At 39.9% G+C, this 144,179-nt stretch overlaps 2 protein-coding genes across 5 annotated transcripts in view; one reads left to right on the top strand and one right to left on the bottom strand.

Moving 5' to 3' along the window:
• Positions 1-46,728: 46,728 nt before the first annotated feature.
• On the top strand, positions 46,729-110,779 carry PGRMC2 (progesterone receptor membrane component 2). Of its 4 annotated transcripts, none has more exons than XM_053579082.1 (3): positions 46,729-47,561; positions 62,904-63,059; positions 110,438-110,779. In XM_053579082.1, the coding sequence occupies exons 1-3, from the start codon at positions 47,144-47,146 to the stop codon at positions 110,440-110,442; spliced, it is 579 nt and encodes a 192-aa protein (XP_053435057.1). In that variant the 5' UTR covers positions 46,729-47,143; the 3' UTR covers positions 110,443-110,779. The 4 variants fall into 4 exon arrangements, with proteins under 4 accessions (XP_053435057.1, XP_053435031.1, XP_053434987.1 ...); XM_053579056.1 differs by lacking the exon at positions 110,438-110,779 and adding an exon at positions 75,774-76,326; XM_053579012.1 differs by lacking the exon at positions 110,438-110,779 and adding an exon at positions 65,504-66,839.
• A 15,998-nt stretch (positions 110,780-126,777) lies between these two features.
• Positions 126,778-144,179, bottom strand: part of LARP1B (La ribonucleoprotein 1B) — a 157,216-nt gene continuing 139,814 nt past the window's right edge. Inside the window, exons 15-19 of the mRNA XM_053578369.1 lie at positions 136,288-136,448; positions 135,732-135,876; positions 131,989-132,098; positions 130,881-131,008; positions 126,778-128,069 (exon numbers count right to left, since the gene is read on the bottom strand). Of these exons, the coding sequence (XP_053434344.1) occupies positions 127,824-128,069; positions 130,881-131,008; positions 131,989-132,098; positions 135,732-135,876; positions 136,288-136,448 (790 nt within the window). The 3' untranslated portion in view covers positions 126,778-127,823. The remainder of the gene's footprint in view (positions 128,070-130,880; positions 131,009-131,988; positions 132,099-135,731; positions 135,877-136,287; positions 136,449-144,179) is intronic.

Below are 144,179 nucleotides of genomic sequence, written 5' to 3'. Positions count from 1 at the left end.
CAGCAAAGTAAGAACTCAGAAATTAAAGGACAGAACCAAACCTCCACACTGATGCAAAAGATAAAACTAAGCAATGGACTCTCACAAAATAAGACGAATAGAATACTACCACACTTATCAATTATCTCAATAAATGTCAATGGCTTGAATTCCCCACTGAAGAGACATAGATTGGTTGACTGGATTAAAAAACACAAGCCATCCATTTGCTGTCTGCAAGAAACACACCTGGCTTCAAAAGACAAATTAAAGCTCCGAGTCAAGGGTTGGAAGACAATTTTTCAGGCAAATGGAATTCAGAAGAAAAGAGGAGTTGCAATCTTATTTTCAGATACATGTGGATTTAAAGCAACTAAAGTCAAAAAAGACAAAGATGGTCACTTTATATTGGTCAAGGGAAAAATACAATAAGAAGACATTTCAATTCTAAATATCTATGCACCCAATTTAAATGCTCCCAGATTCTTGAAACAGACCTTACTCAGTCTGAGCTATATGATATCTGATAATACCATAATAACAGGGGACCTTAACACTCCTCTTACAGAGCTGGACAGATCCTCTAAACAGAAATTAAACAAGGATATAAGAGACTTAAATGAGACCCTAGAACAACTGTGCTTGATAGACGCATATAGAACACTCCATCCCAAAGATAAAGAATATACATTCTTCTCATCACACCATGGAACATTCTCCAAAATTGATCATATCCTGGGACACAAAACAAATATCAACAGAATCAAAAGAATTGAAATTTTACCTTGTACCTTCTCAGACCATAAGGCACTAAAGGTGGAACTCAACTCTAACAAAAATGCTCGACCCCACCCAAAGGCATGGAAATTAAACAATCTTCTGTTGAATAACAGATGGGCGCAGGAAGAAATAAAACAGGAAATCATTAACTTCCTTGAGCATAACAACAATGAAGACACAAGCTACCAAAACCTGTGGGATACTGCAAAAGCAGTTTTGAGAGGAAAATTCATCGCTTTAGATGCCTACATTCGAAAAACAGAAAGGGAGCACATCAACAATCTCACAAGAGATCTTATGGAATTGGAAAAAGAAGAACAATCTAAGCCTAAACTCAGTAGAAGAAAAGAAATATCCAAAATCAAATCAGAGATCAATGAAATTGAAAACAAAAGAATCATTCAGAAAATTAATGAAACAAGGAGCTGGTTTTTTGAAAAAATAAATAAAATAGATAAACCATTGGCCAGACTAACGAGGAATAGAAAAGTAAAATCTCTAGTAACCTCAATCAGACATGATAAAGGGGAAATAACAACTGATCCCACAGAGATACAAGAGATCATCTCTGAATACTACCAGAAACTCTATGCCCAGAAATTTGACAATGTGAAAGAAATGGATCAATATTTGGAATCACACCCTCTCCCTAGACTCAGCCAGGAAGAAATAGAGCTCCTGAACAGACCAATTTCAAGCACTGAGATCAAAGAAACAATAAAAAATCTTCCAACCAAAAAATGCCCTGGTCCAGATGGCTTCACTCCAGAATTCTATCAAACCTTCAAGGAAGAGCTTATTCCTGTACTGCAGAAATTATTCCAAAAAACTGAGGAAGAAGGAATCTTCCCTAACACATTCTATGAAGCAAACATCACCCTGATACCAAAACCAGGAAAAGACCCAAACAAAAAGGAGAATTTCAGACCAATCTCACTCATGAACATAGACGCAAAAATTCTCAACAAAATCCTAGCCAATAGATTACAGCTTATCATCAAGAAAGTCATTCATCATGATCAAGTAGGCTTCATCCCAGAAATGCAAGGCAGGTTTAACATACGCAAGTCTATAAACGTTATCCACCATGTTAACAGAGGCAAAAATAAAGATCACATGATCCTCTCAATAGATGCAGAAAAAGCATTTGATAAAATCCAGCATCCTTTTCTAATTAGAACACTGAAGAGTATAGGCATAGGTGGTACATTTCTAAAACTGATTGAAGCTATCTATGACAAACCCACAGCCAACATTTTACTGAATGGAGTAAAACTGAAAGCTTTTCCTCTTGGAACTGGAACCAGACAAGGTTGTCCTCTGTCACCTTTACTATTCAACATAGTGCTGGAAGTTCTAGCCAATACAATTAGGCAAGACAAGGAAATAAAGGGAATCCAAATGGGAGCAGAGGAGGTCAAAGTCCCCTTCTTTGCTGACGACATGATCTTATACTTAGAGAACCCCAAAGATTCAACCACAAGGCTCCTAGAAGTCATCAAAAAATACAGTAATGTTTCAGGATATAAAATCAATGTCCACAAGTCAGTAGCCTTTGTGTACACCAATAACAGTCAAGATGAGAAGCTAATTAAGGACACAACTCCCTTCACCATAGTCTCAAAGAAAATGAAATACCTAGGAATATACCTAACAAGGGAGGTAAGGACCTCTATAAACAAAACTATGAAATCCTCAGAAAGGAAATAGCAGAGGATATTAACAAATGGAAGAACATACCATGCTCATGGATGGGAAGAATCAACATTGTTAAAATGTCTATACTTCCCAAAGCAATCTACCTATTCAATGCCATTCCTATCAAAATACCAACATCGTACTTTCAAGATTTGGAAAAAATGATTCTGCGTTTTGTATGGAACCGGAAAAAAACCCGTATAACTAAGGCAGTTCTCTGTAACAAAAATAAAGGTGGGGGCATCAGCATACCAGATTTTAGTCTGTACTACAAAGCCATAGTGCTCAAGACAGCATGGTACTGGCACAAAAACAGAGACATAGAAACTTGGAATTGAATTGAAAACCAAGAAATGAAACTAACATTTTACAACCACCTAATCTTTGATAAACCAAACAAGAACATACCTTGGGGGAAAGACTCCCTATTCAATAAATGGTGTTGGGAGAACTGGATGTCTACATGTAAAAGACTGAAACTGGACCCACACCTTTCCCCACTCAAAAAAATTGATTCAAGATGGATAAAGGACTTAAACCTAAGGCATGAAACAATAAAAATCCTCCAAGAAAGCAAAGGAAAAACACTGGAAGATATTGGCCTGGGGAAAGACTTCATGAAGAAGACTGCCATGGCAATTGCAACAACAACAAAAATAAACAAATGGGACTTCATTAAACTGAAAAGCTTCTGTACAGCTAAGGAGACAATAACCAAAGCAAAGAGACAACCTACACAATGGGAAAGGATATTTGCATATTTTCAATCAGACAAAAGCTTGATAACTAGGATCTATAGAGAACTCAAATTAATCCACATGAAAAAAGCCAAAAATCCCTTATATCAATGGGCAAGAGATATGAATAGAACTTTCTCTAAAGACGACAGACGAATGGCTAACAAACACATGAAAAAATGTTCATCATCTCTATATATTAGAGAAATGCAAATCAAAACAACCCTGAGATATCATCTAACCCCAGTGAGAATGGCCCACATCACAAAATCTCAAAACTGCAGATGCTGGCATGGATGTGGAGAGAAGGGAACACTTTTACACTGCTGGTGGGACTGTAAACTAGTACAACCTTTCTGGAAGGAAGTATGGAGAAACCTCAAAGCACTCAAGCTAGACCTCCCATTTGATCCTGCAATCCCATAACTGGGCATCTACCCAGAAGGAAAGAAATCCTTTTATCATAAGGACACTTGTACTAGACTGTTTATTGCAGCTCAATTTACAATCGCCAAAATGTGGAAACAGCCTAAATGCCCACCAACCCAGGAATGGATTAACAAGCAGTGGTATATGTATACCGTGGAATACTATTCAGCCATTAAAAAAAATGGAGACTTTACATCCTTCGTATTAACCTGGATGGACGTGGAAGACATTATTCTTAGTAAAGCATCACAAGAATGGAGAAGCATGAATTTTATGTACTCAATTTTGATATGAGGACAATTAATGACAATTATGCTTATGGGGGGGAAACAGAAAGAGGGAAGGATGGAGGGGGTGGGGCCTTGGTGTGTGTCATACTTTATGGGGGCAAGACATGATTGCAAGAGGGACTTTACCTAACAATTGCAATCAGTGTAACCTGGCTTATTTTACCCTCAATGAATCTCCAACAATAAAAAAAAAAAAAAAAAAGGAACCAAGAAAGATACTAAGTCTAGGGGAGAGGGTGGGATGAGAAGCATACTTATGTGCTCTTAATACATCTTTCTTCAGATGTGTCTCAAGTGTAAGGGGAATATAATAACTGTAGTATCGGCTCAGTGCCCGTACTCAGTGGTTAGGGTGCCGGCCACATACACTGAGGCTGGGGGGTTCGAACCCAGCCCTGCTAAACAACAATGACAATTGCAACAAAAAAATAGCCAGCCACTGTGGCAGACGCCCATAGTCCCAGCTACTTGGGAGGCTGAGGCAAGAGAATCACTTTGAGGTTGCTGTGAGGTGTGACACCACTGCACTCTACCAAAGACAACATAGTGAGACTCTGTCTCAAAAAATAAAATAAAATAAAATAACCATAGTGTGTAGATCTACACTGACAACACCGTAATCAAATGATGGACGTGAACAAAACCAATGAGAAGCAGATGGAGAACATGTGACTCCAAATGCAATACCCTGACACTCTTTCTGTGGTTTTCTAGATGAACATGTGTTACCTGAAACTTATGGTAACAAAAAAACCAAGTTGACAAATATAAAATAACTGGCCCATGTTCTTCAAATATGTCAATGTCCTAAAAGACAAAGAAAAGTGAGTAGTTCTTCTAAACTAAAGAGACAATATGACTGAATTCAATACACCATCTTGGACTAGACCCTTTATAGCATTTAGGGGTAAATGCTAGAAAGGACAACATTGGGACTATAGATTCTTTTTTAAAGTATTATATCTCTATTAAACTTAATAATTGTACTGTGGTAACAAAAGAGAATACTCCTGTTTTTAGAAAAGACACCTGAAGAATTAGAGTTTACATATATATTTTGCATGCCACTTACACTCTCAAATAATTCATAAAAAACAATAATATATGTAAATGGAAGGACAGAAAACAAATAAACAACTATGGCAAAGTATTAAAAAATCAATGAATGCAAATAAAATGTATATGGGGTCAGGGAAATTCTTAGTATCATTCTTGCAACTTCTCTGTAGTTTGAAATTATTTCAAAATAAAACCTTTGCATAAAGTCCCTAGAAAGCATTACAATCAAAATTATTTTAACGCCTAAAGTTTCATAACCAATTTATATTAAAACAATAAATATTTTTGGCTGGGTGCAGTGGCTCATGCCTATAATCCTACCATTCTGGAAGGCTGAGGCAGGTGGATTGCTTGAGCTCACAAGTTTGAGACCAGCCTGAGCAAAAGTAATGTTCCATCTCTACTACAAATAAAAAAACAGAGGCAAAAGGATCACTTGAGCCTGAGTTGGAGGTTGCTGTGAGCTATGATGCCACAGCACTCTATCCAGGATGACAGCTTGAGACTCTGTCTCAAAAAAAAGAAGACAAATATTTTTACATAGTTATAAATCACTGTTGATATAGTATATGAAACTTTAGGATCTTCTTTTTCACTTAATACAGGTGTCCATAAACTTCATGTGCATTTAAAATCACTGTCTATTTTAAATTGCACTCAAATTAAATTTGTGCACACCCTGTGTTGTCTTATTTAAATATTTCCATGTGGTGGCCGGCTGGAGCCAGCTTTCTAGAGAGGCTCCCATCCAGAAGGAGAGTTAAAGGACAGAAGTTTAGCAAGTAAGCTGATGGTTTGGAGCTGAGCCAAGAGAGAAGGTTGAAGAACGCACATCAATTCTGCTGAGGCGAGCTGCGACCCCAAGGATACAAACAGAGGGTACAAAATCCATCGCCAAGCAGATGGAAGTCCCCTCCCCCATGAGAACGGCTCACAATATACTTTCTACAAACAAGCAAGCAGAGTTCAAATGTCCTCCCATTTTATCCCATGGGAGAGACGCTCTAAAAACCGGACCTCCTTCCCCTAGTAGGGTGCCATGGCAATCTCCTGCCAGGCATAAAACTGTATAAAACTGTATATATTCTCTACCTGCAATTCTGAACTCCCAGAACTCCCCTCCACTCTCACCCTGAGGTCTGGAAGTCTGTTCCCCATGGAGTCCAGATTCTTGGGCATCTTCTCAAGAGGTGTAGACAGGGCATGGGCTGTTTCAAGTCTGTGCTGATTCTGCAGCACAGGGGTAAAGAGAAAATGGTGGATTGAAGGAACCAGGAAAGGGAGAGGCAGTGCCCCCTCAGCACAGAGCAGCATCAGTAGCAGCAGGAACAATAGGGCTCAGACTCCTGGGGATATTTTGCAATGACACTCCCTGTCTCTCTGGACAACCAGAGAAAGCCAGGCATTTTCCCTGGTGCCAGACATTGGCAGAATATATCTGACAGGGTAACACAGACTCCGTGAGCAAAGGGTATGCCTGAGGTGGTACCAGCCTGGGCGGAGTGCAGCAGGATGGAGAATTGAAGACGAATGTGCAGAGACTGCAAACTCCCAGGGTGGGGCTGCAACAGAGGACTGCTTTATTGAACCTAAGACACAAACAGCCCTCAGGGGATCATAGCTGAGACAAAGGCAGGCAGGAAACCGAAAGCTGAGTGTAAGCTCTAACCGCACCTGCCCCAACACAGACTACAGGGGAAACAGAAACACCAGTGCTGGGCAGTGGCACAGACCAGGGCTGAGTTGCAGTTTCTGTGAACTTAAATGGTGCCTGGCCTGCAAGGGAATATAGCCAGGACAGAATCAAAAATTCTGTGCAAATATAAGTGTCAGCAAAATCAATCAGGGGCAGGGCTGGAACTGAGTGAACCGCCCCAGCTTCCATTAACCACCTGAAGTTGTCAGGCCTCAGCTTCCCCTGCTGGATGGTGGCAGAGTGCGGAGGCCTAGCCAAGGAAACATAAGATCTCTCTGTGACTCAGGCAGGCTCAAACCCCTGGAGCATCTGCTCATTGGAGGGAACTGAGTCATAGCCCTGCAGGGTTACCAGTGACTGGGTGTGACAGAGGTGCAAGGTGGGGAAGGAGGCATCAACCTTCACAAACTAATTCATTTGCTAGGGGGTCCTTGTGATGCCATGTAGCAACAGAACAAGTCATACATGAGCTGCCAGAAGACCCCTGCTATCTAGTTGCTAGAGACCTTTTGAACTCCCTCACTTGGGACCAAGTGCTGACTGGGACAAATGATTTGGAACTCTTGGACTGGACCAATCACCCAAGAACTATCCAAAGTGGTACCCTGGGTATGTGGTTGTGGGAAAGTTTGATTTTCCTTTTCCAGTTGTTGCCCGTGGTGGGGGTGGTGGTGGTGGTGACTTAATTGCTGTATTTATCCACAGCTGAGACTTCAACCCAGAGTAAATAATTCACTAGGGTAGGACAGAGACCAGCTGAAAACAAAATAGAGCCACTTAGCCACCACACCAAGTAAGTCCCCAGTGTCTCAGACCATAGCACTGTATGGGTCCTTTGACAGCTCTAGGGGAAAAGGTACAGACACCAGTCACAGCTCTTGGGTAAAGAGCTGGTTTATCACTACTTCAGGAGCCCCCCAGCCCAACTTCAACTTATCTTCTCATCTAGCCAAATGGTGTAAAATAATCATGAGGTGGAATCAGCAGAAAAACTCCGGTAACATGAATAACCAGAGTAGATCAACTCCTCCAAGGAACGATATGGTGGACACAACTGAAGATCCTATTCATACATAAACGGCTGAGATGTCAGAAATTGAATTTAGACTTTAGATTGAAAATAAGATTAATAGAACGGAGGTAAAGTTGGAATTAGAAATTCAAAAATTTAGCAATTCAAATGTTGTCTCAATGAATTCAAAGACAAAATCACCAAAGATTTTGACACATGGAGACAAGAATTTGCAGCCCTCAAAGATCTTAGAAATACAGAATCCCTCAGTAACAGAATGGAGCAAGCAGAAGAAAAGATTTCTGATATTGAAGACAAAGCTTTTGAATGCTTCCAAGCCCTCAAAGAGGAAGAGAAATGGAGAGCAAAAAGGGATCATTCTCTCAGAGAGCTTTGGGATAATTCAAAGAAAACTAACATTTGCCTTATAAGAATTCCTGAAGGCGATGAAGTTGCTTCACAACGCACAAAGGCCCTTTTTCATGAGATTATGAAGGAGAACTTTCCAGACATGCCAAGAGATTCTGAAATGTAGATAGCAGACAGTTTCAGAACCTCAGCATGACTCAATCCAAAAAAGAAAACCCACAGACACATCATAATTAACTTCACTAAAGTTAATGTGAAGGAGAAAATTCTGACAGCAGCCAGACGTAAGACAACCGTAACCTACAAGGGGAAGAACATTAGAATGACTGCAGATCTCTCTGCTGAAACCTTTCAAGCTAGAAGAGGGTGGTCATTGACTTCTAATCTCCTAAAACAAAATGACTTTAAACCCAGGATCCTGTATCCAGCTAAACTGAGTTTCATTTATGATGGAGAAATTAAATACTTTAATGATATTCACATGTTGAAGAAATTTGCCATAACTAAACCAGCTCTTCAGGATATTCTCAGACCTATCCTCCATAATGACCAGCACAATCCTCCACCACAAAAGTAAACTCACTCAGAAACTTTTGATCAAATTCCAACTTCCACAGTGGTGAAAGGATTAAAAATGTACACTGGACTTTCAAAAAACCCGATACCCAAAATTCTACCAGGCTTATCAATATTCTCCATTAATGTGAATGTCTTAAACGGTCCTCTAAAGGGGCACACATTGGCTGACTGGATACAAAAACTCAGGCCAGATATCTGCTGCATACAAGAATCTCATCTTACCTTAAAAGATAAATATAGACTCAGGGTGAAGGGAAGGTCATCTATATTTCAGGCAAATGGTAATCAGAAAAAAGCAGGTGTTGCAATTTTATTCACAGATACAATAGGCTTTAAACCAAGAAAAGTAAGGAAAGATAAGGATGGTCATTTCATATTTGTTAAGGGTAATACTGAATATGATGAGATTTCAATTATTAATATTTATGCACCCAACCAGAATATGCCTCAATTTATAAGAGAGACTCTAACAGACATGAGCAACTTGATTTCCTCCAACTCCATAATAGTTGGAGATATTAACACTCCTTAGACAGTGTTGGATGGATCCTACAATAAGAAGCTAAGCAAAGAAATTTTAGATTTAAACTTAAACATTCAACATTTGCATTTAATAGACATCTACAGAACATTTCATCCTAACAAAACTGAAAACACATTCTTCTCATCAGCCCATGGAACATACTCCAAAACTGATCACACCTTAGGTCACAAGTCTAACCTCAGCAAATTCAAAAGAATAGAAATTATTACTTGCAGCTTCTCGGACTGTCATGGAATAAAATTTGAACTCACTTACAACAGTTATCTGCATACTTATACAAGAACATGGAAGCTAAATAACTTTATGCTGAATGATAGCTGGGTCATAGATGAGATTAAGAAGGAAATTACCAAATTTTTGGAACAAAATGATAATGAAGATATGAATTATCAGAACCCCTGGGATATCACAAAGGCATTCCTAAGAGGGAAGTTTATAGCACTGCAAGCCTTCCTCAAGAGAATGGAAAGAGAGGAAGTTAAAAACTTAACGGGACATCTAAAGCAACTAAAAAGGGAAGAACATTCCAATCCCAAACCCAGCAGAAGAAAAGAAAACCAAAATTAGAGCAGAATGAAATGAAATTAAAAACAAAAGAATTATACAACAGATCAATAAATCAAAAAGTTGGTTTTTTGAAAAGGTCAATAAAATAGATAAACCTTTGGCTAACCTAAGGAGGAAAAAAAGAGTAAAATCTCTAATTTCATCAATCAGAAACGACAAAGATGAAATAACAACAGACTCCTCAGAAATTCAAAAATCCTTAATGAATATTACAAGAATCTTTATTCTCAGAAATATGAAAATCTGAAGGAAATAAACCAATACATGGAAGCACACCACCTTCTAAGACTTAGCCAGAATCAAGTGGAAATGTTGAACAGGCCTATATCAAGTTCTGAAATAACATCAACTATACAAAATCTCCCAAAAAAGAAAAGCCCGGGACCAGATGGCTTCACATCAGAATTCTACCAAACTTTTAAAGAAGAACTAGTACCTCTATTATTCATCCTTTTCCAAAATATAGAAAAAGAAGGAATACTACCCAACACATTCCATGAAGCAAACATCACCTTGATCCCCAAACCAGGAAAAGACCCAACAAGAAAAGAAAACTATAGACCAATATCACTAACGAATATAGATGCAAATATATTCAACAAGATCCTTTCAAACAGAATCCAGCAACACATCAAACAAATTATATACCATGACCAAGTGAGTTTTATCCCAGGTTCTCAAGGCTGGTTCAATATATGTAAATCTATAAATATAATTCAGCACATAAACAAATTAAAAAACAAAGACCATATGATTCTCTCACTTGATGCAGAAAATAACTTTGATAATAGCCAGCATCCATTCATGATCAGAACACTTAATAAAATAGGTATAGAAGGGACATTTCTTAAACTGATAGAGGCCATCTACAACAAACCCACGGCCAATATCATATTGAATGGAGTTAAATTGAAATAATTTCCACTCAGATCAGGAACCAGGCAAGGTTGTCCATTGTCTCCACTGCTTTTTAACGTTGTAATAGAAGTCTTAGCCATCGAAATTAGGGAAGAAAAGGCTATCAAGGGTATCCATATAAGGTCAGAAGAGATCAAACTTTCACTCTTTGCAGATGATATGATTGTATACCTGGAAAACACCAGGGATCCTACTATAAAATCTTATAAGTGATCAAGGAATACAGCAGCATCTCAGGTTACAAAAGCAACATTCATAAATTGGTAGCCTTTATACATACCAACAATAGTCAAGCTGAAAAAACAGTCAAGGACTCTAGTCCATTCACAGTAGTGCCAAAGAAGATGAAATATTTGGGAGTTTACCTAACAAAGTGTCGGTGTCGCAGGGCCGCTGACCAGCAGGGACGAGGACACCAACAGAAGGATCAAGGGCACTTTATTGTAGAAATGATACAGCTCAGGAAAACAGCAAGCTCTCCTCTTCCTTCCTCTTCTTTCTCCTATCAATCAATCCTCCCCCGTTACCAACTCTCTGGTACTTATATCCCCCGGGCTTCTGCCTCCCCCGCATCCGGTGCTAGTTCTCGGGACTTTCCAGCCACTCGACCTAATGGGAACCCTAGGGGAGGCAACCTCAACAGTTGCTAGGGAAGGGGCTCCGTTATAGGTTGCCTAATGTAGTACAAGCAGTTAGCGCGTCATCTGTTTCTGGGGAGCAGCTATCTCTACAGGTTAGGTTTTTCCCATCCCTCCGCCATTTTAGGCCAGTGGCCGTCGCCGTCTTACAGGTCTCTCCACAACAAAGGACGTGAAATATCCCTATAAAGAAAACTATGAAACTCTAAGAAATAGCTGAAGATGTTAACAAATGGAACAACATACCATGCTCATGGCTGGGAAGAATCAACATTGTCAAACGTCCATACTACCCAAAGCGATATACAATTTTAATGCAATCCCTATTAAAGCTCCACTGTCATACTTTAAAGATCTTGAAAAAATAATACTTCATTTTATACGGAATCAGGAAAAAACCTCCAACAGTCAAGACATTACTCAGAAGTAAAAATGAATCAGGAGGAATTACGCTATCAGACCTCAGACTAAACTATAAATTGATAGTGATCAAAACAGCATGGTACTGGCACAAAAACAGAGAGGTAAATATATGGAACATAATAGAGAACTAAGAGATGAACCCAGCTACTTACCATTATTTGATCTTTGACAAGCCAATTAAAAACATTCAGTGGGGAAAAGATTCCCTATTTAACAAGTGGTGCTGGTTGAACTGGCTGGCAACCTGTAGAAGACTGAAACTGGACCCACACCTCTCACCATTAACTAAGATAGACTCTCACTGGATAAAAGATTTAAACTTAAGACATGAACTATAAAGATTTTTAGAGAGAATGCAGGGGAAACACTTGAAGAAATTGGCCTGGGAGAATGCTTTATGAGGAAGACCCCCCGGGCAATTGAAACAACACCAAAAATACATTACTGGGATCTGATCAAACTAAAAGGCTTCTGCACAGCCAAGAACACGGTAAGTAAAGCAAAGCATGCAGACAGACCTCAGAATGGGAGAAGATATTTGCAGGTTATGTCTCCAACAAAGGTTTAATAACCAGAATCCACAGAGAACTCAAACATATTAGGAAGAAAAGAACAAGTGATCCCATCGCAGGCTGGGCAAGGGACTTGAAGAAAAATGTCTCTGAAGAAGACAGGCACATGGCCTACAGACATATGAAAAAAATGCTCATCATCCTTAATCATCCTTAATCATCAGAGAAATGCAAATCAAAACTACTTTGAGATATCATCTAACTCCAGTAAGATTAGCCCATATCACAAAATCCCAAAACCAGAGATCTTGGCATGGATGTGGAGAAAAGGGAACACTTCTACACTGCTGGTGGGAATGCAAACTAATACGTTCCTTTTGGAAAGATGTTTGTAGAACACTTAAGAGATCTAAAAATAGACCTGCCATTCGATCCTACAATTCCTCTACTAGGTATATATCCAGAAGACCAAAAACACATTACAACAAAGATATACATACCAGAATGTTTATTGCAGCCCAATTCATAATTCCTAAGTCATGAAGAAGCCCAAGTGCCTATCAACCCATGAATGGATCAATAAATTGTGGTATATGTACACCATGGAATATTATGCAGATATGGAGACTTTACCTCTTACATGTTTACATGGATGGAGCTGGAACATATTCTTCTTAGCAAAGTATCTTAAGAATGGAAGAAAATGTATCCAACGTATTTAGTCTTACTATGAAAGCTATAACTCAATTATAGCCCACAAAGAAGGTGAAAGGAGAGAGGGAGGGGAGGGGAGTGAGGAGGATGAGTGGAGGGAGAGTAATTAGTGAGACCACACCTACGGTGTATCTTACAAGGGTACATGTGAAATTTACTAGATGTAGAATATAAATGTCTTAACACAATAACTAAGAAATTACCATGAAGGCTATGTCAACCAGTTTGATGAAAACATTTCAAATTGTATATAAAACCAGCACATTGTACCCCATGATTGCAGTAATGTACACATCTATGATTTAATAAAAGAAAAAAATAAATATTTCCATGTGTCAACTTTAATCACCTATCAATCACGTTCAGTACAGTTCTCTATATTTAATCATTTTTCTACTATTGAACATTTCTTTTTTCTCAATTATAGCATCACTGCTATGAACATATTTATAATGATTACTTTCTTTTCTTTTGGGACTATTTCCTAGGGGCTTAAGAATTATTATGTCACACGAGACTGTTCTTTTTAAAAAAAGACTATATTTTAGATGTCAAAATTATATGGATTGAGATCCACTCATACCAAAGGACAATTCCCAGGCTTGTGAATAGGAAATCAGTCTCAAAAATTAATCATCAGGCTCGGCGCCTGTAGCACAGTGGTTATGGTGCCAGACACATACACCAAGGGCGGTGGGTTTGAACCCAGCCTGGGCCAGCTAAGCAACAAGGACAACTGCAACAAAAATAGCTGGGCATTGTGGCAGACACCTGCAATCACAGCTACTTGGGAAGCTGAGGTAAGAGAATCACTTAAGCCCAAGGGTTTGAGGTTGCTGTGAGCTGTGACGTCACAGCACTCTACTGAGGGCAACATAATGAAACTCTAAAAAATTTTTAAAAATTAATCATCAGCATGTTGGTACCATTGCCAGACCATAGCTCTCAAACACACACACACCCCGTTCATCAAGTCCAAGGAGCAAACCAAACTGGGAAGGAAGAGGCAGTGCCAGGGGCCAAGCTGACAGACTATTGCTAGAAGACTCCTGCCAACTCAGCTGGAAAGCTTCATCCAGTTAAAACAAAGCACAGCAGATCAAACTTGCCCGTGTTCAGATGTACTCGTTTTAGTACATACATCTTATTCTCACAGAACTTCCAAGACTTTAATATAGAAACTGCTTAGTTATTAAAGAAAAAAAAAGACATGTATTCATTCTGACTATAAATGTGTCAGGGGAACTTGAGTATCGAACAGCTAAAGAATAATTTTGTATGTAATCATAATTATGTCAGGCTAAGGACTAGCTTGAGTTAATATTTGCAAACAAGGAACAGCAATTAGCAGCTTCAGCAATTAGGAACTGGTTTGTAAAGGATAAGAAGGCAGGCCTGGGACTCTGTGAAAACCCTTTAAGGAAGCACACACACACTCTAAGGTGTGTCTCTGGTAGGCCTCGTAAAATGTGTGAACACACAGGAAAGGTAAACACTTAAATTCTTTTTTTTTTTTTTTTTTTGCCATTGTTGTTTAGCAGGCCTGGGCTGAGTTCAAACCCCCAGGTGTATATGGCTAGCACCATAACCGCTGAGCAACAGGCCCTGAGCCAACACTTGAATTCTTTTTTTCTTTTTTTCATTTTATAAAAAGGAAGTTTATTGGTCTTTCAATGGCTCAAAATGCAAATAAACAAATCAGGTAGTGGCATTGACATGTGATGCATCTTTGTCATTTGGCTTCATAGCACCTCAGTACCCAGGAAAGGAAAGGTCTCAAAGCAAAGTCACAATGTCAGTGGCTAGGACCCCTGGTTAAATAAGACTGCAGGGAGTACACATGGAGATTGCTGGGCTCCCTGGCCAGCGTTACATTGGTAACTTCTGCATATGACAAAGCCTATGAGAAATACGAAATGGAAGATGAACATCTCAAACCCTTTAAGGACAAATATTTTACATGAGAAGCTGGATGCAATATCTGAAGAGCTGAGTTCCTAAAAAGCCTATTTTTCTTTTCTTTTTTTAGAGACAGAGTTTCACTTTGTCACCCTCAGTAGAGTGCCGTTGCGTCTACTTACAGCAACCTCCAGCTCTTGGGCTTAGGCAATTCTCTTGCCTCAGCCTCCCGAGTAGCTGGGACTACAGGCGCCCGCCACAACGCCTGGCTATTTTTTTTTTGTTGTTGCAGTTTGGCCAGGGCTGGGTTTGAACCCACCACCCTCAGTATATGGGGCTGGTGCCCTACTCACTGAGCCACAGGCACCGCCCAAGCCTATTTTTCTTAACTTTACTACACACATGTTACCTGGAATGCCTGAACACATCTAAGACCTGTTGAAATTAGGACTGAGAAAAAGAAAAAACTTTTGATGTGGGCCATTCTCACTGGGCATCTACCCAGAAGGAAAAAAATCCTTTTATCATAAGGACACTTGTACTAGACTGTTTATTGCAGCTCAATTTACAATCGCCAAAATGTGGAAACAGCCTAAATGCCCACCAACCCAGGAATGGATTAACAAGCTGTGGTATATGTATACCATGGAATACTATTCAGCCATTAAAAAAATGGAGACTTTACATCCTTCGTATTAACCTGGATGGAAGTGGAAGACATTATTCTTAGTAAAGCATTACAAGAATGGAGAAGCATGAATCCTATGTACTCAATTTTGATATGAGGACAATTAATGACAATTAAGGTTATGGGGGGGAAAGCAGAAAGAGGGATGGAGGGAGGGGGGTGGGGCCTTGGTGTGTGTCACACTTTATGGGGGCAAGACATGATTGCAAGAGGGACTTTACCTAACAATCGCAATCAGTGTAACCTGGCTTATTGTACCCTCAATGAATCCCCAACAATAAAAGAAAAAAAACTTTTGAATTAACAGCCCTAGCCCCCCTCAAAAAAGGAAAAGAAAAATCTGACAGTGGCACGTTTCCCACTGAAATCATGTTCTCAAATAACATGCTACAGTTATTTCATGAATTCTTACCAGTGCACATTAATAAACAGGGGAAAGTTTTCAAAAAGATGCCTAGCACAAGGGAAAATTCAAGAGTAACAGAAATGAGCTCTATCTTGGCATTGCATTTGGTTATGTGGGTATATGCCTTTGTCAAAACTGAAACTATTCACTTATGATCTGTACATCTTACTCCATCTAAGGTACTAAAATACCTCAAAAAGTACAGTAGAAAGCACACAGAATTGAGCATCAACAGTTTTTTTTACTAATAGTTCTGTGAGCTTCAGCATGTCATGTAAGCTCAGTTTCCTCATCTGAAAAATAAGGTGATTATGATAAATGATCTCCTAGTTCCCCGCCAGCTTTAAGAATCCAATTGATAAATTATTAAAGTAGAAAATAATTTATGGACATTATTGGCCTGACTTAGGACTTTGTTTCAATTATATTAAGAAATACATGAATACATTATCATTATAAAAAGAAATTCAAATTATATGGATAGTCCAGAGTTTGCCCTAGCAAACTCGTCTTACCAACTTGCTGAGTATTTTTCTAGGCTTTTTCCTTGCTGGAGAGGCAGGAGGCCTCTGTGGCTAAGCGTAAAGACTATAGAGTAATTCTGCCCAGGTCCATAACCCAGCAACACCAGCAGCCAGGTTAGAACATGTTAAAGTCACCCAAATTCCCCGTGCTTCAGTTCCCTGTCTAAAAGAAGAAACAAAAATAGCAACCAATTATGAGGTTATTGTAAGAAGTAGATATGATTGATACACATAAAAACTTAGAACCAAGATTAGCACCCTGAAAGTATCTGACAAACTTCACTATTTCATAATAAAATATCTACCCTTGCTGTCTCCAGGTCAGTTGAAGAATAAGTAGTTTAAACACGCATTCTAACTTGAGTCAAAGGGCAACATTAAATACAAATGCACTCAGGAAAATAGATCTCCTCTTTTAGAATATTTAATCATTGGTCTTGAGCCCAAAGTGTTCTTCTATATCATCTGATACATATTGTAGATCAGAAAAATCAACCATCAAGGTTCTGTTACTGACCTGTCAGATTTTTATTTAATATGGGAAGTATTTAATGGGTAAGGGAGGAGTGAAAAATAAAATTCAAGAGAACCATGTCCAGTCCTGTCTCTGGAGTTCTGTCCTATCACCGAAAATCATCAAGTTGTAAGCCATGGACAGCAGAGAGCATAACATGTCTAAACACACTGCCCAAGGACTGAGCTTTATTTCTACTCTTAACAGTGAGGGTCCAATGTGCTGCTTGCTCTATTATTCACTGAGCATTTACTCTATAAAAAGATTTTCATGTCTTAATACAGACTCCTTTAAGGAAGGAAAAAACCCCTACCTAGTTAGATTTGCACTTTTTAAAATTATTTTCTTGACACCAAAAGACAAGGAGACTAAACTTTCACCAAGAAAGGACGAAGTTCCACATTTTCTTCCACTCAAATCCAATCAATGTTTCACCTTTATACAGTGATAAGGACCTGTGACAAAGGTTCTTGATTCTTACTACGTGACAGGTCTGTAACTGACAGCCACTTACTTCATGTGTCAACAACCTTAAATAATGAAAAGCCAAGGACCCTAATGCCCCATTGGCACAGTTCCTGCTCTGCTCAGGGACAGATGCTCCCTCTCATGGGGTGGACCTGGCACTGGCAGGTGATCCCTGTGTTCCTATGACAACCCACTCTACAGAGAGCGCACCCATGCAGTGCCCTGCTGGGAATGAGTGTGATAGGGAGAAAGGTCTCTGGGCTTGCCCTTTAACCAGACTCCCGTGTGTTTCCCTGGACTTCTTGGGTGAATGCAGTATCAGCACATTTCCAAGAGCAATAGTTGGCCTCTGGAAGCAGCGTGAACTATGGCCCTTGTGGTGTGATTTAAAGATCACTCTGCCCCACATTTCCCCTCACTGTCCTCTAAAAATGCCTGATATCCTGTGTTTGAAACTTACACTTTAAGTTTAACAAGCATTGTCTAGAAATGAAAGTGTCCTTGGGACAGTTAGCTAATGCAGTAAGCCATCCATCGATCATTCCTAAAATGGCATGAGTCCGTTTCATCCATTCCTTTCTTTCACCAGCTGGCTGAGATAATCATATCTAGAGGAGGAGTGTTGTTGAGTTATGCTTTCTTATTGCAATTTTGTTTTTTGACTCAGGAGAAGAACTTAAAAGGGAAGGAAGGGTGATTTGGACACATGGGCCCAGTGGGCAGGAGAATAGAGAAGGTGGGTGCTAGAAGACAACAAGGGCCCTGAAAGGGTGAGCACAAACCCAAAATAAGCTCTGTTATTTCCCAACTATGGGACCAGCCTACTTCAGGGAATACCACTCCCCATCTGGGCAATGACCTAGAGTTACATAAACTCGGCTTGTCTCTCAAGTTAATACTGCAGTGAATGACAAGGTAACAAATTTTTAGCAAATTGAACTAAAAACAACTCAGTAACAATATGAAAAAAGCATAAGGAAAAATGAAATACACACACCCCTCTCATCACATAAAAATTACAATTTAGGCAAGGAATGAAATTCCCAAGGAACTCAATTCCTAACTTGCAAGTGATATAGAGAAAATAACCCATCTATATTTCTCCCTAGGCAAAGTAAAGGTTGTGGTAATCTTTTTTTTTTTTTTTTTTTTATAGAGACAGGATCTTGCTATGTAATATGCAATAGCTATTCACAGACAAAATCATGGTGCACTGCAGCCTCAAAATCTTGGGATTGAGCAATCCTCCCACCTAGCCTCCCAGTCCAGGCATATACCACCAGGCCCTGCTATGGTGGTCTTCTATATAACGACTTTGGGTAAGAAAGATTTTCTTAAAAAAAAAAAAGAAAGATTTTCTTCCCACATGGGCCCTTCAATCTGGCCTACGTTTCATACAGTGATGGCCACTGTGGTATTTTGAGTGGAATAAAAACAAAGGCAACACAACCATTGGTTTTCTGGGGATGGGACTACTGCCACCTCTTCTCAAAAGTGCACTAAGCAAAGACATAAGCTGGTATCTATGGATTTCCTTCAAGTAATCTATTAATTTTCAAACTGCCTGGATTATAAAAATCACCCAGGATGCCTAAACCATCCCATCCCTCAGAATTTGGGTTCAATGAGCCCACGATATTGGTGTTTTGTTTTGTTTTGTTTTAACCAGCACTTAAGATTTTTGTAATCAGGCAAATTTTCTAAATACCAAGATAACAAGTCTACAATTTCAGGAAGAAAACCAGGAAAAGGATTTGTTTCCCACCTGAGTTTGGGTTATGCATCGCTGCCCCTTTGTAAGGTTAAATAGGTTATTACTTTAGGCCCAATCCATTTCCTGTCTTGATCTAAGAACTTTCCGTGATATCAACAGAACATAGGAATCCAAGATAAAGAGGGAATTCAATTCTTGTGTGTGAAGGTCTATTAATATCCACAAACTCACTAACCTTTTGGAAATATATAATTACAATTTAGTATTGTGCAGTTTATTATGGGTAAAGTCATAGCCCCACCACTGCCAAAAACAAGATATATCTTGCAACTATAAAGGTGAAGGGTGTGGCCAGAGTTCTGAGATAATAAACTAAAGTTGGTTAACACAGCAAGTTAAAATGTGGGTGCCACTCAGGGCTAGTCTTCAGTACCTCAAACAGAACACAATTTTTCACAAGAATTCCTTCACCACAGAACCATATTCAGAGCCCCATCCTGCAGCCTCACAGTTCATGGTGGGATTTTAAGTGAAGGAATAATATTTCCTGTATTATTATTTTAATATAATATTTAATTATATTAATATTTTTAATTAATAATTAATATTTTAATTATTAATGCATTACTTTCTGTTCACTCATGACTATTTTGTCAAAAAGCAAATGGAGGTATTTCTTAATGAGAACTGAGCTAATACAACATTAGTAAACTGGCTCATTTTCAGACATAGAAACATCCTAAGAGTCCCAGTTCAGAAAAAGTACTCTATATGGTATGAAAACAGAATGAAATGTTTATTAAAATAGCACCACAGAACCATATTCAGAGTCGCATCCTGCAGCCTGACAGTACATGGTGGGATTTTAAGTGAAGGAATATTTCCTGTATTACTATTTTAATATAATATTTAATTATATTAATATTTTTAATTAATTAATTAATTAATATTTTAAGGGGTATGATAAGCAAGAAATTAGCAGATGTTAATGCATTATTTTCTGTTCACTCATGACTATTTTGTCAAAAAGCAAATGGAGGTATTTTTTAATGAGAACTGAGCTAATACAGCATTAGTAAACTGGCTCATTTTCAGACACAGAAACATCCTAAGAGGCATTGACAGCCATGTCCCAGTTCAGAAAAAGTACTCTATATGGTATGAAAACAGAATGAAATGTTTATTAAAATAGCACTGGACATTCTGGAGAACTTAAAATATGACACAGACGCCTCTAAGGTACAAGGAAGAGAGAGTTTAAAGCTGAGGGAGTGAGGCCAGTAGGCAGAGAATTCCCTTGGCACAGGTGGGCCAAGGTCTTGACCACCACTGTCACTGTCTGAGGCCCAATCCTGGGCCTCCAGTACAGCCACTGTGGTTAGTCCCAGACAAGTTTCCCCAAGACAGCAGGGTTCTCTGGCAGAAATGAATATTTGGAACCATTTATCTAGGCCTCGCAGTCCTTTGATGTTTTGACAGAGGGAGAGGGAAGGGCAAAGTGCCTAACGGGTTGGGACTGGGAATGAGGACACCAGGCTCCTGCAGATCAAAGGGAGAGGCTGAAGACCAGCCCTGGGCAATGACATGATCTGTATATGATGAAAACATTTGCTGGGAGAATCTTGGCTCAGCGAGGGAGATGGCAGGGGAAAAAAAAAGATAAAGGCCCCAAAGAGAATTCATGAGGTCTTGCAGACTCACTGCTCCTATAGCTGTGTGCAGACTAGACAGATGCTGCTGCTCATGGGTCTGCCACGAGCTGTTCTTAGGCAAGCTGGGCTGAGCTCAGGCTACCCTGCTCTGCATGTCTCATGAGCATTTTCTTGTTTAACCATAGCTACTGAAGGATTTTTGCTTCCAGAGGAATTGCTAATGAAGATAAAACTGTGCAAAAAAAGGTAGGTGCTCCAGTCCAGAACAATGGGAAAAACTGAACTTCGACATTTCTCCCAAAGTTTAAAAATATGAAATTTGAAATTCAGACTAAAGTTCAAGATGACTTTTTCTTTTTTTCACTTGACTTTCCAAAGGATGACAAGGAGCTTTGATAACTTTCCAGATTAATATTTTCTTTTTTCTTTTTTTTTTTTTTGAGACAGAGCCTCAAGCTGTCACCCTGGGTAGAGTGCTGTGACATCACAGCTCACAGCAACCTCCAATTCCTGGGCTCAAGTGATTCTCCTGCCTCCACCTCCCAAGTAGCTGGGACTATAGGAGCCCACCACAACACCTGGCTATTTTTTGGTTGCAGCCGTCATTGCACTGGACATTCTGGAGAACTTAAAATGGACTCGAACCCGGCAGCTCAGGTGTATGTGGCTGGTGCCTTAGCTGCTGGAGCCACAGATGCCGAGCCCCGATTAATATTTTCATTAAAAAGAATTAAATAATTAAAAACAGAAATCGCTCTTTTGATATTTTAGTTTAGGGTTTGATATTCTCCTTTATGTTAAGGATGATGACTGGTTTTACCCTTATGTATAATGAAAAAAAGAAAAGATCAAAATAGTCTTTAATTTGAGAATTTGCTTTCCCAAGAGTTGGTCAAATTTCTCCAAACATTCATTTAGAATATATCCTTAAATGAGAGGCTCTTGACATCAAGGGGTAAGCTCATTCCATGACATCATGACATCTTAGCCCAAATACCGTTTCCCCTGGTTATAGTCCCCTTTATGGTCATATGCTGCATCATGACGCTTTGGTCAAGGACAGAATGCATAAGCAATGGTGGTTTTGCAATATTATAATGGAGCTGAAAAATTCCTGTTACCTAGTGACATTGTAGCCTTCATAACATCCTAGCACAACACATTATTCACGTGTTTGGGATGAGGTTGGTATAAACAAACTTACTGCAAGTGGCATAGCCAGGATTTTAACCCTCCTAAGTCCATAGCTTGTTTTTTCAGCTACCAGTCTTCCTGCCCACTATTGGTATGAGCTACTGAATACTCTGGGATCATCTCCTCCAGGAAGCCTTCCTGGCCAGAATCTCCACTCCATCTTCTCTGTTCTGGATTACATCCTGTCCTTTGTGTTCTCACAGCTCCTTATCAGTTGTCTCCCAACAGGCACTGCTATCCTTTGAAGACAAGGTCCATGGCTTATTTATCTTTATAATACCAGAATCTACTAGGATGACTGACAGTAAGAGTTTATATGATGTTGAAATAAGTGAAATCTAGAGAAGATGCCAAAATTAAACAAATTTACTATTCTTATATAAAATGTAATATATATTTATATCTTCATTTTGTATAATTGGCACGGCCATAATTATCCTTTTGTACAACACAATATTGCTAGTAGATGAACTGATTCTATTTTCAAGTAATTCTGCTACAGCTCCTTGGCTATAGTAGGCAGCTGTAATATTGAAGGCATCAACAGTAGGCCAATGAATGAAGAAAAGGGAAAGAAATACAAGCCATATATTTAACTAACTGGAACCAAACACTAATTGTTGATTTAGAGTGAAGACCAGAATGGAACCAACCATATGAATATTTTCAGAGCCTCCATTTCAGTAATCAGTGCACCTTCCCCCTCCCCTACAGGAGGTCACTATCACGTGTCACTCAGATCCCAATGAAGGGAGGAGTTCCTGTCATCTCCACTCTTCCAGATTCCCTGTTAAGCTAAGCTTTCTCCTCCAAAACATATTCTTAACCCTTCACTTGAAGAGGCTGCCAGCAGAACAGTTATGACATAAAGAAAATGTGCACTAGCAGAGTCCTACCAGAAGCACATAGTCAGGAGCCCAGCTTTTAAGCAAGGGAGCAGGGGAGCACAGTGGTGAATCTTGGCTCCACACCTGCTTGCATTTCTCTTGAGCAAGTTACTTGAGTTCTCTAGGTCTGAGTTTCTTGTATGTAAAATAAAGAAGAAACACCCCCTACTTCATGGTAGATTCAGTAAAACATGTGTAAAGCATGTTCCACATTACCTAGCACATAGAAAGTGCTCGACAAATGTCAGCTACTGTGGTCTAAGAGGACTGGTGAGTGGCAGCAGCAATGTCCCACAGGTGCCAAGATTGAAGGAACATGCTTCAAAAGCCCTGCAGTGTATGTCAGGAAACTGACAGAGTAAGGGCGGCGCCTGTGGCTCAAAGGAGTAGAGCGCTGGCCCCATATGCTGGAGGTGGCGGGTTCAAACCCAGCCCCAGTCAAAAACTGCAAAAAAAAAGGAAATTGATAGAGTCTAAGACCACCTGGGTAAGAATGATCAGTGTCTAGATGGGTGACATTAGGAGAGTTGCTTAACCTCACTGTGCCTCAGTTTCCTGAGGTGTCAAGTGGTGACAATAGTAGTACCTGCCTCATACATTACTGTGAAGATCATCACACACACATATACATAACCACATAGAAATATAAATGATCAGGTACATAACTATAATTAAGCTATTATTATTATTCCGGGCCACCTTCAGCCTTCATTTTCTACCTGACATCTCTGTGTTGAAGTAACAAAATGACATTTCATGTGATCACTGAGGGAAACTTAAAACATCTTCCTACATTTTTCAAAAAAAGCCAAGAAATCCTTTGTACTCAATATTTCTGTCTGATAAAGTTGAAGCCAAACAGGCCAATAAGCCCCATTCTGCTTTTAAACTATTTATCATTATTATACTAAAAAAGACCCTGAGCAATACATGACAATGCATGAGAATTTATATTCTTATAAAAGTCTGGTCCGCTTGCTCCTGTTTCAGAGAGAGGAGTCTGGCTCAGGTGAACTGCTGTGTCAAGTAAAAATGGCCCCAAAAGAATTTTCGGCTCTCATGTGGTTATTCTTTACTGTAGAAAAATACCAAAAGGGTTATGAGGACTTTAAATAAAACTTTCATTACACACAAAGGAAATGGCACAAGTTACCTACAAACTATTGCATAGTAGTTTTTGAATTAAGTCAAGAAAATTAAGGAAGCATCTAAGATAAGGCTGAAGCACACCTTTCCCACTGGTGATTTGCTATTTCTGATTGAAAAAAAAAAAAAGAAACTGTAATGGAAGCCAATCCTGGGTAAAGCAAGGTCCTTCCAAAAGAACTTCTCCATTTCCTCCTACCAGAGCAGAGCTGTGCCAAGACATTTCTGCACCCTAGTGCTTTCACAGTACCTTGGTATCTCTCCCCCTTTCCCTCTTTCTTTCTCTCTCTCCACATATACACAGACAGTCCTAGGGATAGTTTGAACAACTTTTTTTATACTGCACATGCAGGGCCCTGCTTGCAAATACCTGGATACCCAGCAACCATCAGCTCTTCCCTCTCATCCCTCCCCCAGCACCTTGCAGTTTCCAGACACTGAAGAAACAGTTCCTCCAAAAGACTGTGTCTAAGACAGTCACAATGCCCCCTCCACACCCTGCACATTCCAGAATTAAATAAAGTAGTATTTAACAGGCCCCCAAATTCCAAACTACTAAAATTTTGTTGTTGCATTTTGAGCTAGCTGAGGGAAAATACTTAAAGAATCCTAAATTCTAGCTCCCCTAATAATATATATTGTTTATCATTCAAATTTGCCACATGTCAGAAAGCCACTGCTCTGGTCACAGCTTAGCAGCTATGTAAAATGAAGTCAGGGCACTCAGTTTGCAGACGGCCATATACAGGACAGCTCTATAAATAAGAGTGTCCCAGTAAGGCTCCATGGGTGGCAAGACAGGCCAGAACAGAGAAACCCAGGAACCTGAGCAATCGGAGTCAGGAGCAGAGCTTGTGTTAGAGAAAGTTTCCAGGAGGGGTGACTGGAGAATTCACTGAAAGAAAAAGGAAGATCAGGGACCTCAGGCACCACACCAACCCAGTAAGAGAACCAGTTGGGGCTCAGCCATAAGGAACATGGCAAAAACCAGTCACCAGTGAGCCACATCAGATCCTTTTAGGAATTAGTGGTAGCCTGGATGAACAAATACACATAAATATACAAAACTGTGTATGGGAGAGAAACTTTAGTTTTGAGATTATATAATTAGGTATCTAGTCTCAGTGTTTTGCCTTACAAACTGTGTGGCCTCGGGCCAATCACTTGATCTCTCTCAGGCTATTTCAGCAGCTGTAACTGGAAAGCATACTTGTTGCACAATGTTGTGAGGATCTGATAAAAGGACAGATGTGACAGCAGGTGTATAATCCAGAGCAGTGGCAGGAGCTTCTTTTCTCCACTGTTGACATACCTGAGGGATGCCTTGGACCTACAAGAGACAAGTGGCTCCCCACACTGCAACGTTCACCATGGATGGAAGAGGGGAAGCACCTAGCTGGGAAAGGATCAGAATCTGTGTGGCTTTTTAACCCCCTTCTGCCTTGCAGTCACACACACACACACACACACACACACACCATCTCATGCAAAGTCTTACACATAGTATTCAAATATACTAATTGATTTTAATTCCTGTATAAAGTCCAGATCCTGGGCAGTGCCTGTGGCTCAAAGGAATAGAGCGCCAGCCCCATATGCCAGAGGTGGTGGGTTCAAACCCAGCCCCAGCCAAAAACTGCAAAAATAAATAAAGTCCAGATCCTTCTAGACCAGAGCATGAAGAAAAGAAACACTTTCAAGCAAGGAGCTGGTTTAGTTGTCCTCCCTCTTGTCTACTGAACCCCGATCTAAGAGTAGGGCCATGCTGCCTCAAATGTGGAGGTGGGAGGCAAAGAATAAAGCAGATCATTGGGTCAGGCATAAGTTCTCCTGACATCCACTTCTATTAGCATCTCGACCCCAGCCACAAATCCCTTAAAATTTGTTACCATCCAGGAATACTATCAACAGAGCAAGTCAACAAACTGCCTTCAATAACTGGTTTCCTCATTCAGCAGACTGAGGGCATGGGGTACACCTGGGTGATAACATTAGGTCTCTTCTAACTTTATTTTCTATGAGCCCATCCCTGAAGACTTGGAAGAAATTCTGTGCACATTCTGAAATCCACTAGTTACAATCACTGTGGAGAACAGTACATAGGTTCCTCAAAAAACTAAAAATAGAACTATCCTATGACCCAGCAATCTTACTTCTGGGTATATATGCAAAAGAATTGAAATATCAGTATACCAGAGAGATATTTGCACTACCATCTTTACTGCAGCATTATTCACAATAGCCAGTTGAGTCAACCTCCATCAATGGATGAAAGGATAAAGAAAATGTGGTATATATACGCGAACACAATATATATAATACATTCAACCTTAAAAAGGATATTCTGTCATTTGAACAAAATGGATGAACCTGGAGGACATTATGGTAGGGGAAATGAGCCAAATATAGAAAGAAAACTACTGCATAATATCACCTATGTGTGAAATCTAAAAAACTTACACTCACAGAAGCAGAGAATAGAATGCTGGTCACCAAAGGCTGGAGATGTGTGTACGTGGGGTAATCTGGGGAGATGTTGGTCAAAGTGTGCAAAATTTTCAGTTAGATAGGAGGGTTAAGCTTTTGAGATGTATTGTACTGTATCATTATTATTATTAATTATTATGGTTAACAATGAATATGTATGGTATGTTTCAAAATTCTCCCAAAAAATAGATTTTAAATGTTCTCATTACCCAAAAAGATGGTAAGTTTTTGAGGTGATGGATATATTAATCATTCCACAATGTACACATATATCAAAACATCATATTATATTCCATAAATATATACAATTATTGCCAATTAAAAATAAAAATTTAAATTAAAAAAAGATCTACCAGGCCAGGCATGGTGGCTCATGCCTGTAGTCCCAGCACTCTGGGAAGCTAAGGCAGAAGGATCCCTCAAGCTCAGGCAATCAAGACCAGCCTGAGCAAGAATGAGAACCAGTCTCTATTAAAAACAGAGAAAAATTAACTGGGCATTGTGGTGGGTGCCTGAAGTCCCAGCTACTAAGCTACTCAGGAGAACTGCTTGAACCCAGGACTGTAAGATTTCTGTGAGCCAGGCTGATGCCACCACACTCAAGCCTGGGCAACAGAGGGAGATTCTGTTCGGAAAAAAAAAAAAAAAAATCTACCGAAGTACAGCCTAGACTCTTACGAGGTGTCCACCCCAACTCACACAGGATCTATCTTGGATCTTTGGTCCTAAGCCACAGTTTCTGCAAAATGGCCCCAAATTTAATTTCCACTAAGAGTTTCTTAAATGTTTCTCTTCTCAATAATGAAATAGGCTCTTCATTCTAGAGGTTATAAAGGATAGCAGTCATTAAGGCCAACAAATTTTATCTTTCTTTTATTAGCTGACAGCAAATGCAAAGAGTTTGTTTTGCCAAAAGGAGTACCAAGATAATTTGTGAAGACTTGACTGCATTAAAATACTCTTAAAACATGATTTAAAAGGAGGAAACATCTAAATTAACTATTAGAGGCCACTCTGGCACTATTGAAAAGTAGCCTCAGAGCAGTATTATTATCAGTTTCATTTTTATGGAAAAGGGCCCTGAGGCCTCTAACAACTTCCCTAGGATTACATAACTCTAACCAAAGACAGAGTCAAATTCATTCTCAAATCCATAGCCTTCTCATTACCAACTCATGAACACTACCCCTAGGCCTTGTACCAAGGGCATATCTTTTCTCTAAACCATCTCTAAAAGGCTTACAGACTCAAAGACTAAGGATGACTTAAAAAAAATAAATAAATAGAAGAATCCTGATGATTATTCCATATAACCAGAAGAGAAAAACAGAAAATTAACATGTAGTTGATTAGAGCAAAGACATGCAAGCATACTTATATAGTGACAAATGACTCCCAGGCCAGAAATAGGCTTTGCTTTTGTCAGGTAATAACAAATCCCAAGAAAGAACAGATCCCTCAGAAGGAGATTGGGAGGCAGAAACAAAGGCAAAAGGCCTGAGACCAAAGTTACAAAAAGTTACCATCAGGCACTGTCCAGGGGGAGACTTGGCTGGCTGTCCCAGTCTCTAACAAAGAGAGATGCCTCAAACCTGGCAACATCAGGAAGGCCAAAAGCCATGAAGAAGAAGACCAAGAAATCTGACCACATAAAAATCAAACATTTCTGGGTGGCACCTGTGGGTCAAAGGAGCAGGGCGCTGGCCCCATATTCCGGAGGTGCAGAGTTCAAATCCAGCCCCAGCCAAAAACTGAAAAAAAAAAAAAAAAAAAATCAAACATTTCTGTAAAATAAAAGATGCTATAACAAAATCAAAAGGCAAATGAAAATATACAAGGAGAAAGTACTTGAACACAAGTCAGAAAAAAATATATATATATATACACACACACACAGTGTGTGCTCACATGTGCAGTGAGAGGATAGGAGAAAGTTTTAATTTTCTTTTCACATCTGTGTGTTTTTCGGCTTGTAACAAAGAACACCTGCATTGCTTTAGTTATTTGAAAGTAGGGTAGATGAGGGTGCCAACAGGAATTGGTGGGGTGGGGGTGGGGTAAGAAAGCATAATTAAAGATGGGGAGTGAATCTGGAAACCATGAAGTTTGGTGCTTCTGGAGCACAGAGTGTGTGATGGACAGCAGAAAAGCATGAGGCTGGGATAGGTAAAGGATGGGTCATGTGCTCAAGGAAAGGGCTGGGGACTTTAGCCAGAAGTTCATGGAAAGTTCTTGGAAAGAAAGAAATGCTAAGTAGTGGCTGTAATCTGCCTCCCCACCACAACAAAGCTGTTGACCGGCTCCTTTTCACTCTTTTTAGGGATAAAGTCCCAATCTAAGTCCATGAGCCTTATCTCCAGCCTTCTCACCTGCCCCTGGCACAACCTCTAGCTTCACAGCAGCTACACTGAACCTCTTGTGACTCTTGGAAAGCTGTGTTCTCTCCAGGTCCAGACCTTTGCCCAGGTCCATGGAGCTCTTTCCCCGGGGGCTACCTAACTCCTCGGTCCTCACCTCAGTCTCCTGAGACTTGGTTCCCCTTCTAGACCCTCCCATATCACCCTGAATTAGCCTAAAAAGGATCTTTTGAGATTGATTTATAACTGTCAGTTGATTGTAGGCCTCCTGAACTAGACCGCAAATCTTTAAGGACTGGTACTTGATATTATTCTTTGTTGACTCCTTAGTACCCAACCCAGAGCATAAAAGATAGTTGAATATCTATACATATTTGTTAAATAAATAATTTTTTAAATATACAAGCCATCTAATTTCCCTTTCTTATAATCCATGCTTCCCAAAAAACTTTCTAATTTAATCCACTGTCCTTTGTATGTTAACCCATAGGCAGAAAACACATCATATCAGTACAAGTCTGGGTCCATGTGACAATTACATTGCCCACTCAACACTAATAAATTGGCATAGGGATTGTATATGTCAGTCCTGTATCTTGGTTAATGTAAGTTCTGCCCAGGAGAGAGAAAAAAAAAACACAAAAAAAAAAACTTCCACATGTTAGCAAAAGTAGATTTCTGAGGGCTTAAAATGAAGGGCCACAACTCTGAACAACGGCAAATGACTAAGATAGAGGCCTCCTGAAACGCCTTCTCCAGGTTTATCAGGACCTTAATTCATTCATTTATTCAGCAAATAATTAGTAACTCATACCAAACTGGAGTAAGTCTACCATGGGATTCCATGAATACTTCCTGAAGAGAACTCAAGTATTGACAATCTTAAAGAAATCTATTCCATTTATTCAGTTTTCACCTACTTTTTCGCAAAACTGAGCTTCTCGAAACGTGACTGAGGTTGAGATGTCACCATCATCTATACTTTTTTCCTCTAATACCTTTTAAAAATTGTTCTTTTCCCACTTATGAAAGACAAGCATCTTCTCACCCATTCCAGATCTTACTATGGCAAATTGCTATGATGTGCAAAAAACTCTTAAGGCAATGGTTCTCAACCTTCCTACTACCACAATGTATTTTCATTGTTACAAAGGGGTTGTCACCCACAGATTGAGAACTGTTACTCTAAGGCGTGATACAAGGGAACAATTCTAAACACTATATCAGTACAAATATTTGATTGAATCGGGCTATGAGGATTTCCTACCTTTCCTTATACACATTTCTGATAAAAAGAAAGCATGGTGCTAAAAATGGGGTATTTTGGCATACGTTGGTGTTCTGAGTTCAAATATGTTGTGGGAGTTGGGAATTATAATTTTTGTCTAAAGTCATATCCTCTTCCATTTCTGGATGATGTCAAAGAATGTGATTGAGAGAGGAAAGAGAAATACTGAAGGAACAAAGTGGAGAAAGAGACTCAGCCCCCTGGTCCTATTGTGCTACGGGGTGGCCTTTCTGACTCCGTAGAGCACCAGAGAGAGCCAAATCTGAGTAGCCAGTAGACCTCTGCCATCTAGCTGCTGGAGACCTTTCAAAGTCTCCCACCTGAGAGTTCATACTGACAGGGTCAACTGGTTTGGAACCCCTAACTTGGGACAATCACCCAAGGACCCTCTAGGGTGATACCCTGGTTGTCTAGTAACAGGAATGGTCGTTTTTCCCATTTCAGTTGTTGTCTGGGGAGGTGGGGTTTCTTAATTCCTTGTATTTCTTCACAGCTAAGACTTCACCAGAGTCACTGATCTACCAGGATCGGACAAGAACCAGTTGAATACAAGACTGAGCCATCTAACCACACCACACCAAGCAGGTTTCTCCAGCCTCAGACTGCAATACTGTACAGGTCCTTGGCAAAGCTAAAGGGGAAAAAGCTGCAGTCATCAGTACCTGATCCTTAACAAAGGGCTGGTTAACCACAACCCCAGGAAACCCCCAAAATGGATCATTCTGTCATAGAGCTCTGGGATAATTTGAAGAGGTCTAATATTCGCCTTATAGGAATACCTGAAAATGATGAGGTTCACCAAGAGGTGAATCCAGAAACTTATCATCATTTGATTTTCAATAAGCCTATTAAAAATATAAATTGGGAGAAAGATTCCCTATTCAATAAATGGTGCTGGATGAATTGGCTTGCAACTTGTAGAAGACTGAAACTGGACCCACACCTTTCTCCTCTAACAAAAATTGACTCTCACTGGTTAAAGGACTTAAACTTAAGACATGAAACTATAAATATTCTTAGAGAGAGTGCAGGGGAAACACTTGAGAAATTTGGCCTGGGAGAATACTTCGTGAGGAAGACACCCCAGGCAATTGAAGCAACACCAAAAATACATTACTGGGATCTAATCAACTTAAAAAGCTTCTGCATTGCCAAGAACACACTAAATAAAGCAAATAGATAGCCCTCAGAATGGGAGAGGATTTTTGCAAGTTATACTACCAACAAAGGTTTAATAACCAGAATCCACAGAGAACTCAAACTTATTACTAAGCAAAAAAAAAGTGATCCCATTTCATTGTGGGCAAGAGACATGAACAGAAGCTTCTCTGAAGAAGACAGGCGCATGGCCTACAGACACATAAAAAGATGCTCATCATCTTTAATCATCAGAGAAATGCAAACCAAAACTACTTTGAGATACCATCTAACTCCAGTAAGAGTAGCCCACATCACAAAATCCCAAAACAACAGATGGTGGCATAGATGTGGAGAAAAGGGAACACTTCTGCACTGCTGGTGAGAATGTCATCTAGTATGTTCCTTTTGGAAGGAAGTTTGGAGAACACTCAGGGATCTAAATGTAGACCTGCTGTTTGATGCTGCAATTCCTCTTCTAGGTATATATCCAAAGGACCAAAAATCATTTGGCAATAAAGATATTTGCACCAGATTGTTCATTGCAGCTCAATTCATAATAGCCAAGTCATGGAAGAAGCCCAAGTGCCCATGGCTTCTTGAATGAATAGGAAGAAGCCCATTCACTAACCCATGAATGGATTAATAAATTGTGATATATGTATACCCTGGAATATTATGCAGCAGTAAAAAAAGATGGAGCCTTTACCTCCTTTACGTTTACATGGATGGAGTTAGAACATATTCTTCTTAGTAAAGTACCTCAGGAATAGAACAAAAAGTATCCAATGTACTCAGTACTACTGTGAAACCAATTTATAATAACTCACACTTGCATATGAAAAATGAAACACAACTTTAGTCTATGATGAAGGAGGGAAGGGGAGGGCAAGGGATGAGGAGGGTGTGGGAGGGATAGTTGGGGATAGTAGGGGGACCACAACTATGGAGCACATTGCAAGTACAACTTGGTTCTATCATGTGTAGAACACAAATGTCCTAATGCTATAATTGGGTAAATGAGATGAAAGCTATGCTGATTAGTATGATGTAAGCACTCCAATTTGTACAAATAATCAACACACTGAAACGGGCATAAATGTATTTATGATCTATGTACAAAAGACTTAATAAAAAAAAAAAAGAAAAGAAAGAAATACTGGAGGAGGTTGTGCACTATTTCATCCAGGTCACAAATTCAGGGCCCCTTTTCATTTCTGTATAGCTATCTCAGAATTCGAATATGTAAGATTTGTGAAAAATATTCTGGAAATTACCGATCAGCTACAAGACACACCTGTTCAGTAATGAGAACGAACTTGATGCTAAGTCTGTGCCTCAGTTGCACATTCCAGATGACTTCAAGGAAAGGATACAAAAATTTCCAAATTTCCTTCCAATAAATGTTACATGAAAAAAAAGTGTATTTCAAAGGTAAGTTAATATTTAAACTTATTTTCTTGACCAATTATTCAGACTTGTAAGAGAAAATATCATCAATTTTGGCCAAAAGATTATGGTGCAGAATACAGTAAATCTATACTTTTTTTTTTTTTACTCAAACATGTCTGTTCGTTATTACTTGTTAACCACTTCTCACCTCATTATTCATTTCTCCCATTTATGTAACAGACTCAGATACATGTATAGTTTTCCATTATAAATGATGTATGTAACAACAATCATTTATTCACCTTTTGTAAGCTGGGCACCTAATCATCTTCTAGCACATTTTCCTGTTTTGTAATTTAGCAAAATGTTACTTTCACCCAAAAATAAGTGAATTGTGGAGGGAGATGCTCCATTTGCTTCATTGAGACATATATTTCCAAAAAATTTTAGTTTTCCTTAGTAATTATTTGTAAAAGTTATAACGTAGGTATGATCTATTACATACTACTAATTATAATGATAACTCAGTTCAAAAGAAGTTTTTGACACTTAGAACCTATGGTCATAGGAAATTTTTAAATTACAAACAATTTTTTTTTTTTTTTTTTTTTTTTTGTGGTTTTTGGCCGGGGCTAGGTTTGAACCTGCCACCTCCGGCATATGGGACCGGCACCCTACTCCTTGAGCCACAGGCGCCGCCCGGATTACAAACAATTTTTTATTGCAAAAAAAGAATAGAATAAGCAATAAATAAATTAGAGAATAAAATAAATTAAAAGAAAATTGTATGAATAATAAAATAAAAATACAAATTCAAAGAGAAAAAGAAATAATGTAAAATTCTGTGAAAATGAATGATAGTATCTAATTTTCATGGGATTTACATTTCATTTAAATCCATTTTTTTTTTTTGGTTTTTGGCCGGGGCTGGGTTTGAACCCACCACCTCTGGCATATGGGACTGGCGCCCTACTCGTTGAGCCACAGGCACCACCCTTAAATGCATTTTTAAGTGACACAATCCTTTTTATTTCAAAATATTCTTATTTACATTACACTAAAAAGTATAACTTTTACAAAATTTTGTCCTAAATTTAGGACCAAAGAACTTAAATATTTTTTTCTTTTTTTTTTTTTTTTGTAGAGACAGAGTTTCACTTTATGGCCCTTGGTAGAGTGCCATGGCATCCATCATACAGCTAACAGCAACCTCCAACTCCTGGGCTTAAGCAATTCTCCTGCCTCAGCCTCCCGAGTAGCTGGGACTACAGGCGCCCGCCACAACGCCCAGCTATTTTTTGGTTGCAGTTCAGCCGGGGCCGGGTTTAGAACTCGCCACCCTCGGTATATGGGGCCGGTGCCTTACCAACTGAGCCACAGGCACCGCCCCAGAACTTAAATATTTTTTTCAACTTAAAGATTATTTTAGGGGTTATGTCAGCAAAAAAGTATGAAAACCATTGCCTTAACCCTTTGGGCTTATCCATTGAGGTTAATCTAGGATATGAATATTAACTTAGCTGAGAAGTCAGCAATTAGGGTAGTCCTCCCATCTGCATGAGACCACTTCTCGAATATTTCAACTCTTTTAAAGGACTTTCTGGGGATGCTAGTATAGATTTTTGTCCCCAGAATGCCCTAAATGGGTCAGAACAATACATCAATGGAATCAACTCCAAAGCTATTCTAAACCCAAGGCTGTATTTCCCAACCTATTCTATTGCCATCTCAATTTATGTCCTGTCAGCTTGTCTAATATTATCAGAATTTCTACAAAATGATCAAATATGTTAATACGAGCCAACAAGATGTTCCCAATTTGATTTCTGATCCTTTCTCAAAATAATTTTTCCAGGGAGAAATTAAAAGTTCCAAGATTAAATCACTTTGTTTTTCTAAATTGTGGCTAATCAGTACCAACTTTGTGTTAAAGTCCGAAATTATTAAAGCCCTTGTGACTTAAAGTTCAAACAACAGGTTTTGTCACTCCCTGGAAGTGAACTTAGTTCCCAAACTGTAGTTTCCCTTTCCCCACAGAGCCTATGCTCTTCAGCTTACCCTAAGCCTTCTTTGGCAGGGACGGGCCCCTGTAAAACTTGTGGTATGAGTTAGCAGAGGAGAAGCACATTTTCTATAGGAAGCACAGCTCCCAAGAGAAAAGGAGGAGAGAGGAAGAAAGTGTGCTGTACCTATACCAAACTTACACATCAAAAAACTCACTGGTAGCACTGGAATGGAGTATCAAGCATTATGTTAGTGGTACCCCCTCTATATTTCAAGAAACATTTAATATGGGGAAAAAAATTATTTTCTCCTAAAACAAAGAATTATAAGAAAAAGTCTTATTGGCCAGGTGCCATGGCTCACATATAACCCTAGCACTCCGGGAGGCTGAAGCAGGTGGATTGCCTAAGCTCAGGAGTTTTAGACCAGCCTGAGCCAGAGAAAGACCCCCATCTCTAAAAATTAGCCAGGTGTTGTGACAGGCAGCTGCAGTTCCAGCTCCTAGAGAGGCTGAGGCAAGAGGATTGCTTGAGCCCAAGAGCTTGAGGTTACTATGAGCTATGACGCCATGGCACTCTACCAAGGGTAAAAGAGTGAGACTATTTCAAAAAACAGAAAATATTTATTGAATATCATGAGTCACAGCTGGATGCTGGCTAACAACCGCTACTATCCGTAACATATTTATATATGATAATGCCTTATATTTTAGATTTTTGTTGTGGCAGTACCCTATTTCCAGTACTAAGTCTTTTATTAATACAGAAAAGCTGATATGAAGTCATCTCAGATACCTCAGTGACTGAGAACAGCAGAGATATATTTCTCATTCACATGACCGTGTTAGGTGGGAGCTTTTTTCCACTTTGTCCTGACTATGAGACTCTGGCTGATGGAAGCCAAGACAAACTGAAACACATTGTTGGACAAATTATTTGTCACTCTTCCCACAACCCATATCAAGAATTTGTTTCCCGTCCCCTTAAAATTGAGCTGCCCCTGTGATTGCTTCTACAAATGGAATGTGTCATTTCCAGACCTAAGACTTACAAAAAGAACTGGATATTTTTGCTTTTGCACTTTCAAAAGTCCTGAGCAACCATGTAAAAAGTAAGGCTACTTTGCTAAAGAAGTCTTGTAAAGGGCGGAGACAAGATGGCTGACTGAAGTCAGCTTTCCACAGAGGCTCCCGACCAGAAGGAGAGTTAAAGGACAGAAATTTAGCAAGTAACGTAGCAGATTAGAGCTGCGCCAAGAGAGAAGGTTGAAGAACGCACATCAACCCTGCTGAGGCAAGCTGCAACCCCAAGGATACAAACAAAAGGAACAAAATCCATCACTAAGCGGACGGGAGATGAGAATGGCTCAGAGTACCCCATAAACAAACTAGCAGAGTTCAAAAGTCCTCCCATTATACTCCACAGGACAGACCTTCTAAAAACTGGACCTACTTCCCCTACTAGGGTGCCATGGCGCTTTCCTACCAGGCATAAAACTGTGTAAACTGTATATATTCTCTACCTGCAATTCTGAGCTCCAAGCACTCCCCTACACTCTCACTCTGAGGTCTGGAGGCCTGTCACCTAGGAGTCCAGATTCTTGGGTGTTTTCTCAACAGGTGTGGACAGGGCCTGGACTGCTGCTGGTCAGTGCTGATTCCGCAGCATGGGAGTAGGAGAGGATGGTCGGCTGAGAGGGAACCATACAGGAGTGGCGATGCCCTGGTGCACAGAGCAGCAGCCGTTTTTGGCAACAATAGGGCTCACCACTGGATATTCCGGAGTCACACCCCGTCTCTCTAGGCAACCAGAGGAGGCCGGGCATCTTCTCAGGTGGCAACCACCATCAGAACAGATCTGGGATGGAAACGCAGGCCCTGTGAGTAAACGGTTAGCCTGAGGCGGTACCAGACTGGGTGGAGCGCAGAAAACACATGCGCAGTGCCAGCAGACTTCCAGGGCTGGGCTGACCCATTGGACCGCTTTATACAGCCTAAGACGCACCCAGCCCCCAGGGGATCATCAGCCTAAACAAAGGAGGGCAGGCAGAGGCTGGAACTGACAGATAACCGTGCTGGGAATACAAACTACAGCTGAGACTGGATAGCGGCACAGACAGGGCCTGAGGCACAGGTTCTGTTAACTCAAAACAGCTTCTCTTCTGCAGGGGCATTTAGCCGGGACACAAACAAAAAATTGTTCTGTTCCCTGGAGTATCTGCTCATTGGAGGCAACTGGGTCACAGCCCTCCAGAGATATCAGTGACTAGATGTGACAGAGGTACAAGGTGGGGAAGGAGGCATCAACCTTCCCAGACTAATCTATTTACTGGGTGGGTCCTGCTGACTTCACGGAGCACCAGACCAAGTAGTATTTGAGTTGTCAGCAGACCCCTGCAATCTAGATGCCAGAGACCTTTTAAACTTTCCCACCTGAGACGATGCTGACTGAGACAACCAATTTGGACCTTTTGAAGTGAACCAATAGCCCAAGGACTATCCAATTGGTGCCCTGGGTGTGTGGTTGTAGGAAGGTTTGATTTTCCTTTTCCAATTGTTGTCTGTGGGGGCAGGGTGACTTAATTGCTGGTATTTCTCCACAGCTGAGAATTCAACCCAGAGTAATGGTTTCATTAGGGTCAGACAGAGACCAGCTGAAAACAAGACAGAGGCACTTAGACCCAAGCAGGTCCCCAGTTTCTCAGGCCGTAGCACGTACGGGTCCTCAGCAAAGCTGCAGGGCAAAAGGTACAAACACTGGTCCCAGCTTTTGGGCAAAGGGCTGGTTAATCACTAGTCCTAGAGCCCTGAACCTAGCTTTTCTTTATCCACTCATGTAGTCAAACTGTGTAAAATAATCATAGGGTGGAATCAGCAGAAAAACTCTAGTAACATGAATAACCAGAATAGATCAACCCCCACCCAAAGGAAAGATACGGCAGCTGTAACTGAAAATCCCATTCATAAACAGATGGCCGAGATGTCAGAAATCGAATTTAGAACTTGGATTGCAAACAAGATTAATAGAATGGAGGAAAACTTAAAATTAGAAATTCGAGGAGCAATTCAAAAGTTGGAATTGGAAATTCAAGGAGCAAAAGATGTCTCAAGAATTCAACGAATTTAAAGACAAAACCACCAAAATTTTGACACACTGAAGCAAGAATTTGCAGCCCTCAAAGATCAGAAAAATACAGTAGAATCCCTCAGTAAGTGAGTGGAAAAAGCAGAAGAAAGGATTTCTGACATTGAAGACAAAGCTTTTGAATGCTACCAAACTCTCAAAGAGAAGAGAAATGGAGAGCAAAAACGGATCATTCTCTCAGAGAGCTTGGGGATAATGCGAAGAAGGCTAATATTCACCTCATTGGAATCCCTGAAAGCAATGAAGTGGCTTCGCAAGACACAGAATCGCTTCTCCATGAAATTATGAAAGAGAATTTTCCAGACATGCCAAGAGATACTGAACTTCAGATAGCAGACAGTTTCAGAATCCCAGCAGGACTCAACCCGAATAAGACATCACACAGGCTCATCATAATTAACTTCACTAAAGCTAATATGAAGAAGAAAATTTGAAAGCAGCCAGATGGAAGAAAACCATAACCTACAAAGGGAAGAATATAAGAATGACTGCAGATATCTCTGCTGAAACTTTCAAGCCAGAAGAGGGTGGTCATCTACATTTAATCTCCTAAAACAAAATAACTTTCAACCCAGGATCCTGTATCCAGCTAAACTGAGTTTCATTTATGATGGAGAAATTAAATACTTTAATGACATTCACATTTGAAGAAATTTGCTATATCAAACCAGCTCTTCAGGATATTCTCAGACCTATCCTCCATAAAGACCACCCCAATCCTCTACCACAAAAGTAAACTCCCTCAGAAACTTTTGATCAAACTCCAACTTCCACAGTGATGAAAGATTTATAAATGTCCACTAGACTTTCGAAAAACTTGATACCCAAAATTTTACCACATTTATCAATATTCTCCATTAACGTGAATGGCTTAAACTGTACTCTAAAGAGGCACAGGTTGGCTGACTGGATACAAAAACTCAGGCCAGATATTTGCTACATATAAGAATCTCATATTTCCTTAAAAGATAAATATACACTTAGGGTTAAAAAATGGTCGTTCATATTTCAGGCGAATGGAAATCAGAAAAAAGCAGGTGTTGCAATTCTATCTGCAGATACAATAGGCTTGAAACCAACAAAAGTAAGGAAGGATAAGAATGGTCACTTCATATTTGTTAAGGGTAATGCTCAATATGATGAGATTTCAATTATTAATATTTATGCACTCAACCAAAATGCACCTCAATTTATAACAGTAACTCTAACAGACATGAGCAACTTGATTTCCTCCAGTTCCATAATAGTCAGAGATTTTAACACTCCTTTGGCAGTGTTGGATAGATCCTCCAATAAGAAGCTGAGCAAAGAAATCTTAGATTTAAACCTAACCATCCAACATTTGGATTTAACAGAAATCTACAGAACATTTCATCCCAACAAAACTGAATACACATACTTCTCATCAGCCCACAGAACATACACCAAAATCAATCACATCTTAGGTCACAAATCTAACCTCAGTAAATTTAAAGGAATAGAAATTATTCCTCGCATCTTCTCGGACCACCAAGGAAAAAAAGTTGAAGTCAGTAACAACAGAAATCTGCATACTCATACAAGAACATGGAAGTTAAAATAACCTTATGCTGAATGATAGCTGGGTCAGAGATGAGATTAAGAAGGAAATTGCCAAATTTCTGGAACAAAATGACAACAAAGACACGAATTATCAGAACCTCTGGGATACCACAAAGGCAGTCCTAAGAGAGAAATTTATAGCACTGCAAGCCTTCCTCAAGAGAATGGAAAGAGAGGAAGTTAACAACTCAGTGGGACATATTAAGCAACTGGAAAAGGAAGAATATTCCAATCCCAAATCCAGTAGAAGAAAAGAAATAACCAAAATTAGAGCTCAATTAAATGAAATTGAAAATAAAGAATTATACAACAGATCGATAAATCAAAAAGTTGGTTTTTTGGAAAGGTCAATAAAATAGATAAATCTTTGGCTAACCTAACCAGGAAAAAAAGAGTAAAATCTCTATTTTCGTCAATCAGAAATGACAAAGACGAAATAACAGATTCCTCAGAAATTCAAAAAATCCTTAGAGAATATTACAAGAAACTTTATTCTCAGAAATATGAAAATCTGAAGGAAATAAACCAATACTTGGAAGCACGTCACCTTCCAAGACTTAGCCAGAATCAAGTGGAAATGTGGAACAGGTCTATATCAAGTTCTGAAATAGCATCAACCATACAAAATCTCCCTAAAAAGAAAAGCCTGGGACCAGATGGCTTCACGTCAGAATTCTACCAAACCTTTCAAGAGGAACTAGTACCTATATTACTCATCCTGTTCCAAAATATAGAAAAAGAGGGAATACTACCCAACACGTTCTATGAAGCAAACATCACCCTGATCTCCAAACCAGGAAAAGACCCAACAAGAAAAGAAAATTATAGACCAATATCACTAATCAATATAGTTGCAAAAATATTCAATAAGATCCTAACAAACAGAATCCAGCACCACATCAAACAAATTATACCTCATGATCAAGTCGGTTTTATCCCAGGTTCTCAAGACTGGTTCAATATACATAAATCTATAAATATAATTCAGCACATAAACAAATTAAAAAACAAAGACCATATGATTATCTCAATTGATGCAGAAAAAGCTTTTGATAATATCCAGCATCCCTTCATGATCAGAACACTTGAGAAAATGGGTATAGAAGGGACATTTCTTAAACTGACAGAGGCCATCTACAGCAACCCACAGCCAATATCGTATTGAATGGAGTTAAATAGAAATCATTTCCACTCAGATCAGGCACCAGGCAAGGTTTTCCATTGTCTCCACTGCTCTTTAACATTGTAATGGAAGTTTTAGCCATCACAATTAGGGAGGAAAAGGCGATCAAGGGTATCCATGTAGGGTCAGAAGAGATCAAACTTTTGCTCTTCACAGATGATTGTATATCTGGAAAACACCAGGGATTCTACTACTAAAATCTTAGATGTGATCAATGAATACAGCAGCGTCTCAGGTTACAAAATCAACATTCATTAATCAGTAGCCTTTATATATACCAACAATAGTCGAGCTGCAAAAACAGTTAAGGACTCTATTCCATTCACAGTAGTGCCAAGGAAGATGAAATATTTTGGAGTTTATCTAACAAAGGATGTGAAAGATCTCTATAAAGAGAACTATGAAACTCTAAAAAAAGAAATAGCTGAAAACGTTAACAAATGGAGAAACATACCATGCTCATCGCTGGGAAGAATCAACATTGTTAAAATGTCCATACTACCCAAAGCAATATACATTTTAATTCAATCCCTATTAAAGCTCCACTGACATACTTTAAAGATCTTGAAAAAAATAATACTTCATTTTATATGGAATGAGAAAAAACCTCGAGTAGCCAAGACATTACTCAGAAATACAAACAAAGCAGGAGGAATCATGCTACCAGACCTCAGACTATAAATTGATAGTGATCAAAACAGCATGGTTCTGGCACAAAAACAGAGAAGCATATGTCTGGAACAGAATAGAGAACCAAGAGGTGAACCTAGCTACTTACCATTATTTGCTCTTTGACAAGCCAATTAAAACATTCAATGGGGAAAAGATTCCCTATTTAACAAATGGTGCTGGGTGAACTGGCTGGCAACCTGTAGAAGATTGAAACTGGACCCACACCTTTCACCATTAACTAAGATAGACTCTCACTGGATTAAAGATTTAAACTTAAGACATTAAACTATAAAAATACTAGAAGAAAGTGCAGGGAAAACTCTTGAAGAAATCTGTCTGGGCAAATATTTTATGAGGAGGACCTCCTCCTCATAAATCTGTCTGGGCAATTGAAGCAGGTTCAAAAATACACTACTGGGACCCGATCAAACTAAAAAGCTTCTGCACAGCCAAGAATACAGTAAGTAAAGCAAGCAGACAGCCCCAGAATGGGAGAAGATATTTGCAGGTTATGTCTCCGACAAAGATTTAATAACCAGAATCCACAGAGAAGTCAAACACACAAGCAAGAAAAGAACAAGTGATCCCATCTTAGGGTGGGCAAGGGACTTGAAGAGAAACTTCTCTGAAGAAGATAGGCGCATGGCCTACAGACGCACGAAAAAATGCTCATCATCCTTAATCATCAGAGAAATGCAAATCAAAACTGCTTTGAGATATCATCCATCTCTAGTAAGATTAGCCTATATCACAAAATCCCAAGACCAGAGATGTTGGCATGAATGTGGAGAAAAGGGAACACTTCTACACGGCTGGTAGGAATGCAAATTAATACATTCCTTTTGGAAAGATGTTTGGAGAACACTTCAAGATCTAAAAACAGATTTGCCAGTTGATCCTACAATTCCTCTACTAGGTATATACCCGGAAGACCAAAAATCACATTATAACAAAGATATTTGTACCAGAATGTTTATTGCAGCCCAATTCATAGTTGCTACTTCATGGAAAAAGCCCAAGTACCCATCAATACATGAAGGGATTAATAAATTGTGGTATATGTATACCATGGAATATTATGCAGCCTTAAAGAAAGATGCAGACTTTACCTTTTTCATGTTTACATGGATGGAGCTGGAATATAGTCTTCTTAGTAAAGTATCTCAAGAATGGAATAAAAAGTATCCAATGTACTCAGCCCTACTATGAAACTAATTTTTGGCTTTCATATGAAAGCTATAACCCAGTTATAACCTAAGAATATGGGGAATGAGGAGAGGTAGGGGAGGGAGAGGGGAAATGGATGGAGGGAGGGTGATTGGTGGGATTACACCTAGGTGCATCTTAGAAGGGTACATGTGAAACTTAGTAAATGTAGAATATAAATGTCTTAACGTAATAACTAAGAAAATGCCAGGAAGGCTATGTTAACCAGTGTGATCAAAATATGTCAAATGGTATATAAAACCAGTGTATGGTACCCCATGATTGCATTAATGTACAGAGCTATGATTTAATCAAAAAAAAAAGAAGTCTTGTGAAGAACAGACTCCCTGTATGAACATGAGGAAGAAGAAAGGCTTAGACATTCTAGCAACCCACTTGAGACTCCCAATTATCCCACTCCCAGATAATACCTGCTGGAACCACAAAGAATTATAAGAACAGTTGTGAGCAGTCCTTTGAGCCCATGAGCCCATTCAACTCACAAAATCATTAGAGGTAATAAATTGGTGAGTGTTTTAAACTACCCTGTTTCCCCGAAAATAAGACAGTATCTTATTTTAAGGTGTGCTCCCAAAGATGCGCTAGGTCTTATTTTCAGGGGACGTCTTAGCTTTCCTGTAAGTAGGTCTAATTTTTGGAGGATGTCTTATTTTCGGGGAAACAGGGTACTAGGATTTAGGGTGTTTTGTTATGGAGCAATAGATACCTCAAATATTCTGTCACCGTGGAAAAAGTAAAGAGTGCATGACAAACGTGCACAAGTTCTTAAAGCTTTTGTTTGGAAATACTATGGGTCATTTCCAATCACATTTCATCGGCCATGCTTGAGGTCAAAGGAGAAATCCAAAGGGAAACCCAAGTCTACTATGTGTGTGGGAAAATAAATGGAAATATTTGATGGCTACTACTTATACCTCCCAGAGATAAGTTGGAGATGACAGGTAAATCAATAAGTAATGAAATGTCAAGGAAAAATAGTAACAATAGGAGAAAAGAATGCTGATGACACGTTTGTAGATGACAACTAGGAAAGATAGGGATATAAAAAGGAAAAGTTAAAAAGGAGTAAAAAAACAGCATCTACAAGGGCAAAAGGAGAAATCAGGACAGCTGCAACTGTGATAGCCAAGACTATAAAATAAAAGACCAAAATGGGTGGTATAATCAAGGAATCCAAGGAAATTTAAAAGATCATTATATTAAAAAAAATAAAGCAGGAAGATCAGTATGGACTGATAAAGATGCTTGGCAAGAGACAGAATTAGAGAAAGAATCAGAAGGAAATAGAATTTAGATGGCTGGAAAAGAGAAAGGAGGACATTCTTAGACAGGAAATAGCAAGAGTGAAATCTTGGAGTGAGGAATTAACCTAACAAGCATGGGGCATGGGACTAGGTATCATAAGCAGAAACATATCACCATTATAGGGGGGCATCTAAGGAACTGTTAGTCACATGCAGAAGGGGAAGGCAGGGAAGCTGTCTAGGGATCTATGGTGGCCCGTAGGTGCAAAATGAGCTTTGTGAGTTACCCTCTTTACATTGTTTAGCATCCCCAGAGATTGATACCTGAGCAAAGGCAATGGGAACAAAAGACTAATCCTTTCAATGAATAAGAGAAAGATTAAAAGCAAATCACCACTGGAAACTTACTGCAGTATGCAAAGAAAGAATGACGTATTGGGAGAGACTCTTCCCTAGGATGGAAAACAGGAAGAACTTCCAACTAGAATAGTTCAGGGGGCCTACAATGAAAATAATCTGCTTAGAAAATTCAAAGAAAAAGTTAGGGGAAGGGCTAGGGTTCAAGTGTAAAGTCAAGACATTTATTTTATCAAAGATATAAAACTTTCTGCTGGGTGCAGTGGCTCACACCTATAATCCTAGCACTTGGAGGCCGAGGCAGGCAGATTGTCTGAGCTCATGGGTTCTAGACCAGCCTGAGCCAGATAGAGACCTTGTCTCTAAAAATACCCGGGCATTGTAGTGGGCGCCTGTAGTCCCAGCTACTCCGGAGGCTGAGGCAAGAGAATAGCTTGAGCCCAAGAGTTTGAGTTGCTGTGAGCTATGACACCACAGCACTCTATCGAGGACGACAAAGTAAGACTGTCTCCAAAAAAGAAAAAGATATAAAACTTTCTTTCTTGCATGGCAGGTGATGTTAGATGGCTACTCAACATTCCCTAACCCACTTCCTTGACAAGAGAACTTCAATACTGTCCAATTCCTCTCATCCTTCCAAACTAATCAGGGAAAAGAAACCTAGACACCCAAAATCCAGCTCCAAGGTAAATCCTGATAGTCTAAGCCAGTAGCTCTCAATAACTGCTGCTCCTATAGAGAATGTGGAGAGGGTGGAGAGAAAGAGGGTTATTTTTCTGTGTCCTAATGCCTGGTATCTGCTAGTGACACATAGTGGAAAGATGGTAAATGTCCAACAATGCACAACACAGACCTGCATAAGAACTGCCAAAAGCCTAGTCAGACAAACAATAAGCAATCATGGTAGCTCCATTCTCCTTGTCATTTCTGCTTTAGAGGTAGCTAGTGACCCAATTCTAGCCAATGACATACAAGGAGGGGCCTGCTCTGAAGTTTCTGGAGATGCTTCCTTCCTATCAATGGTGTCCCAATTATATGAAATGCTTGGGAATGCTAAAGCTATCTTTTCCCCAAAACCAGTTTCTTCTCCATCTTCCTAATTCCATCATTGGCACTTCTATTTTCTGTTACCAAGACCTAATGCAACTCTGACTTCTAACCCTTAATTTTAGGGTGACTATTCCTTTAGGTTTGCCTAGGATAATCTAATTTTACTTGTGTTCTCCAGATATAATTAATACCACCCTCTTTTATTTCCAAAAGAGTTCTGTATTGGATGATAGGTGGTATGGCCACTTACTTAATCCCAACTGATTTGTGTTTACTCTGCCTCCAGAAAGTACCTCTAAATGTAGGGTCAGTAAAGTATGGCCTGCAGATTTTTTTTTTTTTTTGCACCTCCCAAGTGCTAAATAATGGTTTTTACATTTTTTAAATCATTGAAAAAAATCAAAAGATTTCATGACACCTGAAATTAAATGTCACTATCCATAAAGTTTTAATGGCACACAACCACTTCGTTTAAGATCTATGGCTACTTTTTCATCACAACACAGTTGAACACTTGGGACAGAGACCTTATGGCCCACAGTGCCTAACATTCACTGGCACTTTACGAAAATGTTTGTCAACCCCTGCTCTAACGCCACCACTAGTTTTGCCTCATCAATATCTTTAGTGGCTCCTCCAAAACTAACAATATAAGACCCAAACCTATTCTCTGAGACTACAGACTACAATCTAGTTTTCCAGACTTAGCTCCTCTTCATTTAAAACCAGAATGGGCCATCCTAATAAGCTCATACCATAACCCCCCATTGCTTGTCCACGGTCCTCCAACCCATCCGTTCCTTAAAATTAAAAGAAACCGTGCCACTCCCTTGATACATCTTCATTCACTCATCAAACCAGACAGGTGATGTGGGAAGGACCACAGACACAAAAAAAACCGACCAGGGCGGCAGGACATCCATTGAGGGCGTAAGGTGGTAGTGCCCAGATTAAGGCTTCAGAGGTCACATTTACGCCAAATTTGTAAGGATCTGAGAGCCTAAAAAAACGTCCCAGTAACATAAAACATAACCTGAATAAAGCTGAATGGGCAAAAATGACTTCATTCTCCCCACTACCCTACTGCTTCAGAGATTATCATTCAAGACAAAGACTTTTAGTCTAAAAAATTCCACAAGAGTAGCCCTGACCAAAACAACCGCGGAGTGACTGCTCTGGTCAGCGAAGTAGCACGGAGACTGCTGACTCCAAAGATCCCCAGTGAGGACTCCGTACATTGTCTCTACTCCGGATGACGCCAGTTAGTCGCCAAAACTTCTCAGGGCTGCCTGGTCTGCGCGCCTACGCTCCCGGCTTCCGACAAGCGCGGCGGCGCTCAAGGAGAAAGAGATTCCTCTCAACAGTTTGAGCCTTCCAGTTAAACCGTATCGCCCACAAGCCACCTGCCAGCGATTTCAGCAAGTAGCTTTGGACGCGGCCCTGCGGCCGCTTGAAGGCCCATGAATCTACCAGGCGCAGCCAGAGCTAAGAGGCAGGAGTTCACTAACGCAAACCCAGGCCTGGGAAAGGAAGAGATTCCCGGGCGCACGCGCACAGCGAGGAATTGGGCGGAGCTTGCCGCCCGCAGGGGTTACTGAGGAAAGGAGAACACGTGGCTCTCCGAAACCTGCGCACGCGCTGTGACCTCCCCCAACCCGTGGGAGGCGCGCGCGCGCGGTCAGCAAAATATCTATTCCTCAGACCCGCCCTCTTCGTCTACTTCACTGAGAGGAGGCGAGGGGACAGCAGAGGGAAGCGTGGGGCTAAGTGGGCGGGGCGTCGCGCTAGAGCGCGGCCTGCAAAAGAAGGGCGGGGGAGGGACAGATTTGAGACAACGTTACCCCGTCAACACCCAATCAGGAGCCGGCCTGACCCCGCCTCCTCCCCTCACGTTATTGGCTGAGAGGCCCCAATTGGGCGGGGCCTACCGTGGGGTTGGGGAGGGCAGGGGGCGGGGAGGAGGAGGAAGGCGCTGGCGGGCAGTGATGGCGGCGGGTGATGGGGACGTGAAGCTAGGCACCCTGGGGAGTGGCAGTGAGAGCAGCAGCGACGGCAGCAGCGAGAGCCCGGGCGGCGCGGGAGCAACAGCAGAAGGGGGAGGCTGGGCGACAGCGGCTTTGGCGCTTCTGACGGGGGGCGGGGAGATGCTGCTGAACGTGGCGCTGGTGGCGCTGGTGCTGCTGGGGGCCTACCGGCTGTGGGTGCGCTGGGGGCGGCGGGGTCTGGGCACTGGGGCCGGGGCAGGCGAGGAGAGCCCCGCCGCCTCTCTGCCTCGCATGAAGAAGCGGGACTTCAGCCTGGAGCAGCTACGCCAGTACGACGGGTCCCGGACCCCGCGCATCCTGCTCGCGGTCAATGGGAAAGTCTTCGACGTGACCAAAGGCAGCAAGTTCTACGGCCCGGGTGAGGAGTTGCAAGGGGAGGGGGGAGGAACTTCTGTCGTTCGGGCACGACCCTCTCTGACAGGGAGGCGTCTGGGCACCGGGTTAGCTTGCTCAGCCTTTCTGTCGCCTGGACCCTCACGCCTTGGCAGCGGCACCTGGGCGGCCCGCCCCGTCCCCCCAGCTGCAGGCTGCTCCAGCTTTTCCCCAAAAAAATCGGGATCCCGGAGACGCCCCAAGGACCAGCTCGCAGCATTCGTCTTTTTTACATCCCATTTCTTTGCGGCCTTTTCTTGTACCGAATTGTTCAAAATCTTTATAGTTGTCTCCAGTCACGCTCGCCCTTAAGCCTTTCCTGAGTTTTCTGATTCCTGGGATGGGTGGGGCAGCAGAGAGGGAAGATTTCTGAAGTACGGACCTAAAGTTCTTTAGGACCTGTAATTCAGTTTTCTTTACTTTTTTTTTTTTTTTAATGCCCCAGAGCTCCTTTGCCTCTCTGTACTACTACCCATATCACACGTTTAGGAACACGTAGTTCCAAGTCCCACCCCTCTGTTCTGTGAAGCCAGGATGTATAAGCAATACATCAGACTTTTTTTTTTAAAACCAGTTTTAGTTCGGAGATGCTTGCCAACATTAACGATGTATGTGGGATGAGGACAGACCAGGATGCAGATCATATTAAAGTGACTAGCAAAGATATTCGCCCTGAGTTTTGGAGGTGGAGCTCCTGTACTCAGCAGGCGTGTATGGTTTCTTTCTTTCCTTCTTTTTTTCTTCTAATTTTGTTTGTTTTTGCGGGGATTTTTTTGCTTGTAGAATAGTAGGACACCGAGTATGCAGTTACATGTTGATAATGTGTTTTCACTTAGCAGAACTGAGAAAAAACTTAGAAGAGCGATAAATTCATAACTTTGTTTTCAGAGCAATGTTTAGGTAGGGTAGTTGATTTAGAACCCCTTCTTTAACAGCATAGCATACATTTTGGATTATGCTAATAAACTTCAGACTCATGGAACCTATTGGTATGCGGTAAAATTGAGTAATATTGGACATCCTGGTTATGCAGTGATTAATACTAAGCTTTAAAATAAAATGACTACACTAAGAATAAATAATAAAAGTAGAGACCTAAAGTGATCTGTTACTGGAAGGAGTACATCCAAGCCTTGAAGTTCAGAGGGTTGGCAGTCTAAAAATAAGCTCATTTCCTCCCTAATTTAATCCGTTAGTACATGAGTTTATAGACACTTGAAAATATATACTTTTGATTTCAGTGCTTGGTGGCTAGAAGTTATCTTACAAGTGTTTTGGTTTGTTGTTTGTTAATTGGAACAGAGATAAGAAATTGGAGATTTTTGGTTCTGAATTATTTATTTCTTGGCTGTATTTCTGTGTGTATACCAAGTCATAGGTAGCCTAAAAGATCTTTGCTACTAGTTATATAAATATGAATACCAGATATCTACCTACTTTTATCAGTTGACATGGTTAATACTTTTTTCACTAAAGAGCATGTGGGATAAGAGAATAGGACCAAAGTACAGACCAAATTAAATAAAATTTTTTTAGACTTAAAGTTTGTACTTAAAGTTTTGTACTTAAAGTTTTTCTTCATTAGTATTAAAATGTTAAGTGATTAGAAATTGTGTACAGATTTAAATTTTTAATTTTTATTTATTTATTATTTTTTTTTTTTAAGTGGAGACAGTACCCGGGCTGGTCTTGAACTCCTGGGCTCAAGTAGTCAGCCTAAATGTTTAATAAAATGCTTACCCAATTAGAAGATCTACCTTCATACCCTCTGTCTAAATCAACAGTGAAACAAAGTATGGAAACGGGTATTAGTCCTAACACATTGTTGCATTGGCACTATCTGCCTTGGCACTGTTTCTCCACCCAGGAGAGACAGTCACAGTTTGGCAGCCTCCAGTGGCAACTGTTTGTTGTAGGATAAATTAAAAATCAAGAGTCATAGGTATAATGTAGATTGCTTTTTTGTGTGGCATGGAGGTGGGGGCAACTCCTCAAATAACAGTGGAAAAGTCAGTTGTAGGTTAACTTCCACCAGTTCCCAGACTCTGATGAACAGCCTAATATTTTATTCTAGGTATTGCTCAACAACCTAACAGATATATGGAAGATTTTGTTATTGAAAGGAACCTTTGAGCTAGCCAGTCATTTTATGGGCTTAAGATTATGTTAATATTTCATATTAATAGAAAATGCAATAATATTTTTCAAAATTTTTAAAGACAGATTTCTGGCCACGAAGCAGAAAACAGGTATAGGTTCAGTTTTGCTTTTAATTTATTTTAATTCTTAAATAAATTAAGCAGTTTTGTAGCAGAATAATCTTTAGTTTCTATGCCTAGCCAATATCTATTTCCATTTCACAAAAATGGTTTTAGATTAAAGATTTGTTTATGAAATTTTTTTTCTTAATGTTGAACAAGCTTTGCTTTTCAGTAATACTTTTTTAAAAGTTCAGGCTCTTAAAAATTAAATATTAACAATATATAATTTAGTAACATAAACACATTTTTGGCAAATAGTTGACATTAATTACTTTTGTCAATATAAAATTAGTAACAGATCAGGTACTTGGCCAGCATGTGAGAATAGTTTGGTCATGTGTAACAATGAGTATGGGAGGACAAAGGAAACCAGATCCGTTAAGCACTCACTGTATCACATCCATCTATCAGTCATCTCCACAATTCCTCTGTTAGTAAGTAATGCTGTTGTACTACATATGGGAAGTCTCAAGTTTAGGTATTTTAGGTAAATTGGCTTGGTTCACACTGATAAATCTAGATATATTTGGCCACAAAAACTTATCTACATTGTTTCTTAAAAACTGCCGTTTGGGATAAACTTGTAGAGAAACACACTTTTTTTTTTTTTTTAAATTTATTTATACTGTGCCCTGGTTCCCATAAGAATTTGGAGTCTCAAGGAAACATGCTTTCATGGTTTATGTTGTGCTATCCAATATGGTAGCCCCAAGTGGCTAATTAATTAAAATTAAATAATAAATTTCTCAGTAATGCTAGCCACATATCAAGTGCCTAGCCACATGGCTACCATATTGGACAGTGCACTTTGTAGAGTATTTCTTCAGATTATGACTGACCCGTTGCACTGAGGCACATTGCAAACTATTTTTATACTTTTATATTTTTTCTCAGAGAGTTCTGTTGAATAGCATTTAGTCTAGAGGTCAGACTAGAAGAGGAAACTCCATTTATTGAGCTCATTATCTCATTTCTTTTTTTTTTTTTTTTTTTTGAGACAGAATCTCACTCTACCCTTGGTAGAGTGCCATGGCACCACAGCTTCCAGCAACCTTAAACTCCTGGACTCAAGCAATTCTTTTGCCTCAGCCTCCCAAGTAGCTGGGACTATAGGCACCAGCCACAATGCCCAGCTATTTTTAGAGACAAGGTCTCACTCTGGCTCAAGGTGGTCTCAAACCTGTGAACTCAGTCAATCCACCCACCTCAGCCTCCCAGAGTGCTAGGATTACAGGCATGAGCCATGCACCCAGCCTGATGGTTTTTAATATTCTCAAATTTCTACTAATTATTTCTATAGTACCTAGTTGGTTAGCTTCTGTGAGTGCCACATCCTCCCATTGTTTTCCGTCTTTGAGGGAATTGTATTTCTGTTAAATGCTAAAGCAAATGATAAAAGGATAGCTTAAAACCAGTATGCTCTGAGGAAAGGCACAGAATTGTTAAAAAGGTGGGGAGGGAAGGGTACCAAAAAAAAAAAAAAAGGCATAAGACGAGAAGCTGTTATTCACGGTGGAAGACAGAAGTTGATTAGTAATGTCTAGAATTGGCATTCAGGTTCTTTCAGTCATTCAGCACTCTGTGATATAGACAACTCCTTTCCCTGCAAACCCATGACAGATAACACTATATAACTCACTACTCTTTTAAATCCTACGTCCAGTCCCCAAATCGTTAATAATAGGGTTTCAGCCCCATCTTAAATATTAAGAAGGAATTTCCTAGATTTCATTACAGTAAAACCTTAAATAAGATATTGTAAGAAGTAGAATTTTAAGACATAATCTGTAATTAAATATGCTGTGAAGGAAATTAATAGGATACATAATAGAGGATAACAAGGGATTTTATTTAGATTAGGTGGTTAAGAAAAATACCTTACTTATATTAGATTGTCGAGAAAAAGGAGCTGACATTTAAGCAAAAACTTGAATGAGGAAGCCAGCCATGCAAAACTTGGCTGTGAGAATTCTCTGAAGCCTGATCATTACTTGCAACTATGCTGAACAAATTGAAGCCATCTAGCAATAGATCTAGAAACGATGGTATTAGAAACATCATTACTGATTTTCAGATTTGACTTCAGTCTTTTCATCTTTGCTCATAAGTAACATAGCTGGAATTTTTTTCATTAAATCTAACGTGTAGTATTAACACTCTGTCTTTTAATACCTTAATTGGTTTTTATGTGTTTTGTTATTTCGACAATCACCATCTTATTTTGGTTTCCCTTTACTTTCCTTTACCTCTTTTCCTACTATTTTTCTTTATCAGATTGATGTTTTCGTTATTATTGTTGTTTCTTCTACTTTCTCTCTACTGAGTTGGATGCATTCGATTTCTAGTCTTCTGGTGATTTCGTTAATTTTTTTTTTTATTTTTTTGAGACAGAGTCTCACTTTGTTGCCCTTAGTAGTATACTGTGGCGTCATAGCTCATAGCAGCCTCAAACTCTTGGGTTCAAACGATTCTCTTGCCTCAGCCTTGAAAGTAGATGACACTACAGGCACCCACCACAATGCCCAGTGATTTTTTTTAGAGACAGGGTCTAGCTCTTGCTCAGGCTGGTCTCAAACCTGTGAGCTTAGGGCAGTCCACCTGCCTCAGCTTCCCAGAGTGGTAGGGTTACAAGCATGAGCCACCACACCCACACAATTTCTTTAAATTTTTGCTATAGACAACTAGCCTGTCCTTCTCAACAGTATATGAATTGTAGCCAAACATGAATTAGAGAAAGTTGCCTCTTCGAGACACTTTACTGGCATTCGTCAGATATTTCTTAATAAATGTAAAAAACTTGGCTTGGTGCCTGTAGTTCAAACAGCTAGGGCACCAGCTACACACATCAGATCTGGCGTGTTTGAATCCAGCCCTGGCCTGCCAAACAACAGTGACAATTACAACCAAAAAAAAAAAAAAATAGCCAGGGAGGCTGAGGCAAGAGAATCACTTAAGCCCAAGAGCTGGAGGTTGCTGTGAGCTGTGACACCACAGCACTCTATCCAGGGTGACAGCTTGAGACTCTGTCTCAAAAAAAAATAAATAAATAAATGTATAGAACTGCCTCAGCTACAAATGTGAATAGTGTCCTCTGGAGTTTTGTAGCACTCATGAGAAAGCTTTAAATATATTTTATTTTATTTTTTGGCTTTTTAAATTTTATTTGGTTGCTTATTTTTTATTTCTTTACTTTTTTTTTTTTTTTTTTTTTTGGTTGAGACAGGGTCCCACCCTATGCCCCTGAGCAGAGGGCAGTGGGTGTGGTAGCTCACAGCAACCTCAGACTCAGGCTGTGGGCACCCCGCTGCCTAAGCCCCTGGGATTACAGGCGCTCCCCACAGCGCCCCACTGGGTTTTTCCATGTTTTTTTTAATTAATATTAAATCATAGCTGTGTACATTAATGCGATCATGGGGCACCATACACTGGTTTTATAAACAGTTTGACGCGCCCAACTGCCCACCGATCCACAAATGAATTAATAAATTGTGGTATATGTACACCATGGAATATTATGCAGCCTTAAAGAAAGATGGAGAATTTACCTCCTTCATGTTTTTCCATTTTTTTCGTGAGTCGGGGTCTCACTGTTGCTCAGGCAAGTCACGAACTCCTGAGCTCAAGCAATTCTCCCTCCTCAGCCTCCCACAATGCTGGGATTACAGGCATGAGCCACCAAGCCCGGCGAAAAAGCTTTAACTCTAATCCTTCCCCTGTATTTTCCACAATATTACTATTAGACTTGTAGTTCCACTATATTTTTTTAAACTCTACCCCAAAATTGGTTAAATAATGTCTTTTTAAAATACTCTTCATTTAAATTTACCAATATACTTAACGATATTTTAAAATAGTTTTATTTCTTGCATCTCATTTCTTTGGAGTTCAATGTTCATTTTAGTGAAGTACATCCTATAGTTATTTAATATGAAAAAAATTAATTATCTGTCCTCATTGAGGAGTAACAATTTGGGTTAAATATATAAAATTGTAGATTGACTAACTCAGATCATCATTAGTGTTATGCCACTGTCCTTTGCTTCTTGATAAACAGTCTGCTTGTACTTTTTCTTACTTTTATCTGGTTTTCCCTTTTGGTTGTAGTTGAAATTTTTTTCTTTGTCTATAGGGCTCTGCTCTTTTGCTAGGGTTTGTCCAGGGGTAGATTTGATTTTGTTTAACATGAGCTAGACTCTACTAAATTCTGCAGATAAGTGTCATTCATTTATTTCAGAAGATTTTTAACCCATTTTTTCAGTTATTGCCTTTCTCATGCTTTGTTCCTTTGGCTGTCTTAATAGATAAACATAAGCATTTCATTCTGTTCTTTGCGTCTCTTAACCTTTCCTTCTTATGTCTCATTTCTTAATTCTTAATAATTTTGATTAAATTTACTGTAATTCTTTTTTTTTTTTTTTTTTTTTTTTTTGTAGAGACAGAGTCTCACTTTATCACCCTTGGTAGAGTGCTGTGGCATCACACAGCTCACAGCAAACTCCAGTTCCTGGGTTTCAGTGATTCTCTTGCCTCAGCCTCCCGAGTAGCTGAGACTACAGGCGCCTGCCACAATGCCCGGCTATTTTTTGTTGGCAGTTCGTCCAGAGCCTAGTTTGAACCCGCCATCCTCCGTATATGGGGCCTGCGCCCTACTCACTGAGCCACAGGCACCACCCAACTTACTGTAGTTCTTAAGTGTGCTCCTGATATTTTGTTCTTCAGATACCAGTTCTCGTATCTGTCATGTGTGCTTCCTCCTATTGTTTCTTCAATTTTCATTTATTTATTTATTTATTTATTTTTGAGATAGTCTCACTATGTCTCCCTCAACAGAATGCAGTGGCAACACAGCTCACAGCAACCTCAAACTCTTGGGCTTAAGCTATTCTCTTACCTTAGCCTCCCAAGTAGCTGGGACTACAGGCACCTGCACCATTGCCCAGCTGTTATTATTATTGTTGTTGTTGTTTGGCAGGCCCTGGCCGGGTTCAAACCTACCTGCCCAGTGCATGTGGCCAGTGTCCTAACCACTGAGCTACGGGCACCAAGCCTGTTTCTTGAATTTTTATTGTGAACTTTTCTTTAGCAGTTACTGGGATTTTTTTGTTTTGAGAGGTATTTTTTTTTTTTTTTTTGTAGAGAGGGAGTCTCACTGTACCGCCCTCGGATAGAGTGCCGTGGCGTCACACAGCTCACAGCAACCTCCAACTCCTGGGCTTAAGCGATTCTCTTGCCTCAGCCTCCCGAGCAGCTGGGACTACAGGCGCCCGCCACAACGCCCGGCTATTTTTTTGTTGCAGTTTGGCCAGGGCTGGGTTTGAACCCGCCACCCTCGGCATATGGGGCCGGCGCCCTACTCACTGAGCCACAGGCGCCGCCCGAGGGGTATTTCTTATAATACTCCATGACCCCTGGCTTGTGGAATTGTTCCTGGAGAATATAGTTTGGGGTATGTTTCAATGTAACTAAACAAAATGGTGTTTTATTAGGCTGTGTGTTCATTCTCAAGATAGAAAATTAAAAAGGATGTACAGTGAAAAGTCAGTCTTCATCCCACAACTGTCCACAGCCACCATGTTCCCCTCCACAGAGGGAAGGAACCAGACTGAGTGTTGTTCCAGAGCTCTTCAATTACAAGCATGTGGATATGTCCCTTTTTCCTACCACACTAACCGTATCATCCTATACATACCTTTAAAGAACATTTAAATATCTTAAGAGCCTTTCATATTAATGTAGAGAGCCAGCTCATTCTTTTTTTTTGCAGTTTTTTGGCCTGGGCTGGGTTTGAAATCGCCACCTCCAGCATATGGGGCCAGCACCCTACTCCTTTGAGCCACAGGCGCTGCCCCAGCTCATTCTTTGAATACGGGGATAATATTCTTTTGTATGACCAAGTCATAATTTAATCCACTGTTAATGGACATGTTTCCAATCTCTTTTTTTGTTTTTTGTTTTTTTGTTTGTTTGCAGTTTTTGGCCAGGGCTTGGTTTGAACCTGCCACCTCCGGCATATGGGTGCCAATTTCTTATTATTACATGGTGGTACAATAAATATTTATGTATGTGTTTACATATGTGAATAAAATTACATTTATAAAATAAATTCCTGAAAGTAAAATAACTAAGGCTTAGGGTATAAACATTTTTAATTTGGATGCTTATTTCTGAATTGCCATCCAGAAAGATTAGACCAATTTACATGTCATGAAAATGCCGGTTTCACTTTCTTACTAAAGATGTGATATTAAATTTCTTGGTCTTGTCAAATGAGAGGTTAAAATGATATCTCAATATTGTTTATATTTCTCATTTTCTAACTGAAGAGGTGGACATCTCAAAAATTTGTGTCATTTTGTTTCCTTTTCTACATAAGGTTTAATTCATTTGTATTTTGCCACAGTTTTTTAATTACAATATTGTTCTTGCTCGGCACCCACCATATGCCGAGGCTGGCGGGTTCAAACCCAGCCCGGGCCAGCTAAACAACGACAACTGCAACAAAAAAAAAATAGCCAGGCGTTGTGTAGTTCCAGCTACTTGGGAGGCTGAGGCAAGAGAATCGCTTAAGCCCAAGAGTTGGAGGTTGCTGTGAGCTGTGACACCACGGCACTCTAGCAAGGGCAGCATACTGAGACTCTGTCTCAAAAAATATTACATTAAAAAAATCAAAACAAACAAAAAATATATATATGTTAGGTGGTGCCCCTCAGTGGGTAGGGCGCCGGCCCCATATACCGAGGGTGGCGGATTCAAACCCAGCCCCCGCCAAACTGCAACAAAAAAAATAGCCAGGCATTGTGGTGGGCGCCTGTAGTCCCAGGTACTAGGAAGGCTGAGGCAAGAGAATCGCCTAAGCCCAGGAGTTGGAGGTTGCTGTGAGCTGTGACTCCACAGCATTCTGCCAAGAGTGATAAATTTGTCTGTAAAGAAAGTTGATTTCGCAGGCGCCTGTAGTCCCAGCTGCTTGGGAGGCTGAGGCAAGAGAATCGTTTAAGTCCAGGAGTTGGAGGTTGCTGTGAGCTGTGTGACGCCACGGCACTCTACCGAGGGCCATAAAGTGAGACTCTGTCTCTACAAAAAAAAAAAAAAAAAACAGAAAGTTGATTTCATAGATTTTAGCTTTTGCTGCAAATATTTCTTTCCAATTTATTTGTCTTGTACTTATCTATGGTGTTTTTTTTTAAGCCACACAGAAATTTTGGGATGTATGTATTCAAATTTATCTTTTCTTCTATGATCGCTAAATAAAACCTATAGTTTCTTTTTATAGTACTTTTATGGTTTCCGTGTCCCAATAATCAGAAAAGTATCATTATTACATATTTTTTTACTTCCTTCTGTAATTTTCTGTTCATTAAATTGTTCCTAAACATATTTTATAAGGCACATATGTTATTGCCTTTTCAAGAATATATTACCTCAGTAGACCTGATTGTATTAAAGTATGCAGTTTTAGGACACGGTTAACTAATAAGTTCATTTATTTTTGAACTTAAAAATCTTAACCACAAGTTGGGTTGACTTAAAAAACAAGTAGTAAAATCTGACTTCTGATTTGTATGATGTTATTTTGCTGTATATTTAACAATATCTTTAAAATGATGCCCTAAAATATTTGATATATATGTACACTTAAGACTCTCTGCTTTGGCTGAATATGCTGTTCATTTTTGTAACAAGAATTTTGTTGTAATTGTGAATCTTTTTATAGTAGCATTATATTTTAATCTTTGATAAAGCAACAGAATTTAATTCTTTTAGTTGTTTTTGAACTACTGTTTGAAATCAAGAGCCTCAATAATAAAAAAGAACAGATTAGTTTATAAGCTAGCCTTTGGTTTTTTAGTAAATTATACCTAAAGACAATACCATTTCAAATTTGCTTTCTTTGGTTATCTCTCTATTGTTTTAGTATTAAGGATAATCAAGTATAGTTATCGAGATAATAGAATTGATAACATTTAGGTTTGTTATGTAAGGGGGTGCTGGAATGGGGAGGTGTTACTTCTCACACATACTTCTGGTTGTATTATGAATACAGAAAAATGTCCTTTTATTAGATCTCAAATCCTCCTCTGTTCTCAGAGTAGCCTATCTCATTCCAACTCTAGTTCTTAATGTTATGTTCTTAAGTAGTTTACAGGAAAGAGAAAAGAAAACTGTTAACCAAAATGACCTTTTCTAAAGTTAAATGCTTCCTAAGGGAAATTCTAAACATGTGGGGAAGACAGCTTAATATAGTTTAGGAAGTGTAGGAATATGTTAATCGCTGAATCATTATTTTCTATTCAAGAGTTAACAAAACATCATTTGTCTAGAATTTGTCTTGGATTATTAACTATTGACTCAAGTTCCGTTTTCTGTTAGCCATTTAACCGCCATACCCCCTCCCCTGAAAAAGAGCATGTTTTATGAAGTTTGTTTGGTTTTTATATTAATTCAATGTTGAGTCTTCCTTAAGTAAGTTGGCAGAGAAATTTGCTAGAGAACATACTAGCGTATGTATGTATATGTATATATGTGTGTATGTGTGTATATATATATATATATATATATATTTTTTTTTTTAACCATTCTTTTCTTATTTTTGGCCAGGGCTGGGTTTTGCCCTACTCTGTGAGCCACAGGCACCACCCTAGCCCTAGCATATTTTAATATACTCAAAAGTAGAGGGGTTTCTGATTGCTGGGGGTTTTTTTCTGTTGTTGTTATTTGTTTGCAGTTTTTTGGTGTTTTTTGTTTTTTGGGTTTTTTTGGCCAGGGCTAGATTTGAACCCGCCACCTCCGGTACATGGGGCCAGTGCCTACTCCTTTGAGCCACAGGCACTGCCCTTATTGCTAATTTTTATAATGATCATATTTTCTCATTTGTATCATTTAAATGTGCTTTATGATAATAAGACTGTCCAGTGTTTTTGTTCCCTCTGCCACACATTAGAAGAATAAGAGTTGTCTTGGGTGGGCCACACATTAAATATATAAACACTAACAAAAGCTGAAAGCTAATTAGGAAAAAAAGGTCCATGCATACTTTTCATAATATCCAACATCACAGGTGAGCAAAAAAGTCCTCACAAAACCAACACGTGGCCCATGGGCCACAGGTTGGACACCCCTAGTTATTTTCTGAAGTGCCTGAAGTAGATTAAATACTGTAATAGAATCCTAGGAAAAGCTGTTGATGCATGCAGCTTTTTTGTTAATCGCTTCAATTTTGATTTAATCAGTATTCTAAAATTTCCATTCCCCTGAAATTTTGGAAATAGTGAAATCTGCCACTTTACAGAGTTGTTATTCCATCTTTGGGGTTTTGGGTCTTCTGTGTGTTTTCTCTAGGTGTGCTGTTCGAAATAGTTAGAAAAGTGAAAATAGTACTCCCAGTTCTGTCAGTAATTGCCTCTGCTCCTGTTTTTTATTTGCCAAGTGGGGAAGGCAAAATCTGTCCCTTCTGCTTTGGGAAATTCTGAAAAAGGAAAGTTAAAAAATTCTTTAAAAAGTTGAAACTATCATTTTCTGTTGGTAGGTTGTTACAACCCTGATCAGCTTTTGTGTGTTTTACTTGTTAACTCTTGTAAAGTTGATATTCAGTCATCTTTAAGAGGTATTATATAATGTTACAGATATATAATCATTGTTTCTCAAGGAACAAAAAAAATCACACTAATTCCTTATCTCACTCTTTCTTTCTATATATTTACATATGTATCTGTGTCCCTGTGTATCTTCTCCTGAAAGCACCCATTGCTATAAAGCATAGAGTTCTGCATACTCATGTACTCACGCACAAAGGCATACATACTGCTTTAGAGTAGGCTGTTTTCTTTTCCCTACTGGCCATTCTTGTTGAATTTTATAATAACATTTTCCACAAAATAATTAACTCCAATTTAATGAACTTTGGATTTTACTCTGTAAATAGAAACAACATTGAATTTCTTTTTCTAAATGCTTAATACCCTTTTAAATGCCAGTTGTGATAATGGGGAAAATTTGAAAGTTACAGCTCTTGACCAGTCCCATTGGTCCCATTTTCTTATATAGAAGACACACTAGAAAGTATAAAATGGTGGCCTAAATTTATACTAATAGAAGAATGACTAAATATAAATAACATCCATTTGGTGAGAAAATATATAACCATTCAATGATAATACCAAGTAACAATATGGAAAATGCAATAAGAATGAGAAAAGCAGAATTAATACAAGTACTTGAAGTATTACTTTTTTTTTTTTTTTTTGAGACAGAGTCTCACTTTGTCACCCTTGGTAGAGTGCCATGGTGACACAACCTCACAGCAACTCTTGGGCTTAAGTGATTCTCTTGTCTTAGCCTCCCAAGTAGCTGGGAGCACAGGCACCTGCCACAACGCAGGCTATTTTTTTGTTGTTGTTGCAGTTGTCATTGTTGTTCAGGAGGCCTAGGCTGGGGTCAAACCCGCCTGCCTGGTGTACATGGCCGGCACCCTACCCACTTGAGTTACAGGTGCAGCCATCCTTTAGTATTTTCTTTAAAGCAGATTGCTGACCTAATGCTAATGCCATTTCTAGTTCCCCAGAAGTAAATTTCTCAGAGAATGAGTTTCTTATATCCAATGAACTTTATGGAATAGTACTGTCAGTCATTCAAATTAATATTCATAAATACTTAGATTGTTGTCTAAGTAAAACTTTGATTTTTACTCTGAAAAGGTACAGATACTGTTTGACAAATAACTTTGAATTTCCTAGACAAGGCTTCCTGGTAAAAGCCTTTAGTCTCAGGAGGCGGAAAGGCAGGAGGATAGGTTGAGCCCAGGAGTTCAAGGCTACAGTGACCTATGATTGGCCCACTGCACTCCAGTCTGGATAACAGAGCAAGAAACTGTTTCTTTAAAAAAAAAAAAAAGTCTCTGAATTACTGATGCCAAGCTTTAAAAAAAACAGTTAAAGGGTGGCGCCTGTAGCTCAAAGGAGTAGGGCATCGGCCCCATATGCCAGAGGTGGTGGGTTCAAACCCAGCCCCGTCCAAAAAAAAAAAAAAAGTTAAATAAAAATAAAGGAACTTACACTTTTTTCTAGTTGCTTTTCATTAGAAAATACTTTATTGGCCAGGGATGATGTCTCACACCTATAATCCTAGCCCTCTGGGAGACTGTGACAGGAAGCTTGAGCTCCTGAGTTTAGGACCAGCCTGAGCAAGAGTGAGACCCCCATCTCTACAAAAGTTGAAAAATTAGGTGGGCGTTATGTTGGGCTCCTATAGTGCCATGTACTCCAGAGGTTGAGGCAGGAAGATTGCTTAAACCTAGGAGTTTGAGGTTGGCTAGGTATCATGGTTCAACTTATAATCCTAGCCCTCTGGGAGGCTGAGGAAGGTGGATTGCTTGAGATCAGGAGTTCACAACCAGCTTGAGCAAGAACAAGACCTGTCTATATTAAAAATATCTAGGCTTCGCCTGTAGTCCCAGCTACTCGGGAGGCTGAGGCAGGAGAATTGCCTAAGCCCAAGGATTTGGAGGTTGCTGTGAGCTGTGACGCCACGGCACTCTACTGAGGGTTAATAAGTGAGACTCTGTTTAAAAAACAAAAATAATAATAATAATAATAATAATAAATCCAGACTTTATGGCAGGTGCCTGTAATAGTCCCAGCTAATCAGGAGGCTGAGGCAAGAGGATTGCTCAAGCCTGTGAGTTTGAGGTTGCTGTGAGTTATGACACTACACCACTCTAACCAGGGCAACAGAGTGAGACTTTGTCTCAAAAAAAAAAAAAAAAAGCCAGGAGTTTGAGGTTGCCATGAGGTAGGCCCAGTGCCTTGGCACTCTAGCCCAGGAGACCGAGTGAGACTCTTATCTCAAAAAAATAAAATACTTCATTCCTGGCTGGGTGTGGTGGCTCATGCCTATAACTCCTAGCACTTTGTGAGTCTGAGGAGGGAAGATTGCTTGAGGTCACGAGTTCAAGACCAACCTGAGCAACAACGTAGTGAGGTACTTCCCCTCTCCCCCCACCTCTACAAAATACAGAAAATTAACCAGCTGTGGTGGCATACACCTCTAGTCCTGTAGCTGTAGTCCAGCTATTTGGGACATAGCTGGGAGGTGGGAGGATCCCTTGTGTTCGAGTTTAAGACCAGCCTGAGCAAGAGGAAAACCCAGTCGCTACTAAAATTAGAATAATGTGCCAGGCGTGTCACAGTTTGAGTGCCTGTAGTCTCAGCTATTTGGGAGTCTTTTTTTTTTTTTTTCCGAAACAGTCTCAAGCTGTCGCCCTGAGTAAAGTGCTGTGGCATCACAGCTCACAGCATCCTCCAACTCTTGGGCTTAAGCGATTCTCTTGCCTCAGCCTTCCAAGTAGCTGGGACCACAGGCATCTGCCACAATGCCCGGCTATTTTGTTGTTGTTGTTGTTGTTGTTGTCGTTGTCATTGTTGTTTAGCTGGCCCAGGCTGGGTTCGAACCTGCCAGCCTGGGTGTGTGTGGCTGGCGCCCTACACGGAGCCACCCTATTTGGGAGTTAAGCAGGAGGATCACTTGAACCCAGGAGTTTGAGGTTGATGTGAAGTAGGCTGATGCCATGGCACTCTAGCCTGAGGCAACAGTGAAACTCTGTCTCAAAAAGAAAAAAAATAGGAAAAAGAAAAATGTTAAAATGTTGTAGATTCACAGTTCGCCTGAGTCTTTATGTAATACATAATGTTCTGTTGATTATTTTTAGATGGGACAGTTTAATTAACAGCAATCAGTTAAACACCATTTCCTCCCAAGGAAATTGGCTTCTAAACCTAACTGCTTAAGTTTTCTCTTCGCCCTAGCTACCTTACAGTCTTTGTTTTGAATACAAGTTTTGGATATTTGAAGTAATTGAAACTTAGGGTTTAAAATCTCATTGAAAAGCTTTTTTCAAAAATCAAAAGGCAGATTTCCAACAAGTTTCTTCTCATTATCCTGTCTAGTATCTGTGCATGTTTTGAAATTAAGGCTATGTACCAAATGTGAGTCATGGTGAGGTTTTTTTAATTTTTCTTTCAGACATTCTAAAGTACTGTTAGACAATCTAAATAATTTTCTTTCCTTTTTTTCAGCGGGACCATATGGAATATTTGCGGGTAGGGATGCCTCCAGAGGACTGGCAACATTTTGCCTAGATAAAGATGCACTTAGAGATGAATATGATGATCTCTCTGATTTGAACGCAGTACAAATGGAGAGTGTCCGAGAATGGGAAATGCAGTTTAAAGGTACCTTCGTTTTGTTGGGTTGTGTGTAGAACATATATACTGTTTCCCATGCTTTAAGAACCGAAGGCTGTCATCTGTTTTCATTGGTGTCTTATTCAATGATATTTTAAAAATTGCTAAAGCTGGGCTGGGCACAATGTCACACATCTGTAGTTGGGATTGTAAGTATAGCCGAGGCACGGGGATCTCTTGATACTAGGAGTTTGAGAACAGCCAGGCAACAGCAAAATCCAGTCTTTAAAAAAAAATAGCTATTAATAGCTAAATAATAATATGATTGTTACATGTGGTAATTATTTTGAAAATATTTAAAAATTGATTTGTTTATAAACTGTAAAGTCTCATAAAATTTTTGGTACATTTATTTATTTTTAAGACAGTCTCATTCTTTCACCTTGGGTAGAGTGCTGTGGCGTCACAGCTCACAGCAACCTCAAACTCTTGGGCTCAAGCGATACTCTTGCCTCAGACTAACTGCTAGGTAGCTGGGATTTTAGGTGCCCACTACAACACCCAACTAGTTTTTCTATTTTTAGTAGAGACTGGTTCTTGCTCTTGCTCTTAGGCTGGTCTCAACTCCTGAGCTCAAGCAATCCACCCACCTGAGCCTCCCAGAGTGCTAGGATTACAGGTGTGAATCTTTTATTCTTTAAACTTGTGTGTATTAACTTTTAAAACTGAATTGATTATAACTAGAGTACCTATATTAGCAATTTATTCTGAACTGATTGTATTGGTCATACCCTTGAACTATAAAGAAAAAATATTGTTCTCCTTTATGGTACCCTCGTGACATCAGTTGTACCACTTGTGTGACACTGTGGTATTTATCTGACCCCTGGATCTGGCTTGATACTTGTCCTGGTTATAGTGTATGAAGCAGTCCTCTTATTAAATCCTCTTGACAGTTAATTTACTTAATGTAGGTTTTAATTCCTGACCAAGAAACAATTAACTATATATCACCTTCTACAGACAGCATCCCAAATTAACCACCTAGTAACATAAAAACCACCAAAATAATAGATCCAAGAAGGAGAATTTAATAAGGGAAAGATTAACAATATGACAGGTCACACACCAAGATCTCAAAGAACACAGGGTAACAAGTAACAAATTAATTTTTATCTCCTCATTTAGTTTATTTTATGTCTCATTTTCTCTCCAAGAATATTTCCCAGTGTATCTCTTTACTGGGTGATTCTCCACCTAGCAAACTCTTCCACCCCTTCTTCAGCACCAAGAAAGTCACCATTTCCTTTTACTTTGGCTTCACAACTCCAGGATACGAGCCCCCAATTTTTTTTATCTCACTTCTATGTTAAGTCCTATATATTTACAGATTTTTAGATAACTATTGGAAATTCTCTACATTACCAACTCATTAATTATAATATTTTTGATCTATAAGAATTAAAGTTCTATCCTGAGACTTACAGTGCATGTTAGGGTTAGGCTAGTTTTAAAGTACCTGCCCCCAGACCTAACCCAAGAGCCTGGGCTTGGTAACTCTGAGAACACTATTGGACGTGTATTTTTTTAAAAAGATCTCCAAATGATTCGATGCAGTGTCCAATTAAGAACCACTTATACTGGGTGGCGCCTGTGGCTTAAGGAGTAGGGCGCCAGCCCCATATACTGGCGATGGTGGGTTCAAACCCGGCCCCGGCTAAAAACTGCAAAAAAAAAAGAAAAAAAAAAAAAGAACCACTTATACAGAACAGTAATTCCCAAGCCATTTATGTTCCATGACACAGTTTTCTTGGCTTGGTGCCCATAGCTCAGTGGTTAGGGTGCCAGCCACATGCAGCAGGGGTTGTGGGTTCGAACCCAGCCAGGGCCTGCTAAACAACGACAACAACAAAAAAAAAAAGCCAGGCATTGTGGCAGGTGCCTGTAATCCCAGCTACTGGGAGGCTGAGACAAGAGAGTCACTTAAGCCCAAGAGTTTGAGGTTGCTGTGAGCTGTGACGCCATGGCACTCTACCAAGGGCGACACAGTGAGACTCTGTCTCAAAAAGAAAGATACAGTTTTCTTTTGTTCAAGCTTTACATGTGTATAAAGACCAGCCATAGTAAAGCAATAAGAAGAATTTAGCTTATTCTACATGATTCTAAAATCATTCTTGCTAGGCACAGTGGCTCATGCCTGTAATCCTAGCCCTCTGGGAGGCCAAGGTAGGTGGATTTCCTGAGCTCACAGGTTCAAGACCAGCCTGAATAAGAGCGAGACCCCATCTCTAAAAATATCTGGGCGTAGTGGCGGGCACCTATAGTCCCAGCTACTTGGGAGGCTGAGGCAAGAGAATCGCTTGAGCCCAGGAGTTTGAGGTTCCTAAGAAAAGGTCAGGAATTAAGGGGCAAATGCCTTTTCTCTGTATAATGGGATAGTGAAACAAATTTGATTGCTACTCTTTTTTTTTTTTTTTTGATGTATTTTTCAGAAAAATATGATTATGTAGGCAGACTTCTAAAACCAGGGGAAGAACCATCAGAATATACAGATGAAGAAGATACCAAGGATCACAATAAACAGGATTGAACTTTGTAAACAACCAAAGTCAGGGGCCTTCAGAACTGCAATTCTTACTCCCTTTCACAGAATGTCCAGCGTCTTTGGGTTTGAGTCACCTGCTGCGAAAAATATTCAACAGATTGTGTACAAGATAAATGAGTCTCACTATGAAGATTTAAATACTAGACATTATTTATGCTGCCAAATTCATTTGTTGCAGTTGTTTGTAATGTCTGGTGGGGCTTCATCATCCTGAAAAGGAGATAGGATTTTTTTTTAAAGAGCAAGGAAGTCATGAGGTTATTTTCCTTTCTTTTTTTCTTTTGTCTTACCTTTCTTTTTTTCTTTCCTTTTCCCTTCCCTCCCCTCCCCTCACCTCCTCTCCTCCTCCCCTTCCTTTTCCTTTCTTTTCTTTTCCTTTCCTTTCTTTCAATATGTCAAAGACAACCAGATATGTATTTGCTACTCAAGTGTACAGATCTCCTTGAAAAATAGCAAGGGACTTATTTCCCATGCTGTGTTTTTGTTTTAGCATTGTGGAAGGAAGAGACCTGGGCAGGGGAGGTGGGGGTTGCACATCAATTTGAATAGCTTAGGCTACTGAAACATTAAAATGTGAATTCCAAAATTTCTTTTTGGCTTTGTCAGGGAAAAAAAAAAAGGAAAAAAAAAAAAAAAACCTTTATTCTAAGAAACCTTTAGAAATTAGAAGAAGGACTTTCAAGTGGGTTAAAGTTAAAGCTAATTCCCCAACTAAGATCATTTGAAACCTTTCCTTCCCCTAGATCAAATCAATATTAATTGTGCCTTATTTCACTTCCAATAGACTTGAATTATTTTTAGGGAAAGCCCCCTGTGAGAATTCAGATGTCACTATAAGCAGCATTGAGACTGAAGTTGGAATATTCTATTGACTGTAAAACCTTGATATCATTCTGTGTATATAGAATGTAAAAGGATATTCAGTGTTAACTGCCATATATGTTAATTTACATAAATTAGCATTATAATGGCCAAATGCATTCCCCCATGCTTTTCTCTTTTCAAGAAAATTGAAAAACAAATCAACAACACTTAACCCCCAACAGCTGCCTAATTTTAGGAGTCTGACCCTCACATCTCACTGGTGTGGGTGCTTGGGGCCTCAGTATGGATGTCTGTATGGTTGTGTCTGAATGTGTGTGAGCGAGCCTTGGAAAGGACTCTTTCTGCAGATACTGTAAATACAAGTACCATTTTAATAAAGCATGTACAATAAACCAAAATAAGCTCGAGTTGGACTTTATATACAAAACTGTAAACTAGTGCATTATGATATGATAGTAAGATTGTGCATTTGATTCAAGATAAGGAAGAATCTTGGAAATGAAAAGCAGGCACTGGTTAACTAAGTTGTACACATTGTACCACATACAGTGTAACTTTAGGAAGAAATTCCACTTCGTGAAACATTCTTGAACTATGAGATTATTCAGGTAAGAATTGATATATTAAAATGTACATATTTTTACTTTATATTTTGATGCCAACTGATTATACTTAGAAGTAATAGCACTCCAGGTGGTAGTTATTAAACAGAAAACATTAAAGGATGCCATACTGTGAGATTATATTCTTCCAAAAGCCCTAATAATATGTCAATTATTTGCTTCGTCATGACTATTTAGGTTCCTGGATTGGGACAGGTTGACCTAAAAAATTGTATTTAACGGTTAAAGACTTCTGCTTAATAGGTATAATATATGCAGAAGCTATGAAAGAAAGGAGAACTTTTAACTACAACAAGCTAAAGTATGTAAGATACTACATTCTATTCATTATTAGAATGTTATGTAGAAAATTATGATATTCAGTCATATCTTTGCTGAAGGCTGGTTGTAGAGCGTTGGTAAATGATTTGTGTGTTTTTATGTAATAGATTTTCTGAACAAAAAAGTTTGTTAAAGTACATGTCATCTGTAGTAAACTGATACATTTATATACATACGAATCATTTGAGCCTAAAGTTCAATAATAAATCTGCATTTGTGAATAGAGAAACCCTAAATATTCATGCGGTAAAGATTATGAAGTCTGTTAAGATAAATGAGTAATTTTGTGTCTGGACTTGAAATAAACAGTGTTCTATAGATAATTACTCAATTTCAGTTGAGTGTTTTTCCCAGAGCCCTGGTGGTATTGTTCCTGTTGTTTCCCCTTATCCCTGTTTCCCAAACTTGCCTGATCATTAGAAACACTTGAAGTGCTTAAAGTACAGATTCTTGGCCCCCAATCCAAACCTACTGCCTCCTGAGCCAAAATGCAGTCTCAGAATCTTTATTTGTAAGAAGTCCCTCAAGTAATTGTTATTAGGAATACTTGAGAAAACAGCACACTGATTTTTTTTCAAAGTAAATTGTCCATCTTTGTTGTGCTCTTGAAATCGTCTTAAGTAATTTTGGTCTGATGCCCTGCATTTGGTTTTAATGTCATTCCCTAAACTTCCTTATAGTAAGTGTCTAAGTTAAAAATCAGGATATTTCACATAAAAATCTAGTATGTGGCTTTAGAAAATAGCAAATTTTAATGTTCTTTAGATTTTTGTCTTTGGATACCATCTCTGAGTTGACATGTTTCCCAAATAAAACCGATACTGTGTTCTGGCCAGTTTCTCTGCATTAGAAAATGAACTCATTCAGATACAGACCAGGTTTTTAAGACTTTGGTTGAGGCTGCTTATGTTTTCCTGACAGTAATTCTGCCTGCCTTTCTGAGATCTACAGACGCCAACACTAGATCTAGTACCTCTACCCACAATCTAGAAAGCTGAAGTTAGTTTGTTGAATTAGCATATTATAGAGAAATTTTGTTCACTAAAAAAACTGATATGAAATTAAACTCAACTTCTCCAAGTGTCCTGCTTGCCTCTATTGGTAATTGAGGGGTGTGGCAAGTTGCTATTAATAATAGTTGCTAGTGACTTGTTAACACAGAGTATAACAGGGCTTTCCTGGATCAGAATAAGCTAGCAATACTGTAGTAAAGAATTTATAAAATTTGTAAGTTATTTTGAGTATACCGAAAATAAGTCTAATTATTCTATTTCCTCCCTTTAATAAAAGTGACAAATGCTTTATGATAGCTTTTGAGTAGTAGCTTCCATTAAGGTCAGCTATACATTTGGTAGAGGTAGTAATCAATCATTCATTGTGATCTATTTGGCTATGGCAAGAAAGTTCAAATAAAGAACACCCAACTTTACCATTTTTAGGCAAAAAGTATCATTCTTGGATAGTGTCAGAAAAGCCTGTACCCACAATCCTGGGTTACTTTGAGGAGACCCTAGGCTAGCTTTGCATTTGTTCTGCTGTCACTAGTTGATCAAGAGAGCTTGACTGCCTGATTACTCCAGTCAAGGGAGCACTTGACAAGCTGTGAACACTGGTTTATTTTCAAGAAATTTTTCTCTTACTGCATCTATATAGAATGTAATTAAACAACATCATGAAGTGTAAGTATAAGACATAATTATTTGCATATGCTTTTAAATATTCTTTTGAAAACAAGATTTTAATGGCTGCATATATCGTTCCCAAAAAAAATTTTAGTGGGAATGCATATTCTCTGTATATGGTATTGTCCAATTTGGTTAAAAAAAGAAAATTGAGGCCAGCGCCTGTGGCGCAGTGGGTAGGAGGCCGGCCTCATATACCAAGGGTGGCAGGTTCAAACCTGGCCCTGGCCAAACTGCCACAAAAAAAAGCCAGGTGTTAGGGTGGCGCCTGTGGCTCAAAGGAGTAGGGTGCCAGCCCCATATGCCGGAGGGGGCGTATTCAAACCCAGCCCCGGCCAAAAAATGCAAAAAAAAAAAAAAACATCCGGGCATTGTGGCAGGTGCCTGTAGTCCCACCTACTCGGGAGGCTGAGGCAAGAGAATCACCTAAGCCCTGGAGTTGGAGGTTTCTGTGAGCAGGGTGATGCCACAGCACCGTATCAAGTGCGATAAAGTAAGATTCTGTCTCTACAAAAAGAAAATTGAAGGAGAACAAAGTTTATAAGACAAACATAAAGCTGTTGTGTTTTCCTGGTTATAAAGAATGTCTGTGTGTGTGTGTATGTGTGTGTGTGTGTGTGTGTGTACTCATTGTACAGAAAAGTATTAAGAAACTGAGAATTGACCAAATCAGTTAAGCAGCTCACCTTTCCCCGAATCCATTTCTCTCCAGTCCCTTTCTATGTATATGGGATCATAGAGTATTCTCTTCCTCAAGTCTTCAGACTCAAGATATCTAGCCAGTCTTTCTGGACATCTCTATCAGACTATGCCTAGAACTTCAATGAATGCATTATTTTCCCTATAAACTTGTTCTTGCTTTTCTCTTCTGTGTTAGAGAACTGTTGTACTCCCACATTATCAAATTCATGATCCCTGTTGACAATCTAATTTCAAATTTGACCTTGTGGCTTCCCTGTTAAAGGCCTGTTAATTCCTATCTCTAAAGCAGTGATTTTCAACTGGTGTGCCATGAGAGGATCTTAGGTGTGCTGAGAAAATTTTTAAAGATTATGAATTATTAGTCTGTTCTTCCTTCTTCCCGGCCTTCCCCACCCTCTCCCTCTCCTGTAACCTGTTTATTAACTGTACCTGCCCTAATTCATGGCCAAAACTTTAAATAAGGAAAAGTGGAGGAAAAAGACAATGGGAGAAAGAGACCAAGGCATCTGCCCTGCTGTGGGTACTCACCTGTCCCAGCCTTGAGAAGGAACTGGGTCTTTTTGGTTTTGTTGTTTCTTATTCTTTGTTTTAACTTTTCCTGTGCTGTGCCCATTTATAAGAGGAAATAAAATTAAGCTGAAATGATGAAAAGAATAAAAATAAATTAAAAAAATAAAAAAATTATGAATTATTTTCAAAAGAAGTTCAGAGCACAGTATTTAAGTGAACAGAAGTTTAACTATAGTGTGCTGTGAGATAAAAAAAGATTGAAAGTTTAAAGGATCATCAAGACAAGGCTTAGAGCCTCCAGGCTCACCTCTTTTCAAATTCCCACTGCACTAGCTGCTACATAAAACTACTTCCAGTAGCTTCTAGAATATACCCTAGCTACTTATCCACTCCATTCTTCAGTCTGGATTATACTCTTCCCCATTCCTTACAAAGCTGACTGCCCTTCTTGCTAACCTGCTCAGTCTTAGAGACTTAGGCTCAGACTCAGTGTCCCCAGAATGATGTCATTCCATAACTCCGTCACAGGTACATTTATACCATGGATCTTACTATGTTATGTTGTAATTATCCATCTCCCCTAATAAGAGAGAGACTGGAGTAATTCTCATATTTTAAGTCCAGTGCTTTTTCAAAACTTAGCATATTGCTAGCAACATAGTGTTTGCTCAGCAATGCATTTTTATTACATGAATTTACAAAATGAGATGACAGACCAATAACAAGTTCTTAAACTGGGGCTCCAAGGCAATGTTAAGGCTTGAGAAGAGCCTGAGAACTGCATGAGAGCAGCATTTCTTGCTTTTATTTATTGGGCTCGCAATTAAGAATTTGGAAGGGTTTTTATGCTGCAAAAAAGTTAGAAAACCACAGGGTTAGATGCTCGAACTCTAGTACTCTTTCAGTTTGTAAATGCAATTCAAGAGCAGAACCATGGAGTCTTATAAATATCAGGCATAACTCTTATGACTGTAAACTACAGGTTTGTCTTCCTCACAACTGGATGCAGGTAGAAACACCACAGTACAATCCTGACCTGTGTGCCTATGTAATCAAAATGGTTCTGCACCCACTGAAGCTTTCAGGCATGGTCACAGGAGGGAAGGTGAGGACTCCCTATCATTTTTCTGACAACTAAAATAGCACACCTGTGAAATCCCACAGGGTAAACCTTTGCGCCCTCCCTCCTTGGCCTCCAGCCAACCACCCCCATCACGGAGACACTCCATGTGGTTCCTAGTCTATTCCAGTGGCCATTTAGAAAAACACAAGTTAAAATGAAAAGCAGACTTAAATTTGATTTTCCTAAAGACACACTGTAATGTAATAAAAGTATAATGAAAATGGCCTGATGCACTTTCCTAAGAAGGAATTGTTAGGTAGATAGTGATGAATGGACCTCGGAGACTCTTCTAGGGAGGACCCCTTAGTGGTGTTGCCCCACCTTAATCAGGCATCAGCAGTTATCACACCTGCAGAAAGAAGGACCCCCTGTTCATCTGCAAAGGAATGCGGGGAGTCACCCAGCCCTCAGGCCAAGCAGCCAGGCACTAGAGGATTTGGAAAGTAGCCTAGGGTAATCTAAGGCTACTTACCATGTTGTTAACCTCCATCAAAGAGGTTGGATGGTGGTGTCCGAACCCATGAGGAACGAGTCTGAACCAGTCTAGATAGTACAAAACAGGACCCTCGACCAAAACCAGAGCCCTTTTTATGACAGGTGAGAACATACCTTGTTCTGTAAACCTGTTATCTTGCTGTTGTGTAAAAACCTTTCTCTTCCTCAATAAACTTTGTTTCAGGCTTGCCTTTAGCCAAGACCGTGCCAAGACTGGAGAACACAGACAACTGCCAACCCAACAGAATGTCTTACTTGTGCAATAAGTCACCTTTATTATGTAAGAATGCAAGAACAAGCTTTTTAATTCCTTCTGTGTTTAAGAAACTAGTGGAAAGAGCTTGGGTGGATGTGCTGCTTTCTGGTGACCTCAGGCAAGTTTCTTAACTTAGCTGAGCCTAATTTTCCTCCTGTGCAGAAAGAGACTAATACTAAGTATCTTCAGGTGGCATATAATTTTCTTATTTAAAGTGATGTCTACCTGGCCGGACACAGTGGCTCATGCCTGTAATTCCAGCAATCTGGGAGACCAAGGCGGGTGGATGATTGCCTGAGCTCAGGAGTTCAAGACCAGCCTGTGCAAGAGTGAGACCCTGTCTTTAAAAATAGCCAGGCATCGTGGCAGGCGCCTGTAGTCCCAGTTACTTGGGAGGCTGAGGCAAGTGGATCACTTGAGCCCAAGAGTTTGAGGTTGTTGTGAGCTCTAACACCATGGCACTTTACCCAGGGTGACAACGTGAGACTCTGTCTTTTAAAAAAAAAAAAAAAGTGGGTGGTGCTTGTGGCTCAGTCGGTAAGGCGCCGGCCCCATATACTGAGGGTGGCGGGTTCAAACCCGGCCCCGGCCAAACTGCAACCAAAAAATAGCTGGGCGTTGTGGCGGGCGCCTGTAGTCCCAGCTACTCGGGAGGCTGAGGCAAGAGAATCACTTAAGCCCAGGAGTTGGAGGTTGCTGTGAGCTGTGTGAGGCCACGGCACTCTACAGAGGGCCATAAAGTGAGACTCTTTCTCTACAAAAAAAAAAAAAAAGTAATATCTGAATAGCCTTTTATTAAACTGACGATCCTAAGTCTGAAAAATGTCCACTAGGTTTCCCAGTTTGCCAGTAACAAAGCATTGATGCCTTTATATTTAATAACCTAGAGCAGGAATGCAATACTAAAGTTGAGCAATCAGGCCAGGAGTCATAGTTTCCACATTTATTAATATTCTCACATGCCGTATTGTATTTGGATCTGAACTCATGAGGTCGGGGTTATCCTGAAATCATTTGCAAAACTTGATTAAACTGTAGATGAGAGAGACCCATCAGATTATATTAAATTGTGAAAATACCTAATTACTGACCGTATTCTATACTACAGACCAGTATAGTACATTGTACATATATATATATTTCTTTTTTTTTTTGCAGTTTTTTGGCCGGGGCTGGGTTTGAACCCACCACCTCAGGTGTATGGGGCCAGCGCCCTACTCCTTTAAGCCACAGGTGCTGCCCCAATACATTGTATATATTAACTGTTTTTAAATTCGAAAATAAAGGAGTTCACCACTGGGTTTCTTGTTTAGCTTCACAGTTTGATTTGTATTCGTTGACTTTCTTTCAACCACTGTGGAATAATTCAGAATCACTTTACAACCCAACTTGTGTTAAGCGAAACTAGTGATTAGAATAGCTAAATATATTGCAAATTAACTGTTCAAAGATTTTCCTCAGCTGATCAACTGAATCTCTTAAACCAAATTAAAAACTTCAGTCATCCTAAATTAAAAAATCACAAGATTCATAGTCTAACATATTCTTTTTTTTGGCCGGGGCTGGGTTTGAACCCACCACCTCTGGCATTTGAGACCCGCGCCCTACTCCTTGAGCCACAGGCGCGCCGCCCCAGGTCTAACATATTCATCAGTTCGAATTGAAATGTGTTTGTGATGATTATTTTTACATGTCTTCTTGACCAGTCTAGAGTGCCCAGCTGATTGGTCAAACAGTCAAGGTCAGTGTTTTTCAACCTTTATCTCACAGCAGGGCACTCTTGAACCCATAGTTAAGCTTTCCCGACACATTTACATTATGTTAATTTTTAAAAAGAGTAAAAAAAGGATATACTTAATGTGCTTTCCATTGCTTTCTTTTTTTTTTTTTTTTATTAAACCATAGCTGTGTACATTAGTATGATCGTGGGGCACCATACACTTGGTTCATAGATCGTTTGACACATTTTCATCACATTAGTTAACATAGCTTTTGTAGCATTTTCTTAGTTATTTTGCTAAGACCTTTACATTCCACATTTACTAGGATTCACATATACCCTTGTAAGATGCACCGCAGGTGTAATCCCATTCAAAAATAATTTAATTAGTGGTCTTCAAAATTTTTCCCAACACACCTAAAATCCTCTCACAGCACACCAGTGTGCCCCCACACACAGGTTGAAAAGCACTGGTCTAGATGTTGCTGTAAAGGTACTTGTAGATGTAATTAACATTTACCTTCAATTGCTTTTATGTAAAACAATTCACTTGCCATAATGTGGGTAAATTAAAATCAGTTGAAGACCTTAAAAGGAAAGACAGGTTTCCCCGAAGAGAAGCAGTTCTGCCTCAAGACTTCAACATAGAAACCCTGAGTGGCTCGGCGCCTGTGGCTCAAGCAGCTAAGGCGCCAGCCACATACACCTGAGCTGGCAGGTTCAAATCCAGCCCAGGCCCACCAAACAATGACAGCTGCAACCAAAAAATAGCTGGGCATTGTGGCGGGCGCCTGTAGTCCCAGCTACTTGGGAGGCTGAGGCAAGAGAATGGCTTGAGCCCAAGAGTTTGAGGTTGCTCTGAGCAGTGATGCCACAGCACTCTACCCAGGGTGAGAGCTTGAGGCTCTGTCTCAAAAAAAAAAAGAAAAAGAAACGCTAAGTTTGCAGTCTGTTGGCCTGCTTTGTAGATTTCGGACTTAAGAATGCAACATCAACTCTTACCTAAATTTCCAGCCAGCCAGCTCTACAGATTTCAGACTTGACAGTTGTGTGAGCCAATTCCTTAAAATAAATATATATCTCCTTCTCTCCATTCCCCTTCTCTGTTTCTCTCTATATATGGGTGGTGGGGTGGGGTATAGATCGAAATATCTATTGATATTCTCCTATTGGTTTTGTTTCTCTTAATACTGGAATACAATGTATTTTACTTCCTAATTATTAATATGTTGAGATTTGAAAAATGTTACTTCATTTTTTAAATTAAATAACACATCCGCTTTTGACTTAGTTCAATACTTATTACTTGATCTGATGTGGTCACTTGGGCTTCAGTTTTTAAACTAGGAAAGACATTTCCACCCTGAAATAAAAGTTTACCAACATGCCTCCTATGTTTCAGATAAAATCTGAAATAACTTTTCATCTACTCTCTGAAATAAGATTTCATCAGATGTCGGGAGCCTAAGAGGAAAGATGAAATAATAAACTCCTTTGATCTAAACACCACCAAAGTCAATGTGATACATAGGCTGAAGAGCATAATCTAGTAATTTTATTTAGAATCACTCTGCCCCCAAGATTTATTTTTTTAATATGTTAAAAATGATTTATAGATACATTTAACTATAGAAGTAACATCATTCTCCTTGGTAGGGGAGAGGAACGACAAAATACCTCCAACTTTGTAACTAATGGAATGTTTGAATTAACCCTGCTCTGCCCCTAATTCTTAGTTTCTCTCCAAAGATAACCACGATTTTCAGTTAAGTGTGTATTATTTTTTCTTTTTTACTTTTGGATCTTTTAATATGAACCTGAATTGCATTTTATTAATAATAAATGGATCATTCCATCCCACATAAAATATTTCATTATTATTGTTCATTCTTTTATGTAGATAGCAAGGGACCTCCAAGACTCTCCTAAGGGACAAAGTGAGTACTTCGTCTTGGTTCTGCCTTGAGTGATTGCCCCACCTGGGAAGAAGGACAAGGGTGGGCCCTGAATGGGTGCTGCCCCACCTTAATCCTATCCCAAGCTACTAACTGCCACACCTGGGGGAAGGAGGAACAACCGGTGGGCCAGGCAGCCCTGGCAAGGTAGGATTTCCGAAGTAACCTAGAGTAACGTAAGTTAATCATGTCATTAACTGTCCATCAAAGTGGTTCGTGGTGGCATCTGAACCATGAGGAGTTCCCCACCCAAACTGTATAAAACAGGACCCCAAGGATGAGGCAAGAGAATCACTTAAGCCCAGGAGTTGGAGGTTGCTGTGAGCTGTGTGATGCCACGGCACTCTACCGAGGGCCATAAAGTGAGACTCTGTCTCTACAAAAAAAAAAATAAACAGGACCCCAGACCATAACCAAGGCCTTGTGACAATGGGGGCCCATTCATTGTCTATGCCAAATGTACCTTGCTCCGTAAACCTATCTTTCCCTTCTTCAATAAACTTTGTTTCACGCTTGCCTTGCTTTTGGTGGGTCTGGTCATTATTCAGCTAAAAGCAACCAAGAACTGAGAGTGCAGACAACAGCCCGAACCCCAACACTTCCTTTTAATTCTTCCCTATACAGAAGCAAAATTACATGCGTGTGTATATGTCTGTGTGTGACAGAAGTAATGTGGGTGTGTGTCTATAACTTAGAATTATTAAACTTTAAAGACAAGCACAAATTATAAACATTATGTATCATATACAGAAAAAAAATCTATCTGATGTTAATGAATGTATGACTTCCTGAAATCTAGAATAGTGGATAAATCTAATAAGAAACACACCTGAGGCTTGGTGCCTGTAGCTCAAGCGGCTAAGGTGCCAGCCACGTACACCAGATCTGGCAGGTTGGAATCCAGCCTGGGCCTGCCAAACAACAATGACAGCTACAACCAAAAAATGCCCAGGCGTTGTGGTGGGCTTGTATAGTCCCAGCTGGGGAAGCTGAGGCAAGAGAATCGTTTAAGCCCAGGAGTTAGAGGTTGCTGTGGGCTGTGATGCCACGGCACTCTACCCAGGGCAACAGCTTGAGGCTCTGTCTCAAAAAAAAAGAAAAGAAAAAAGAAACACACCTGAGAAGCAAAAAAAGTGACAGTAATTTATATTTCAGAGAAAATTTCAAGTTAGTATCTAATCCATTTTTTTATTCTATAGCATTTTAGCACCCAAAGTAGACTACAAAAATATAAAAAAGTAAAATATAGCTTCTATTTTAGAAGATTATATGAAGTAAAAAACAGTATTTTATTTTGGGCAGTGCCTGTGGCTCAAAGGAGTAGGGCGTCAGCCCCATATGCTGGAGGTGGTGGGTTTAAACCCAACCCCAGCCCAAAACTGCAAAAAAAAAAAAAAAGTATTTTATTTTGCTTTTAAATATTTAAGAACATTAGGGATTTCATCTCATGACAATCCATGGTTGCGCCTTTAACTTCCCCCCCTATTTTATCACTTCATAACATGATTGAAGAAAAGAAAAAATGACTTAATTTGAAAGTCAGGGTCACATGTATTGAACCCTCTACAAATATAGTTGTTCCTCATACCCTAACTTGGAAAAGCAGCATCACAGAAACTGCATGGCTAACCAGTCTCAGGTTAACTGCTTTGGGGAGGACAGAGAATAAAAATTTATCTGGGCAAAACTGAGTGGTCCTTTGAATACTAATAGCAGGCATCCTCAAACTTTAAACAGGGGGCCAATTCACTGTCCCTCAGACCACTGGAGGGCCGGACTATAGTTAAAAAAAAAAAAACAACTATGAACAAATTCCTATGCACACTGCACCAATCTTAGTTTGAAGTAAAAAACAAAACGGGAACAAATACAATTCACAGGGCTTCATGTGGCCCACCGGCCACAGTTTGAGGACACCTGACTAATGGTATCTGTCGGCCTAACATTTTGGGATATGACTTTTTTTCAAAGTATTTGTATTCATATAGCTGTGCCTGTGGAAATATTGCCGAGCTTAAAGTCTAGAATCTGTAGGGAAACTGCCTGGGTTTAAATCTTTGCTCCACTACTTTTTAACCTATGACCTTGTTGTGCAAGATACTCACCCTCTCTGCCCTAGTTCTTGAATCTGGGAAACGCAGATAATAGTGCCAGATTCATAGGGTGGTTTTGAGGATCAAATCAGTTCATCCATGTAGAGCATTTTGAACAGTGTCTGGTATGGCAAGCATTGTCAAGTATTAACTGTCATCATTCCCCCTCCCAACATATATGGCATCCTATGTTATTATGCAAACTTACTTAATTCACCGATGTATTAAGGAAATAGTTCTATAGTATTATAGATAAAATCTACCTCTTTTTTTCCAACTACATCAAATCTCATTTTCCATATAACGACTTCAAACAGCTCTCTAATACCTAGAAGAAATATATTTACCCAAATAGTTTGCATGTTTTTCTGTAAGATTTGGTGGTATCTAGGAGGGGAAAGGGCTTGGTAAACTAAAATGTATTGTGGAAAAGTTAATTGTATAGAGGTCTTCACTGGGGATCTGATGGAGAGAGAGATAACATTCTGCTGTCCCTAGGACATAGCCAGCTCACCCGCGGTATCCTCCATCCATCTTTTAGTTCTGCTTGCATTTATTAAAGATAGTGACTCACCAGAGATGCACAGCAGTCACTGGCAAAGTTACTGTACTCTGGCTGTCTTATTTTTCCCTTCTAGCAACTTGAGTCACTGCCTCACTGTTTTGATAGACGCTATATGTGTCTTTAAGGAGAAACAAGGGGAGACAAATGATTGGCCTGGTGAAGGTGTTTACATTCGGGATCTGCTTCCTTTTGAAGTTTCCCTTCAAGGGCATAACCTCCTTCGCACACAGAAAGGATTAGGAACTGCTGCCACCTCATCTTTTGCTGTGGGCCTCCACGCTGTGTGGGTCCTCCACTGCTGAAAACTGCAAGAAGACAAAATAAAAGACATGGGGGCAGGAGTGGAGGGCAGGCTTTGGATCTTCCCAGCATTCCCCTCAGGTCTCCCCATACAGCCTAGGACAGGACAGGCAGGAAGTGGCATTGGGCAAATGTTTGCTGATTAAATTAATGAACTGATTAAACCTTTACTTGCTGCAGCAAAACAAAGTATATTTTACACTAAACAAAGGTAGAGGAAAAAGTTCTGCTAACAACATAGAGGTTGTTTAAAAACAGAAAAGCAACAAAGAGAATTATGTTTAAAAAAAGCGGGGGAGTTGTTTGTTTAAATGTAATGGGAAAGGAATATGCAAGAAGGGAAAAAAATAACCTGGAAAGAATAGTAATTTGTGAATGAGACTCCAACAACCTAAATAGACACAATACTTCCAGCCACTGTTTGCTTTGGTGGCTTCTAGCAAAGTCCTAAATGTCTGGGGTGCAGCTCCTGCATGAGGCCTGCTTCCCAAGGGACTGAGCAGAGCTCCAGGAAGGAGGACCCACAAATGGCTGTAGGAAGGCCAGGCCAGAGGGCCAGGGAGATTCCAGTCCCTGTTCCCTACCCAGGAAGGCTCCAGAGACCTCGGTTTCCATTTGTAGACTGATTCTCAGAAAAACTCTTATGCCCTCATACCACATCAAACCACCACCATTTCGTCTCCTTGACTTTCACAGCACCGTTCTCCTGGGTTTCCACTTCAGCCAGCTCTTAAGAGCATCCCCAAACTGTTTTCTTTCCTTCCTCCCATACTCTTCTGAGCAACGTCAACTCTCCCTTGGCTGTGACACTCTGGCCTGAGGGCTCCTCCTGAGTGCAGACCCTGCAGAGCCCTTGGCCCTGAGACCTCCTCTGGAATGTCCCACAGGCTCCCCCAAGTTAATCTCTTCGAAGAACTCATCACCTCCTCTGCTCATAAAAACCCATTTGCCAATAGCACTGTCGTCTGTCACCCACGCCAGAAATGTGTTCTCTCCTGCACACATGGTCACCCACCCAGCTCTGCTGAATATAACTCCCTAGAAGGCCTCTCCAGCTCTTAACCTCCCACTCACTCGAGAGATCTTTTCTCACATTTCTATATATTCTCTTAAACATATGTTTAAGATCTCTCCACTGACAAAATGATTCTCCCTTGAAATGGTCCTCTTCAGAGGACAAACTGCCAGCTGTTAGCGTACATTGGAGGCCCTTCACAACTAGACCCCTGCCACCATTTTCAACTAATTTCTTACCACACGCTCCATGATGTTCTTTCCTGTACCTGGATCTTTGCAGATACCATTCCGTCTTCCTGGAAAACACTCCTCTCCTTTTTCTAGCTAATTCCTATTTTTTTTTCAAGGCTGAGTCCAAGGATCCTTCTCTCCAAAAATGGCTTTACTGACACCACCCCTGCCGGCCCTCAGGGGTGAGGCTGCCTCCTCTGTGCTCTCTCTGTAGCCTTGCTTGCCTCAGTCCTAGCACCATCACACAGCATCCTCAGCATGTGTGTATATATTGTCCCCCCCCTCTCTTAGACCTTCACCCCATTGAATGGGCTCATTACAGAAGAAACTGGGTCTCATTTTTTTTTTTTTTATCAGTGTGGTAGCTGGAATGGTTTAAATGTGTCCTCTCAAAAATTCATGTGGAACTTAATCCTCAAAGCAGCTACATTAAAAAAGTGGGCCCTTCACTCTGGGAGACCAAGGCAGGTAGATTGCTTGAGCTCAGGAGTTCAAGACCAACCTGAGCAAGAGCAAGTCTCTGTCTTTAAAAAAAAAAAAAAAAAAAAAAGACTAGTTGGGCACTGTGGTGGGCACCTATAGTCCCAGCTACTTGGGAGACTAAGGCAAGAGGATCACTCAAGCCCAAAAGTTTGAGGTTGCTGTGAGCTATGATGTCACGGCACTTTACCACAGTGACAAAGTAAGACTCTGTCTCAAAATTAATTAATTAAAGTAGGACCTTTTTTTTTTTTGGCTCAGCACCTGTAGCTCAGTGGCTAGAGTGCCAGCCACATACACCAGAGCTGGTGGGCTCGAATCCAGCCCGGGCCGCCAAACAGCAATGACAACTACAACCAAAAAATAGCCGGGCATTGTGGCAGGCACCTGTAGTCCCAGCTACTCGGGAGGCTGAGGCAAGAGAATCGCTTAAGCCCAAGAGTTTGAGGTTGTGAGCTGTGACACCACAGCACTCTACCAAGGGCAACAGCTTGAGACTCTTGTCTCAAAAGTAAATAAATAAAGTAGGGCCTTTAAGATATGTTTAGCTCATGAGACTCTATCCTCATAAATGAATTAGTGCTTTTTTTTATGGTGAAAAGTTATATATTTAGAATTGGCCAGCTGGACTTGGTTTAGATGATCCCAATTTTGTTGGCAACATCCAAAGCATCATAATCAGGAGCCAGTCGAACATATGCCTTCTTCTCACCATCAGGCCCGATCAGGGTGTTGACCTTGGCCACATCAATGTCATAAAGCTTCTTCACAGCCTGTTTGACCTGGTGCTTGTTGGCTTTGACATCCACAATGAACACAAGTGTGTTGTTGTCTTCTATCTTCTTCATGGCAGACTCAGTGGTCAGGGAGAACTTGATGATGGCATAGTGGTCAAGCTTGTTTCTCCTGGGGGTGCTCTTCTGAGGATATTTGGGCTGCCTCCAGAATGTCAGAGTCTTTGACCGCAGAAGGTGGGTGATGTACATATCTTCTTTTTTTTGTGGCTGTGGATGCCTTTTAGCACTGCCTTCTTGGCCTTCAATGCCTTTGCTTTGGCTTCGCTTTGGGAGGGGAAGGAGCTTCCTTTGCTTTCGGGACCATCTTGTGAAAAGCTAGTGCTTTATAAAGAGCTTAAGCAAGCAAGTTTGCTCTTTACTTCTCCATCTATGAGGACACAGTGTTTGTCTTCTTTTTGTTCTTATGTCTTGTCTGCCACTTGAGAACACCTAGATGGCACCAACTGTAAACAAGATCTCTGGTCTCACCAGATACCAAACTTGCCGGCACTGTAATCTTAGACTTCCCAGCCTCCAGACTGTGAAAAAATAAATTTCTGGGCTGGGCGCAGTGGCTCACGTCTGTAATCCTAACACTCTGGGAGGCCAAGGTGGGTGGATAGCTTGAGCTTACCAGTGTGAGACCAGCCTGAGCAAAAGCGATACCCCCATCTCTACTAAAAATAGAAAAACTGAGGCTCAGCGCCTGTTTTGTTTCTAAATTCTAAAGTTGTGGCTCAAGCAGCTAAGGTGCCAACCACATACACCTGAGCTGGCGGGTTCGAATCCAGCCTGGGCCGCCAAACAACGATGGCTGCAACCAAAAACTAGCTGGGCATTGTGGTGGGCACCTATAGTCCCAGCTACTTGGGAGGCAGAGGCAGGAGAATCGCTTGAGCCCAGGAGTTGGAGGTTGCTGTGAGCTGTGATACCACAGCACTCTACCCAGGGTGGCAAGTTGAGGCTCTGTCTCAAAAAAAAAAAAAAAAATTGAAAAACTGAGATAAGAGTGGTGCCCGTGGCTCAGTGAGTAGGGCGCTGGCCCCATATACCGAGGGTGGTGGGTTCAAACCCAACCCCGGCCGAACTGCAACAAAAAAATAGCTGGGCATTGTGGTGGGCGCCTGTAGTCCCAGCTGCTTGGGAGGCTGAGGCAGGAGAATCACGGAAGCCCAAGAGCTGGAGGTTGCTGTGAGTCCTAGGACATCATGGCACTCTACCAAGGGTGGTAAAGTGAGACTGTCTCTACAAAAAAAAAAAAAAAGAAAAACTGAGATAAGAGGATCGCTTGAGCCCAAGTTGGAGGTTGCTGTGAGCTATGACGCCATGGCACTCTACCCCCCAGGGCAACAGCTTGAGACTCTGTCTCAAAAAAATTTTTCTGTTCTTTCTGAATTATTCCACCTCAGATATTTAGTTATAGGAGCACAGATAATCTCTAGCCCACCTGCTCACAACTATTAATGAATGAATAAATGAATTTAGCTAAATTAAATCTATTCTACAGCAACACGAATTCCTTAGATTAACTCCAGAAACACAAAGGCCCCAGAAGGTGATCCAAAAGGCATACAATCTAAGATAAGGACCACTCCAGCTTTTGCCAAGGCAAATCCGCCTTTATGAGGCTGGGTCAAAACTAGGCAGCCTGTGAATCTTTTAGGGATTTAGGATAAGGAAGATCTGCCTGGGGCATTTTGGCAGTTTGCCATTCACCAAGCTGGGACTCACTCTGCATACTTGACCAGATGGTCTTTGAGCTGCTATTTCTTCCCAGTCACATGTCTGAGTTGATGCAATTGTGTTCCAGAGGTTATAAGAGAAAAGTTGTTGGTGCTCATATCAGAAAGAGCCAATGCTTTGTTTGTTTCTGTGGCAAAGGTTCTCACAACAGTCAGCCTTCTCTCAAAAGTGTACACACAGTTTGCTCAACCAGGGTATGATGTGAGACTCAGCAGGAGCCGTGGTCAGGTGGAAAATGGTGTGCTCTGAAAGAACAACATCCTAGTTAGCTCAGAGGGCGACAAATGGAGGGTGCCTTATAAGAAATAAAACAGGAGGCAGAGCATGATGGCAGACAGGATAGACGTGTGGCCCACCTCTCCCAAGTCATCAGGTGAGAGGAAGAGGGGTCTGGACCTTTCCCACACATGGATTATTGGTATGGACAGACAGCTGGAGATGCTCAGCAAATTGGCGGATTGCTGTATATGGAGGGTAATTTAAAACCATGGACTCTGTTGTAGAGATTTTTCCCTGCTTGGCCGTGCTGGTCAGCAGGACCCTCCCTTATGGAGGACAGCAGCTTGCAATTACTGGCAAAACCCAATTGACAAAAATTTATTCCTGAGCTAAGGGTGGCACCCAAAAGGAGAGCCACTCAAAACCAAGGGGAGCTAGGCAACCCAATGAAAAATTGAAGGGAAGGGATCCCACCTGGGAAACAGACATTTTGAACGATCCAAAATGGCCGACGCCTTCCCCCAGACCAATAGGAGTGATTAAATAGACCGGAGCATTCCTAGTGGGGAATGTTGAAGGGGGCTGGCAGTTCAGGCTGCAGGTGAACTGGTGGGAGCCTGGACTCAAAAGTCCCGATTCAAAAGGGAGACTCTGACACACAAAACTGAGAATAAGGTCCCCGAGCACGCCAGCCGCAGAACCGGCAGCAGCCAACACCCTCCCCCACAGCTGATTGCAGTCGCCAGTTTGCAGGAGAATGTGGGAGCAGAGTGGAAAGATTTGTGAAGCATGGACTCCTGCACTGGGTTGGGAAGTCGGATAGGAGTGCTGTCTGGAACAGAGCAGCTGAGGTTGCACAATAGTTAGGTGACAAACTTTTACAGAAACTTCAAAATGGAAATCAGGTAGGGTGGTTACCGTGGTAACAGTATAAACCGGGAATCAGATATAAGCCTGGAAGCCACTCACAGCGCCACCTGGTGTCCAGAAAGTATATTGCATTATAAATATATTCCTAGGAAAGTTGATCCCTACATCATACATATAGATGTATATTTCTACATATATACAAGAATAATATTTTTGTGGTTGGTGCTTTTTTCTTTTCTCTATTTTTTGGTTCTGTTTTTTCCTCACCATTTTCTTGGAGGAGCTATTGTTAATTTTTTCTTATTTTTTTATAGATATATTTTTATTTCTATTTTTTTCTATTTTTAATTTCTCCTTTCTTCTTTTTTAACTTTTTTATGAACACCACCTTTTTCTTTTAATTATTTTACGATTATCACTATTTTTATTGTAGTTGTTTTTTGTTGTTGTCATCGGTGTTGTCTGTGTGTCTATGTGTCTCAGGCTGTTTGTGCATCTATGGGCTCATGTGTCTGGTAGCCTTTGTATCTGTTTATTTGCTCATTTAGTCACCATGAGCTTGGTGTTATGACCTGTAATTCTGAGCTCCCAGCACTCCCCTCCACTCTCACTCTGAGGTCTGGAGGCCTGTCCTCCAGGAGTCCAGATTCTTGGGTGATTTCTCAAGAGGTGTAGACAGGATCTGGACTGCAGCTAGACAGTGCTGATTCTGCAGCATGGGAGTGAGGAGACGACAGTCAGCTGAGAGGGAATCACACCGGAGCGGCAGTGCCCCAAGGTGCAGAGCAACAACTGCCTTTAGCAATAACAAGGCCCACCCCCAGATATTCTGAAGCCACACCCCCTGTCTCCCTGGGCAACTAGAGGAGACCGGGCATCTTCTCAGATGGCAACCACCGCGGAACAGATCTGGGACTGAAACACAGGCCCCGTGAGTAAAGGGTTTGCCTGAGGTGGTACTGGCCTGGGTGGATCACAGGGACGAGAAAATGCACGCGCAGAGCTGGGAAACTCCCAGGGCGGGGCTGACCCAGAGGACCGCTTTACTGAGCCAAAGATGCACCTGGCCCTAGGGGATCATCAGCCTATATACAAAGAAGGACAGGAGGCTAGAGCTGACAACTATCCATGCTGCAAATACAAACCTGCGGGAGTAAAGACAGGGCCTAAGGCACAGGTTCTGGGAACTCAAATCAGCCCCTCTTCTGCAGAGGAATTTAGCAGGGATAGACACAAATTCCCACAGGGTTGTTCTGTTCTGCCAGTAACATCAATCAAGGGCGGGGCTGGAACTGAGTGAACACCCCCCAGCCGCCATCAAGCACCCGAGATTGACAGGCCACACCGCCCCCTGCTGGATAGAGGCAGAGAGCAGCAGCCTGGCTGAGCAGATACAGACTTCCTTGTGACTTAAGCAGGTGCAAACCTTTGGAGTATCTGCTCACTGGAGACGACTGGATCACAGCCCTGCAGGGCTAGCAGTGACTGGGTGTGACAGAGCTACAAGGTGGGGAAGGAGGCATCAACCTTCCCAGACTAATTTATTTGCTGGGTGGGTCCTCTGGACTTCACAGAGCACCGAAGCAAGTCTTATTTGAGTTGTCACCAGACCCCTGCATTCCAGTTGTCAGAGACCTTTTAGACTCTCCCACTGGAGACAGTTGCTGACTGAGACTTTTGAACTGAGCCAATTGCCTGAGGACTATTCAAGTGGTGCCCTGGGTGTGTGTTTGAAGGAGGGTTTGATTTTACTTTTCCAATTGTTGCCTGTGAGGGGCAGGGTGACTTAATTTCTGGTATTTCTCCACAGCTGATACATCAACCCAGAGTAACTGTTTCACTAGGGGTGAACAGAGACCAGCTGAAAGAAGAAAGAACCACTTAGCCCCACCACATCAAATAGGTCCCCAGCATCTCAGGCCGTAGCACTGCATGGGTCCTCAAAAAGGCCCCAGGGGAAAAATAAAATGGTGTAAAGTAATCATGGGTTCAATCAGTGGAAAAACTCTGGTAACATGAATAACCAGAATAGATCAACCCCCCCCAAGGAAAGACATGGCAGATGTAATTGAAGATCCCATTCATAAACAGCTGGCCGAGATGTCAGAAATCGAATTTAGAATTTGGATTGCAAACAAGATTAACAGAATGGAGGAAAATTTGGAATAGAAGTCCGAAGAGCAATTCAAAAGTCAGAATTAGAAATTCGAGGAGAAATTCAAAAATTGTCTCAAGAATTTAATGAATTTAAAGACAAAACCACCAAAGATTTTGATGCACTGAAGCAAGAATTGGCCACCCTCAAAGATCTGAAAAACACAGTAGAATCCCTCAGTAACAGAGTGGAGCAAGCAGAAGAAAGGATTTCTGACACTGAAGACAAGGTGTCTGAACGCTCCCAAACTCTCAAAGAAGAAGAGAAATGGAGAGCAAAAATGGATCATTCTGTCAGAGAGCTCTGGGATAATTTAAAGAAGGCTAATAACCACCTCATTGGAATCCCTGAAGGTGATGAAGTGGCCTCAAAGGCACAGAGGCCCTTCTCCATGAAGTTATGAAAGAAAAATTTCCAGATATGTCAAGAGATTCTGAAATCCAAATAGCAGACAGTTTCAGAACCCCAGAATGACTCAATCTGAAAAGACATCCCCCAGGCATATCATAATTAACTTCACTAGTGTCAATATGAAGGAGAAAATTCTGAAAGCAGCTAGACGCAAAAATCTATTACATACAAAGGGAAGAATATTAGAGTGACTGCAGATCTCTCTGCTGAAACCTTTCAAGCCAGAAGAGGGTGATCATCAACTTTTAATCTCCTAAAGCAAAATAATTTTCAACCCCGGATCCTGTATCCAGCTAAACTGAGTTTCATTTATGATGGAGAAATTAAATACTTTAATGACATTCATATGTTGAAGAAATTTGCCATAACCAAACCAGTTCTCCACGATATTCTCAGACCTATCTTCCATAATGACCACCCCAATCCTCTACCACAAAAATAAACTCACTCAGAAACTTTTGATCAAACTCCAACTTCCACAATGGCAAAAGGATTAAAATTGTCCACTGCATGTTCAAAAAACTCGATACCCAAAATTTTACCAGACCTATCAATATTCTCCATTAATGTGAACAGCTTAAACTGTCCTCTAAAGAGGCACAGGTTAGCTGACTGGATACAAAAACTCAGGCCAGATATTTGCTGCCTGAGTAAGAGTCACATCTTACCTTAAAAGATAAATATAGACTCAGGGTGAAAGGATGGTCCTCCATATTTCAGGCAAATGGTAATCAGAAAAAAGCAGGTGTTGCAATTCTATTTGCTGACACAATAGGCTTTTTCTTTTTTTTTTTTTTTTTGTAGAGACAGAGTCTCACTTTATAGCCCTCGGTAGAGTGCCGTGGCATCACACAGCTCACAGCAACCTCCAACTCCTGGGCTTCAGTGATTCTCTTGCCTCAGGCTCCCAAGTAGCTGGGACTACAGGCGCCCACCATAACGCCCAGCTATTTTTTGGTTGCAGTTCAGCCAGGGCCGGGTTTGAACCCGCCACCCTCGGTATATGGGGCTGGCGCCTTACAGACTGAGCCACAGGCGCCGCCCAAATCTTTTTTTTTTTTTTTTTGTGGTTTTTGGCCAAGGCTGAGTTTGAACCCGCCACCTCTGGCATATGGGACTGGCGCCTTACTCCTTGAGCTACAGGCGCCGCCATGACACAATAGGCTTTAAACCAACAAAAATAAAGAAACATAAGAATGGTCACTACATATTTGTTAAGGGTAATACTCACTATGGTGAGATTTCAATTATGAATATTTATGCACCCAACCAGAATGCACCTCAATTTATAAGAGAAATTCTAACAGACATGAGCAACTTGATTTCTTACAGCTCCATAATAGTTGGAGATTTCAACACTCCTTTGGCAGTGCTGGATAGAACCTCCAATAAGAAGCTGAGCAAATAAATTTTTAAATTTTAGATTTAAACCTAACCATCCAACATTTGGATTTAGCAGAAATCTACAGAACATTTCATCCCAACAAAACTGAATACACATACTTCTCCTCAGCCCACAGAACATACTCCAAAATTGATCACATCTTAGGTCACAAGTCTAACCTCAGTAAATTTAAAGGAATAGAAATTATTCCTTGCATCCTCTCAGACCACCATGGAATAAAAGTTGAACTCAGTAACAACAGGAATCTGCACACTCATACAAAAACATGGAAGTTAAATAACTTTATGCTGAACGATAGCTGGGTCAGAGATGAGATCAAGAAGGAAATTGCCAAATTTTTGGAAGAAAACAATAATGATGACACGATTGTCAGAACCTCTGGGATACCTCAAAGGCAGTCCTAAAAGGGAAATTTATAGCACTGCAAGCCTTCCTCAAGAGAACGGAAAGAGAGGAAGTTAACAACTTAATGAGACATCTCAAGCAACAGGAAAAGGAAGAATATTCCAACCCAAACCCAGTAGAAGAAAAGAAATAATCAAAATTAGAGCAGAATTAAATGAAATTGAAAACAAAAGAATTATATAACAGATCAATAAATCAAAAAGTTGGTTTTTTGAAAAGGTCAATAAAATAGATTAGCCTTTGGCTAACCTATCCAGGAAAAAAAAAAAAGAGTAAAATCTCTAATTTCATCAATCAGAAACAACAAAGACGAAATAACAACAGACTCCTCAGAAATTCAAAAAATCCTTAATGAATATTACAAGAAACTTTATTCTCAGAAATATGAAAATCTGAAGGAAATTGACCAATACTTGGAAGCAAATCACCTTCCAAGACTTAGCCAGAATCAAGTGGAAATGTTGAACATGCCAATATCAAGTTCTGAAATAGCATCAATCACACGAGATCTCCCTAAAAAGAAAAGCCTGGAACCAGATGGCTTCACATCAGAATTCTACCAAACCTTTCAAGAGGAACTAGTACCTACATTACTCAACCTGTTCCAAAATGTAGAAAAAGAAGGAAGACTACCCAACACATTCTATGAAGAAAACATCACCCTGATCCCTAAACCAGGAAAAGACCCAACAAGAAAAGAAAATTATAGACCAATATCACTAATGAATATAGATGCAAAAATATTCAACAAGATCCTAACAAACAGAATCCAGCAACATATCAAACAAATTATACTTCATGACCAAGTCGGTTTTATCCCAAGGTCTCAAGGCTGGTTTAATATATGGAAATTCATAAGTATAATTCAGCACATAAACAAATTAAAAAACAAAGACCATATGATTCTATCAATTGACACAGAAAAAGCTTTTGATAATATCCAGCATCCCTTCATGATCAGAGCACTTAAGAAAATTGGTATAGAAGGGACATTTCTTAAACCGATAGAGTCCATCTACAGCAAACCCACAGCCAATATTGTATTGAATGGAGTTAAACTGAAATCATTTCCACTCAGATCAGGAACTAGACAAGGCTGCCCATTGTCTCCACTGCTCTTGAACATTGTGATGGAAGTTTTAGCCATCACAATTAGGGAAGTAAAGGCGATCAAGGGTATCCATATAGGGTCAGAAGAGATCAAACTTTCACTCTTCACAGATGATATAATTGTATATCTGGAAAACACCAGGGATTCTACTACAAAACTTTTAGAAGTGAACAAGGAATACAGCAGCGTCTCAGGTTACAAAATCAACATTCATAAATCGGTAGCCTTTATATATACCAACAATAGTCAAGCTGAAAAAACAGTTAAGGGCTCTATTCCGTTCACAGTAGTGCCAAAGAAGATGAAATATTTGGGAGTATATCTAACAGAAGATGTGAAAGATCGCTATAAAGAGATCTCTATAGAAAGATCTCTATAAAGAGAACTATGAAACTCTAAAAAAAGAAATAGCTGAAAATGTTAACAAATGGAAAAACATGGATTGCTATGTTGATCAACTAGCATGCTCATGGCTGGGAAGAATCAACATTGTTAAAATGTCCATACTACCCAAACAAATATACAATTTTAATGCAATCCCTATTAAAGCCCCACTGTCATACTTTAATGATCTTGAAAAAATAATACTTAGTTTTATATGGAATAAAAAAAAACCTCGAATAGCCAAGACATTACTCAGAAATAAAAACAAAGCAGGAAGAATCATGCTACCAGACCTCAGACTATACTATAAATTGATAGTGATCAAAACAGCATGGTACAGGCACAAAAACAGAGAAGCATATGTCTGGAACAGAATAGAGAACCAAGAGATGAATCCAGCTACTTAGCATTATTTGATCTTTGACAAGCCAATTAAAAACATTCAGTGGGGAAAAGATTCCGTATTTAACAAATGGTGCTGGGTGAACTGGCTGGCAACCTGTAGAAGATTGAAACTGGACCCACACCTTTCACCATTAACTAAGATAGACTCTCACTGGATTAAAGATTTAAACTTAAGACACGAAACTATAAAAATACTAGAAGAGAGTGCAGGGAAAACCCTTGAAGAAATTGCTCTGGGTGAGTATTTTATGAAGAGGACCCCCCGGGCAATTGAAGCAGCTTCAAAAATATACTACTGAGACCTGATCAAACTAAAAAGCTTCTGCACAGCCAAGAATACAGTAAGTAAAGCAAGCAGACAGCCCTCAGAATGGGAGAAGATATTTGCAGGTTATGTCTCCAACAAAGATTTAATAACCAGAATCCACAGAGAACTCAAACGTATTAGCAAGAAAAGAACAAGGGCTCCCCTCGCAGGCTGGGCAAGGAATTTGAAGAGAAACTTCTCCGAAGAAGACAGGTGCACGGCCTACAGATATATTAAAAAATGCTCATCATCTTTAATCATCAGAGAAATGCAAATCAAAACTACTTTGAGATACCATCTAACTCCAGTAAGATTAGCCCATATCACAAAATCCCAAGACCAGAGATGTTGGCGTGGACTTGGAGAAAAGGAAACACTTCTGCACTGCTAGTGGGAATGCAAATTAATACATTCGTTTTTGGAAAGATGTTTGGAGAACACTTAGAAATCTAAAAATAGACCTGCCATTCAATCCTATAATTCCTCTACTAGGTATATACCCAGAAGACCAAAAATCACATTATAACAAAGATATTTGCACCAGAATGTTTATTGTAGCCCAATTCACATTTGCTAAGCCATGGAAAAAGCCCAAGTGCCCATCAGTCCACGAATGGATTAATAAATTGTGGTATATGTACACCATGGAATATTATGCAGCCTTAAAGAAAGATGGAGACTTTACCTCTTTCATGTTTACATGGATGGAGCTGGAACATAATTCTTCTTAGTGAAGTATCTCAGGAATGGAAGAAAAAGTATCCAATGTACTCAACTCTACTATGAAGCTAAATTATAGCCTTCACATGAAGGCTATAACCGAACTATAGCACAAAACTATGGGGAAAGGGCCAAGGAAGGGGAAGGGACAGGGGAGGCTAGGGTGGAGGGAGGGTAATGGGTGGGGCCACACCTACGGTGCATCTTAGAATGGGTACAGGCGAAACTTACTAAATGCAGAATACAAATGCCTACATACAGTAACTAAGAAAATGCCATGAAGGCTACGTTGAACAGTTTGATGAGAATATTTCAGATTGTATATGAAACCAGCACATTGTACCCCTTGATAACACTAATGTACACAGCTATGATTTAACAACAAAAATAAATAATTAAAAAATAAAAATAAATAAATAAATTGTGGTATATGTACACCATGGAATATTATGCAGCCTTAAAGAAAGATGGAGACTTTACCTCGTTCATGTTTACATGGATGGAGCTGGAACATATTCTTCTTAGTAAAGTATCTCAAGAATGGAAGAAAAAGTATCCAATGTACTCTGCCCTACTATGAAACTAATATTTGGCTTTCATATGATAGCTATAACCCTGTTATATCCTAAGAATATGGGGAGTAGGGAAAGGGAGAAGAGGGTGGAGGGAGGATGGACGGAGGGAAGGTGATAGGTGGGATTACACCTGCGGTGCATCTTACAAGGGTACATGTGAAACTTAGTAAATGTAGAATATAATTGTCTTAACACAATAACTAAGAAAATGCCAGGAAGGCCATATTAACCACTGTGATGAAAATGTGTCAAACTGTTTATAAAACCAATGTATGGTGCCCCATGATCGCATTAATGTAATAATATTAATGTCTCACTTTTTCACCCCTGGTAGAGTGCAGTGGTGTCATAGCAACCTTAAACTCCTGGGCTCAAGTGATTCTGTTGCCTCAGCCTCTCTAGTAGCTGGGACTATAGGCACCAGCCACAATGCCCAGCTATTTTTAGAAGCGGGTCTCACTCTTGCTCAGGATGGTATTGAACTTGTGAGCTCAGGCAATCCAGCCGCCTTGGCCTCTGGGATTACAGGCATGAGCCACAATGCCCAGCCCTTTTTATAACATTATAAACCATGAAAAACAAAACATTATTCAGGCACCCATAATATGTGATAAAGCTACTTTTAAAAAGCAAAGGAAAGTTAAAGACAAACATCTGGATGGAGATTGTATTTAGTTGGGGGAGGCTTGGGGACAGGAGCTCATTGATGATTAGTTGGGTGGTGGATTCCTGGATATCCATGGGTATTATATAAACAAATACGTAAGTGCATACATAAGCCAATCAAAGTAAACAAAATGAAAGAGGTAATGCATGGGCTAGACAATCACAGTGTATTCTTCACCATATAAAAGTATTCACAGAATTGCTGTGCATCATGACAAAAATTTTGGAAATTATCAACTTAATTTTTTTTTTTTTGAGATAGAATCTTACTGTGTGGCCCTCGGTAGAGTGCTATGGCATCACAGCTCACAGCAACCTCAAACTCTTGGGTTTAAGCAATTCTCTTGCCTCAGCCTCCCAACTGTTTGGGACTACAGGCGCCCACCATAACACCTGGCTATTTTTTGCTGCAGTTGTCGTTGTCATTTAGCTGGCCCAGGCCAGATATGTGGCTTGCACTGTAACCAATGTGCTACAGGCGCCAAGCCAATTCAATTGTTTTTTAGGTAATTTCTTTTCCTGCCTTTCTCTTATTCCTCTTTCTGGACTACTAATCATTTGATCTCCTGGGTTGATTCTGTTTTCTATTTTCTGTCTTCCACCTCTTTGTCTAAATGAGCATTTTCAAATGAAGAATTCTTTCCTTGCCTTCATTCCTGGGAAATAGACACTTTCTTTCCTGGTTGAGATCACAAAGACTAGGATGTAAACTCCAAATTCTCAGGTATTGATTCTTCAGTGGATGTTATAAAATCAAACTCTCCCCTGTCCCATTTTATTCTGGATGTGGTATATAAAACAACAGCATTCAAAAATTTTCCTACAAACTGGCTTTATTTATAAAGATAACATCGCAGTCGCCAGTACTTCCTTGCAGGGAAGTTCAGTCTAGGCCTTTATCAGGCTAAAAAAAATCATATACTGTGAACTTCGCATAAGGAGATATTCTCATAAAAGAGTCACCTACCTACTGAGGCCATGGATGAATTATGGCCCTAAGCTGTTAAAAAGTCATGCTCAGTCGGACAAGGTTGGGAGGCTGAGGCAGGAGGATCACTTGAGGCCAGGAGTTCAAGACCAGCCTGGGGAACAGAAAAAGGAGACCCTATTCACACACACAAAAATTAAGAATTAGCTGGGTTTCATGGCACACACCTGTGGTCCTAGCTAGTCAGGAGGTTGAAGTGTGAGGATCCCTGGAGCCCAGAAATTCAAGGTTACAGTGAGCTACTGCACTCTAGCTTGAGTGACAGAGCCAGACCCTGTCCTTCCACACCAAAAAAATACCTTATATACAGAACTTATTTCCCTCTCCTATAAATCAGCTCAATTTCTGCTTTGAATTATTTCCCTTTGTGATGAATTAAAAATAGCTCCAAATGTTCTGTAGGTTCTCACATCAAGAGGTAAAATCTACTTTCCAAGTTCTTGAATCTGGGACTGGACCTGTGACTTGCTTTTGACCAATAGATGTAGTATAAGTACCATGTGACTTGCTTTTTTCATGTAGTAAAATCTTTTGAGCTTCTCTCTCCTTCTCATATTTCCCCCACCACCATTTCCTTTTTCTCTAAAATAAACTTATACTTTTATATTCTAAAAGAAAAAATGTTTTGATGTTGTTGCATGTGTCAGTAGTTTATTCCTTCTTACTGTTGACTAATATTCCATTGTACAGATGTACCACAACTTGTTTCTTCTTCCACCTGTTTAGGTTGTTTCCTGTTTGGGGCTGTTGTCAAGAAAATCACTATGAACAAATCTATTCATGGAACTAGGTTTTCATGTCTCTTGGGTAAATGCCTAGGAATGGAATTGCTGATTTGAATGGCATGTGCTTAGTTTAATAAGATACTGCCAATTGTTTTTCTGTTTGTTATTCCCACCAGCAGTATATGCAAGTTCTAGTTGTCCAATATCCTTGCTAACACACCATACTACCAGTCTTCTCAATTTTAGCAATTCTGCAGGCACATTTCAGAGTTACATTGCATTTCTCTGATGAATAATGCATTTGAGTATTTTTTCATTTGCTTATTGGTGATTCACAAATCTTCTTTAGTGAAGTACCTGATAAAATCTCAACCTCAAACTCTTGGGCTTAAGTGATTCTCTTGCCTCAGCCTCCCAAGTATCTGGGACTACAGGCACCAGCCACAACACCTGTCTATTTTTTTGTTGTAGTTGTCATTCTTGTTTGGCAGGTACAGGCTGGGTTTGAACCCACCAGCCCTGGTGACTGTGGCTGGTGCCATAACTGCTGAGCTACAGGCGCCAAGCCTCCTTTTTTTTTCTTAATACATATTTTTATTAAATCATAACTGTGTACATTAATGCATTATGGGGTACAATGTGCTGATTTTACACACAATTTGGAATGCTTACATCAAACTGTTTAACATAACCTTCACCTCATTTATTTGTTGTGTTAAGACATTTATACTCTAAATAGTTTTGACATGTACCCTTGCATTGTGTACAATAGGTGAGGTCCCACCAATTACCTCCCTCCAGCTGGCCTCCCCCCACCCCTCCTTCCCTCCTTAATTCTGGACTATAGTTGTGTTTTATCATTGGTATGAAACTGTGGATGATTATATATTGCTTTCATAATAGTACTGACTACATTGGATACATTTTCTTCCATTCTTAAGATACTTTACTAAAAAGAATATGTTCCAGCTCCATCCAGGTAGACATAAAAGATGTAAAGTTTTCATCTTTTTATGGCTGCATAATATTCCATAGTATACATATACCACAATTGATAATCCATTCATGGATTGATGGGCATTTGGGCTGCTTCCATGACTTGGCAATTATGAATTGGGATGCAATAAAGATTCTGTTGCAAACATCTTTGTTGTAAAATGATTTTTGGGTTCATTGCTCATAGTTCAGTGGTTAGGCCACATACATCAGGGCTGGTGGGTTCGAAACCAGCCCACGCCTGCTAAACAACGACAACTACAACTACACACACACACACAAAAATAGCCAATAGCGTTGTGGTAGTACCTGTAATTCCAGCTACTTGGGAGGCTGAGCAAGAGAATTACTTAAGCCCAAGAGTTTGAGGTTACTGTGAACTGTGATACCATGGTACTCTACTGAGGGCGACATAATGAGACTCTATCCCAAGAAAAAATATAAATAAATAAATAAATTTTAAAAATGACTTTTGGTCATCTGGATATATACCTACCCTGTTTCTCCGAAAATAAGACAGTGTCTTATTTTAAGGTGTGCTCCCAAAGATGCGCTAGGTCTTATTTTCAGGGGACGTCTTATCTTTCCTGTAAGTAGGTCTTATTTTCGGAGGATGTCTTATTTTCGGGGATACAGGGTAGTAGAGGAATTGCAGGATCGAATAGCAGGTCTACTTTTAGTTCCCTAAGTATACTCCAAACTTCTTTTCAAAAAGGAAAGAAACTTGCATTCCCACCAGCAGTGCATCCCTTTTCTCCATATCCATGCCAATATCTATAGTTTTGGGATTTTGTGATGTGGGCTAATCTTACTGGAGTTAGATGATATCTTAAAGTGGTTTTGATTTGCATTTCTCTGATGATTAAAGATGATGAGCATTTTTTCATGTGTTTGTAGGATATGTGCCTGTCTTCTTCAGAGAAGCTTCTGTTCAAGTCTCTTGCCCACTATGAAATGGGATCATTTGTTCTTTTCTTGTTAATTAGTTTGAGTTCTCCGTGGATTCTAGTTATCAAACGTTTGTCAGAAATATAACCTGGAAATATCTTCTTCCATTCTGAGGGTTGTCTGCTTGCTTTAATTACTGTGTTCTTGGCTTTGCAGAAGCTTTTTAGTTTGATCAGATCCCAGTAATATATTTTTGGTGTTGCTTCAATTGCTCAGGGGCCAGGGGGGAAGACCTCCCAGGCCAATTTCTTCAAGCCTTTTTCCTCACTCTCTCCAATTATCTTTATAGTTTCATGTCTTAAGTTTAAATATTTTATTCAGTGAGAATCAATTTTTGTTAATGGTGAAATGTGAGGGTATAGTCTTCTATAGGTCACCAGCCAGTTCATCCAGCACCATTTGTCAATTAGGGACTCTTTCCCCCAATTAATGCTTTTAATAGGTTTATCACAGATCAAATGATGATAAGTGGCTAGGTTCATCTCTTCATTCTCTATTCTGTTCCATATATCTACCTCTCTATTTTTGTGCCAGTACCATGCAGTTTTGATCACTATAGATTTATCGTATAGCCTGAAGTCTGGTAGCATGATTCCTCCTGATTTGTTTTAATTCCTGAGTAATGTCTTGACTATTCAAGTTTTTTTTCTGATTCCATATAAAACAAAGTACTATTTTTTCTAGATCTTTAAAGTATGACAATGGTGCTTTAAGAGGCATTGCTTTAAATTTGTGTATTGTTTTAGGTAGTATGGACATTTTAACAATGTTGATTCTTCCCAGCCATGAGCATGGTATGTTTTTTCATTTGTTAACACTTTCTGCTATTTCTTTTCTCAGAGTTTTATAGTTCTCTTTATAGAGATCTTTCATATCCTTTGTTAGGTAAATTCCCAGATATTTGACACTACTATAAATGAAATAGAGTCTTGTTGTTGTTGTTGTTGCAGTTTTTGGCCGTAGCTGGGCTTGGACTCGCCACCCTTGGCGTATGGGGCCAGCACCCTACTCCTTGAGCCACAGGCACCACTCTGGAATAGGGTCCTTGACTATATTTTCAGTTTGTGACTATTGTTGGCATATATAAAAGCTACTGATTTGTAAGTATTGATTTTGTATCCTGAAACACTGCTGTATTCCTTGATCACTTCTGAGAGTTTTGTAGTTGAGTCCCTGAGGTTTTCCAGGTATAAGATCATATCTTCTGTGAAGAGTGAGAATTTGATCTCCTCTGACTCCATTTGGATACCCTTGATTGCCTTCTCTTGCCTGACTGTGATGGCTAAGACTTCCATTACTATGTTGAATATTAGTGGAGACAATAGGCATCCTTGTCTAGTTCCATATATGACTGGAAATTTTTTCAATTTTATTCCATTCAATATGATATTGGCTGTGGGTTTGCTGTAGATGGCCTCTATAAGTTTAATAAATGACCTATCTAAGCCTATTTTCTTAAGTGTTCTGACCATAAAAGGAAGCTGGATATTATCAAAAGTTTTTTCTGCATCAATTGAGAAAATCATATGGTCTTTATTTTTTATTTTAGTTACGTGATGGATTATATTTATAGATTTACATGTATTAAACCAACCTTATAACCTGGGATAAAACCAACTTGGTCATGGTGTATAATTTTGTTGTTGTAGTTGCCATTGTTTTTTTTTTTTTTTTCTTGTAGTTGCCTTTGTTGTCTGGCAGGCCCGAGCTGGGTTCAAATGTGTATGTGGCTGGCACCCTAGCCACTGAGCAACAGGCACCGAGCCTATGGTGTTTAATTTTTTTGATGTGTTGTTGAATTTTTTTGCTAGAATCTAATTGATTTTTTTTGCATCAGTATTCATTAATGATATTGGTCTATAATTTTCTTTCTTTTTTGGATCCTTTCCTGGTTTGGGGATCAAGGTGATATTTGTTTCATGGAATGTGTTGGGAAGTATTCCTTCTTTTTCTATGTTTTGGAAAAGGTTATATAATGTAGGTACTAGTTCCTCTTTAAAGGTTTGGTAAAATTCTGATGTGAAGCCATATGGTCCCAGACTTGTTTTTTCTGGGAGGTTTTGTATAGTTGATACAATTTCAGGGCTTGATATAGGCCTATTCAAAATTTCCAATTCTGGGCAGCACCCGTAGCTCAGTGGGTAGGGCACTGGCCACGTACACCAAGGCAAGCAGGTTAGAACCCGACCCTGGCCACCTAAACAATAATGCAACTACAACAAAAAAATAGCCAGCCATTGTGGAAGGGGCCTATAGTCCCAGCTACTCAGGAGGCTGAGGCAAGAGGATCACTTAAACCCAAGAGTTAGAGGTTGCTGTGAGCTGTGACAGCTTGGGCTGATGAGAAGAATGTGTATTCAGTTCTATTAGGATGAAATGTTCAGTAGATGTCTGTTAAGTCCATTTGTTCTAGGGTTGAATTTAAGTCCATTATTTCTTTGTTTAGTTTCTTCTTGGAGGATCTATCCAAAACTGCCAAAGGGGTGTTAACATCTCCAACTATTATAGTGCTGGAAGATATCAAATTGTTTATATCTGTTAGGATTTTCTTTATAAATTGAGGAGCATTCAGGTAGGGCACATAAATATTAATTATTGAAATCTCTTTATGTTGAGTGTTTCCTTTGACAAATATGTAGTGTCCATCGTTATCTTTTCTTTTTTTTTTTAAACAGAGCCTCAAGCTGTCCCTCTGGGTAGAGTTCCGGGGCATCACAGCTCACAGCAACCTCCAATTCCTGGGTTTAAGTGATTCTCCTGCCTCCACCTCCCAAGTAGCTGGGACTACAGGCGCCTGCTATAACACTCAGCTATTTTTTGGTTGCAGCTGTCATTGTTTTTTGGTGGGTTCTGGGCTGGATTTGAACCTGCCAGCTCAGGTGTATGTGGCTGGTGCCTTAGCTGCTTGAGCCACAGGCGCTGAGCCTTGTTATCTTTTCTTATCTTCCTAGGTTTGAAACCAATTTTATCTGCAATAAAATTGTAACCCCTGCTTTTTTCTGATATCCATTTTTCTGTTTTATAGATGTCCATCCTTTCACCCTGAGTATTTTTTTTTTTTTGCAGTTTTTGGCCGGGGCTGGGTTTGAACCTGCCACCTCCAGTATATGGGGCCGGTGCCCTACTCCTTTGAGCCACAGGCGCTGCCCCCTACCCTGAGTCTCTTTTTATCCTTTAAGATGAGACTCTTGTTTTCAGCAGATATCTGGCCTGAGTTTTTGTATTCAGTCAGCCAACCTGTGCCTCTTTGGAGGACAATTTAAGCCATTCACATTAATTGAGAGAATTGATAAGCATGATAGTGTTTTGGTTGCCATGTTTTTCAAATGTCCAGTGGATATTTTTAATCCTTTCACCATTGTGGATGCTAGATTATTCAAGGCTTTCTGGGTCAGTTACTTTGGTGGTAGACCTTCAAGCTGATTATGGTGGAAGGGTCTGAGAATATCTTGGAGAGCTGGTTTAGTTATGGCAGATTTCTTCAACATGTGTAAGTTGGTAAAGTATTTGATTTCTTCATCACAAATGAAACTCATTTTAGCTGGATACAGGGTCCTGAGCTGAAAGTTGTTTGTTTTAGGAGATTGCAGGTTGATGACCATCTTCTTCTGGCTTGAAAGTTTTGGCTGAGAGATCTGCAGTCATTCTAATCTTCTTCCCTTTGTAGGTTATACTTTTCTTACGTCTGGCTGCTTGGAGAATTTTCTCTTTCATATTAACTTTGGCAAAGTTAATTATAATGTGTCTAGGAGATGCTTTATTTGGATTGAGGTGGGGTTCTGAAACTGTCTACCATCTGCATTTCTGTATCTCTTGCCAGGCTTAGGAAATTCTCCTCCATCATATTTTGGAGTAGAGCATCTGTAACTTTAGGACCATCCTCTTCTCCTTTAGGGATTCCTATAAGATGAATATTTGATCTTTTGGAGTGGTCCCACAACTCTCTCAGGGAATGATCAGTTTTTGCTCTCCATCTCCCTACCTCTTTGAGCATTTGAGAATGTGCAAAAGCTTTGTCTTTGATTTCAGAGACTCTGTTACAGAGGGATTCTACTGTATTTTGGAGCTACTTGAATAGCTTTTTCATTTTCTTGAGCTCTGCTATCTCTTTTTTCATTGTGTCCATATCCTTGGAGATTTTATCTTTGAATTCATTGATTTCTTGAGACAACTTTTGCATAACTCTTTGGATTTAATTTCCATCTTTCCTCCATTCCATTAATTTTATTAGCCATCCATATTCTGAATTCTGTTTCTGGCATTTCAGCCATTTGTTTATTAATGGCATCATCTGTTGTATGTCCTTTGTCATCCCTTGGGGGAGTTGACCTACTCTGATGATTCATGTTGCCAGAGTTTTTCTTCTAATTCCTCCCCATCCTTGTTTTTCACAGTTTGGATAGTGAAGCTAGTAGGGTGAGATTGAATTGAGGGCTCCAGGAGTTGTAGTTAACTAGCCCTTTACCAAAGAGCTGGGATTAATGACTGTGGCTTTTCCCCTACAGCTTTACAAAGGTCCCTTTCAGTTCCACAGCCAGAGACTCTGAGGACCTGATTGGTGTGATGGAGCTAAGTGGCTCTGTCTTGTATTCAGCCAGCCTCTATCCAATCCTAGTGAGTCAGCAGAGTTGGGCTGAAATCTCAGTTGGGTAGAGATACAAGCAACTAAGACTTCCCACCCTTTACCAGCAACAGCTGGAAGAGGAGAATCAGTCCTTCCTACTACAAAACAACCAGGGCTCAAACTTGGTGGGTCCCAGGCTGAGTTCCAAACCAATGGTCCCAGGCAGCACAATCACTGCTCCACTGGGAGAGTTCAAAAGGACTCCAGCAACCAGACAGCAGGGGCCTACTGGCAGCTCAAGTGTGACTCCCTCCAGTGCTCAATGAAATCAGGAAGGCTTGCCCAGGGGGGTTGGCGCCTCCTTCCCTGCCTTATACCACAGTCATGCCCTGCCACTGGTAACCCCATGGGGCTGTGGCCCAGTTCCCTCCAAATGCACCAGGGATATGTGCCTGCCAGAGTCAAAGGAGAGTCAGTGCCTCCTCCACTGGGCCACCACACTCTGACACCAGCAGGCAGGAGGAGCTCAAGCCCAGCTCCCTGGGGTACTCAATGGAAACTGGGGAGTGTTCTACATGAGTTTGTCTCAAGCTGGTGGTTACTGTTGCAGGGCATATTTCTCAACCCCAGACTCTGTACCTCTGCCTCAGCTGCACTCCTCCTCTGGTACTCCTGTGGTGCAAGATCCGGCTCCCTCTGGTGGTCCACAGAATCAGGGAGGTGTGTCTCCAAAATTTGACCCTGGCAGAAGTGTGCTGCTGTCACTGTGCCACAGTTGCCGCTGTGCAGGTCCCCAGGTTGCCACTGCCACAGCACCTCTGCCCAAGCTGCTGCTGCTGATGCCCCACCGCTGTTATGCACTTTCTGCAGCATCAGGCCAGTCCCCCTCCCCTTCAGTCTCCCCACTTTGAGTCACAGTTTCAGTGCAGCTGCCCCTGTAGCCCATGTGATGCCCAGCCCTCACAAGGAACCACCAGACACTCTGGGCTCTGCAGGGGGAAGGCCTCCAGACTGCCAGGCAAGGGGAGAAGGGTGAACTGGGAGTACAGAATGGTGGGGAAAATATTTGTTCACCTTTATACTGGGCAAGAGAATGTCCAGGCTCACAGCGGGATCTCTCTGGAGGAGACCTGGCCTTCAGTGGCTCTCTCCCATGGGGTGAAACAAGAGGTCTTCTGTTCACTGCTCAGTTGTAGAGAGCACATAGCGAGCCACTGTCTTGGAGGAGGGGATGGACTCTTGTCCTCTTTGCAATGGTTTTTGTATCTGAAATTTTTTACTTGGAGTTGCAGCTTGCCTCAGCAGGGATGACATGCACTCTTCAATGTTATCTCTCAGCTCAGCTTCTGACCTTCAGCTTTATTGGGTTCATTCTTACCATTATTTCTTCCACTAGACAGAAGCCTCTTTGAAAGCTGGCTCTAGTTGGCCATCTTACTGCCTCCCAACCTTTTCCATTTTTTTCTTTTTTTAGAGACAGAGTCTCACTGTACCGCCCTCAGATAGAATGCCGTGGCGTCACACGGCTCACAGCAACCTCTAACTCTTGGGCTTACGCGATTCTCTTGCCTCAGCCTCCTGAGCAGCTGGGACTACAGGCGCCTGCCACAGCGCCCGGCCATTTTTTGTTGTTGTTGTTGCAGTTTGGCCGGGGCTGGGTTTGAACCCGCCACCCTTGGCATATGGGGCCGGTGCCCTACTCACTGAGCCACAGGCGCCGCCCTCCATTTTTTTTTTTTGATATGATTCATTAGATTGTTGATCTGTAATCTTTGTCTTTTAGATATAATTTTTTTCTTTCTTTTTTTTTTTGTTTTGAGACAGAGTCTCACTATGTCACCCTCTGTAGAATGCTGTGGCATCACAGCTCACAGCAACCTCCAACTCTTGGGCGTAAGTGATTCTCTTGCCTCAGCCTCCCAAGTAGCTGGGACTACAGACGCCCACCATAATGGCCAGCTATTTTGTGGTTGCAGTTGTAGTTGTCATTGTTGTTTGGTGGGTCCAGGCTGGATTCAAACCCACCAGCTGCAGTGTATGTGGCTGGCACCCTAGCTGCTGGGCTATAGGTGCTGAGCCTAGAGATAAGTTTTTTAAGCTATGAATTTTCCTCTTAGGACTGTCTTTGCAGCATCCAACAGACTTTGGTAAGTTGTGTCTCTTTCATCATTTAGTTCAAAGAATCTTTTCCTTCTTTACCCAGTAACCATTGAGCAGTAGACTGTTTAGTTTTCATGACTTTGTGTAGAGTTGAGGTGTTCTGTTAGAATTTATTTCTAATTTTATTCCACTGTGATGTGAGAAGATACATGGTATCTCCTATTTTCTTTTTTTTGTTTGTTTGTTTGTTTGTTTTAGAGACAAGAGTCTCACTTTGTCACCCTCAGTAGAGTGTCGTGGCATCACAGCTCACAGCAACCTCCAGCTCTTGGGCTTAGGTGATTCTCTTGCCTCAGCCTCCCAAGTAGCTGGACTATAGGTGCCTGCCACAACGTGCAGCTATTTTTTTGTTGCAGTTTGGCCGGGGCCAGAACCCACCACCCTCAGTACATGGGGCCGGTGTCCTACTCACTGAGCCACAGGCGCCTCCCATATTTTCTAATTTATTAAAGAACATTGTGACCCAGGATATGATTGGTCTTAGAGAATATTCCATGATGAGAAGAACATTTATTTAGTAGTTTGGAGATAGAATGTTTCTATAAATGTCTGCTAGGCCCATTTGTTCTTGAGTCTTAGAACAAAGTCCTAGAGACTCTTAGACAAATAGAGTCCTATTGTTTGTTTATTTTCTGCTTGGAGGATCTGTCCCATTCTGTTAGTGGGATGTTGAACCCCTGGCTATTACAATGCTGTTATTTATTTATTTATTTATTTAGAGACAGAGTCTCACTTTGTCACCCTCAGTAGAGTGCCATAGCGTCATAGCTCACAGCAACCTCCAGCTCTTGGGCTTAGGCAATTCTCTTGCCTCAGCCTTCTGAGTAACTGGGACTAAGGGGCCAACACAACACCCGTCTATTTTTTGTTGTTGTTGCAGTTTGGCCAGGGCCAGGTTCAAACCCGCCACCCTCGGTATATGAGGCCAGCGCCCTACTCAGTGAGCCACAGGTGCCACTCAATGCTGCTGTTTATAATTTTGTTTAGATCAAGTAGGATTTGCTTTATGAATCTGGGTGCACATGTGTTAGGTGCATAGATATTTAGTATTGTTATGTCTTCATGTTGAAGTGTTCCCTTCACCATTATATTATAACTGTTTTTGTTTTTGTTTGTGTTGATTTTAACTCTATGTTATATGCTATGAGAATGGCTATGCCATTTTTCTTTTGGTTTCTGTTTGCATGGAATATTGTTTTCCATCCCTTCACTTGAATCTAAATGAGTCCTTGTAGGTTAGATGCATTTCCTGTTGACAGTAGATACTGGGCTTGTATTTTTTCTTTTTATCTGTTCAGGCAGCCTATGTTTGTTCAGTGGGAAGTTCAAGCCATTCACATTCATACGAATTGACAAGTGGGGTGGAATTCTCTTCATCCTTTTGCATACAACTTTATTGCTTTAACTCTTGACCCATTGTGGTATCTGGGCTCTGAAATTTAGCATTTAGATGATTTTACACTGGTGGGGTCTATTGTGCTGGTCAGTTTATAATGCAGATCCGAGTACTTTCTGCAGGTCAGATCTGATCTTGACAAACTTCCTTAGTGTGTGTTTGTCTGAGAAATACTTTATTTCTCTCTCACATAAGAAACTTAGTTTGGCAGGATACAAAATTATAGCCTGGCCATTACTTTGTTTGTGAAGACTGAGAAGGGGCCTAGTCCCTTCTGGCTTGTTAGCTCTCAATGAAGTTGGCAGTAAATCTGATGGGTTTTCCTTTATAAGTATAATGTTTTCACCTTACACTCCATAGGAGTTCCACTTTTGTGTTAACCTTGGTCAGTGTGTTGTTGTCTATGTGTCATGGAGATTGCTTCTTGGTGATGAATATCCCAGGAGTCTGTTGTACTTCTAGTACCTGGATCTTCAGATTTCTAGTAAGACCTGGGAAATTTTCCTCAAGTATTCCCTCAAATAGGTTTTCCAGCCCTTGGTATTTTCTTCTTTACCCTTAAGGATGTTTATGACTGTTATGTTAGGCCTCTTTACATAATTCCTTATTTCTTGTAGGCTTTATTCATTCCTCTTATTTCTGTTCTTTTTCTCTGACCAACTTGTTTAATTCAAAGGTGTTGTCTTCTGGCTCTGAAATTCTTTCTTCTGCCTGATCTAGCCAGCCTATTCATAAGGCTTTCTTTTATATTTCTTTGAAAGAATTTTTCATTTCCAGAAGCTCTGCTTCATTTTCTTTAATAGTTCAATTTCTTTAATCATTTTCTGCCTTATTTTTATGGCATTTTGTATTGAGTCTCTATTTCTGTTGTATTTCATTGAGCTTCTTTACAGTCTATATTTGAAATTATCAGTCATTACAATATTCTTGTCTTGATTGATTTCCATATGTATAAAGTTATTGCTTTCTTTTGGTGGTGTCCTTTCACTCTGATTTTTCATGTATCTGAGATGGTTCACTGATTTCTTCCCATCTGTAGCAGCTTTTGCTTCTTGTTTTTGGATTTCTTTTTGATTAGATAATGGCATACCCAGTTTATTCTGAGTAGTGGGTGGTACTTGTGGGTGAGTAACTGCACCCTATATGATTGAGTCAGTAAATGTGGTAATGGGTGTGCAAATTGGGCTCCTGAAGGTGGTGCTTGCCAGAAGAAACACTCAGCAATATTGGTTTTGGGTCCTAGGACCAGCTTTCATCCCTTAGAAGAGGCACTTGATAACTCCAGGTGGTGAGAAGGGAACACCCTGGAACTTCCGGTGAGTCCTTATTTTCTGCCACAGCAGAGGCAGATGGGGGAGTGCAGTTGGGCAGGGCTGGGTTGTATGAGTTTACCCTTCAGGCTCCAAAAAAGTAAGCAAGGCAAGGTACAGGTGAACCCTGAGTTATAAACATCTAACATACATCTCACACTTACAAATAGAAACTATTACAGGTAACGGGTAAATGTATCTATTCCAACTTACATATATACATGTACAACTTATATACCTACATATTCAACTTAAGAACAAACTTACAGAACCTATCTCATTTGTAACCCAAGGACTGCCTATATCTGTTTCAGCAGGGGTCAAAGGTCTACTCCCAGCTTCCAGGCAAAGCTACCAGGCAGGGGCTGCAGTGGCTTCACCCAATCAAAAATCTCCTTTCCTTGCCCCTGAGCAATACAACTGAGACCTGGAGGTATGGGATCTGGCCTGTGCCTATGGGCCTATCCCCAGGTCACTGAAGATCAGTCCCTAAGCATGCCAGGAAAAAGCATGCTGATCCTAAGTTGTCTATGAGTTGCCCAAGGAGGTTGAATGTCCCTCTGCCTCAGGGTGCGGTCTGCCCTGACAGAGTCACTGAGCAAGTGGCATTCGGGAGTCCTGGTGAGCAGGGAGTTCACAATCTGAGCACCCCTCAGTCCACTACACTCCCAGTCCCTGGGAGCCACAGAGGAAAGTCCTGAGCCCCACTTTCTGTGTAAGCCTTAGCATGGTGGCTCAATTTTCTGTCTCAGCAGCCACAGGTTGGGAAGAGGAAGAGGAGAAAAAGAGTTCAGAAAGGCTTGAGCCCCATGCTCTGTGGAAGCTTCACTGTTGTGGATACAATGAGAGGAAAAGCAGCTCCTACAACTCTGGCTAAACTATCTTTCAGCAGCCATGAGTAGGGCAGGGAAAGGGGAGGAAAAGGGTCTGAATGGCGGCATACTCAAATTTTGATTGTCTCTGTCCTGCTAACCAGAAGGCAGCCCACCCAGAATGTCCAGGCTCTGGAGTCATGCAAATTTCCTAGGACCTACTGGGACCCCTGTGGCTCCTGCCATGTGAGCCAGGATTGGGAAATGTTTGTGTAAAATGAATAAAATGAAAACTGAGGAGTTGAAGCTCCCAGGGATGAAAAAGGTACACAGTGGGAAGAGAAGCAATATGGCACCTGCCATCTTGGCTCAGGTCTGCAATGACAGGAAGTGACCCTGAGAGCACTGGCCGCCTGATGCTTTCTCCTTAATAAGCTCCCAGTCCACTGGCAGCAGCAGTTTTGGGGCTTGTAAAGGTAGAAGAGCTCTCCAACAGCTCAGTAGCCCACTGACTGCCAGAGATATAAGGGAAGAGGACACAAACCACTCCACATACCCTTTCACTGGACTCCAAGCCTACTGGGGGTTGATCTCTGTTGATATCCTATTCCTTCCTATTCTGTCTTGCAACTTCTTCCAGTGGAATTTCTCACACAAATGTCTTATAGACCTAAATGACAAAAAAGTTTTTTTCCCCTAAGATACTGAATTATTGTTGTTATAATGGACTGAGAAATTTTAACTTTTTATGTTTCTTTTTACTTTCACTATCAAGCAAGTCCAAAAATATTTGCAGTCCAATTTTAATAATCATATAGTAACACTTGATGACCTAAAATTTTGCATGCCATGTTAGCTTTAAACCATTTGTTTTTCTACTTGGCATAAGGTTAGAAATCTTCTAAATCACCTCAATTCATTTATGGAATGAAGCATGAAAATATACAACTAAACAAACAAAGAAAAACATTGATATTTTAGGGAGCCCTTGAATTTTTCACCAAATATAGCCATATTGTCTCTAAGTTGGTGAGTTACATGTGACAGATCATTTCACTCCATTTAGGACGCGAATGTTATCTACAAAAGTTGCACTATCTGACCACTCTCAGCCTCTCTAGATGCTAACAACTGGGTGAACAACAGATACCTCAACACCAGGAGTTTCTTCTTTCTTTCTTTTTTTTTTGAGACAGAGTCTCATTATGTCACCCCTGGTAGAGTGCTATGGCATCACAGCTCACAGGAACCTTAAACTCCTGGGCTCAAGGGATTCTCTTGCCTCTGCCTCCCAAGTAGCTGGGACTACAGGTGCCCATCACAACATCCAGCCATTTTTTTTCTTGCAGTTGCAATTGTTGTTTAGCTGGCCTAGGCTGGGTTCAAACCCTCCATCCTCAGTGTATGTGGCCGGCACCGTAACCACTGTGCTATGGGAGCCCAGCCAACACCAGGAGTTTCTTGCAAATTTTGTTAGCATCTAGGTTAGAGGCAACCTGAAGGGCAGCTGCTCCCTTAGAGACCTAAGCCTCGCTCTCCCCTTTGCTAGACAGCTCGTTTGCACATAGTAATCCTCCTCCTCAGGGTGCCAGAATGTCCTCAATCTTATTATGAAGCAGATAATTTTGATAGCTTCTCCTCTCAAGGGAAATGGGATTCACTAAATTTGGTCTGATAAGTCAAATTGAAATTAATCCTCCTAGACAGACACTGAATGGTGTGAGAACAGGATTTAAAGGCTTAACACGGTGCACTGTCTTTTTAAAAATATCAGACTTTTAGAGTTTTGTTTGTAAATAAGTGTGAAAGTGAAAGTACATCTGTTGTTTAATAATCAACAACAATTTTCAGAAGCATTTTTGTATCTCCTCCTGACTTCCTGGGCCCAAAATACAGAAGCCAATTCCTTTCCTCTCTCTCCTTTAGTCAATAAATCACAGCCCTGGAGAAAGCCTTGACATTTCTTAATATATTTACAGGGGAGTAGAAGGAGGGTTTAACAGGCAAGAAGAACAGCAAAGGCATATTTAGAGACTTTGGATGATCTCCTAGGTAAACTATGTGAGTGGTGTGGGGAGTATTTAAAAGACAAGTTTTGAAACCCTCTGGAAGGGTCCACAGAAAACAAATGAGGGAGCTGGGAAAAAGCAGTGGGAAGGAAAACTTTTTGCCATATACCAGCGTGAATTGGGCCCTATGGATATAATATCTTACTTTAGAAATAATCCATATTATTTTAAAATATATTAAGTGTCCAAATTGGAATACCTAAATACTAAGGAGATAAAGTATTTTAGTTTTGGCAACACGAATGATACGATTAAAGTGGCATTTAAGAAAGTAGAGTGTAATGTGAGACAGGATAGCATCTTCTCTGGACACTTTGAAAGCAGAGGCTTAAACTTTTATTTGTACCTTTGGTTAGTAGTTTGTGCCCATTAGGCTCTGATAACATATCAGAGCTACGGTGGGTATTACCGCGGTGGTTAACAACAATTATAATGGTGATACTGAGGACCATGAGGGAACAATCATACCATTAGATACCATAGGGATTCAGGAAGCTTTTGGAATGATCCACAGACATATTTGATGCTCACCCTGCCAATTCCTAAATCCTACCCCTGCTTCTGACAACAATTGCTCTAGTTCAGAGGGCTTATCTTGTTGCTAATTTTCATTTCTTTCCCATCCAAAGAATCCTTTCCACAGTGAAGTCACTCATCTTCTTCAAGGATCCATTTCTTTCCCAGAATCCCACAATGAGTTCCAAAAGCTTCTCAGATCAAAATTTCTCACTAGTTGTCTTCCCTGAATAAACTCTCTTCTCCCTTATACAGCTGCCAGCCTGTCTGTCCTATAAATGCAGTGGTTACAGGGATCCTTGCCCATCCTTTCTACCATGTTTTTCATCTCAAAATTCTACTGAAACAGCAACTTTACTCAAAAAACATTTAGTACCACGTTTTTAAAATCCTGTCAAAAACTATAAATAAGTTAAGAGTTTTTGCCATTGAGAAATGTACGCATGATGGAGGAGAACAATCTTTAGTGAACAATCTACTATGGTATCAAGTGTTGTTAAACAGGTCTTGGCCTCCCAGGGGAGCATTAGGTGATAGAGCAATCACGAATAATACAAAATCCTTAGGTATACTCAGAATTTTCCAGTTCAAAACCTGCTCCTTGGCTCGGTGCCTATAGCTCAGCAGCTAGGGCGCCAGCCACGTACACTGGAGCTGGCAGGTTTGAATCCAGCCCGGGCCTGCCAAACAACAACTACAACCCCAAAACAGCTGGGCATTGTGGCAGGCGCCTGTAGTCCCAGCTACTTGGGAGGCTGAGGCAAGAGAATCGTTTAACCCAGTGGTTCTTAACCTTCGTAATGCCGCAGCCCTTTAACACAGTTCCTGTGGGTCACGACCCACAGGTTGAGAACCGCTGGCTTAAGCCCAAGAGTTGAAGGTTGCTGTGAGCTATGACAGGACAGCACTCTACCCAGGACCACAGATTGAGACTCTGTCTCAACAAAAAAACAAACAAAAAAAACCCCTGCTTCTTATTTAACCCTTACAACCTTACCCTTTGGGGTGAATATTGTTTCAATTCTTAACTAAAAAAGTTGAGATCAACAAAATAAGAGTATGGGTTCTTTCCAGAGGTGACAGATTTGGTTTAATTTCTGGCTCTGTCACTTACTGGATAAGTCCTTGACCAAGTTAATCAATTAACCTAAGGTTTAGTTCCTGCATATGAAACGTTAGGTTACTAATAATACCACAGAACTGCTAGAGAATGAAATGAAAAAAGGATAAAAGCTTTCTCCGTGCAATCATAATTACCTAACACTCTTTACTCTTTTTTTTTTTTAGGCTAATCAAGTGAAGCAATGGGAGTGAAGAAGGAACAAAGGAATCTGTAACTGGTTGTGATCAATTAGTTATAGACACCACTACATTTGGATGGCCAACCCTCTTTTATACTTTACTTTCTTATTCCACAGCCTTCTCCTTGAAGTTGTCTCCTACTCACCCTTCTTGGTTTCAGCCACTCAAATCCCAGTCCCTTCTTTCTAACTAGCTTTTGAACATTGGGTTTTCTAAGCAGCTGCGAGTTTCTGCTTCTATTATCTCCGCAATGTATCTAGTCTACAATTAGGGGTTTTGTTTGTTTGTTTTCTTGTTGTTTTTTTTTTTGCAGTGTTTTGTCCCCTTTTTTTTTTTTTTTTGGAGACAGAATCTCACTATGTTGCCCTGTAGAGTCCTGTAACATCATAGCTCACGGCAATCTCAAACCAAGTAGCTGGGACTATAGGTGCCCGCCACAATGCCCAGATATTTTTTGGTTGTAGTTGTCATTGATGTTTGGCAGGTCCAGGCTGGGTTCTAACCTACCAGCTCCAGTGTATGTGGCCGGCGCCATAACTGCTGAACCATAGACGCCAAGCCTAAAATAGTTTTGTTTTTTTAAATTATGTTCAGAACTGTTTTATAGTGGTAAAATAAACATAACATTTACCATCTTAACTTTTTTTTTTTTTGGAAACACAGTCTCACTTTGTCACCCTCAGTAGAGTAGAGTGCTATGGCATCATAGCTCACAGCAACCTCCAACTCTTGGGCTTAAGTTATCCTCTTGCCTCAGCTTCTTAAATAGCTGGGACTACAGGCACCTGCCACAATACGATTCATTATATGATTTAAATTTATTTATTTATTTATTTATTTATTTATTTATTAAATCATGGCTGTGCACATTAATGCAATTATGGGGTACAATGTGCTGGTTTTATATACAATTTGAAATACTGTCATGAAACTGTTTAACATAGCCTTCACTGCATTTTCTTAGTTATTGTGTTAAGACATTTATATTCTACACCTAATAGATTTTAACATGTACCTTGTAAAATGCACCATAGGTGTGGTCCCACCAATTATCCTTCCTCCACCCATCCTCCCCCCTCCCTTCCCCTTTCCCCTTCATCTTGGGCTATAGTTGGGTTATAGCATTCATATGGAAGTGTGGGTGTTTATAAATTGGTTTCTATCACCCTCTGTAGAGTGCTGTATCGTTACAGCTCACAGCAACCTCAAACTCTTGGGCTTAAACGATTCTCTTGCCTCAGCCTCCCAAGTTGGGAGTTGGGACTACAGGCACCTGCCACAATTCCCGGATATTTTTTTGTTGCGGTTGTTGTTGTTTAGCAGGCCTGGGGCTGGGTTCGAACCCGCCAGCCTCTGTGCATGTGGCTGGTGCGGTACAGGTGCTGAGTCTTAGCTTTTTTTTAGAGATGGAGTCTTGATCTTGCTCAGGCTGGGTTTCAAACTCATGAGCTCAAGTAATCCACCCGCCTCGGCCTCCCAGAGTGCTAGGATTACAGGCATGAACCATTGCTTGTGGCCATCTTAACCATTTTTAAGCGTACAATTCAGTGGCATTAAATATATTCACAATAATGTGCAACCAGCACCACTACCTATTTCTAAACAGAAATTCTATAAACATTGTACATTAATTCTCATTCCCCCTAACCTCAAATTCTGGTGATCTCTATTTTCTTTTTTGTTCTGTTGTTTTATTTCTTTATTTTGCTTCTGCTAAGATTTAATTGTTGCTGAATGAATGACCCAGCATATTTAAGCAACTTCACTTTTTCAAAAAAAGGTAACTTGAACCACAAACAAAAAATGCTGAAAGGGCCCAACTACTATAAATTCAGTATAAGCATTTAAATTCCATTGGGATTTATTAGCTCTAGTCTAGTTTCTGTCTCTGAATGTGTCTATTTTAAGAACCTCATATAAGCGCAATCATATCTGGTTTATCTCAAATAGCGTGTTTTCAAAAATCATCCAGGTTGTACCATGTATCAGAATTCCATTCCCTTTTATGGCCACAAACACACACATTAGCCTAGGTCTACACTGGGTCAGGATCATCAATATCAACGTCTTCCACCTCCACATCTTGTTCCACTGGAAGGTCATCAGGAGCAATAACACCCGTGGAGCTGCCATCTCCTATGACAGTGAATGATGTCTTCTGGAATGTTTCCTGAAGGACCAGCATGAAGGTGTTTTACAGTTAACTTTTTTAAATAACTAAAGTAATGATTAAAAAGTAGAATAGGGCGGTGCCTGTGGCTCAGTAAGTAGGGCGCCAGACCCATATGCCGAGGGTGGTGGGTTCAAACCCAGCCCCAGCCAAACTGCAACAAAAAAATAGCCGGGCGTTGTGGTGGGCGTCTGTAGTCCCAGCTGCTCAGGAGGCTGAGGCAAGAGAATCACGTAAGCCCAAGAGTTAGAGGTTGCTGTGAGCCGTGTGACATCATGGCACTCTACCCGAGGGCAGTACAGTGAGACTCTGTCTCTACAAAAACAAAAAAAAAAAAGTAGAGTATATACTCAGGAGGCTGAGGCAGGAGGATTGCTTGACACAGGAGTTCGAGATCAGCCCTGGCCACATAGCAAGACTCAAAAAAAAAAAAAAAAAAAAGTTAAGCGTACTAGTACAAAAGTCAGTAACATGGTCATTTCTGATCATTGTCAAGTATTCTTTTTTTCTTTTTGTTAAGCAGGCCTGGGCTGGGTTCGAACCCACCACCCCTAGTGCACAGGGCCGGCGCTCTAACCACTGAGCTAGGGACACCCAGCCCAAACTGCACATAATTGCACATGCTATACTTTTATACAACTGGCTGCGCAGTACATTTGTGTACACCAACATCATTACAAATACAAACAAGTAACACGTTGGGCTATGACATTTCAATAGCAACATTATCACAATTAGGCGATGAGAATTTTTCAGTTCCATCATCTTATGTGACTATTCTTGTATAAGTGGTCTATCATTGACTGAAGCATCATTATATGGCACATGACTATACATGTGAAGGTTTACTTCTTGTGGTAGGCACCTGTAGTCACAGCTATTCAAGAGGCTGAGGCAGGAGGATAACTTAACTGACTGACTCTATATTCTGTGCCAATATCACACTGTTTTAATTACTATACCTTTGTAGTAAATTTTGACATTGGGAAGTGTGAGTCACTTTTCAACTTTGTTCAAGATTTTTTTGAAAAAAACAAAGATTTTTTTGGTAGTCATCATTTTTATGCAGGTGAATTTGAGTATGTGGTAGACACACTGAAAAGGGGTAAAACTAAAAACTTCTGTATCTCATAGTTCTTCACCTATGTCAAGATTCTGGTCAAACTGGTCAGCCCTGTATTCCTAGAAGTATAATGCAGCTTGTGGTCAAATCATGGAAAAAATATGGACATGACATATGATACTTTCATTAAGGGGCATATAGGGTGGCGCCTGTGGCTCAGTGAGTAGGGTGCCGGCCCCATATACTGAGGGTGGCAGGTTTGAACCCAGCCCCAGACAAACTGCAACAAAAATAGCCAGGCATTGTGGCGGGTGCCCCTAGTCCCAGCTACTAGGGAGGCTGAGGCAAGAGCTGGAGGTTGCTGTGAGCTGTGACGCCACGGCACTCTACTGAAGGCAACAAAGTGAGACTCTGTCTCTACAAAAAAAAAAAAAAAAAATTAAGGGGTATACAGAAAGCCCATTAGGGTACAATATTGGAAAGACGATGGCATAAGGAGACCAGAATCAGGGTTCTACTGCCAACTGTGCTTTTAAAAGCAGAGTGATTTACCAAGCCTCTTACACCTCTCTAATGCTATTCACTCTTTTATTTTCATTGATCAGTAAAATGGGAATTAGACTACGTGCCCTGTCTACCTTAGAGGGATATACTGAGGCTCAAGTGACAGAAAGTGTGTGAAGTGCTATAACACAGAAGCTATCATCATTCACACAAGTATTGATCATCAACCTCACCAGAGCTATGAAGCACTCTGCTTCCATCTTGATTGTGAGAAGAATTTTCTGGTCATAAAAGTTCACAGATACTCCAAGGTTCATCAGTTAAGAGTTTGTCTGACTTTAGTTGACAGCTTCTTAACCCCTCACTCTTCATGTCGACAACCAAGAAGTAGTAGTGTTCTACATAATATATTGCTTTAATCCATGTATTTATTTCATGCAGCCAAGGGCGAGGACACTGTGAGAAGCCTATAAGCCTGTGGGAGATGAAACTCACAGGCATCTGGGAAAATCTCTCATTTTATCTTCTGAACCTGAAAGGAAATATATTATTGCTGATTCATTTATGAGATTGCCTTTGGCTGGTGAAATAGCTAGGGCTAGTCACAACAGGAGGCCTTTTTAAAAAGACAAAATAAGCAAAAACAACAAAAGCCCTCCCCATTAGCTGTTGGTTTCACTTGTAAGCAATTACCAGGACTCTGGCAGCAAGTTGTTTTGGGGCCCTCTTGACAGGATTCACATGCAATCCACAGAAGGTAGAAAGAAATCTCTTCATCTCTGCATGTTAATTAAGGAGGACAGATGGCCCTGTGATTATTCAACCATATGTAGGTCAAGACTAAATGAATTAATAAGCAACTTAATTCTCAGCCGCCTCCAAGAGCTTATGGGGCATCTATGAACAAACAATTGCCATAGTATCCTGGGAAACAGGAGATGGGGGCAGGAAGAGGGGCTAAATTTCCCTCATTGCGCACTAAGTTCCACGGCTTAGGAGGGACATCTTAATCCCATACCACATTGTCTTCTACATAATATTTGGGATGTTAAAATGAGTCAAAAGTTGTAAATCTTAGTTATCCAAGTATAAACTGTGTAACTGCAGCCCATAAAGTTTCTTTTTAAAAGATTTAAGCTGTCCTTAATTGATCATTTCAGGACTGAAAAGCGAAGGAAGCAGAGCCTACCCAGAGAGAGAAATGTGACCAAAAGCAAGAGCTGGGGCCAAAGGAGGGTCAGGGAACAAGTTCTAAAACGGCTTGGAGGAATAGGAGGCTGCGGTAGCTGGAACTGTTGGTGGCAGAGCCTGATCTGGACCTGAAAAGCCAACTTGGGAGAAAAGGGGGCCCATTACAATTTTGAGTGCAAGGCATACAAGGGGCAGTAATCAAGCCAGTGTGAGCAGAGGAGACAGATGATGCAGGGAATTATGGGGGATGAGTCGGTACAGGTGATTAACAGCAGACAGAGTCCTGGCTGGCAAGGCTGAGGTCTTACAAAAGAACTAGTCTTTTCTCCTCTTGGTGTTCCTGCCAGAGTCCACAGAATGGAAATTTAAAGCCTTTCAGGTGTTTATGTTGGGAAAAGTAGTTTCTTCCCTCCTCCCCACTCTTCCCCATGTGTGACTGACTGGTGTGGTTGGCAGAAGAACTGAGCTGCCCTACTCAGCTTCCAACTCCCTGTGGAACTGACACATTTTCCCACTTCATCTCTTCTTCCTCTTCTATGTGGTGAGCCACTTTCCTCTGAGGAAAAGGCCTGCATTTGCCCAGCTGTCTCTGGATGGCAAGTTTAATTCTCTGAGCAAAGGGATAAGTATTAAACCCAGCTGTCAAATCTAGCATTACTGGTAGTAAGGGGTAGTTTGCTCGCCTTCAGCCCGACTCCTAGGTATAGCTGAGTTCATGTAGAGAACCGAAGGGGAACGGAAAGAGCATCATTATTATCACCTGCTTACTCAAATCCCCAACACCCCAAAGTGTGGAAGAGAGATACACACTGAGTTGCTATACTATTTGTACAGTAAAACCAAATGCTTTATACCACACATTGTCTTCTATCGGGTATTTGGGATGTTCAGCAAACAGCAATATATCTTAGTTTCTCAGCCTTGTGAAGCTTAAGAACTTCCTAAAAAATTACTTTTTTTAAATATACATACAACCCAAAATTCAAAGGGGAATAAGGTAAATAGCCTCTTCTCACCTATTCCTTCAGTTACCCAGTTCTCATAAGCAACCATTTTACCACTGTCTTGTTTATCCTTTTAAGAAAATTCTGGGCTGGGCATGGTGGCTCACTCCTGTAATCTCAGCCCTTGGGAGGCCCATATGGGTGGATTGCCTGAGCTCACAGGCCGGAGACAGGCTGAGCCAGAGTGAGAGCCGTCTCTAAAAAAATAGCCAGGTGTTGTGGTTGGGCGCCTGTGGTCCCAGCTACTTGGGAGGCAAAGGCAAGAGGATCACTTGAGCCCAAGAGTTTGAGGTTGCTGTGAGCTAAGACACCATGGCACTCTACCAATGGTGACCAAGACACTATCTCAAAAAAAAAAAATTCTGTTTATATACAAGCACTTATGTGTAATTTTTTTAACCAAAATAATTCTAGACAATTTGCTGTGTGCCTTGTATTTTCATTTACTGTATCTTAGAGATTATTCCTTATTAACTGTTGTCATATTTCATGGAACTCCATAATATGGCCATAGTCTCTTACTGGATACTCAAGTTGTTTATATAATCTTGTTCTATTCAAAATGACTATATTTGCATGTCATTTTGCACATATAAGCAAAGATTACATTTTCAGGGTAAATTCCTAGAAGTGGAATTGTTAGGTCAAATGGTAAATGCACTCAAAAATTTTATTTATTTATTTATTTAGAGACAAATCTCTCTCTCTGTAGCTCTGGGTAGAGTGTCCTGGTGTCACAGCTCACAGCATCCTCAAACTCTTGGACTCAAGTGATCTTCTTACCTCAGTCTCCCAAATAGCTAGGACTATAGACACCTGCCACAATGCCTGGCTAGTTTTCTATTTTTAGCAGAGAGGGAGTCTTGAACTCCTGAGCCTGGGCCTCCCAGAGTGCTAGGATTACAGGCAGCACTCAAAATTTATAAAGGTATTGTTAAATTTTCAATTATAGAGGATTTGTACCAATTTATACTCCTTTCCCACTGGCTATTGTATTTCCAAATATGATCTCCTGAGACTTCTGATCCCTTTCTAAATGTAAGAACTCTAGTAGCAAATTTGAATTTTAAAGAGGCTAATGAAGTAATAGAAAGTTTCTAGCTGTGGCTACTAGCATTCCTCTGCTGTCTCAATAGGTACACACTGTCATCAGAGGTATTAGACAAAGGAATTGCTATACTTAATGTCTTGAATTCTCTCAGGGATTTAAGAGAATTATAAAGGAAACAAACACAGGTGGCAGTTGACCTACTTAACTCTCTGGTATCACTTTGGACCTACTTAAAATAGGAGTCATGTGGAACACAGGGGAGGAGATTCATGAAGTACATGCTATTTATGGTACTTATAAAATAATTACACCAACTTAAAAGCAATCTTTTGAGTAACTTTGAAATTTGAGAGCAATTTTAATGGCATAGTGGACTAGAACCAAGGAAATTAAAGTGAATTCATGCTTTCTTCTCACTTTTCCTCTACAGATAGCCTCACTAACCTTCCTGCTGTCCCCCGAATAGGGTCTCTTCCAGGATCATTTTGCCACATAATAGAGCTTTTCTTGGCTCATACTACATGTTCTAAAATTATCCCTTCTCTCCCAAATAAAGTTCTTGCCCCTCAGTGCCTAATTTTTTTATTCAGTCTCAGAAATACAGGATCTGATGAACTAATGTTCAGCTGAGTGGCTAATTTTTTTAAATCCTCTAAAGTAATTCTCAAAACTATGTATCCCTCAAAACGTTTTAAATTTAAATCTGAATTTTTCATCACTTTAAGTAGTTGCAAAGGTCATAATTTCTAGCATATTATAAATACCAACATTTCAAACTCAAACTAAAATTTTAAATGTAAATTTAATTAAGTGAATCCAAATAAAACATTTAGATCCACTTTTAAAAATATGAGTTTAATTTAAACTCCTTTACATTTAGAAAGCTTATACCTTTCTTTTTTAGTATTTTTAGTTAATATGAGCTCCTATGACAGACTCCAAAATCTTCATGGCTTAATAACACTATGTATAATAAAAAAAGATTTCTTGATAATATAGTCCCAAAATGGACTAGGTAGTGATTCAGGGACATATCTCAGTGCTCTATTTAGCTTCCATGTAGCTGAAAAAGAAAAGAATGAGCTTGGAAATGGCACACGGCCAGGTCTGGAAGAGGAGTCCCTCACTTCTCTTGCCTTCCAAAACCCAGAACCAATTATATTTGAAAACCTGAAACAGAAGGAGGACAAGAATGCAGTCTAGCATTCTAGAAATGGATTGGGTAAACATCTTGATAATCTTGGCCACAAACTTACTGGAAATATGTGCCTTGAGAAGAACTATGATCCAACTTTTAAAATAAATCTAATGAAAAAGAACACTTTAGTCTGCTAAAAACAAACCTGGCAGCTATTTTAAAAATAATATATTTTGTAAATAAAAAGTAGAACATTTTGAACATTTTAAAATGAAGACTCATAGTAATTGTAATACATATTTTATATGATTTGACAAAAATATGTTCTAACTCCCTCATTGAATAATACATTGAACACTTGCCAAAAAATACAGTTTTATACTTAACAGAAACATTAAGAAAAAAAAAGGCTGGATATGGTGGCTTAGGTTTGTTACAACTAGCACTTTTGGAGGCCAATGCAGGAGGCTTGCTTGAAGCCCAGAATTAGAAATCAGCCTGAGCAACATAATGAGACCCTGTCTCTACATAAAATAGAACAATTGGCTGGGCATAGTGACACATTAGCTGAGCATGGTGACACATGTCTATAGTCTCAACTACTTAGGAGTCTGAGGCAGGAGAACCATTTGAGCCTAGGAGTTTGAGGCTATAGTGTGCTATGATGATGTAAATGCACTGAGCCCAGGCAACAGGGCAAGACCCTGTCTCGGGCAGGGGTGGGGGGGAAGAAAGAAAGAAAAAAGAAAAAAATAATAACTATATCTAAAAAAGGGAAATTCAGCAAGTCTTATGGGTTTATGATAACTCAATGAATCATTAAGAAGATTTCACCTATGTGTGACCCATACAGCTTGAATAACCAGAGCAGTATTTGGGATGGGTAATGGAAATGCCTTTCTTTTATAAAAAGAATATTTGGAACTTGAGAACATTCAGATGAATCAATTTTAGAAAAGAATACTTATGGAAGTTGAAAATCTGGAAATTGATTCCTTTAAAATAATCTTTGCCTATATAATTGCCTCTGAAAGTATTTATGTATCTATCCCTGGGCATACCCCCAATTTCAGACTGCTACGTTATACCATACTGCCTTGACAGCCCAAAGGAGTTTCTTTTTATTTTTTCTTTTTATTTTTTGAGACAGAGCCTCAAGCTGTCAACTTGGGTAGAGTACTGTGACATCACAGCTCACAGCAACCTCAAACTCCTGGGCTCAAGCGATTCTCCTGCCTCTGCCTCCCAAGTAGTTGGGACCACAGGTGCCCGCCACAATGCCTGACTATTTTTTGGTTGCAGCCATCATTGTTGTTTGGCGGGCCCAGGCTGGATTCGAACCTGCCAGCTCAGGTGTATGTGGCTGGTGCCTTAGCCGCTTGAGCCACAGGCGCCGAGCCCCCAAAGGAATTTCTAAACGTGGGAGTTTTTTGACAAACCAGAAAGATATTTTCATGCTTTCCTTTGGGCTTTAGACTATACAGAGGTTCACTCAAAAGAACTTTTAACAGAATATTAATAGAACTGAAACTTTGTTCAGGAGCAAGGATGTCTCAAAAAGAACACAATAAACACTCAGTCTATTGTATGAAGTTTTAAAAACCAAGCAATATCAAGTATGTTTGACTACTACCATATTTCAATCTCATACACAGTTCTGTTACCTGAATGATGACTAAAAGGACTTCTAGATACATCCTGCCTCCTTTCCGGGCTCTTACGCATTTTACCTCGTTAGCACTGGTGATGCTGTTTGAAATAAGTTGCATGTGTTATGTTTTTATAGTTTAAAGATTACACAAAACATTATAGTTCAGGGAGTCCCAAAAGTTGCACCTAAAGTTTCTATGCAAGATCGAACAAATAAGTTCACAAACTCATCCCAGAAAAAAAGTGCTACATACCCCTTTGCTCCTCTTGGGAAGCTATGCACGGACACCAGTGCCTAGTCCATCCTTCCAAAGCACTTCCAAAGCACTTTTTTATTTTTTCTGGAATAGCCATCAGAGCTGTCATTGTACATCAGACAACTAAGTTTGCAAAGTTATCCCTGAAAAAGTGCTGGTATCTCATTGCTGAATATCACTATGATCAGATGGCCAAGGGGAGTACCTCAAAGGTGACCATAGTGACATTGCAAAGAGGTGGCCAACAAAGAGTGAATATTTTGTGACTATTTTGTAAAATTTTGCACTGAATATTTGGTAAATAGAGGTACATTTAGCTATAATTTCCCATTTCCCCTATGTATGGTGACTTTAGGGGGACTTTTGAGATACCCTGTATATGTGCCAGATGTCAGGGATAGTTATTTTAGATGGTAGGACTTCATATGACTTCTTTCTTTCCTCCTTACTTTCTCTTTCTTTTTGACTATAGCAGTAACCAAGATAGACAAGATTCTTGACCTCTATTTATAGCTGAGAAGAAGGTAATAAAATATAAAGATGTAAAAAGTTTTTCTAGAATAGTAATTTCCCTGATTTTTTTACCCTGAAAATGTCCTTATTATGGTTAGTTGAGCTGTTGCTATATCAGTTCAGCATAATTTAGGCACTATTTATTTAAATAATATAGTTGAAACTGGAAAATAGAGAAAGTATGAAAAGCTTCAGGAATAGTCATTAAAAACTGGTTCTAGGAGATTTTGCTAATATACCTTAAAGTGATTACAACGGTATTAAATTCATCTCAATACATTCGTGCAAAAATTGTATTTAATCTAAAACTTCAAGAAATCCTGAAAGCAAAATTTTACTTAGTAGCCAAATGCTATACAGAATATGAGTAATTCCATCTAGGCTTTCAAGCAGCCTATACTTCAATGTTTAAAATGATAACACTTGTGGTTTATGAAAGTGTAGAACAACAATAAAGCAGATGGGAAAAGTTGCTGTGAGTTGTGACACCACAGCACTCTACCAAGGGTGACAAAGTGAGACTCTGTCTCTAAAAACAAAAAACATATTTCAGAGTCATGACCTGGATTTCATGGACATCACACCTGTGTCAATTGTTCAAGTCAGCAGAAACAACATTTAAGCAACCCTGCTACCACATGGAAGTCAGTGAAACACAGGACAGAAAAGTATATAGCTTATTCTATGACAACAAAACCATTACAAAGAATCAGGCTTTCCCCTTATTAATTAAAATGTTTTAAGTAAATTAATTTCAAAGGATGATTTAAAGGTATGTTCATAGCCTAAAGAAGATACCTTTTAATAGATACCTTGTCCAGTGCTTAGTTCCAATAATAGTTAATGTTTACTCAGTGCTTACTATACACCCCCCCACTGTTTAATGCTTCATACTTATTCTTTATAAAACTATAAGGTAAGTGCAACTTTATTGATAAAAAACTGTAACTAAGTGAGAGGAGCCAGGATTCAGTTCCTATTTCTATCAAGTAAGCTAATTTTTCCCTAGAGTAGCAGTTATTAAACTTATTTGAGGCTGGGTGCTATGGCTTATACCTGTAATCCTAGCACTCTGGGAGGCCTAGGCAGGTGGATCACTTGAGCTCCAGAGTTTGAGACTAGCCTGAGCAAGAGTGAGACCCCCGTCTCGACCAAAAAATTGAAAAACTGTGGCAAGAGGATCGTTTGAGCCCAAGAGTTTGAGGTTGCTGTGAGCTATAACGCCACAGCACTCTACCAAGAGTGACAAAAGTGAGACTCTGTCTCAAAACAAACAAAACAAACAAAAACTTATTTGAGATTAAATCCTGGTAGGCATCTGACCAAAACTGTGGATTCTCTCCAAAGAAATTATAGACAATACTAAAATTTTGGGTTTCACAGACCCTTCTCTTCAAAGTTCATCCATTGACTCATTAAAAGCTTCCAATTTTAACATCAATCACTATAGTACTATGACAACATTCGTGTTGTAATTAAAGTCTAATGCAAGCCTATGATGCACAGAGGCTCCCTCTATAATCCCAGCACTTTGGGAGGCTAACATGGGAGAATCACTTGACCCCAGGAGTTTGAGGCTACCGTGAGCCATGACAGTGCCACTGTACTCCAGCCTCCAGTGACAGAGTAAGACGCTGTTTCTAAAATAAATAAACAAACAAGTAAATACATAAATAAAATTCTAATAGATCTTAAAACACCCTGAGAAAGGTACTCAATTTTATAGACTTAAAATGCTATCTGGAAAAAACAAAAACAAAAGAGCAGTACATTCTGGATTTTAGGAAATTACTGAAGCTAATATATACAGTATATTATTGAAACCATTCTATTGGGCAGCGCCTGTGGCTCAGTGAGTAGGGCGCCAGCCCCATATACTGAGGGTGGAGGGTTCAAACTGGGCTCCGGCCAAACTGCAAAAAATGGGCTGGGGCGTTATGGTGGGCACCTGTAGTCCCAGCTACTCGGGAGGCTGAGGCAAGAGAATTGCCTAAGCCAAAGGAGTTGGAGGTTGCTGTAAGCTGTGATGCCAGAGCACTCTACCGAGGGCAATAAAGTGAAATAAAAAAAGTGAGAGAAAAAGTGTCTCTAAAAAAAAAAAAAGAAAAGAAACCATTCTACTAACCAAATCATTTCGTAATTGGCCACAGAAAAACAGGCTAACTGTAAAGAATTCAGAAAATTGGCAAACAGTATAAAGCTAGAGGTGATTCCTGTTAATTAACCTTTGGAATATTTTCTTCAAGCCTTCTTAAGCTAGGAGTAACTCTAAAAAACTAATAAAAAATTTCTAAGTGAATTCTGAATAAAATGCTCAGTTTAGTATGTATTTATTTATGTAACCTTACCAAATTCTGAGAAAATATTTAAACAGGTAATACTGTTCCCTAATCATGATTCACCCCCTCAAAGAGGATTTAACACAGAGAACTTAATATACATATTTAAATATTCTACTAGACTATTCATAACTGCATGGGATGCTTATTATACAAAAAGTTATTCTTAACCACAAGAATCTAATCCTGATTTATGATACTTAAGAATCATTGCGGTTGAGTTTTAGAATCAGTGTTCATGTGTTCTGGTATTATAAAAAACAATCTGGTTAAGATGAAGAGCCTGGACTCTGGAGCCAGATTACTTGAGTTCAAATCTCAGCTTAGCTATTCAACTAGCTATGTTCTAGATTTAAGAACAACTAACTTTGTTCTAGATATAAGAATATCATCTAGTTTTAAGTTTCCCATGTTTTAGGCATGATCATTCATTAACTTGCTGTGTGATTTAACTACACAGTTTATGTTAACCAGACAAATAAAGAGATACATGTATATCTTAACAATTTGCTTACCTTGTTTACATTTAAGAGAGTTAATAAAAAATAATGCTAATGAAGCATCTCAAAAAAAAAACTTTTTTTTTGAGACAGAGCCTCAAGCTATCCCCCCTGGCTAGAGTGCTGTAGCATCACAGCTCACAGCAACCTCCAACTCCTGGGCTCAAGCGATTCTCCTGACTCTGCCTCCCAAGTAGCTGGGACTACAGGCACCTGCCACAATGCCCGGCTATTTTTTGGTTGCAGCCGTCATTGTTGTTTGGTGGCCCGGGCTGGATTCGAACCCACCAGCTGGTTCGAATGGTGTATATGGTATATATGGCTGGCGCCTTAGCCACTTCAGCCACAGGTGGGGAGCCAGCACCTCAAATTTTTAAATGAAAGGATAAAATACTATAGCAATAGTATTTTCATTTTTAACCATACAATTATATTAATATTGATGCTTTACTGTATTTACTAATAACAAAATAACTAATGCAAATTTATTAATATCTAGGGCAATGCCTAACAAGGTTATCGTGAGTTGTTCAACACACTTGACTGCTGGGAATGTTAGAGTAATTGATATAATCATATATCACCACAAGATGGAGCTCTCTCTCTTTCTCGCCCCCTCATTTCCTCCCACCCTCACCTATCAAGTCTACAGATCTGACAATACATTCTGCCATCTAGTGGTGATATAATTAGGTGTACTGTATTGGCCCAGTCTCCTTTGCAAGAAAAAAGTAAAAATTGTTTCATAATAGCTAAGAAATTAGTTGAGGAAAAAAATTGAACACACAAAGGAAAGTGGTGATACTATTTAGTAAAATGCATGAAGTAAGAGAGAATGTCAGCGTGGACCCCCAAACTGGCATAACAAGTTTAAAAAACAGGTACATGCCTAAAATCCCAGTTACTCAGGAGGCCTAAAAGGGAGGATAATTCAAATCCCATAGTTCACGGTCAGCCCAGGCAACATGGTAAGATCTCATCTTCAAAGAATAAAAATATATTTTAAAACTAAATTATCTATTTTAAAACATAACTATCTTTTAGTATAAAGAACTTCAAAGATAGATTCAACTCTTTGCTTAGAAGAATAAGGATTTTGAATGGAAACATTTTTAATCTTGCCTTTTTATTTAATAAAATTGAAAAGGACTTACATAAATTTTGGGCAGGCCACTTAGATTTATAGTCAATGATGTTTTTCTTTTCATTAAATAAAAATGCTTTTATTTGCTTGAGCTTTACATTTGAAATTTTGTTAAGGAGTATAATTAAAAAAAATTTTTTTTTTACCAAAAAAAGTACACCCCATGTCAAATATAAACAAAATTAGAAGGCAAAAGGTTAAAATTCTTGATAAGTTAAAGAAAGCTTTATAAATTAGTAAGAGAGAATCACTCAAAAAGTAAAACATAAAGGATATGATAAAGCAATCTACAAATAATATAGGTAATAAATAAAATTTATCACTCATTAGTGACCTGATTAAAATGATGACACCTAATAATGACATTAAAATAGTATTTTTTTTGCTTCTCAGTCTAACAAAGAGAAAGATTTATCATAATTAGTGTTGATAAGGATGTAGGGAAGCAGGCACTGTTGGTGAAAGTGTGAACAGTACAGCCTTCCCAGAAGGACTTAAATGGGGATATCTTTCTACTTAGAATTTCAACTTGTAGGAATTAGGGAAAAACTTCAAGTTTATACAAAAAGATTTATTTGTAAGGATACTATTAATTAAATTGTTGATAGCCAAAACCTGGCCACAGCTAAAGTTCAACAGTAGAAAATTAGCTAAATAAGCGATGGTATATTTACATGCTGAAATACTATCAAAAGTCATGATACAGAAATATTAGTGACATCATAAAATCTCCAACTCCATAAAGTGAAAAAAGCAGGTTACAACACTAAGTGTATACATGATACTAATTTTGTTTGTCTTTTTTAAAACAGTACTTTATTTTCTTTTGTGCTTTTCTAAACTTCCCAATGTACATGTATTACTTTTATAATAAAAATATAATAAAATTACTAATTGATACATATCATAAAACTCAATTACTATATTTTCATTTAAAATATACAATTTTCCAATCAAAATTATACTGGCATATTTAATTGGATAGAAATATCTTAGGTTAAATATAGGTTTCAATATAACAAAGAGATACTGAGAAAAAATTTAGAACATTTCAAGAGACCTCTTAAAACTAGTAAGCATGGTTTGGAATTTTCTCACCAAAGACTCAGAAGTATACTCATTAGAGAAAACACTTAAGGATTTATTATTCTATTCCACTGCTTGTTCTGCATCCTCTTTACAACACCTTGAAGTAAAATTTATTTTCTGAAATTTGACTATTTATGTAAAGCATCAAAATGACCCCTAAAATAATAAACATCATAACACTTCAGATTATCATTTATGCATGGGAAATAACTTAATGAAACCTATTTCCTAATGAACAGCCCGTTTATCCAAAAAAATTATATATATTTCAATGTTTTATAAGAATAAAACATCCCATCTATTCAGAAAGAAAATAATGAACTTAGTGTACTGAAACTAGATACTTCTGCTAATACAAGAAAATACTTGTAAATCATGTTGTACTCAATAAAAAGGATGTAAATTTATAACTGAAACTTCATTCACAAAATAAATGGTCTTCTACCAGCAGAATTTGAATATTATAGCTTTTCAACTATATTCCTTTTTTTTTTTTATTAAATCATAGCTGTGTATATTAGTGTGATCATGGGGCACCATACCCTGGTTTCATAGACGGTTTGACACATTTTCATCACACTGGTTAACATAGCCTTCCTGGCATTTTCTTAGTTATTGTGCTAATACATTTACATTCCACATTTACTAAGTTTCACATATACCCTTGTAAAATGCACCTATATTCTAAATAATTAAAAATCAATTCAAATAATTCAGAATAAGTGCTTTATTTTTTTTAATCCCACAAAAACTGAAACTATCATTTACATCAGTTGCAATAGCAATAAAAATTAGAAATCAGTTTGCTGTAACTCTTGAAAACACTTATGAGCATAAAACAAAAAGAAACAAAAAAGAAAAACTAAGTACTCTTTCTAAATTGAAGATAATCTAATCTAACTGCTTGTGACATACCTACTTGCAGATGTACAAATAGTAGATGCATTCAAAACAGTGCAAGATTTAATTAAATTAGGACGATACTCCAACCAATCCCAATGTACTTTTTAATTACTTACGCAAGTTTATATAAAATCACAAAAATAAATCTCTCCTAATATGTAACCAGCTTATGCCAATGCAGAAAACTCCATATCAACATAACAACTGTGGAAATAGTGACATGTGACTTGAGGGGAAAAAAAAGTAAAACCTAAGATCAAAAGTGTGCTAAGATCAAAAGTGTGCATACTTCAATGTAATTACAATCTTGCTATATAGTTCTGCTTTTGTAAAAAAAAAAAAAATCCTTTAAACTATTTGTCTACAAGAAAAACTAAATACATGTTTCATATTCTTTTTTGAATTTAAAAAATATATACGTAATCCTCCTTTGTTTTTAATAAGTTCAAATAGTAGTAACAGAATTACTAGTGGGGTAATTAGATTCTTTAAATAGCTCTATAGAAGAGATGAATACAACATACTATATCTTCTTTAAGAAGTATGAGCTGAAAGGTTAGGCATTCCTTATATTGTTTTTTAATATTTAAGGAATGCTGTTCTTGTAAACAATGAATTTGAAAAAGAAATTTGAGACAAAAATACATTACTAGAGGTTTTCTATAAAAGGTCACCAAAACTATCTTGTTTGTAAAATCAGGGGAAAATGTTTTTAGAATTTATCTGGCTTGAAAAAAATGCTACCACTTTTCTTCCTTTTTCTTTTTTTCTGATTATCACAATTAAACATCAGAAGATTTTTCCCAAATAAATAGTAACGTAAATGTTGATTTCAAGAACAACTTTTTTAAGAGTCTATTTCTCAGGCATTTCACCATTTGTTGAGACTGGGGCAGTACTGTTCTGTTGTAAATTGTCACTGGACTCCTGGGAAGCATTCCTTCTGGGAGAGTTTATTGGGACCTGAAGCAGACTGGCAGATGTAGGCTTAGCAGCATTTGGTGGCTTCATAGAGGAATTAGATGGAAGTCTATGACGATTACTCTCCTCAGCAGAAGTAGGTGAATGTCTTTTTCTTCCAAATTCCTCACTAATAGGGGGCTGCAAATCATGAAAGATAATATAGTGGACAATTTTACTGTTTTTCCTCCCTTCAAAATATAAGGCCAGAGTTTTCCAACACAGACGGAAATTATGTTGGCGTTTCTGCAGATAAATTTATTGGTATAATAAAATTTAACAGCTCCTTAAGGAATTAAACTTAAATTTCCTAACTAAATTGGCTTACCAATATTTTTCTCATTCTTTCACTCAACATATGTTTATGAGGCTTCTCTCATATTTGGGAGCTTAAGCTACCATGATAGGGCATATGCATGGGTCTGGGTTTCCTGCCTCCAAGAAAATGTTTCAGCAAGGACATTTTACTTCTCTATTCAATTCTGTCAATGCTAAGGATTTACAACTGCAGTCCCTTTCTAAACTATGAACTCCAATCCTAGGCTTACTTATGTGGTAGTGTTTAAATAACAGATGAATAAAAGCAGCAGGGAGAAAAAAACAGATGCCAAGTCAAATAATCTTCAGTAAGTTTGAAGGTTTCTTTAAAATGCCCATGATAGGCCAGGCGGGGTGGCTCATGACTGTAATCCCAGCACTTGGGAGGCTGAGGCGGGTAGACTGCCTGAGCCAGAGTGAGAACACCATCTCTAAAAAACAGCGGTGTGTTGTGGTGGGCGCCTGTAGTCCCAGCTACGTGGGAGGCTGAGGCAGGAGAATCACTGGAACGTAAGACTTTGAGGTTGCTGTGAGCTAAAATACCACAGCACCCTACCAAGGATGACCAAGTGAGACTCTGTCTCGAAAAAATAAAAGTAAAAACTAAAATTCCCGTGATAAGGAGAATGAGAGAATTATTATTGGTACTAAATATAAGGACCCATAAAGTTCCCAAATCCCCTCAGATTGCAAGCAGAAAGGGAACAGACAGTGAACAGGTAGGTATCTTGTATTCAAGAAAAAGTCAGCTTTGGGGGCTTTCCCAGTTATAGATTTAGAATCCCAAAACCGTTCACCACTGAATTAATATTTTTATTTGGAGGTAAGATAAGACAGTAACCTCTTTTTCTAATGTTCCACTGTAGTATTTGAAAGAGAAGGTCTGAGCTGGGCACAGTGGCTCACGCTTGTAATCCTAGCACTGTGGGAGGCCAAGGTGGATGGACTGCCTGACCTCACAGGTTCTAGATCAGTCAGAGCAAGAGCAAGACCCTGTCTCAAAAAACAGCTGGATATTCTGGAGGGCACCTGTAGTCCCAGCTACTTGGGAGGCTGAGGCAAGAGAATCGCTTAAGCCCAAGAGTTTGAGGTTGCTGTGAGCTCTGATGCCATGGCACTCTACCAAGGCTGACAAAGTAAGACTCTGTCTCAATCAATCGATCAATCCATCCATCAATAAAATAAAACAAAAGAGGTTGGGCGGTGCCTGTGGCTCAAGGAGTAGGGCGCCGGTCCCATATGCCGAAGGTGGTGGGTTCAAACCCAGCCTTGGCCAAAAACCAAAAAAAAAAAAAAAAAGAGGTCTGGCTCAGCACCTGTAGCACAGTGGTTACAGCACCAGCCATATGCACTGAGGGTGGTGGGTTCGAACCCAGCCCAGGCCTCTACACAACAATAACAACTGCAACAAAAAATAGTAGGGCGTTGTGGTGGGCACCTGTAGTCCCACCTACTTGGGAGACTGAGGCAAGAGAATCGCTTAGCCCAGGAGTTTGAGGTTGCTGTGAGCTGCGACACCACAGCACTTTACCGAGGGTGACATAGTGAGACTCTGTCTCAAAAAAAAGAGGTCTGAATTCTTAGCTTCAGATAGGCAAGAGTCACAGTTACAGAGCAAGAATGTCTTTGTGACAGAACTGGCTAGGCCACTATAGAAAAACAGCTCTTAATTCCAGAGACATAGGCACATCTATCAATATTATCTTCATCCCTGAGGTATCAACTCCATTTACACAAAACAATAAGACAATTTACAACGCTGAGCAGTGATGGACTTAATTCTTTTTTTTGGTCTCTTTTCAACTTTTACTCTTTTCTTCTTCTTTTTATTTCTTTTGCTTCTCTTCTTCCTCCTTTTCATCTTCTTAAGTTCTTCTTATTCTTTTTATTAGTGCTTTTCTTTTCCTTTTGCAATCAAATTATAGCCTACTCTCCTGCCTACACATAGCATTCTCACCTTAATTTTATTATGAAAGAAGCCCAAATCTGTACCAGTACATGTTATGGAAATGATATGGATTTTTAAAAGCCATTAAAAAGTGAGAAGTTGGGCGGCACCTGTGGCTCAGTGGGTAGGGCGCTGGCCCCATATACCAAGGGTGATGGGTTAGAACCCAGCCCCGGCCAGCTAAAACAGCATTGGCAACTGCAACAAAAATAGCTGGGTGTTGTGGGGGGCGCCTGTAGTCCCAGGTACTTGGAAGGCTGAGGCAAGAGAATCGCCCTAGCCCCAGAGCTGGAGGTTGCTGTGAGCTGTGACACCATAGCACTCTACTGAGGGCAACAAAATGAGACTCTGTCTCAAAAAAAAAAAAAAGTGAGAAGTTTTTACACTGTTATTGAGAAATTAGTAGCATGTCTATATAAAGTTACTAAATCCATAAAATGTTAAATTACAGGGGTATATCAAAATTAAAATGATGTTAACATTTCAGAAATCTCAGTGAACAAAACAGATTATATGAGAATTCTCTTAAACTATATTTGTACCTGTTTCAAACTTTTATTTCAAAAGTAAAAAGCTAAATTTTAACAATTAAAAGTTAAAAAATTGTAAAATTAAAGTTAAGAAAGTCATTGATTAGAAATCAGGATATATGGATAATAAAATAGAGGAAAGGACTTAAAACTTACATCAACACGGAAGTCTTCTAACCTCTTGAAACTACAGAGGTATTCCTGAAGTTTCGGGTCAACAGACTGTGTTTTAGATTGAGAATATTTCAGATAAGCCCAAAACTTTTCTAGTCCATACAGCTGACCTAATAACAAAGAAGAACATATATTATATAGAATTTTAAAAATGATTTATATTAAACATGATCCTACCAGCAATAAACCATCTATCTTCCAAGATATACTTAGTCTAGATCTTGAGAATAAGACAGGTAATGAATTAACAATAATGACAGCTAACATTTATTGAGCATTTGTTATGTAATAGTTATTAAGTGATTTATTATGTATCAAATGAATTTTTTTTTTTTTGTAGAGACAGAGTTTCACTTTATGGCCCTCGGTAGAGTACCATGGCATCACACAGCTCACAGCAACCTCCAACTCCTGGGCTTAAGTGATTCTCTTGCCTCAGCCTCCCAAGTAGCTGGGACCACAGGCACCCGCCACAACACCTGGCTATTTTTTTTTGTTGTTGTTGCAGTTCGGCCGGGGCCGGGTTTGAACCCACCACCCTCGGTATATGGGGCCGGCGCCCTACCGACTTGAGCCACAGGTGCCGCCCATGTATCAAATGAATTTGAGCCATATACAACCCAAAAGATATATGTGATCTTATGTATATTACGGATGAGAAACTGAACCTTGCAAGGTTAGGTAATTTACCCAAGGTCACAGAGCTATTAGGTAGTCAAATGAGATTCTGCCTAAGAATCTGACCCAGAGACTACAGTCTTAACCACTACAGTCTTAACCACTGTGCATTCTGCATAGAATTTTCATATAACAGAACATCAATGAATAAGTAGCCATGCTTGTCAAAGGGATAATGACAAAATACGCCTCCGTAAAGGAAATACTTAATAGTAGTTATTTTCCAATACCTCACAGGAAGGGCCTTCTTATTAAATGGTGGCCCATCCTTCATCAAGAACTTTAACAGTGACATGAAGGTCTTAAATTAAGGTTTGCCCTTAAGAAAACAACTATGAACTCCTTCTCTACTTATTGACAGACTCGAGTTTACAATTTCCAAATAGAGTAAGTTTTATTGTTGTTTATTTACCAGATTCATAGTCTTTTTTGGTTTCTTCTTGGAAATCCTTAAAAATTTCTTGTCTGAATTTTTTTTCCAGTCCATAACTATAAAACCTGAACAGACATTCTAACCCATACCTGTAGAAAGAAAAGGTTACATAATAAAATTTTTGCTATAAGAATATAAATATAGCAGCAAAAATCCTAACCATAAAATTTTAGTACACAGATTTTTAACTGAGGTCATACTTAGTAATCCACAGCTGGCTTTGCTGTTTGTTGAGTCAGCCATGGAACAGGATGAAGGTGTGCTGAGAACCTGCAGAATGAGAGGCAGCCCAAGAGACATAGACTAGAATTCAGTTTCTGTGGATGTACAGAGTATCTATTCCTGGTATTTCTGAAGAACTGGTTGAAATATTTAGTGACAAATTGGAAATGTTTTAGATTTTTTCCAAGCCAAAATTTATAATGGTGTGTTTGTACATGGTATGAAATACTCCTCAACACAGTATCTGCTAAAAGATTCACTCTATATAGATAAAGGCCATACTCTTATGCCCTGGGCCCCAGGTGTGGTTGATGCATTCAATAATACTGGTACATTAATTAAACCTAATTAAATGGTTCCTAAGAGAGTCTCCATACATTAGTTATAAAATACAATTAGTAGCAAATATATTCCTAAAAAAGCTATGATCACTACAAAAATCAGAAAACAAATTTCCTTGTTTCTTCATATAATTACCTAGAGAAACTGGGACAAGTTCTGGACAGTGCATAAGCAAACTATACATCTCGACTGTCAACAAAAGGTAATGAGCAGAATCCATAAGAAGTAGACAAGGCCATTAAGACAGCAGTAAAAAGGGGGGAATATGGATGGAGGGAGGGCAATTGGTGGGACCACACCTACAGTGCATCTTACAAGGGTACATGTGAAACTTACTAAATGTAGAATATAAATGTCTTAACACAATAACTAAGAAAATGCCATGAAGGAGGCTATGTTAACCAGTTTGATGAAAATATTTCAAATTGTATATAAAACCAGCACATTGTACCCCATGATTGCATTAATGTACACGGCTATGATTTAATAAAAAAATAAAAATAAAAAGCAGTAAAAGTATCATGTCTGACTCAATTAGATACCACAATGATGACTCAGTTGGAATCCTAAGTCATTCTGGGTGCCTCTGTGGAATAAAGGTTAAAACTTCTTTGGCTGTTATTCACAGTAAGCAGGGCATGTATGTCACTCTCTCTTATAACCAGCTTATTAACAAGATAGAAAGTGATTGGGCGGCGCCTGTGGCTCAGTCAGTAAGGCGCCAGCCCCATATACTGAGGGTGGTGGGTTCAAACCCGGCCCCGGCCAAACTGCAACCAAAAAATAGCCGGGCGTTGTGGCGGGCGCCTGTAGTCCCAGCTACTCGGGAGGCTGAGGCAGGAGAATCGCTTAAGCCCAGGAGTTGGAGGTTGCTGTGAGCTGTGTGAGGCCACGGCATTCTACCTAGGGCCATAAAGTGAGACTCTGTCTCTACAAAAAAAAAAAAAAAAAAGAAAGTGATGGTTTGTCCCAAAAGAATAAATAGGCTCTTAGCAAGCTACCATGAGAAATTTAGAACTTCCAAACTACACATCCACACTGTAACCTGAGTCCTTTGCTTCATTAGCTTTAAGTGATGCTATTAGTTGAGGACATTAAGGACTAAAGAAACAACAGCTTAGAATGACATTTTGCATTGAGATTCATCTTATGTGATCTACTATACTGATGTCAGTGGTTCTCAACCTAGATCACAAATTAGAATTATCTGAGATTTTTAAGAATACCCATGCCCGGACTCTGGTCCAAACCACTGAAATCAAAATCTTTGGAGGGTGAAGTCTATTTTTTTTCTTTTCCCCGAGACAGAATCTCACTATGTCACCTTTGGGACTACAGGTGCCTGCCACAATGCCTGGCTATTGTTTTGTTGCAGTTGTTTAGCTGGCCCAGGCTGGGTTCAAACCTGTTACCCTCGGTGTATGTGGCTGGCGCCATAACCACTGTGCCAAGCTGAAGATGAAGTCTAGAGGTCTCCTTTCTCTCTTTTTCTCTGTCTTTCTGAAGAAAAATTTTTTAGTTTTTCATTTTTTGTATGTGTGACAGGGTCTTGCTCTGTTTCCTGGGGTAGTGTACAGTAGTGTTATCATAGCTCACTCTAGCCTCAAACTCCTGGGCGCAAGCAATCCTCTTGCTTCAACCTTCCCAGTAGCTGGGACTACACTACCACACTCAGAAAATTTGTGTGTGTGTTTTTTTTTTAGAAACAGGGTCTCATTATTGCCCAGAATGGACATAGAACATGTAGTTCAGTATCAGTGTTCTCTAGAGTATTAAAGGACTGGTAGGAAGAAATGAGATTAAACAGGGAAGACAAGCAATATATCATGAGAAAGAAACCTTGCTTTTTTTTGTTCCTGGAGGAAATCTTTTTTTTTTTAGAGACAGAGTCTCACTTTATCACCCTGGGTAGAGTGCTGTAGCATCACAGCTCACAGCAACCTCCAACTCCTGGGCTTAGGCAATCCTCTTGCCTCAGACTCCCAAGTAGCTGGGACTACAGGCGCCCACCACAACACTTGGCTATTTTTTTGTTGTTGCAGTTTGGCCGGGGCCAGGTTCAAACCCACCACCCTCGGTAGATGCCCCCCCCCCACCTTGAGGAATCTTAATGACTGATTTGGCTCTGAACATCTTAATGACTGATTTGGCTCTGAACCTTTATCAATTTGGGATGTATATGCACATGCAAGGGAAAGCAGTCTATAACAGTGAGGGCATGGGAGAGGAAAATCCTATCATTTCATTTAGCCCCTTATGCCAGCCTTCTAAGATGGCTCCTAATGACCCCATCTCCTGCTTTCCTGACTTTGTGTAGTTCCCTCCTATAGTGTACTGGGCTGTCTGTATAGAGAATCCAGTATGGCAAAAGTAATGGTATACCACTTCGACATACAGGTTATAAAAAACACTAAGCCTTCCATCTTGGACGCTTTCCTTTTTTCTTAAATTACTCATTCAAGGTGAAACCATATTTTAAAATGCCCTGTGGGAAGGCCAATGTGGTGAGGAACTGAGGTTTCCTGCCAGTGGCCATGTGAATGAAATCCTTCATCCCAGGTGAAGTCTTCATAGACTACAGCCCCATCCTAATATCTTGACTATAAACTCACTAGAGACCTTCAGACAGAACTACCCAGCTAAGCAGTTCTTTTTTTTTTTTTTATAGAGACAGAGTCTCACTGTACCGCCCTCGGGTAGAGTGCCATGATGTCACACCTCTAACTCTTGGGCTTACGCGATTCTCTTGCCTCAGCCTCCCAAGCAGCTGGGACTACAGGCGCCCGCCACAACACCCAGCTATTTTTTTGTTGTTGTTGCGGTTTGGCCGGGGCTGGGTTTGAACCTGCCACCCTCAGCATATGGGGCCAGCACCCTACTCACGGAGCCACAGGCACTGCCCAGCTAAGCAGTTCTTAAAGATTCAGAACCCTTAGAAGCTGTGGAATAATAAATGTTTGCTGTTTTAAACTTCTGAGTTTTGGGAAAATTTGCTATGAAGCAATAGAAAACTAAAAAATAAAAACTAGCCCACCCCCCCACCCCCCAGTTATGTTTTGCTACTTTCACAGTTCAAAATCAGGTTACTTTAGTATTAGTTTTTAAAATTATTTTCTGAAAACTCCCTCCAAGTGTAAAAATATTTTAAAATATTTGACCTGTAATTTTCTTTTGCATCTTCCCAAGCAAGTTGTCTAAATTCCTCATACATATTTTTATTGAAGTGATCTCTGAGGAAAAAGGACCAGAAACGAAAGAGGGTATTCATTTCTTGGGACTGACCAATTCCCAAGCGTTTTCTCTCTGTAAGAAGTTAAAATAATAAAAAATTGTTTTATTAAACATATATTTTAAAGTCAGAATGACAGATATTTTATATAATTTAAAATGAAGAAAGATCAAACATATTAATCCTCAAAATGCATTTAGGTTTCTTCTAAATACAGGACAATGTTTATTCACTTTCTGACTCAATATTGAAATTATAAACATCTGTCAATAATACCAAGAAGAATATACTAAATTTTGTTTCTTAATGTGTATAAGCTTTAAAATATTTAATAAAGAACATAAATGTACATTAAGGTAATGACTTAGACTTATTTATAAGTCTAAAAATCAAAAAACTTAATCTGACATTAAATGACATGATTTGGATTCCTTAGAATTATATTTTAATTTTAAATATAGCTGGATAAAGGACAAACATCTTACCACTTAGGCATCTTCGTCGATACTTGTGGTATACTTGTTGGGTAAAGCCATTTTCCTTCAAAAGTTCATGAGAAGGATGCTGGAACTTTGGGAATGAATGAGGAGTACATCCATAACTTCCTACTAGTGGTGCACCTTCTGAAGGTGAAGCATTTGAACTGCTGTTTGAGGAGGGGGAAAAAAGCCTTCAAACTGAAATATCAAGAACCAAGTGTTTAAACCAATTTGTGCGTTTTCTTTTTCACTTTTGGGAGTCTGAGCAGAGGAAAAAGGTAATAACTTCTAATATTCTCCTAAATTAATAGCATACAGATCTACATATAAAGTGCTATTTATGTTCAACATATAGTTTACATAAATTCAGAAGTTGATTGAAAAAGCAAGGTCTGGGAGTGGGGAGAGGGGAGAGCAGAGAGACAAAGAAGGAGGGAGGGGTGGGGAAAGGAAGAGCAGAGAGGGAAAGAGGGAGAGGGTGAGGTCTTGGTGTATGCCACACCTTTTGGGGGTAAGACACAATTATAAGAGGGACTTTTCCTAACAAATGCAATCAGTGTAACCTGGTTTCTTGAACCCTCAATGAATCCCCAACAACAACAAAAAAAACCCTCTAATTATGATAATTACAAAAAAAAGCAAGGTCAGAAATTCTCAAACTAAAATAGTAAGTAGAAGCCCATAACTAAATAAATCATTCGTATTCCAGATCCATTATTAATCTAGTTTAAATTCTCAAACTAAAATAAAGACTCTAAAACCAAAACAATAAGTAGAGGCAGTTAACTGAATAGATTATTCCTCTTCCAGATCCATTATTAATTTAGATCAGTATGGTACTGGGGGATTTTCAACTTATCTTCAGCAATTTAGGTTAATGATACAAACTGAATACATAGAAATGAGGGACAAAATCTGACACAAAGGCAAAACTTCATTATCTCAAAAATATACTCTCAATTCCACTTCTGAAATATCTCCTAAATCTATTTTTTCCTTTTCATCTGCATTCTATTATTCAAATGTAGGTTTTCTTTTCTTTTCTTTTCTTTTTTTTTTTTGAGACAGAGTCTCACTTTGTCACCTTCAGTAGAGTGCCATGGTGTCATAGATCACAGCAACGTCAAACTCTTGGGCTCAAGTGATCCTCTTGCCTCAGCCTCCCAGGTAGCTGGGACCATAGGTGCCCACTACAATGCCTGGCTATTTTTAGAGACAGGGTCTTGCTCTTGCTCAGGCTGGTCTCAAACCTGTGAGCTCAGGCAATCCACTTGCCTTGGCCTCCCAGAATGCTGGGATTACAGGTGTGAGCCACCATCCCCAGCCCATTAAATTTGGGTTTTCATCTCCTTTCGCTTGAATTAACCAGTCTTCTTATTTTTCCAGTCTCCCTCCTCTATCCTGTCACCAAAGTTATCTTCCTAAGACATTAATTTCAATCAGTGACTCTCAAAATGCAGTCGGTAGACCACTGAAAGGTTCCCAAGAACCTTATAGAAAGCTTGCAAGAACAAAACTATTTTTATAACAATGTTAAAACACTGGCCTTTGCACTGTGTTGACATTTATACTGTACCACAAAAGCAATGGTACATAAATCTGCTGATATGGAGCCAGGTACCATGGCTCCCACCTGTAATCTCAGCACTCTGGGAGGCTGAGGCAGGAGGATCACTTGAGCTCAGGCATTTGAGACCAGCCTGAGCAAGGGTGAGATTCCATTTTACTAAAAATAGAAAAAGTAGCTCGGTGAGGCAGGTACCTGTAGTCTCTGCTACTTGGGAGGCTGAGGCAGGAGAATCAGAAGAGTTTGAGGCTAGGCTGATGCCACGGCCCTCTAGCCTGGACAACAAAGGGAGACTTTGTCTCAAAAAACAAAAAATAACAACAACAAAAAAAACCTTGGTGATGTGAATTGTGTCTGTGGCATCAAACTTTACTTTCTAGTAATGGTATCCTTCACTATTATGTACTTGAAATTAAAAAAAAAATGCTAGTTTCAACTTAAAGTAGAAAAATCAACTTTACAAAATTTTAATCTTTATATGTCTTTTGTGTGTAACAAAAAGGGAATGGAAGCTTTAGTTTTGCGAGATAAATATGTTCTGAAGGTATGTTTCACAATAATGTGATATAGTGAACACTACTGAATTTTGTACTTAAAAATTGTTCAGATGGAAAATTTTATGTCATATACATTTTACTTAAAGTTTTTTTTTTTTTGGCCGGGGCTGGGTTTGAACCCACCACCTCCGGCATATGGGACCGGCGCTCTACTCCTTGAGTCACAGGCACTGCCCCAGTTACTGAAAGTTGTTTAAATGGGATGGAAGCACCACACTTTTATGAGACATTAAAGTATAATGGTTGTCCTAAAGCAGCGGTTATCAACCTATGGGTTATGACCCCTTTGGGGGTCAAATGACCCTTTCATAGGGGTCGCCTAGTATCAGATATTTACATTATGATTCATAACAGTAGCAAAAATTACAGTTATGAAGTAGCAATAAAAATAATTTTATGGTTGGGAGTCACCACAACATGAGGAACTGTATTAAAGGGTCGCAGCATTAAGTAGGTTGAGAACCACTGTTCTAAAGCAAAGCACTTGAGTGATAAGTTGTCTGGTAAAATATAAAATAGATGCTTTTTTCATGGCACATCGCTTTTAATTTAGTATCACTTTAAGAACAACCAACAAACAATGGTATTTGTCAGATGTTTCCTTGAAAATGAACAAAATAGTTCTTTAATGTCAAGGAAAACAACTGAGTATTTGTTTCCAATGATAAAATTTGAGCTTTTAAGCCAAAATTGAGAATTTTGTATTTGTCACTATGAGTATAATAGTTACCACCAATACTTAAAGGACTTTTCTTAGAAAATAAATACTGACTTTTTTAGAAGTCTGTGTGTATACAAGTGTGGTAAAATATACCTTATATAATACTTATCATTTAAAACATTACTCGTGGGGGGAGGAGACAAGATGGCTGACTGAAGCCAGCTTTCCACAGAGGCTCCCATCCAGTAGGAGAGTTAAAGGACAAAAATTCAGCAAGTAACCTGGTGGATTTGAGCTGCACTAAGAGAGAAGGTTGAAGAACGCATGTCAACCCTGCTGAGGTGAGCTGCGACAAGAACACAAACAAAAGGTACAAAATCCATCACCAAGCGGACAGGAGTCCCCTCCCCCATGAGAACGGCTCAGAGTGCCCCACAAACAATCGGGCAGAGTTCAAAGGTCCTCCCACTACACTCCACGGGAGAGACCCTCTAAAAACTGGACCTACCTCCCCTACTAGGGTGCCATGGCATCCTCCTGCCAGGCATAAAACTGTATAAACTGTATATAGTCTCTGCCTGGAATTCTGAGCTGCCACCACTCCCCTTCACTCACACTGAGGTCTGGAGGCCAGTCCTGGTCGGCGAAGAGGGGACCGCACCGGAGTGGCAGTTCCCTGAGGCACAGTGCGACAGCCGTCTTTTGGTGACAATACAGCCAGGCATAAAACTGTGTAAAGCTGTGTGTGTTCTCTGCCCGCAACCCCTGGCTCCCAGCGCTCCCCGCACTCCCCTCTGCTCTTGCTCCAGGGTCTGGAGGCCTGTCCCCCAGGGGTCCAGACTCTTGGGCGATTGCTCGAGGGGTGTAGACAGTGCTGGGCTGCAGCTGGTGAGTGCACACTCTGGGGTACGCGAGCAGAGAGAGCACGGTTGGCCGGAGGGGAGCTACACGGGAGCGGCGGTTGACTGAGCCATAGGACAGCAGCCCTCTTTTGCTAGCAATACGGCTTACTACCGAATATTCTGAAGCCACAACCCCTGTCTCCCTGGGCAACCAGAGACTCTGAGTATAGGATTTGCCTGAGGCTACCCCAACTTGCAAACCAGGGAAACTCCCAGGGCGGGGCTGACCCAGAGGTCCGCTTTACTAAACCTAAGACGCACCTGGCCCTCAGGGGCTTGTCAGCCTATAGACAATACAAGACCAAAGACAAGCTGATTTGGAACTCAATTCAGCTTCTCTTCTGCAGGGGAACCGCAGAGTTGCTCTGTTCTGTTCTGTCAGTAACATTAATCAGGGGCGAGACTGGACCTGAGTGAAAACCCCCCAACCTTCATCAAGCACCCGAGGTTGTCAGGCCTCACCTCCTCCTGCTAGAGAGAGGCAGAGTGCAGCGGCCTGGAAGACTTCCTTGTGATTCAGGCAGGTGCAAACTCCTGGAGTACCGATTCACTACAGGCAACTGGGTCAGCCAACTGCAGGGCTATCAGTGACTGGGTGTGACAGTGGTGCAAGGTGGGGAAGGAGGCATCAACCTTCCCAGACTGATCTATTGGCTGGGTGGCTCCTCCTGACTCCACGCAGCACTGGAGCAAGCCACACCAGAGTAGTCACCAGACCCCTGTGATCCAGTTCCCAGAGACCTCTTAAACTCTCTCACCCGAGACAGGTGCAGACTGAGACAATTAATTTGGACTTTTTGAACTGAACCAATCACCTGAGGACAAATCAGGTGGTGCCCTGGGTGCACGGTGGTAGGAAGGTTTGATTTTTCTTTTCCAATTGTTTGCCGGTGGGGGGTGGGGTGACTTAATTGCTGATATTTCTCCACAGCTGAGACTTCAATCCAGAGTATCTGTTTCACTAGGGTGGAACAGAAACCAGCTGAAAACAAGACAGAACCACTTAGCCCCACCACACCAGACAGGGCCCCAGTTTCTCAGGCCACAACACTGTACAGGCCCTCGACAAAGCCCCAGGGGAAAAAATCAAAGGGAGTAAAACCATGGGGCGGAATCAGCGGAAAAACTCTGCAAACATGAATAACCAGAATACATCAACCCCCCCCCAAGGAAAGATATGGCAGATGTAATTGAAGATCCCATTCATAAACAACTGGCTGAGATGTCAGAAATCGAATTCAGAATTTGGATTGCAGACAAGATTAACAAAGTGGAATTAGGAATTCGAGGAGAAATTCAAAAGTTGTCTCAAGAATTTAACGAATTTAAAGACAAAACCAGCAAAGGCTTAGACACAGTGAAGCAAGAATTTGCAGCCTTCAAAGATATGAAAAATACAGTAGAATCCCTCAGCAACAGAATGGAGCAAGCAGAAGAAAGGATTTCTGACATCAAAGATAAAGCCTTTGAACGCTCCCAAACTCTCAAAGAGGAAAAGAAATGGAGAGCAAAAATGGATCACTCTCTCCAAGAGCTCTGGGATAATTCGAAGAAGGCGAATATCCGAATTATAGGAGTTCCAGAAACAGAGGAAGTGGCCTTGCTGGGCACAGAGGCCCTTCTGCATGAAATTATGAAAGAGAATTTTCCAGACATGCCTAGAGATTCTGAAATTCAGATAGTGGACAGCTTCAGAACCCCAGCACAACTCAACCCCAATAAGACATCCCCCAGGCATATCATAATTAACTTCACTAAAGTTATATGAAGGAGAAAATTCTCAAAGCTGCCAGGAGAAAGAAAACCATTACCTTCAAAGGGAAGAATATTAGAATGACTGCAGATCTCTCTGCTGAAACTCTTCAAGCCAGAAGAGGGTGGTCACTGACTTTTAATCTCCTAAGCAAAATAACTTTCAACCCCGGATCTTGTATCCAGCTAAACTGAGTTTCATTTATGATGGAGAAATTAAATACTTTAACGACATTCATATGTTGAATAAATTTGCCATAACCAAACCAGCTCTTCAGGATATTCTCAGACCTATCCTCCATAATGACAAACCCAATCCTATACCACAAAAGTAAGCTCACTCAGAAACTTCGGATTCAAACTCCAATTTCCACACTGGTGAAAGGATTAAAAATGCCCACTGGACTTTTGAAAAACTCAATACCCAAAACTTCACCAGACTTATCAACATTCTCCATTAATGTGAACGGCTTAAACTGTCCTATAAAGAGGCATAGGTTAGCTGACTGGATACAAAAACTCAGGCCAGATATCTATTGCACGTAAGAGTCACATCTTAACTTAAAAGACAAATACAGACTCAGGGTGAAAGGATGGTCATCCATATTTCAGGCAAATGGTAATCCGAAAAAAGCAGGTGTTGCAATTTTATTTGCAGATACAATAGGCTTTAAACCAACAAAAGTAATGAAGGACAAGAATGGTCACTTCATATTTGTTAAGGGTAATACTCAATATGATGAGATCTCAATTATTAATATCTATGCACCCAACCAGAATGCACCTCAATTTATAAGAGAGACTCTTAACAGACATGAGCAACTTGATTTCCTCCAGCTCCATAATCGTCGGAGATTTCAACACTCCTTTGGCAGTGTTGGATCGATCCTCCAACAAGAAGCTGAGCAAAGAAATCTTAGATTTAAACCTAGCCATCCAACATCTGGATTTAGCAGACATCTACAGAACATTTCATCCCAACAAAACTGAATACACATACTTCTCATCAGCCCATGGAACTTACTCCAAAATCAATCACATCTTAGGTCACAAGTCTAACCTCAGTAAATTTAAAGGAATAGAAATTATTCCATGCATCTTCTTGGACCACCATGGAATAGAACTTGAGCTGAGTAACAACAGGAATCTGCATACTCATACAAAAACATGGAAATTAAATAACCTTATGCTGAATGATAGCTGGGTCAGAGATGAGATTAAGAAAGAAATCGCCAACTTTTTGGAACAAAACAACAATGAAGACACGAACTATCAGAACCTCTGGGACACCACAAAGGCAGTTCTAAGAGGGAAATTTATAGCACTGCAAGCCTTCCTCAAGAGAACGGAAAGAGAGGAAGTTAACAACTTAATGGGACATGTCAAGCAACTGGAAAAGGAAGAACATTCCAACCCCAAACCCAGTAGAAGAAAAGAAATAACCTAAATTAGAGCAGAATTAAATGAAATTGAAAACAAAAGAATAATACAACAGATCAAGAAATCAAAAAGCTGGTTTTTCAAAAAGGTCAATAAAATAGATAAACCTTTGGCCAACCTAATCAGGAAAAAAGAAGTAAAATCTCTAATCTCATCAATCAGAAACAACAAAGAGGAAATAACAACAGACTCCTCAGAAATCCAAAAAATCCTTAATGAATATTACAAGAAACTGTATTCTCAGAAATATGAAAATCTGAAGGAAATTGACCGATACTTGGAAGCACGTCACCTTCCAAGACTTAGCCAGAATCAAGTGGAAATGTTGAACAGCCCCATATCAAGTTTGGAAATAGCATCAACCATACAAAACCTCCCTAAAAAGAAAAGCCCAGGACCAGATGGTTTCACATCAGAATTCTACCAAACTTTTAAAGAGGAACTAGTACCTATACTACTCAACCTGTTCCAAAAGGTAGAAAAAGAAGGAAGACTACCTAACATGTTCTATGAAGCAAACATCACCCTGATCCCCAAACCAGGAAAAGACCCAACAAGAAAAGAAAATTATAGACCGATATCACTAATGAATATAGATGCAAAAATATTCAACAAGATCCTAACAAACAGAATCCAGCAACACATCAAACAAATTATACATCATGACCAAGTTGGTTTTATCCCAGGATCTCAAGGCTGGTTCTATATACGTAAATCTATAAATGTAATCCAGCACATAAACAAATTAAAAAACAAAGACCATATGATTCTCTCAATCAATGCAGAAAAAGCTTTTGATAATATCCAGCATCCCTTCATGATCAGAACACTTAAGAAAATCGGTATAGAAGGGACATTTCTTAAACTGATAGAGACCATCTACAGCAAACCCACAGCCAATATCATATTGAATGGAGTTAAATTGGAATCATTTCCACTCAGATCAGGAACCAGACAAGGCTGCCCGTTGTCTCCATTGCTTTTTAACATTGTAATGGAAGTTTTAGCCACCGCAATTA

The sequence above is a fragment of the Nycticebus coucang genome, chromosome 1 (genome assembly GCF_027406575.1).
Source record: "Nycticebus coucang isolate mNycCou1 chromosome 1, mNycCou1.pri, whole genome shotgun sequence".
Classification (NCBI taxonomy): Eukaryota; Metazoa; Chordata; class Mammalia; order Primates; family Lorisidae; genus Nycticebus; species Nycticebus coucang.
Note: the sequence above shows the minus strand (reverse complement) of the source record. Positions and strands in the feature narration are given on the sequence as shown.

What these genes read in the sequence shown, in the direction of transcription:
- PGRMC2 (XM_053579012.1), top strand. Translation starts at nt 47,144, where the DNA reads ATGGCGGCGGGTGATGGGGACGTGAAGCTAGGCACCCTGGGGAGTGGC. An exon ending in CAGCAAGTTCTACGGCCCGG is followed by an intron (nt 47,562 to 62,903) that starts GTGAGGAGTTGC and finishes CCTTTTTTTCAG; the next exon opens with CGGGACCATATGGAATATTT. An exon ending in ATGGGAAATGCAGTTTAAAG is followed by an intron (nt 63,060 to 65,503) that starts GTACCTTCGTTT and finishes TGTATTTTTCAG; the next exon opens with AAAAATATGATTATGTAGGC.